General features: G+C 38.6%; 8 protein-coding genes across 13 annotated transcripts; 4 read left to right on the top strand and 4 right to left on the bottom strand.

Moving 5' to 3' along the window:
• The first annotated feature begins 7,564 nt into the window (after positions 1-7,564).
• Positions 7,565-14,698, top strand: LOC139950132 (uncharacterized). The gene is made up of 6 exons (XM_071948759.1): positions 7,565-7,931; positions 9,009-9,132; positions 10,744-10,772; positions 11,175-11,373; positions 12,531-12,538; positions 14,328-14,698. Exons 1-6 carry the CDS (start codon positions 7,565-7,567, stop codon positions 14,696-14,698), a joined length of 1,098 nt encoding a protein of 365 aa, XP_071804860.1.
• A 1,057-nt stretch (positions 14,699-15,755) lies between these two features.
• Positions 15,756-41,302, bottom strand: LOC139949544 (uncharacterized). Of its 2 annotated transcripts, XM_071947919.1 has the most exons (22): positions 41,166-41,302; positions 39,765-39,975; positions 39,226-39,444; positions 36,746-36,988; positions 35,975-36,130; positions 35,090-35,346; positions 34,531-34,692; positions 33,948-34,058; positions 33,243-33,384; positions 32,101-32,243; positions 31,056-31,225; positions 30,349-30,480; positions 29,658-29,806; positions 28,566-28,720; positions 27,386-27,586; positions 25,825-25,964; positions 25,266-25,484; positions 24,469-24,721; positions 22,036-22,202; positions 20,479-20,674; positions 20,025-20,174; positions 15,756-18,894 (listed from the first exon to the last, which is right to left on the bottom strand). In XM_071947919.1, exons 2-22 carry the CDS (start codon positions 39,931-39,933, stop codon positions 18,571-18,573), a joined length of 3,858 nt encoding a protein of 1,285 aa, XP_071804020.1. In that variant the 5' UTR covers positions 39,934-39,975; positions 41,166-41,302; the 3' UTR covers positions 15,756-18,570. The 2 variants fall into 2 exon arrangements, with proteins under 2 accessions (XP_071804020.1, XP_071804021.1); XM_071947920.1 differs by lacking the exon at positions 39,226-39,444 and having other exon boundaries at positions 41,166-41,292.
• A 61-nt stretch (positions 41,303-41,363) lies between these two features.
• Positions 41,364-44,688, top strand: LOC139949546 (large ribosomal subunit protein mL53-like). Its single transcript, XM_071947925.1, has 3 exons — positions 41,364-41,964; positions 42,616-42,728; positions 43,289-44,688. The coding sequence occupies exons 1-3, from the start codon at positions 41,873-41,875 to the stop codon at positions 43,405-43,407; spliced, it is 324 nt and encodes a 107-aa protein (XP_071804026.1). The 5' UTR covers positions 41,364-41,872; the 3' UTR covers positions 43,408-44,688.
• On the bottom strand, positions 43,288-50,512 carry LOC139949545 (transcription termination factor 3, mitochondrial-like). 2 transcript variants are annotated; one of them, XM_071947921.1, is made up of 6 exons: positions 50,464-50,512; positions 48,627-49,667; positions 47,124-47,216; positions 46,357-46,477; positions 45,356-45,480; positions 43,288-44,895 (listed from the first exon to the last, which is right to left on the bottom strand). In XM_071947921.1, exons 2-6 carry the CDS (start codon positions 49,656-49,658, stop codon positions 44,743-44,745), a joined length of 1,524 nt encoding a protein of 507 aa, XP_071804022.1. In that variant the 5' UTR covers positions 49,659-49,667; positions 50,464-50,512; the 3' UTR covers positions 43,288-44,742. The 2 variants fall into 2 exon arrangements, with proteins under 2 accessions (XP_071804022.1, XP_071804023.1); XM_071947922.1 differs by having other exon boundaries at positions 50,380-50,498.
• Positions 50,513-50,704: 192 nt separating this feature from the next.
• On the top strand, positions 50,705-63,298 carry LOC139949989 (phosphatidylserine synthase 1-like). The gene is made up of 13 exons (XM_071948604.1): positions 50,705-50,931; positions 51,955-52,049; positions 52,733-52,777; positions 53,466-53,584; positions 54,613-54,771; positions 55,338-55,489; positions 55,927-55,986; positions 56,419-56,500; positions 57,530-57,642; positions 58,642-58,707; positions 59,303-59,402; positions 60,107-60,169; positions 60,776-63,298. The coding sequence occupies exons 1-13, from the start codon at positions 50,756-50,758 to the stop codon at positions 60,926-60,928; spliced, it is 1,383 nt and encodes a 460-aa protein (XP_071804705.1). The 5' UTR covers positions 50,705-50,755; the 3' UTR covers positions 60,929-63,298.
• A 1,522-nt stretch (positions 63,299-64,820) lies between these two features.
• Positions 64,821-76,964, bottom strand: LOC139949766 (cathepsin B-like). The gene is made up of 8 exons (XM_071948301.1): positions 76,728-76,964; positions 76,052-76,195; positions 71,671-71,883; positions 70,761-70,870; positions 69,509-69,738; positions 69,091-69,207; positions 67,781-67,909; positions 64,821-67,319 (listed from the first exon to the last, which is right to left on the bottom strand). Exons 2-8 carry the CDS (start codon positions 76,184-76,186, stop codon positions 67,231-67,233), a joined length of 1,023 nt encoding a protein of 340 aa, XP_071804402.1. The 5' UTR covers positions 76,187-76,195; positions 76,728-76,964; the 3' UTR covers positions 64,821-67,230.
• Positions 76,965-79,483: 2,519 nt separating this feature from the next.
• Positions 79,484-90,814, top strand: LOC139950053 (neuropeptides capa receptor-like). 4 transcript variants are annotated; one of them, XM_071948686.1, is made up of 5 exons: positions 79,484-79,671; positions 82,146-82,234; positions 84,421-84,486; positions 88,034-88,844; positions 88,893-90,814. In XM_071948686.1, exons 4-5 carry the CDS (start codon positions 88,062-88,064, stop codon positions 89,229-89,231), a joined length of 1,122 nt encoding a protein of 373 aa, XP_071804787.1. In that variant the 5' UTR covers positions 79,484-79,671; positions 82,146-82,234; positions 84,421-84,486; positions 88,034-88,061; the 3' UTR covers positions 89,232-90,814. The 4 variants fall into 4 exon arrangements, with proteins under 4 accessions (XP_071804787.1, XP_071804785.1, XP_071804784.1 ...); XM_071948684.1 differs by having other exon boundaries at positions 84,418-84,486; positions 88,034-90,814; XM_071948683.1 differs by having other exon boundaries at positions 88,034-90,814.
• Positions 90,815-103,628: 12,814 nt separating this feature from the next.
• On the bottom strand, positions 103,629-104,663 carry LOC139950133 (somatostatin receptor type 2-like). Its single transcript, XM_071948760.1, has one exon. It carries the CDS (start codon positions 104,661-104,663, stop codon positions 103,629-103,631), a length of 1,035 nt encoding a protein of 344 aa, XP_071804861.1.
• Between the last annotated feature and the right edge of the window lie 18,573 nt (positions 104,664-123,236).

Consider the following 123,236-nt stretch of genomic DNA (forward strand, 5'->3'; position numbering starts at 1 on the left):
TGCAACAAGGCTATAGCCCTGTGTACTTGTCAAATTGTGCTTAAAAGTGCAACTGCTCTAAAATGCAACAAGGCTTATAGACCTGTGTTCTGAACAAATTTTGGCTGAAAATGCAACAAATTTGCTCTAAAATGCCCAGTGTTCTGAACAAATTTTGGCTGAATATGCAACAAGTTTGCTCTAAAATGCAACAAGGCTATAGCCTTGTTTTCGGAACAAATTTTGGCTGAAAATGCAACAAAAATGCTCTAAAATTTAACAAGACTATAGCCTTGTGTACTTGTCAAACTGTGCTTAAAAGTGCAAACATTTGCCCTAAACTGTCACAAGGCTATAGCTTTGTGTATTTGTCAAAAGGTGCTCTAAAAAGCAACAAATTTGCTCTTAAATGCAACAAGGCTATAGCCTTGTGTTCTTGTCAAATGTTGCCAAAAAGTGCAAACAAATTGCTCTAAAATGCAACAAGGCTATAGCCTTGTGTTCTGAACAAATGTTGGCTGAAAATGCAGCAAGGTTGCTCTAAAATGCAACAAGGCTATAGCCATGTGTAGTTGTCAAAAGGTGCTATAAAAAGCAACAAATTTGCTCTAAAATGCAACAAGGCTATAGCCTTGTGTAGTTGTCAAAAGGTGCTCTTAAAATCAACAAATTTGCTCTAAAATGCAACAAGGCTAATAGCCCTGTGTTCTGAACAAATTTTGGCTGACAATGCCACCAATTTGCTCTAAAATGCAACAAGCCTTTTGTTCGGAACAAATTTTGGCTGAAAATGCAACACATTTGCTCTAAAATGCAACAAGGCTATAGCCTTTTGTTCGGAACAAATTTTGGCTGAAAATGCAACAAATTTGCTCTAAAATGCAACAAGGCTATAGCCATGTGTAGTTGTCAAAATGTGCTATAAAAAGCAACAAATTTGCTCTAAAATGCAACAAGGCCTTTTGTTCGGAACAAATTTTGGCTGAACATTTTGTTCGGAACAAATTTTGGCTGAAAATGCAACAATTTTGCTCTAAAATGCAACAAGGCTATAGCCTTGTGTATTTGTCAAAGGTGCTATAAAAAGCAACAAATTTGCTCTAAAATGCAACAAGGCTATAGCCTTATGATCGGAACAAATTTTGGCTGAAAATGCAACAAATTTGCTCTAAAGTGCAACAAGGCCTTGTGTAGTTGTCAAAAGGTGCTATAAAAAGCAACAAGTTTGCTCTAAAATGCAACAAGGCTTTAGCCTTTTGTTCGGAACAAATTTTGGCTGAAAATGCAACAAATTTGCTCTAAAATGCAACAAGACTATACCCTTGTGAACTTGTCCAAAGGAGCTCTAAAAAGCAACAAGTTTGCCCTAAAATGCAATAAGGCTATAGCCTTGTATTTTTGTCAAAAGGTGCTCAAAAAAGCAACAAATTTGCTCTAAAATGCAACAAGGCTTATAGCCCTGTGTTCTGAACAAATTTTGGCTGAATATCAACAAATTTGCTCTAAATTGCAACAAGGCTATAGCCTTTGGTTCGGAACAAATTTTGGCTGAAAATGCAACAAATTTGCTCTAAAATGCAACAAGGCTATAGCCTTGTGTATTTGTCAAAAGGTGTTCAAAAAAGCAACAAATTTGCTCTAAAATTGCAACAAGGCTATAGCCCTGTGTAGTTGTCAAATTTCGCTTACAAGTGCAACTACTCTAAAATGCAACAACGCTTATAGACCTGTGTTCATAACAAAGTTTGGCTGAATATGCAACAAATTTGCTCTAAAATGCAACAAGTTCTGAACACTTTTTGGCTGAAAATGCAACAAATTTGCTCTAAAATGCAACAAGGCTTTAGCCTTGTGTATTTGTCAAAAGGTGCTCAAAAAAGCAACAAATTTGCTCTAAAATGCAACAAGGCTTATAGCCCTGTGTTTTGAACAAATTTTGGCTGAAAATGCAACAAATTTGCTCTTAAATGCAACAAGACTATAGCCTTATGAACTTGTCAAAAGGCGCCCTCAAAAGCAACAAATTTGCTCTAAAATGCAACAAGGCTATCTTTGTGTATTGTCAAAAGGTGCTCTAAAAGATTTTGCTTAAAAGTGCAACAAATTTGCTCTAAAACGCAACAAGGCTATAGCCTTGTGTTCTGAACACTTTTTGGCTGAAAATGCAACACATTTGCTCTAAAATGCAACAAGGCTATAGCTTTGTGAATTGTCAAAAGGTACTATAAAAAGCAACAAAATTGCTCTTAATTACAACAAGGCTACAGCCTTTTGTTCTAAACAAATTTTGGCTGAAATTCACATTTGCTCAAAAATGCAACAATGCATGTGTTCTTAACGAATTGTTCGTCTAAAATACAACAAATTTGCTCTGAAATGCAACAGGGCTTATAGCCTTGTGTTCGGAACAAATTTTGGCTAAAAATGCATTCCCAACCAATTTGCTCTAAAATGCAACAAGGCTATAGCTTTGTGTTTTTGTCAAAAGGTGATCTAAAAAGCAACAAATTTGCCATAAAATGTAACAAGGCTATAGCCTTCTGTATTTGTCAAAAGGTGCTATAAAAAGACAAAAATCTGCTCTTAAATGCAACAAGGCTGAGAACTGAGCAGTGACATGAGCATTCCATGCCCAAACAGTACACAGCTGTCACGTCCGCAAAAGAATTCGACTGCGTATCTCTGTATGGCATGAATGTAGGTCAAAGGTGAAAATACACGCCGGTCTGAAGGCAGGTCAGGCTACTGTTAACGTGCTTTTGTAATCCGCCTGTATGAAAAAGTAATCCGCCTAGGCGAAATAATAATTAGCCCGGGCAAAAGAACTTCATGACCTTAATACATGCTTCCGTAATAAACACAACATAACGCAAACTTCATTCCAATTTATAGTGGTTGAACTTTTTGTTCAAAACAACAAAGTATTTCTGCAACCCAGTATAAGCTTTGTTGTCAAAACAAGATTCCATGCCGAAAATACTAGTTTTCTTAATATCTACAGTTGCTGCTCTGGTTACAAATGTTTAAGTTATGGGGTGATGTAGCTTTTTAATTTCAGCGAGAGGAAACCATATGTTTCAGTATAATTTGTTATTATAATAACTGTTGTGTAAAAAGCGTATACATTTTTTTAAGCTTATAAATATATTTTGACAAAGAAAGTGTTGGATTTAAAATAAGTATACTTTAGGCAATTTTTTCACGTAGCACAATATTTATAGAAATTATCGGGGAACCAGCACTTAAAAAACAAATTCCAGTCAGAATTGACCCGGATCGGGTATTCTGACAGGTAAAGTATGGATAAGTTGTGCGAGCTCGTTTTGTTTTGAAGTCAAGCATTCTTTATTTCGATTTGCAGCCAGCGTTTCTTGTTATTGAATTAAGGTAGGCCTATATCAAAAAGAACAATACAATTTTCTGAAAGTCACGTTTCGCGCCCACACTTCCTCCAATTACTTATAACTATTAAAATTGTTTTCAACGCGTGAAGCCCAAGGCAACACTACTTACTTAAAAGTCACGTTTCAGCCTTCTCTTCTAGTCAAAAAGTCGGGGAAGCAGAGCCCAACCTTGAGGCTATCGCTAAGAATACGCCACTTATTAAAACCAAGCCTCCGCTTACACACCCCACCACAATGATGCGCTTGGCTGAACAAAATTACAAAGGCTTTCTTTGTTAGAGACCAATTTGGTCAAACAATTGAAACCGACCTCAGGCACCACCGTCGTTAATTGGTTAGTTTCTGGCTTGGCGGTATTTAACTAATTAAATTAATCGTAATTTCTGAAAAATTCACTTCAAGTTAGACTACTTGCAGCGTACATGTCATTCGCCCGCATCTTTCTCAATGTGTGTGGACCCTAGCGTCAAAGGATCTACAGCGGTGAGCAAGATATTCATTGTACAAACTCAGTACACTCAATTTTAGCTCAGTGGTCAAATTTAAACCGAACGGCACTCCTCAGTATAGTTATGCACATGTTTTGAGTCAGGGTTTTTAAGAGTCAGCAAAAGATTAAGTGTCGAGATTCAGTACGCTCAATTTCACTGGATCAAACAACTTATGTGCTGGTGATGCATTTTGTTTTCGGCTGCTCTCTGAGAGGTAAGTCATGGTTTCGACTTTTGGACACGACTTTTGGACAAGTCGTTAATGGTATGTCGCGGTGAAATAGCCGAGTCATTGTGGCGGTGCTCTCGCGAGACCATTGCTCTCGCGCGAACTGCTGTTTGCCGACTTTTACTCCCCATTACGGGACCGTCGTGAGAGCAGTAGTCTCGGAGGGCTATCAGTCTCGCAAGAATACCGCGGGATTTGCGGGGAGATTCGGAATAAAATTGGAACGCTATCACCGTGACAGACATTTAACGACTTGTCCACAAGTCTAAGTAGACCCCGAAATTACTGAATAATAAACCCTTATGCATTGATGCCATCAAGCCGCCGTCTTAGAGGTAAAAAACGACGACGAAACCATAAAACGCACCGATTTTTACGCGCGTTGCGCAGATTTGGCCAACGAAGAATAATTGATGAGAGACTTTACCTTTGACCGACCGAGTTGGTCACTGAAAGGTGTTTGCCGTCTTTTATAAAACTCATTTGGTTAGAAATCTGGTTTAAAGGCAATGGACACTGTTGGTAATTGTCAAAGACCAGTCTTCTCACTTGGTGTATCTCAACAAATGCATAAAATAACAAACCTGTGAAAATTTGAGCTCAATCAGTCATCGAAGTTGCGAGATCATAATGGAAGAAAAAAACACCCTTGTCACACGGAGTTGTGTGCGTTTAATAGATGGTTGATTTCGAGACCTCAAATTCTAAACTTGAGGTCTCGAAATCAAATTCGTGGAAAATTACTTCTTTCTCAAAAACTATGGCACTTCAGAGGGAGCCGCTTATCACAATGTTTTATACCATCCACCTCTCCCCATTACTCGTCACCATGAAAGGTTTTATGCTAATAATTATTTTGAGTAATATTATTACCAACAGTGTCCACTGCCTTTAAAAGTAGAATATAATTATCCAAACAAACATGCCTCGAAATTACGTGATTTTCCTTTTACTTTTCGAACCATCACGGTCGGCCACTTTATGGAGTCAAAAACTCCACCAAATGGTGTTCCGTGTTAGTTCACGACATATTAAGAAAATCATGCAAATTCGAAGATAAATTTGTTTGGATCAGTATATATTCTACTTTTAAAACTTCTTTCTGAATCCCCTGCCAAACCGGCAGATATCCGGTGAACCAATGCTTTGAAAACACATTCCGGTCAGAATTGACCCGGATCAGGCATTCTGGCAGGTAAAGGCCCGGTCACACAGGCCACGATAACGAGAACGAAAACGATTACGAAAAAAATGCACGCCCTCGATTGGTTGAATGAGCGTGGGCGTATTCTGCTTGGAGCAATTCAACCAATCGCGAGCGTGCATTTTTATCGTTATCGTTTTCGTTCTCGTTATCAGGGCCTGTGTGACCGGGCCTTAAGTCTGGAATAGCAGAGCGAGCTCGTTTTGTTGTGAAGTCAAGCATTCTTTAATTCAATTTTGCAGGCACTGTGAGTCTTATTAAATTAAGGTATACAAAAGGACAATACAATTTTCTGAAAGTCACGTTCAAGCCCGCACTTCCTCCAATTACTTTTATTATAATTTCGTTTTCAACGCGTGAAGCCGGGCAACACTACTACCTCAACGGTCACGCTTTAGCCTTCTATTAAAAAATCGGGGGTGGGGAGCAGAGCCCAACCTTGAAGCTATTGTTCAAAATACGCCACAAAAACTAGTCTCCGCTCACACACACCCCACACAATGATACCCTTGGCTGAACAAAATTACAGTGGCTTCTTGTTAGAGACCTATTAGCTCAAACAATTAAAACCGGCCTCAGGTAGACACCGTCAATAATTGGTTAGTTTTGTTTGGGCAGAATTTAACCAATTAAATAAGTTAAAATTTCAGAAAAATTAGCTTCATTAAGGGTTAAGAAAAAGCTTCTGAAAGTCACGCTCGCGCCACCCTTTCCAATATAAACAATAAAATAGCTTGATATAAATTTCCGACGTGATATGCCAAAGGCAACACAACTACCTGTAGAGCTATGGTCCCGTTTCAACCATACCTGTCAAAATCAATAATTCGGCGGGGGAAACAGAGCCCAACCTTGCAGCTATCGCTAATAAAACGCACATAACCAAGCCTGGCCGCTCACACAAACCCCCCACAATTATACGCTTGGCTGAACAAAAACACAATGGGTTCTGTTGTTAGAGACCGACTTGCCTAATAAACTTATATATACCTCGCTCACAGGCAGTCACCATCGTTAATTTATTACTTTTTGGCTTGGAATTAATATTCTAATTAATTAATTAAGTTATAATTTCAGAAAAAAAATTACCTTTAAGAAGAGACAATAATTTAAGCTTCTGAAAGTCACGCTCACACCAGCACCCACACCAAAGTTGTTGACTTTAGTTTTTACGTGGTATGCCCAAAGCAACGCAACTGCTTTAAAGTCACCTTCCGACCTTCCCTATAAAATCAATATACCGGGTGTCTTAAAAAAATCTATACACTTTTGAAATGGCTGCCGAATGAAAAGTATATAATTCTGGAGAAAAAGGTTTAGGTGTATGGACAGCTTATGGTCTCAACTTTCACATGACACCATAAAGTCTAAAAATAATTCATGATTGTGTGAGCAATGCTCACTTTTGTTGGAAATAAGGCTGCGCAGGAATTAGCCTTCCCTTTGTGAGAGGTAAGTCCTTTGTAGCTTACACAATTCAATCCAAGATTTCGGCTACTTCAGGTAAATGGGTAACCAGGGGCCTTATTCATGAAGCCTTCTTAGGCCTTAGTAAGCACTTACGTGTTACTAGTTCGTTCTTAGCGAGTTGCGTCATATTCACGAAGCACTCGTAACTTCAAAAGTGAGCAGTGCTCACCCAGCCATGAATTATTTTCGGAGTTTTTGGTGTCATATGAAAGTTGAGACCATAAGCTATCCATAAACAAAAACCTTTTTCCCCAGAACCGTTTATTTTTTATTCGGCAGCCGTTTCAAAAGTGTATAGGTTTTTTTGAGACACCCGGTATAGCTATAAAGCCAAACCTTGAAGCTATCGCTATGAAAAACAACACTTAACCGAACCTCCGCTCCCGCACGACCCCACAATAATAATCTAGGCTGAACAAAGTTCTAACTAATTGGATACTGTCTTAGGCCGTGACCGTCATTACCTGATTAATTTTGGGGTTGCCAGTAATAGTAAGGTATAATTTCAGAAAAGTTCACTTCAAGTTTACTACTTGCAGCGTCATTTCCATTCACTCGCACTTTCCTCCATGGAATTGCTTACACTAAAATCAGGATCTACAGTTGTGAGTAAGAATTTCAGTTTACAGAGTACTCAGTACATTCAAATGTACCTCGGTGGTCAAATTGAGACTAGCCGCACTTCTAAGTTATTCATAAACTCTGTTATAGTATTCACGTTGACTTATTAATTTAAAGATATTTTTTTTTGTTATCTGTTACAGCTTAAAGTTGCGATTGCATAATTATGACTGTCATCATGAGTACGCTGTTGGCAGAAATATTCCTGGTAGTTGTTTTTTCTGAAGGTGTAAGTGGAGCTTGTCAAAGAGCGACACGCGACTACCAAATGCATCAAGGAAACATCATTGCTTTGTATCCTAGTCCAATGCAAGACCATGTACTCAAAGATATAATCTACCAGGAGCAAAAAGCAAGTTCAGACGTGGTATGTGCAGTTTACTGTCTGCAAGATGAGTTGTGCAAGTCGTTCAACTACTGCAATGACAAGTTCTGTCAGCTCAAAGCATATAACTACTCCGTAAATGGCTCTGCAATTCAGCCATCAGCTGGGTGTCGTCACTACGGGGGTGAAGAATTACTTGCAGATGAAGGTAAACAAAATGCGACGTAAAATCATATTAAATCCTTGTGATTTTCTTTTCTGTGTGTTTCTTTGTTTTAAAAAATACTCTGAGAACTAATCGATACATAACAAAAGTAAATTCGACAATAACGATAACGATGATGACGAAATTGACAATGACAATGACAATGGCAAGGGAAATGGTGACGACGATGACGGTGACTATAACACGGAAATGTAGATGGCGAGGATGGTGGCTGTGGCATGGACGATGGCGGTTGCGGTATGAATCTGTTAATGTGTTGGGAATAGACTATACGTTTGGTATAGTTGAAAGACAGACGGTTTGAAACATTGACTGAAACGATGACGCAAAAGTCAATATAAAACATACAATCAATAAACTGAACACCATTATGTTTATGTTTTTCTTTGAATTCGAAAGCAGAACTAATGTTTTACAAAATTTCTGCTAAAAAAGAGGTTTGTTTAATCTTTTTAATTTCTGTTTGGAAAGTCATTTGACGTACATTAGTCAAATTGAGCATACCTATGTTTTTTTCAAATGATTGTTTTCAACCTCTTTGTCACAATATTTGTGCACACTTCAACAAGAAGATAGTGATTCTGAGAAGGGCTTTATTGCCATTACTTATTTCAAGGTCAACACGGCCCACTTTTGGGACTGCGTCACATGTTGAACCAAAAATACGTCATAAGAACGGCCTATACAAACGAACCGTTCTCCTTTAAAACTATTATTTTCTGTTATTTTCCCGCCAATATAACATTCAAGTAAAGATATACTTAAAGCTACGTCAAATGCAAAACGCAACATCAAATATTTTGTTTAAAATTGGAAACTCATTGATTATCAATTTCACACCAAAACCAACATCTATGGGATATATTGAGTCACTCAAATTCGAAGACAATACCCAAGGTAAGCCCGATGAGGACATACACAATGTGTGAAATCAGATCAACTTCATGAAAGTTGGTTAGTTGGATTGTTTATCAATGAAATCAAACGGATTAGGGAAAGTTACTACTGTCCACAGAACGTATTTTCTTTTATTTTGTTATCGTTTTCTTGGATTTTCAGCAATAACATCAGAGGGAACTCCATTTTGTGCTCAAAACACGTATTTATTTCACACAATAGAGCTTCAGCTGCAGATGGCGTCACCACTGCGACTAGAGTTTACAGTCAACATAGGATATGATGTGTATGTGTACTTTTCCCCCCAAGGATCCTGGTATTGATGAGGCGTTGTACCGAGTAGGTAAGTATGGTTGACATTCTCTAAGGTCATTCAAAATTAATCAAAAACGATTAAAAATAATATAAACCCAATTGAGGATGCAATGAAGACTTTTTAAGGACTACTCGCAGACCTTCTTTTCAAAATTGAGGGAAAAGACACTAAATGTATACTGTCTACAACAACACAATAAAAGTTAATGCCAATTTGAATACTATTAAACAGCCAATAAAGGATGATCTCAAATATATAGATATAACAGTTTTCTAATGGCTTGAGTCCATAGGAAACATACAACAAATATAACGAGTCTCTTACCTCACGTTAGAACATGGTAAAAATGTTTTTTCTCCAGAACGCTACGAGCCAAATTTCTGAAAAACGCGGGGTCAAACAAACCCGCGCTACAAAGGAATCGTGACGTCAGTGGTGGCTATTTGATGTGGAAATAGCGCCCTCAGTTTGCCAAAGCTGGAGAAGTGTGTTCAAATTCAATTAGGGGAATATCGTCACTGGCGTCAAGGGTTCATTAATTATTGACTCTCGGCTGAAAAAGCCGCGCGGCCGGGTGCTTTTTTGACTCGAGTTATTTATTACTAAATGCAAATTTTGAAAGTACAATTGTTAATAACCGGTATCTACGATGTCTATTTGGCCATAAAAAGGCAATAGTTGAAATGTTGAGATCATCCTTTATTGGCTCTTTAAAACACTTAAACCAGAACACATAAGATCACAAAAACACCAAACATTTGAAGGACAAAAAAATAAGACAATCCCGGTCAATTTAAACCCACTTTTTGTTTAAGTAAGTATTGGGCTTCGGTAGCTTCTTATTCCCCTTGGAATGACCTGTGTTTGCACTGAATGTAAGCCTAGCACTGATGATAAACTAATGGTGGCGCTGTCCAATTCAGTGACGTTTTAAGACTGTTTTATGGGTGGGGCCCATGTCAGTTTATTGTAACCATGGGGTGTGTGGTTGATTGATATATTTGGCGTGACCGAGGAAGCCATTGTGGCGATTGAGTCATTAATGTATATATGTGGGGGTGAGACCGCGATCATATTCGTTCAGATCCCCTTCAAAAGCAATAACATGTTTTCATGCCTTCTTGGCAATCATCATTTGCGGGTGTGGTTGATTCTAAAAGAATCGGTAGGTCTCATGTCTTTTGAAAGACATAATATAAATCACGCTTTGGTTCAAGGTGGTTGGTTATAAATCCGAATGCGGATAATAATTAATTGTCTTTTGAGAGATACTCTTTGTTAGAAGGTGGCCGGTTTTTGCATCTAACAGTCTTCGGTAGTTTCCGGGTTTCAATTGACTGGAATGTTGAGACCAAGACTTCTTAAGGGGCATGACGCGGTTAAAAAATAACGGGGATTTTCACTAAAATTCTGCGTCCGTTTGAATGACACGGTTTTCATGCGAACTGGAATTAGGGTCAGTTCTGACTCGGAGTTCAATATGAGGAAAATTTATGTTGATATTACACGGCGTCCGTATATAGCTGCCATCTTCTAGCATACATTAATCTTAACCTTTTCACCCGTATCTTCATCAATCAGGCTGTATGTAATTTCTGTTCACCTTAAGGGTAGAAACATTTTTTTTACACTGTTGTACTACTCAATCAGTCGCTTCGAACCAGAATCATGAAATAAAAGAATGTGTTTCAGCAGTGTGATTTTTGCATCCATTTCTTTCACATAAATCTAAAGAGTATTCAGTTCGAGGGTAATTCCCATGTTATTTCTTTGTGAAAGCAAAAAAGAAAGTTATGTGAGTTGATGCAATGCGGCAGCCATTAAACTTATATGTTGTTTAATTTATTTTATGTTAATTGTTTGTTGCTAACGTTTTTATGGAAGCTTATGATTACGAGAAATTACATAATTTTTTAGGAACATTTTATACAAGGGCAATTTCTGTTTGGGTTGAACAATATTGCTTAATGATGGCACTGTTCAAGTGGTTACTCTTAATTGCATTGATACAGGTCTGTATGGTGATGTAACTGCTGGGATAAAGAAATGGGATTCCTCCTCTCAACTGTGGAGAGAAGTTCTGTTTGAGCGACGCGACTACATCGGAGTACCAGTTATTATGACATATGATAACGGTCGCTTCGAGCTGGCAGTCCAAGGGGTGCTAGATTCAACCATGGCCTATGACGTCACATCACCTCATCCCAGCTGGTTTGTTAGTTTCGCATCCAATAAGGCTGAATTTAGTTTCACTGAGCCATGTATTAGTGACTTCAATCCACTAATATATTAATTTCACTAGATACTATTTGTAATTGCAAAGACCAGTCTCCTCGCTTGTTGTATATCTCAACCTATGCATAAAATAACAAACATGAAAATCTGAGCCCAATTGGTCGTCGAAGTTGCGAGATAATAATGAAAGAAAAAACACCCTTGTCACACGAAGTTGTGTGCTTTCAGATGCTTGATTTCGAGACTTCGAAATCAAATTCGTTGTTAAAAAAATTACTTCCTTCTCGAAAATTACGTTACCAGAAAAATGTACGTTACTTCAGAGGGAGCCGTTTCTGACAATGGTTTATACTAACAGCTCTACATTTAAGTAAGTTTGTATGCATACTATTTTGAGTAATTACCAATAGTGTCCACCTTTAAACCATAGAGCCGCATTATAGAACAAGTGCCCTGCTCTATGGTTCCGACCCTTAGTTCCCTTTTCTGTACGCTATCAAATGATTGCTCATTCTGGCAAAATACAAAAACCGTAAATAGCCATCTTTATGGTGGAAATCTAAAATATTATTTTACAGTACAAGGTTGATCCTAACATCTTTATTTCATAAGGTTTCCAAATCTAATGATAAAAATGTTTTTGTTTTTTTGTGGGGGGGGGGGGGGGGGTCGGTGTGATGGTGTGGGGGTATGTTTAAGCATTTTGCACATCTTTCGACGATATTTAACTAATTACAACTTTACAATATTTATTTTGTGTTTTTTTAAATGCAATTGTAGTTTATACAGATATGTTTATTTCTTTGTGGAAGTGGTAATTGAAAACAAACTGTACGAAAGCTAAACAATAAATACAAATTTGCCCGGTTTTCTTAACTCACAGTAGTAATTCCTTTTGTTCACATTTTGCACTTCTTTCGACGAATCTTAATAACTGTCTCATTTTGGGACAATTATTAATAATCATCTTTAAAAAAGGGTTATACCCACGTGTGAAGCACTTTATTTATGGTAATGTGCACCAGGCTCTGTTGCACAACATATTCAAATGTATAAAACAAAAATTACTAATGTATTTTACAAAAGTTTATTAGTTTTAATCTTTGACTTTCTATTTTGCTTTGTTGATTCAGGTGTCTCAGTAATAACTTGTATTTTTTAACACGGCTGGAAATATTATGTAAAGTTGTTTTATAGAACTTATAAGCACTTAGGTGGGTGTAATATGGATATTATTTGATTCATATTTTCAAGCTTACAATGTGTTTAATATAAACTACTTTTGATTGTTATTATTAATATCTAAGTGATTTTATAATGTAGTAATAGGTGTATCTATAAAGACAATGTAATTGTCAAAGACCTGTCTCCTTACTTGGCGTATATCTCAACCTTTGCACAAAATAACAAACCTGTGAAAATTTGACCTAAATTGGTCGTCTTTACGACCAATTTAGGTCAAATTTTCACAAGTTTGTTACAGCCTTGTCACACAGAGGACGCTGTGTGCGTGTTTCTGCTTGATTTCGGGACCTCAAAATCTAATTCTGAGGTGTCGAAATCAAATTCAAATATTTTAGTGAAAAATTACTTCTTTCTTGAAAACTATACGTTACTTCAACAACTATTTTGAGTAGTTATCAACAGTGTCCAGTGCTTTTAACCTGGGTAGCACTAACATTACAGGGGAAAAAACCCAAATCATGTCCCATATGGGTCCTTTCACCACTAATAAACATTAAAGGAACACGTTGCCTTGGATCGGACGAGTTGGTCAAAACAAAAGCGTTTGTAACCGTTTTTTTATAAAATGCATATGGTTGGAAAGATGTTTTAAAAGTAGAATACAATGATCCACACAAGTTTGCCTCGAAATTGCGTGGTTTTCCTTCTACTGTGCGAACTAACATGGTCGGCCATTTATATGGGAGTCAAAATTTTGACCCCCATAAATGGCCGACGTGTTAGTCGACGAGGTAAAAGGAAAACCACGTAATTTCGAGGCATGTTTGTGTCGATCATTGTATTCTACTTTTACAACATCTTTCTACCCATATGTATTTTATAAAAAAACGGTTACAAACGCTTTTCAAAGACCAACTCGACCGATCCAAGGCAACGTGTTCCTTTAATGGATCACAAAACTCACAACAGCAACTCTTTTTCTTTACCCCAAAGTCCCTAAAAATTCAAATCATTTTGAGAAAAACAAAACTTCCGTGAACCATTCCGCATCCAAAGTGTTCAAAAGCGAACCTTTGTCCCATCGCAGTATAAAATTAGGGCATATATACATTATTTCATAGAATAGTTCGTAACAGTTTCTTTACCTTCGTGTCTAAATGAAACTTTTTGCCTAATCACTGCAGAAAACTGACATTTGGTCTTTGTGACTAATATTAGGGGCGAACAGCATTATTGTTATTACTGTTTTGTTGTTTTCTTTCTTGTCCTTTTAGCGTTTATCATCAGAGTCCTATTCCATAGAACTACTTCAAAGTATAATTTTGCTGAACAAATTTTGCTGAACAACTTTTGCTGAGCAGAATTTAAATAAGGGTAAAAATTGTGTGTATACATGTACATGTATATTGGCTTTGTACTTTTTTCTGGTAAGCATAATTTGGTTGTGATATTAATAAACAGTTGTTTTGTTGTGCTAAACAGCTCTTGAAATGGGGTCCCACAGTGCATAATTTGTTTTTACTGAATATTTGCCATGAGTTTGCTCTCTCTTTATCTCTGTTAAGTTTTAAAGTTAAAGTTGTCTTTGAGCTGCACACAAAATGTGTCACTTCTAGACTTGCCTGAAATGGTTAATGCTTACCATCTATCAAAGTTAACTGAAGTTAATTCGGAAGGCACCCTACTCAAAGACCAGGAACCCTGGAGGACAAGCAAACTACTCGGTTCTCTGATGTGTTCTACAGCCGACATTCAACACCGTATCTGCCTAGCAAATGCAGCCTTCAACACATTTACCAAACTCTGGATGCAACCCCGCAAAATATCCATCACCTTACTAATGCATGTTTACAATGCCATGGTATTGTCTGTCTTCATGTACAACTCATCAAGTAGCTGGGCTGCCCCTCAGAACGTGCTCGAGAAGTTAGACACCTGCCACCGTCGCCACCTTAGACGAATTCTTCGATGTCGCCGACCATCCTCGATGTCGAATATAGCTTCCTATTTATTATATTCGATGTGGAGCTCGTCCCTTATCCGAATAAGTGAGGAAGGCAAGGTGGCGCATGCTCGGGCATGCTTCGACTGTATCCCGACTCACCCGCTCAGATGATCCCATGTTCGCAGTAGTTGGATCGGAACACCTGAGAGGTCGTCGTGGCCATCACAAAACGAACTTACTCGACATCCATACGGAAAGACCTCCATGCTCGTCAGCTGTCCCTCTCAAGACCCACAGTGACATTCTACGCCAGTGATCGTTGTCCTGGAGAACTCTGTATTAGTAGAGACTGATAGGTTATTTCAGCGTTCACTCGCTAATACCATGGAGGAAATTCCTCCATGCTCATACTTACAACGTTAACTGAATATGTATGAAGTATAGTAAAACAAATATAACATGGTTTCTTTCGTGTGACTATATAATCGATTATTAGCTCCCCGAGGTATTGGAAGTTGGCAAACTAGTTCCCGAGGCGAATCGACTAGTCACCCTCAAACCGGGTTTTGTATAAAATCAAAGTTCTGCTTTAAGCCTGGTTCTTACTTCCTGCGAATGAGAAGTGAATTTTGATGTAACAGCCCTGTTTGCGCTGCGAATGTTTCGTAGGAGTTCCACAGCTCACTGTTGCAAATTGTTCATTGCAAATTTTGTTACCCAGCCGTCTATTTCACAAAACTCTTCCTAACTTAGGACTTAGGACGAGTCCCAACCCAGACCTTAAGATTAATCCTAAGTTAGGAAGAGTTACTTGTCCTAACTCGAGATAAGACGAGTCCTAACTCTTTGTGAAATCGACGGCTGGTCCTATGGTTGTGGTTAGAATCGTATAATCGGGAAAAACTGAATCAGCCTTGTAATGCGAGCGCGTAACGGGAGTCGATCGAACATCCGTGCAAGGCCACGTAAAGTTTTACTATTTTTCGACAAGGAAAACTGGAGGGTACGGAGAAAATGCCCTCATAAGGTAAATAATACCAGAGAACCAGTGCACAGTGCTATCCACGTTGCCTTGCCTGCATGGAATCGAACCTGTGATACAGTGGTGACAGGCGAGTGCTACGCACTACGACCACCAAAAAAGGTATCTACATGTAAAGATGAAGACAAAACTCAACACAGAACAAAATGACGCATTAAGTTTTTCAATCAACAATACTTGTGTGTAGAAGAAACTTTATTTTGATGCCTTTGTTAAAGTAAAATGGTGGACGGTTTGACCTTCAAATCTGTAATTTATTTATGTGAACATAATTAGGCACATCTACAATTCACATCTAAACTGAGAAGTTATCTTGTAGAAAAAAATCTATCATCAAACAAAACATTCTAATTAAATACAAACATTAAAAACACAAAACAAATACATCAATTCAATAAAGACAAATGTGCAAAACAGGAAGGACAAAAACTACTTTTTTGAACTGACTAAGGGCATTTTCGAAACCACGGCTTCCTGTATCGAAGTCTCATACTGAATGTGTACCTTTTCAAAAGCCTAGCTGGAGTTGAACCATAGCCGGAGCCGTGATTTCGAAAAGGGCCAAACTTTTACATAAACATGATCTAAAAAGACTAACTCTGCATTTCTAATGCTGGGTTTGTAAAAAAAAACACTATATATACCAGGGCCCAATTTTATAAAACATTTAAGCACAAAAAATAAGCACAGGAAAATCTTCCTATCAAAAAAAAGGCTTACCAGCCAACATTCCATAAAGTTTACACTGTTGCGACTGGTGCCCCACTCATTATGTGCTTAGCAGAGAAATTTGTCAGGCAGTATTTTCTGCTAAACAGCTTTTTGAAATTGTGCCAAGAACGCATAAACGCATTCTCCACGAAAACAAATGCAGCTCAAAATTTTGTACTGAAAACATAAATGGTTGAAGAGAACGCCAGAAAAAAAAATTAACTACTTAAATTAAATTAGGACAAACCATTTGAAATCTACATCCAAACCAAAATAACCTCATATTGTTCTTGCGTAAATTGTAGATAAAAATACTTGTGGACGGAATGCAATTCTTTGTGGACGGAATGCAATTCTTTATAAAATTTAAATACAAATTCATTTTTCTTCATTATCCAAAATGTACAATTTAATTCTCACTCAGTAAAAAATATATATCTGTAAAAAAAAGTCTGAACTATTTCACAATAAAATAATCTATATTATAATTCAACAAAATAATGAAATTAGCTAGCTAGTAATTTTGAAAATACAAAACTGTTTATGCATACAATAACTCTAAATGCCCTCCCCTGTTTTTGTAAGAGACCCTCCCATGACCTTAAAAAACACCACTATCAGAGCTTAAAAACCCAAAGTTCTGGGGAAAATGTTGGAGTTGACTAGGTTTTGGTAACAAAACAGTTGCTGGCATTGTATAAGCACTTTATGTAATCCATCATATACATAAACTGACAAACATGTAAAAGTTCAAGATCGATCGGTCATCTGGGTCACAAGAGAATAGTGAAAACCGATAACACATGTTGCATGACATTGATGCAAACAAAAAATGAATAAAACACTCGGCGATAAACTTCAAACGCAAAGTTAAATTATTTATTTTTCATCAAATATGACATTTCAGGCAGAAATATTTTCAAGGGATCTTTCCTACTATAATCATCATAACACAGTGTAAGTTTGATGTAAATCTGTGATCTTCGCAAATTTGTTTTCTTACTGATTCTGTAACGTTCCTTGATTGAGGAAACTGAACACTTTTGGCGCCTGCCTAAACTTCAGTAAGAAATTAGCCTTGCTCAAGGCAGTCGAATTATTCACTCCGAAAAAAGACCGCCGCTGTATAAAAAACCCACCCGTATTCACTGTGCGTAAAACCCACCCGTATTCACTGTGCGTAACATCGCACGACACGATGACCCCGTACACTATCCGCATGCGGAGGCCGTCAGGCCGACAGCCTTGTAGGATCTGTGTTGAAGCCACTGACCTCATTACTATAATAAGCGAAGAGTTCCCACGGTCAGCTCATTACCATAATGCCCGCGGAAGACGAGACATGTTTACCTCACACACCACCACCACGGACGCATGATAGGGTCCAAAGGTCGTGATAAGGGAAGTGCGTGATTGGACGTCAAAATGAATAATTCATTTGCCTCACATCCTGTGTTGTCTGGTAGGTCTGACGAACGATATACATATTCATGAGCTGCATACTAGCATATCCTAGAGCCCCCCCAATTTCGTCCACTATTGGAATTTTTTCAATACAACACATTAAAACGGGAAGATACAGACCCGACAAGGCTGTCGGCCTGACGGCCTCCGCATGCGGTTAGTGGTGTACGAGTGCGATGACTTGTGTGAACAGTATTCGTGCGATGTGACAGTGTGAATACGGGTTGGTCATTCGGTGTGATCGCACACACCATGCACAGGGTATACGGCGGGTGGGTTTACAGCTGCGTCTTTTCGGAGCGAATAATGCGAATGCCTTGAGCAAGGCTAGTAAGAAATTGGAAATTTGAAGCCCCAAATTGTTGAATATTCATCAAGAGATTTAAGGTAAAGGCTGTATCTGAGTTGGCTATGGCTGTTGCTAAGCGTGTTGTTAGAGCTGTCCTCGACCTCGTCGCATGATGACGCCGTAATCTAGCTGTAGCCCTAGCTGCAGCTGCCAATAGGCCATTTGGATTTTAACATTGTCTGGTAAAATGACGTGCTCGATCAAGGGTCACCACTTAAAGTGAATTCATCAGACTATAGAGACAGATGCTTTGTCACATGATTAGGGTCTGCTGAAGGTTGCTATACAAAAGCTTGCTCGAACCATTTGACATAGCAACTGTTTCTATAGTCCAAGGAATTCAAATGTACGTGGTGCTTGTGGCTAAGCAAGTCATTGTACCAGAAATTATTTAAATCTAACTCGCAAATGGCTTATTCGGACACGACCATCATAGGTCTCCATGGCAGTCTGGCACCCTTCGTTGTCTATGACCTTCTACACTTCGCTGTATCCCTGGCCGACGAGCCCCTTGCCAACATTCATCCTGGACCCAGCACCACTTCGTCCGGATCCTGGTCTACTTCCGGAGTGCAGAGATCCGATTGATACAAACCGTCTTGCACCCATTCCCGGGGACGGCGGGATATTGAGGAAGTCTTGAGAGCTGAATCCTCCAGTGGTCTTGGGACGCTGGTGGGTCTGTAAGCTGTCCCTTGAACCCATCCAATTGTCGGCAGCCGGGGATGGGGAAGCTGGCCCTTTCTGAAGGGCTGCTCGAAGGTCCTTATCCAGACCGACCACTCCCATCTCACCAAACACCTTCAGCGAAACACACACAAGAAAGAATCTCATCAGACAACAGGCTCAGGAATATGATTGTACAAAAGTAATAAATCCTTAAAGGAACACGTTGCCTTGGATCGGACGAGTTCGTCTGTAAAAAGCATTTGTAACCGTTTGTTATTAAATGCATATGGTTGGAAAGATGTTTTAAAAGTAGAATACAATGATCCACACAAATTTGCCTCGAAATTGCGTGGTTTTTCTTTTACTTTGCGAACTAACACGGTCGGCCATTTATGGGAGTCAAAACATAAATGGCTGATCGTAGTAGTCGACGATGTAAAAGGAAAACCGTGCAATTTCGAGGCATGTTTGTGTGGATCATTGTATTCTACTTTTACAACATCTTTCTACTCATATGCATTTTATTACAAATGCTTTATATAGACCAACTCGACCGATCCAAGGCAACGTGTTCCTTTAAGTTGATTTAACAATAATTATAAAATAATAAAATTCATTTGTAATGCACACAAGAAGAACAATTGATACAATTATCAACAGTCCACATGTCTTCACTGAGTTGACGTTGACCACACTAGGACCAATGCGTGTCTACGATTTCCATCGCATGGAGCACACACGGGAAATTATCTCTCAGATAACAATTTCAGGAATAGGTCACAATTTGGCAACAAATAATTTGCATCAGCTGACTTGTGCTCAACTACTGCAAAAACAGCCATGTTACGTCAAAATTTCCTTCCCATTCGCATTAAGGACACTGGACACTATTGGTAATTGTCAAAGACCAGTCTTCTCACTTGGTGTATCTCAACATATGCACAAAATAACAAACCTGTGAACTCAATTGGTCGTTGACATGCGAGATAATATTGATATAAAAAACACCCTTGTCACACGAAGTTGTGCGCTTTCAGATGATTGATTTCGAGACCTCAAAATCTTATTCTGAGGTCTCACAAGCAAATTCGTGGAAAATTACTTCTTTCTCGAAAACTACGTTACTTCAGAGGGAGCCGTTTCTCACAATGTTTTAAACTATCAACAGCTCCCCATTACTTATTACCAAGTTAGGTTTTATGCTAATCATTATTTTGAGTAGTTACCAATAGTGACAAAGACTGCTATAGTGCTATTCTTACCTCAACAATGGCGCCGTCCGGTAAACGTAAGAAGTGACGATGAAGCTCCCTCAGACCGTCAAGGTGAAGAGTGTGGATTGATACGTGGGTCGTTATCTCACTCTTGATCTTGCCTTTTTGCTTATCACCTTCAAGAGCGTCCTCATCCACCTTTAGAAAAAATAAAACCAACCGGAAAAGGCATTGGAGTAGCATAGAATAAAAAAGTAGCTTCTGATTTGGTGATCCATGTATATTAAATATTCTATATTAACATCTATTCACAAATACCCAACACAATATTGCTATTCTTATTTGTGGAGAGCACGTGGGGATGTTTAAACGTGTGATATAAACAAGGCTTCAGCTAAGGCTAGCTTGGCCCTGCAAGTTGTTTTGACAAATGCACATGCTTTGCTCAGGGTTTTAAACGAGAGAGCGGGGCCTCAAGCCAAAGAGGGCCAAAGATACTCACGTCTTCTTCCTCCCAGATGTAATCATAGACTCCCACTTTACGGCGCTCTCCTTCCTCCCCGCGCCACTGTTCAGCTTTCTTGCAGATGAACGCCAGTTCCTGGTTACTGATCTCAAGATCGTACGGCACGAAGAACTCCTCCTGTTTGCCGTGGAGACGGTGGAAGATGTCCAGCATGCGGCCATTATTGTGGAGCCTAGATCAGCAGGGAATTATGATACAATAAGATTTGTTATTATTAGTGTTATTTATTTAAAGGTAAGCAATAAAAAACCAACAAATAATCAAGTGCAATAAAAAACAAACGAATAATCAAGTAAGAAAGTGCCATGTGCTTAAACTAAAACAGACCCACTTAACAAAAGTAAGACACTTTAAAGGCAGTGGACACTATTGGTAATTACTCAAAATAATTATTGGTATAAAACCTTTCTTGGTGGCGAGTAATGGGGAGAGGTTGATGATATAAAACATTGTGAGAAACGGCTCCCTCTGAAGTGCCATAGTTTTTGAGAAAGAAGTAATTTTCCACGAATTTGATTTCGAGACCTCAGATTTAGAACTTGAGGTCTCGAAATCAAGCATCTGAAAGCACACAACTTCGTGTGACAAGGGTGTTTTCTTCTTTCATTATTATCTTGCAACGTTGATGACCGATTGAGCTCAAATTTTCACAGGTTTGTTATTTTATGCATATGTTGAGATACACCAACTGTGAAGGCTAGTCTTTGACAATTACCAATAGTGTCCACTGTCTTTAAGAACTACTAAGCCTATGAACGTTGACAAAAATATAACACAAGCCCACTACATTCTTTACTACATTGTACTACACGGTGACTGCTCTATATTCCAACAACCCTATGATCAGAAAAAATAAAAAAATTATGAGATTTATTTGCTAGGGTTACATTGCAGTTGAAGTGTTTCGGAACAGGGGTTTTAAAACATAGGAGTGTAACCTCTGACACAGTATCTACTGACTTCTGGTACAGAAGGCATTTATAACTTTGTTTCCCCCCCCCCAAAAGCCAGTTCGTTTCTGGATTAAAAATCCTTTTCCAGTTGTCCTTAAGAGATAACTAAAATAAAAAAGAAACCTTTTTTTCTAGCCATTTATTATCTGTTTTGTCATTAAAACTCAGTTCGGACACGAATAAAAAAACAGGTTTGTGACTAAATTTACAGATTTTAAAGACATTGGTTACCTTTGGTAATTGTCAAGACCAATCTTCTCACTTGGAGTATCTCAACTATGCACAAAATAACTCTGAGGTCTCAAAATCAAATTCGTGGAAAATTACTTCTTTCTAAAAAACTGTGTTACTTCAGAGGGAGCCGTTTCTCACAATGTTTAATACTATCAACAGCTCTCCATTACTCGTTACCAAATAAGGTTTTATGCTAATAATTATTTTGAGTAATTACCAATAGTGTCCAGTGCCTTTTAATGGCTCGTATTTTTTTTCTATGGGGTTTCAAAAGCACAATCGGAGTATTGGATAGACGTTACAGTCGATCATAAAATTTTAACCTAAACTTTCCCTGACGACCTACCTCAGGAAGTACATGTAGAAAACGACAGCAGCGAAAAACATTAAGAAGATGTAGATGGGTATAGTGAGGAGTATGCCCATCAGACCAGTGCCGTGAGTCTGTGCGAAGTGGTAGTACAGCTTGGCCGCATCTGCGGTAGGCTCGTCACCGACTTCATAATTATAGCGCTGACCAAAAAAAAATAAGATCAAGCAAATTATTTCAGTACTAATTAAATCCTAAGGCACCTAAAATTTCTTCCATCTTTTTTTCTTCTTTTCGTTCTATTACTTTTCTTTAAAAAAGCGCTTTGATCCATAAGCCATTTTGAGATATGGCAGACACATTCATAAAACACTGTAAGGTTTGGGTAAATTCTGTATACACCCAAACCAAACACTCCTATAGTGTCCACCACCCCTCAAAAAGTCCAATTGGAAAGGCGCAATATAAACTATTGAATATATTCTATACTACTCTTCTTATTGGCAGTTCTAACTTTAATACATAACTTCAGTAAAAATTGTCGGTTTAATTTGCTGTTTGTTTTAAAAACCAAATATATGGTAGTAAGTAGGCCTAATCTCAAGTAAAACATTTATAAGTTGTTTACAGTCCTCAGTCCGACACGCTAAAATAACTCAACACCTACGCTGCCGTACTCTAATTCTTTGGTGTTATGCCTGATTTCAAGTAAAACGTTTATAAGTTGTTTACTAATGCAGTCCATAGTCAAACACCCTACAATAACTCAACACCTAAACTGCCGGACGTTTATAATGGTGGTAATAAGCCTAAAATCACATATAAAGCATGATTAGTTTTGTGCAGTCCTTAGTCAAACATCCCACCGTCCAATGTCCAGGTCATAACATGGCTGGTTACAACATATTATTTGAAAGAAATGAATCAACTATCCCTCAAAACAACCTCATTTTTCTGATGGCATAGACCAAGATAAATATTAGGAGCATGGTCAAAGCCAAGCTCCCTACAAATTAGAGAGAATTGCCAACAAAAAATAAAATTATGATCTTAAAGGAACATGTTGCCTTGGATCGGTTGAGTTGGTCTTTGAAAAGCGTTTGTAACCGTTTGTTATAAAATGCATATGGTTAGAAAGATGTTTTAAAAGTAGAATACAATGATCCACACAAATATGCCTCGAAATTTTGTGGTTTTCCTTTTACGTTGCGAACTAACACGGTCGGCCATTTATGGAAGTCAAAAATTTGACTCCCATAAATGGCAGACCGTGTTTGTCGGCGAGGTAAAAGGAAAACCACGCAATTTTGAGTGATACTTGTGTGGATGATTATATTCTACTTTTAAAATATCTTTCTAATCATATGCAATTTATAACAAACGGTTTCAAACGCTTTTCAAAGACCAACTCGTCCGATCCAAGGCAACGTGTTCCTTTAAGCTTAACAGAAAAGAGGAAGATCCAAAGGACACAGACACAAGCTTTAAAACTACACAGTAATCACGTAAATAAAAACACGCAGTGCACACTAAGTGTTCACTTTGTTACCCTACAGTTAAACAAGGAGGGTTTAATTGCATTGTTACATACACACATTTTCTCAACTTTCAACATGTACAAGTTTAACTTCTATGAAACAAATTACAACTTAAATTCATAACACTCATGTCCTTGAGCAACACGCTTCACTATAATTGCTTCTCCTTCATTCAGGAGTATAAACGGGTACCTGTGAGGGTAAAGACGGTTCTAGTGATTCAATTCAATTCAATCGTACAATTATTTATATGCAATTCATTCTAAGTGGAGAACAGGTACATGTAATAATAAAGGTATATGATAATGCAAGGTGACAAGGTCCAGGATAAGCCAAGGCTTGTAATGGAACTACCAATATTGGAAGAAAAAAAAACAAGCTAAAATGAGAACAAATAATAGGTGAAACTCAAAACCAAAACAGACCGATGAACAGACATTTACTGTAAAATTGTTGTATGATGGTGACCCCAAAAAAATTAAGATAATTGAAGGATCGATGCCACATAATAGGATTGATTTAGCTCCTTCACGACACCATGTATATAAACAGTGGCTCAACTCACATAATAATAATAATAATAATAATAATAATAATAATAATAATAATAATAATAATAATAATAATAATAATAATAATAATAATAATAATAGTAATAATGATAATAATAATAATAAAGACATTTGTAAAGCGCCTAATGCAAAAGCCTCTAAGCACATAAAGAGAACAACAAAATATACAATGAGTGAAAGAAACAATACAAGTAAGCAGATTCAAAATAAGCAGCTTCAAACAAATTTATTTTTAACAGAAACTTAAAAAAGTGTGAAGAACTAGCCTGGCGATAATATGCACAGGAAGACTATTCCAAAGAAATGGTGCGGCGTAAGAAAATGATATGGGGCCATAAAATATGAAATGCGGGTCTTACCCCAATCGGAGCGTCCACGGCGGCTATCAGGATTGGATCCAGGAAGGCATGAATACCAAAGACGATGACCAGCTTGCAGAGAAGCGTCGGGAAGCTACCGGCGACCTTCTGACATAACCAGGCAGCAAAGACCATGAGGCACAGGACGGCGATGTTGGTCAACGGACCTAGAATGACGACAGCCACCAACTCATTGGTGTGGAGGAGGGAGGACTGGTAGTTGAGGTTGACGCTGTACGGCAACAACTCAAACCTTAAACAGAAGGACATCAGTCAGTCGGTACAATTGACTATTTATTTCATACCACACGAGGGAGTTTTTCACAGCAAATTTCTTTCGTCTCACAATTACAGTTTTCTCATTCCACATGTTCCAGCAGGCTTACTTTTTTTTTTTAATGCAAGTCACCTGACACAACAGGCCTGACGGCCACTTCGAGGCATGGGCTACGATTATTTTTGTCCAGAGGCTGTTGCCAACTACTCCCTTGGGCTGAAACAGGCTTACCCCTTTTAAAGTCCATACAGATGTAGGGGTTAGGTTTCATCAATTATCACTAACCATGAAACAGTGCCTCAGTGCTCTATGACTTTTGATTGATTGATTGATTGATTGATTGATTGATTGATTGATTGTATGATTGATTGATTGACTGATTGATTGATTGATTGGTTGATAGTTTCATCTAATTTTGACAGCCTGTCTGTTGTTTTCTTGTATCAACAACCAAATAAATAATAAACGTTGAATCTGTAAGTTCCAAACTTTAGTTCCAAACTCTGGGCAGTATACTCACTTGCTTATTGGGATGCCAATGATGCTCAGGTACCCCCATTGTCCGAGATAGTGGAGGTACACCCTCACAAAGAACAGCAGACACAGCAGGATGATCAACGTCCAAAACTCACGAGAGCGCCACTGTGACAGTCCAAGCTCAGCGAGTAGCTGACGAGAGACGTACTGGACCTTCTCGTGACCAGCACGGGCTAGGCGACCCTTAGTTGAGAAAGGACGCCTGGAAAGGTAAAAGGTGAAGTTGTGTTAGCTTTGAAACAGGAGTTTATGTGAAGTCAGAACACAAATTCACTATGGCAGTATTTCCAGACTCTAAGGGCCTTGTCACACGCAGCAACTTTGACAGGCAAATTGGAGGCAACCAACTGCAGTTTATGCTACAGGAGCACTCTGGTAGCACATGAGTAGTTTTTTAACAATGTCTTAAAATCTACAAAACAAACATGTCAACATTGAAATGAGGATGTTTCCTGGAAATGGTTGCCTGTTGTAATATGCCTCATGTATTATGTCCCTTAGTGCTTTTTGAAATCTACCCAAGAAGTTATGAATGTACTTACTGGACAGCAAAGCCGTGAGTGTCCAGCTGCTCCAGGTACGTCAGTTTCTTCTTCTTGCGTCTCGGATTGAGCAGACCGGTCTTAGGCAACATGGTGTAAAGACGACGCATGTAGTCAGTAGCTGGTGGATTCATGTGGTGCTACGTGATAAAGGGAGTCAAAGTAGAAAACATTACTAAACTAGGAGCTTTCTCATAAAAGAAAAATGTCCTTTGAAGGATGCTTCAAGAGTAGAATAAAATGATTGAACACATCAATACTTCAAAAATGTGTAGTTTTCCCTTTTACTTTGAACTAATACTGTTTACTTGTACATGTACCTTTATTGTTTTATGATTATATTTTGTGGATGTTATTTTTGGACCTTTTAATTATTTAGTTTTTTTGTGGTTAAAATTTTGATTTTTTTTGTTCTTGTTGTAAAGCGCCTGGGAGCATTTTTAAGCTATATTATTATTATAATTATTGTTAATACGGACCCCCATTTTGTGTGAAGTCAAAAACAAATTCCCAGCCTCTTTTAATTTTTGGTTTAATTCTGTAAAACAAAAACAATAAAGTCTTTGGCACTAAAGAAAATGTGTCTTCCTGTTTTGTGTTGCCTCGATACATCCTTTAAGTCAATAGTATTTCACAAGTGATAATGCCCTCTCTTGAGAAATGTATTAGGAAAGTAATTGTGTGCAATTAATTACACTTTTTGAGTACATAAAAAAGATTGTACTTATGTACGATTATGGCACTTTCGACATACACATGTACATAAAATCAGGGGTGAGAGTCATTATTAACGAAAATATCTGTGAAACTTGGATACAAAAGGTATGTTGAAATGATGCCATTTCTACCTTTTGTTAACCCCTGGGGTTATAGATTCTAATGAGCTTTTGGAAACAGTATCCAAAGCACCAGAGAATTGGACCAATGAGCAGGATTTCTTAATTTGTGGAAACAAATATTGTCTGATTTTCTTCACCAGGCCGACACAAAAAGTCTGAATTCAGCCAAAAGTCTGAACAATCTCATCCCTGTAAAATAGATTGTACACGTATGACTCTGATACTGAAATAGTTATTTCACAGAACAAGAGAACACCAGGAATCTTTGCATGGATCATTACAGGCCTATTCTACTTTACCGCAGAGTGACCAATCTTTTAAAGACACTGGACACTAGTGGTAATTGTCAAAGATCAGTCTTCTCACTTGGTGTATCTCAACATATGCATAAAATAACAAACCTGTGAAAATTTGAGCTTGATTGGTCGTTGGAGTTGCGAGATAATTATGAAAGAAAAGAACACCCTTGTCACACGAAGTTGTGTTCCTTCAGATGCTTGATTTTGGATTTTAAATTTTAAACTCGAGGTCTCGAAATCAAAATCGTGGAAAATTACTTCTTTTTTGAAAACTACGTCACTTCACAGGGAGCCGTTTCTCACAATGATTTATACTATCAACCTCTACCCATTACTCCTTAATACCAATTAAGGTTTTATGCTGATAATTATTTTGAGTAATAACCAATAGTGTCCACTGCCTTTAAAGCCATAAGACAGTACCTTATAGTACAGTCCCGATTCTCCCTTGACTGCTTCGAAACCATCCATCTTCTGCAGGTACTCCTCATCTTCAGAGTTCTCCGAATCGGAGTCCAGATTCATCTTGGCGTCGTGGTTGATGAGCTTACGAGAGCTGATGACGGTGGGAGGGGGTTGGGTCTGGCCGCGGTACCTCAGGTCTGAGTGCTCCGTAGTCGGCTTCTGTAAAGTAATAATAAAAATTAGTGGCTTCTTATATAGCGCTCAGGTCCGTCACGCAGTGACGCTCCAACGTTATTACCACTGGGCCTTAAATTGTTCCTTAAACCATCTCAGCCCCCTTGGGAGTATACAGCCTGTGCTACCAAATATGCAGCGAACTAAGCTAATCAATCACAAGAACCAACTCTGCCCTCACAGGTACCCATTTACCTCTGGGTAGAGAGAAGCTTTTTATTTCTATTTTTATTATTTATTTGACCTTTACAAACAAACCAAAGTTACATTAGCACAAGAAAGAACATACGGAAAAACAGGTTAAGTGTCTAGCTCAAGGACACAAGTGTCACGACCATAGTTATTATTGATTGATACTTGAAGTTTCTTGATGGCAACAAAGGGAGTTATTTGCTAAAATGCTTAGAATTACTTGACTCTCGCCAGTCGTTCAGTGGTCATTTCAAGCCCTGGGGTGACTAACCAAAATGCTAAAATGACTCTGGCCAGTGGGTACTTAAAGCCTTGGTGGTGACTGGCCCAACATGCCTAATGCTAAAACTAATGACTCTGTCAAATGATCCATTGAGATTTTAAAGCCCTGTGTGTTACTGGCTTAATGCTCAAATTACTGGACTCTGGTCTTTTTGAGGTATGGTGGACACTATGGAAGTGCACTGTTCGGTTTGAACCTAAACCTAATAGTGTTGTAGCATTGTGTCCCAATGGTTATTTCAAACCCTAGGGGTGGCTGGTCTTATGCAAAAAAATACTGGACTATTGCCAGTGGTCCGTGCGTAAACAAGGGGTTTCCCTTAATTTAATTTTCACAAACTGGCCGGACAAGTCAAACATCATTTTTTCACCCGCAGGTTTTTTTACTAGCCCACATGTAATAATGCAAAAAAATTTTTGTTATAAAACGCGGAAATCCGCTATGCATCATGAAACGATCACAAATCTAGCTGATAGTGCATCTTCCTACCTTGTTGGCGTTAAGACTGATTCTACTCCCAGTCACTGATCCTGTATCGCTGGTTCGTCCAATACTTGCTTTCTCCATAGAGTCTCCTGTATTCTCGGATCCAGTTGGCTGTACACTCAGCTGGGAGCCCTTGTCGATAGAGTTACTCAATTCTCCTGCAAAAAGAAAGATTATCAAATGTCGTTGTTCCTCATCTTCTCAATCTATCTTTTTCTGGTTAATGAATCCAATAAACACTAATTACTGTCTTGAATTTAAAGGCACTGGACACTATTGGTAATTACTCACAATAATTCTTAGCATAAAAACTTACTTGGTAACCAGTAATGGAGAGTTGTTGAACGTATAAAACATTGTGAGAAACAGCTCCCTCTGAAGCAACGTAGTTTCAAGAATTTTCACTAAAAATTTCCACTTAAATATTTGAATTTGATTTTGAGAACTTAGATTAGATTTTGAGGACCCGAAATCAAGCATCTAAAAACATAGACTTTGTGTGACACGGGTGTTTTTCTTCTATTATTATCTCTTTGGGGGAATTCGGGAGACATCTTTACTACCGCAGAGTGGATTTTTGAAATTCAAGAGACTTCTCAGTTCCCAATGACTGTTTTCCGTTAAACATGTCGATGGTTGAACACTGGCCATTGACCGATATAGTTATTGGTTAGGACCGTGAGAACGCAGTCTAGGTTGTAACTACTACCTGGACGGAGGGTAGAAAATCGACCGGGATCACTACTTTCGCTTTAGTCATTATAAACTTCACTACCGCAGAGTGAGTTCTAAAATGATCTCAAAGTTTTTAGTAGCAAACATTGCTACTACTAATAATAACAAACAGAGTCTGTGCTTCCAGAGCTTTAAGCCCAGTTCATACTTCCTGCGAATGTGAATGCGATGCAAATTTGACATGAACTTGGCGTCACAACTCGGTTTTTGCTGCTCTAATCGCAAGAGAGTTGGGCACAACTCAACCCCTGCGAAAAATTCATTTGAGAATTTGTGACGTCAACATTGGAACCGCATTCGCATTCACAGGAAGTATGAACCAGGCTTTATACTGAGAAGATCGTTGGTTTGAATACGTACCTGAAGTTGACAAGACATCTGCTGTGGATCCTAGAATGGGCTCGTCCCCATCTATCACTTCCTCGGCCGTCTTGGTTCGATCAGGAAAACTCAAGAGATTGGATGAGAATTGGAGCTCCACCTCATACTCCTTGTGACCAGCAATGTACCTAGACACAATGGAAGAGGTGGGTTGATAGTATTTTCTCTACCATGCTGTGACATCACAAAACTTAATACAAAAGCGTCACAGAGAATGGAAGAGGTGTGTTGATAGTGTTTTCTCTACCATGCTGTGACATCACAAAACTTAATACAAAAGCGTCAAAGAGAATGGGGCCGATTTCACAAAGACCTAAAATTGATCTGAAAGGGAGGGTCATTAGCCTTTTTCACACTACTATATTCCTCGGGGCAACCCTGGGAAATAACAGCCCTTTCACACTTGGATTGCCCGAGTCTGATTTACCCCGGCAAAGAGGCATACACTGGGGTAGGGGTAATTAGCATTAAAACCCGGGGGTCATGTTCTTGAAGCGTGCAACCTGTGGATGGAATAGGGACTAGGCGGGGACAGTAGAGTTCTGCGCTCACCACCCAGATTTGTGCACTTTTTACAGGGCTCCATAAGTGCCGAATTCATTTATGCTAAGCAACAACCTTACAAGCATTTTGGTTCTGCTAAAGCAGCTCTTTGAAATTGGGTGCTTACCTGGGAAGTTTGATGACTTCAAAGTAGAGGTTACTCAGCCAGTGGTCAATGTCGGATGCCATGAGTTTCTCAACGGTCTCATGACGGTCAATCCTAGGGTCAGCTTCACCACGTAGCATGGGGGTCACATATCTACAGGAACAAAACAAAAATAAATAATATTAATTTTAGCAGTCTCCAGACGTGCCAGATGATGACTAGAGCAGGCTAGTCTAACTATTGAGACCAATTAATGATTCACTACACTGCAGTGAAGTTAATAATGTGAAGTCCCCTCCAATCACTAAGCAAACATAGTTTCCTACCAATTTCCTACCTTCCGCCCGGGTAGTAGTTAATAAGCAGGACAGCTCTTTTCAAAACTGAGAAGTCTCCTGAACACCCGAACAATCTACTCCGCTGCAGTGAATACTTACTCCAGTTCGAGACCCCAAACCGTAGACAGATATCATGACATGTATCCCCTCCCTTCATAAAAGGTGGGGTCATAAATACTCCAAAATTAATTATAAAATATCACTTAGTGAGAAGAAGCATTGCAGCTGTTGACATGGTTGATAATAAACTATTTTTAAAAGTATTTTTAGAAAACAATCCCTTCGAAGTATGGATTGGACAATTTTTCAACCCAAAACATTTGAATTTCAGAAATGATTCATGCTTGAAACCCCAAACCACTTACATGTACTTCACAATACTCAACTTACTTTCCCTGGATGATATTGAATTGTCCGTCACAGATTGGGAAGACTCCCCAAGCCACCACCTTGTCCACTGGGAGTAGAGAGCCACGGAGGAGGAACAGCTCAAACTGTAGCATCATACCCGGACGAATACTCGGCTGTGAGGGACAGACTGTGAACAAACTCTGGTCGACCTGCAAATAAATAGAAAAGGTACGTCTATTTTGTCACTATATCAAATCTCATATGAGAGAAGCTTTGTAAAAAAACAAAAAATTTCATCTCAGATTAGTCAAGAAACAAAAATGGCTAATGCAAGATATGTTGGCCTACCGCTGATTTGGTAAATCTTTACGCATCTACTTAAGTCCACTTGCATAAAATTTATTGTGTAAGTTTGGAAGACACTGCGTTCTCTACCAACCAGGCTCCTAGTGGATGATATCCCTTCCTACATGCACTGTGAAGAGGCGGGGGGGGGGGGGGGGGGGTAACCCCTGTTTTCAATGGTTTTAGCCCCATATTTGAGTAAGTAGCAACATACCCCTGGTCTGCTGGTGTCAGTTGATTTGGGTTGACAGCCTAAGTCAGTTAAGTATAGTCCTCACCTTGAAGTGGCTGTTCGGCCTTGTGAATTAGGCGCTATCTCATAAATAAAAAAGTTTAAAAAACCACTAACACCTTGCAAAAGTAGACTTACACAGTTTTGTCAAGTTTTGTCAAATAGGCTGATGGACTTGAGTCAAGTTGTTATAGCGTTTGGATTGTAAACCCGTAACTGAAAATATTGAACACACTATCGTTTTTGCAACAAGCCTTTAACGATCTACCACCAAAGTAAAAAAAATTCTGATAAAAGTTAAAAGAGGGACACATTTTTAGAAGAAATATTTAGTTAAAGGCCTGACCTTTTGACCCTAGCAGAGTCTTTCCGAGAGTTACTTTTTCAACTACAAAGTTCAAGCCCTGGTCTCTGAAAGCACTGGACCACAAAACTGGCCTAAATGTAGAATGAAAAAATATCAAGAATAAATGGAATACAACAAAGAACCTGTTGACTATCCCATACCTTGATTTCAACGTTATAGAAGTTTCCGTCATGATTCATTGGAAGGGTGACTCCGCCCCACTCCTGCCCCCTCAGGTTGGACCAACGAAGGACATGACCCCCGATCCTGTCATAGAGTGATACCATCAACACGTACCGTCCAGCTAAATGAGAATTGGAAAATCAGTGTTTTGATTATCCAGAAAAGAAGTCAGAGTCATCCCAGTAGTTGGAGTGATCGAGGTACAACGGTCGGATAAAACAGTTTAGTTGCGGTGAGTTAAAAAGCATTTTAAAATTATATAACAGAAACAATATCGACCCAGTAAAGGTAATCAGATATTTCTCCGATGAGCGGATAGGAGCACCAAACTCAAACTCTGGCATTTCTGATCAGCAGAGTGTGGGTTCGAGTCCCAGTCATCCAGTCAGGACATTTGTGTCCCAAAGCAAGGCACTGATTCCTTATTGCAGTGTCCTAACTTGGATTGGACATAAAGCTGTAGTTCCGGTGCGTTGTGAATGCACGTAAAAGAACTCAGCGCACTTATCGTTAAGAGAGGTTTTTTTTTAATCACCCCGGTGTTTCTGGTTTGATTGGCTGAATATTGCACCATTGTAAAACCATTACATGGTGCTAGGTAAGGAATAGATCTCAAACTTCAAACATAACTCCAAATACACCTAGTAGGAAAATACTGACAATGCATAGGGACCTCACAGTGATAAGCGCCTTATAAGAATAGTTTATTAGTTATCTCCTGACGATGACTAGAGCAAGCTCGTCGAAACATTGAGACAAATTTTAGAACTGACTCCCCGTTAGTACAGTTAATCATGATCCTTTAAGCTAAAGTAGTAGTCCCAGTCTATTTTCTATACCATCCGCATGAGTAATAGTTAAAAAAAGCAGGACAGTTCTTTTCAGGACTGATGAGAAGTCTCCCGAACCCCGTACATCTACTCCGCGGTAGTAGAATAAAGCAGTACAGTTCTCTAAGAACAAACTCTACCTGGCAAGTAGATACAGTACACACATGGTGTTACTGCAAACCAAATATATATTGATACCTCACCATGCAATGCCTCAAATCCTATACATTATTATTATTATTATTACAGACTTCAACCAATGGATTGTAAAGAAAGAAAAGCCTCTTTACCAGGCAGTTTGTTTTTGACTCCTCTGAGTGTAGTGAGCTTAATCTGTATCGGTTGAGGGGCACGGTTCCAATCCACCTTCCAGCGTCTACCTTTAGATCCGCCGTACTGTCCATCGGCCATCATCAGATCACCATACATAGTCTAACAAGAATAACGACAAACATAATTTGAAGAATGGATATGCCAAAATGATGATGATGATGAAAGAGCTGACAACATTTGCATCTTGATATCAGAGAAATCTTACAGATCCACAATACTGTCCATCAGCCATCATCAGATCACCATACATAGTCTAACAAGAATATCAACAAACATTATGTGAAGAATGGATATGCGAAAATGATGATGATGAATTCAGAAAAGTAAATCAGAAAAGGTTTTCTTGAAATCAGAAAAGGTTTCCATATTCAAGGAAACTTTTTGAATTTGTTCATCAAAACATTTTTTTTTTAGGGAACTTTCTGCAGGATCAGGGAGAGTAAAGCCGACCTCAGGTTGACCCACAATTTTCATGCGCCCGCAACAATCCATCGGCAAGGAGCAGACACAATATGCTCAGGTCACAACAACTGAGAAATCGTACGCCTGCGATTGGTTCCCGACCGTCGGGATCACATTGTACAAGTTGATATTGTTCTACTCTTAACACTCTTAACACTACTTCTATAACAGTGTATAAAGATAACTATAATTGATGTTACCTTGACTTCCCCTTTTCTGATCTGCAGAGATCTCAACAGTTGGTTTTCTGACTTCCTGAACGTCTTGTGAAGTTGATCCTGAAGAAGACGCTCCTTCTGCAAATTGAGTTGCTGTGAGGAAGAGGAAAGTAAAGTGTTTTTTTTACTACGAATTTTCAAGGCAAATTTGTGTGGATCATTGTATTCTACTTTTAAAACAACTTTCCAACCATATGCATTTTATAACAAACGGTTTCAAACGCTTGTTTTATACCAACTCGTCCGATCAAAAGCAACGTGTTCCTTTAAGTTTGAGGATTAGTATGTAATATTGACATTAACAGTATCCATCAAACACTAAACTGTTTATAATGTTGTGGTTTTTAAACCGTTTTTGTATTTTGTGTACTGTGTAGTAAGCCTATCAATGCATATTTTAATTTTTATCCTGTATGCATTGTCAAATTTGCCAAGCAGCATTTTCTGATTAACAGCTTTATGAACATGGGCTTGTTAAATTACTTTTTGTTTCCTCTCTGGAACTACTGCCCCAGCGCATTCTAAAACATTGGGAAAGTGCGCTTTATAAAACGCTTCAACATACCTCTCGACGTGACAGAGCCTTTCGTTTCTCTTTCATCATCTTGGTCACATGACTCTTGGCTTTCTCTTCCCGTAGCAGGATGTCTTCTTGGCGTCTACGACCCAAGACGGCTTCTTGCTGCTGGAATGCGATATGCTCATCTCGAAGACGTCGCTCCTCCTCCTACATTGCCGAAAAAAGAATGTCAAACAGGTAAGACACAAAGAAGCAGGATCCTCTGCAAGCTTTTCAGGTTTGACAAAGTAAGGCATCAAATTTGGTAGCCCGAACATCTGGCATGTCTGGGCACAACTTCATGGCTCTGCTTATACCGCTGATTTATGCCATAACTAAAAACATTCTTTGCTTAAACTGCAACCACTCTAGCTGTGTTAAGCAAAGAATGCCCAGTAACATGGAGTAAGCTACCCGCGAGCCCAATAAGCAGAGCAATGAAAATGAACCCTGCAGCTGATTTCACGAAACACTAGGATTAATCTTAACTAGAACTAAGACAAGTAACCCATCTTAACTTAGAGAGAGATCAATGGTTGAATCAAATATTATTATTGTACGGTACCTGGACTTCTTCTAGTGAGATATTACCAATCATCAACACATCATCTTTGATGGTATCGTCAAACTGACTAATGTAAGGGTCAATCTCCTCCTCTTCCATTTCCTGTCGGAGATTTGAGATCTTCTTGTAGTTTGGTTCGTGCTCGGGTCTCTGGAAGAATGATGGCGGCTCAACGTCGGCCTCTAGGTCAGACTCTCCTCCGTCTAAGGTGTCCATTAACTTGTTGAGGTCTGGAAGGTCGTCGCGCTCTGGAGGCTCTGTAATAGATACGAGACGGGATAACTTGAAGGAATGGCAGATAATAGGGAGGTGACGCATGCAAACAGATACGGTTAAGGCGACAGATACATCATATGCTACTCGCTATCTGCTGTACTTGCAGACGACTTTGATATCCTACTTGCAACACATAAGTAGGTTATCGAGATAGAGAAATACATGTATGGGTATCCGTTCGCATGTGTTCCTGACCCAAGTCACTGCCGTGGGCTTATTTCAAGACAATGACTTGACTTAACTTGAATCTTGTTGTATGTTATACATGACCTGACTAGGTGTGATGTATGGATTTTATTCTTAAATCCTTTGGCGTTGTTACTTGTGCAAAATTTATTTCTGCCTTTAGTAACTTTTTTTGTGGTGCTTTTTAAACTTGTGCGAGCAATGTACTTTCTCTTTTTTCCTTTTTTCTTCTCCAATGTCTTTAATTATGTCTTATGATTTGCAAAAACTTGATTTGTGACTCCAATTGACTCGCACGACTTGAGCAAAGATAATTTGCGACTTGACTTAACTTGAGGAAGAAAATTACTTGGTTACAACAATAACAAAGGATTTGGGAAAATTAATGTTGAAACACTTTTCAGGAGTTACATGTTGACCTACCATACTGGTACTCCTCGTCAGACAGGTAATCAATACCCATCTCTCTTGGGTCGATATTATCAAAGTCCCTGTCACCGAGGTCAAGTGCACGAGGGACTGGCTGGACGATTGGCTGCTGGACTGCTGGAGTGGAAGACCTTGCAGACACAGCATCATCTAGTACAAACAGGAAAATGATTAACATTAAATGCAGTGGACACTTCTGGTAATTACTCAAAATAATTATCATCAGCATAAAACCTCACTTGGTAACACTAATGGGGAGAGGTTGATAGTGTAAAACAATGTGAGAAACGGCTCCCTCTGAAGGGACGTAGTTTTCAAGAACAAAGTAATTTTACACGAATTTGTTTTCAAGACCTCATGTTTAGAATTGGAGGTCTCGAAATCAAGCATCTGAAAGCACACATCTTCATGTGACAAGGGTGTTTTTCAATAATATCCACTTTGGTGTTCATGGTTTTGAATGATGATTGTGCGCACCTACAATATCAAGTGGTGAATGAATCTACAAAGTTCACAGTCAGCCCTCCTACTCTGACCATTCAACATCATCAAATACTTTTTAATAATAGAGAAAAAAATGACGGCCTGCATGTGTTACATGTGATGTTTATTTTATATTCTTTATACATGTGTAAGTCTGCCTGTAAACGAGCACTACGTTGACAAAAACCAATCTATGATCCTACTTAAAAAAAAACAAACAAGAAACATGGAACAAAATTGTTAGGGCTGAACCCTTCTTGGACTACAAGAACAAATACTAACCTCTACTTAAAGAATTTGGAGACACAACTCTCTCTCCATCCTGGATTGCCTCCTCTGCCACTGCATCAGCATTAGTCTCTTCCCCAGGCTGATCTTCCATCGTAATCACAGTGTCTGTCTTAGCCTCCTCTGCAGGCTGATCTTCACTGGTTGTCTTTACCTCTGGGTCATCATGGGGAGATGGTGGATGGTTGTCACCAGAAGGAGCTGGGGAAGGGGTCTTTGGTTGGGCTTCCGGGATTCCTACAATCAAAACAAAGTTTTCTGTTAGTGTCAGATAAAAAAATAGATAAATATAAATCTTGCTGGAATCGAGCTTTTATGAGACCACCATTTCCTTAATACGTATCCTGTAACCAAATTCAATCATCAAAGTAATTAACCACAATGAAAAGTGACTACCTGTCATGCCTGTAGGTGAATTTTTCACATTTTTGATATCAAGAAAATATGTAATACCACTTACAAGACCTGGGTAGTCCCTCTGTTGTTGCTTCCCTGGTTGTATTGGGTGCGTTCGTTTATAGCTTCCCTGGGTCTACCCTGCGGTGCTCACTCGGGTGAGCCCCTGACAAGAGCTAAACGAACGATCACTCACCGCTGTCGTATTGACGTCATGCACCTTGGGCCAGCCCCCAAGTGACCCACTCCACAAGCAGGGCACTGGGGGCTGACTCAGGTGAGCCCCTAGAATGACGTCAGAGCTTTCAAAACGCACCGGGGGCAGTCCAGGGTCGAACCAGGGAAGCTAAACGAACGCACCTGTTGTAAACTTGGGTGTGGTCCCTGGCTATATTCGCAAGTTACAGGTTGAGTGGCTTCTGATTAATTGGAAATATTAACTCCAGTGTGTGTGACAGAAAGTGGTGCTATTTAACCATGAACTAGAATGATCGTTCTACAAACTAAAAGATAATGGAGGCAGTTGCCTCCATGCCCCTGATGGTCACTGCCTTGGGGCACCTTACCCATAGACATTTACAAAGTCCTCAATCTGCGGTGCCGTTGCATAGGAGAAGGCGCCTTAGATCCCTTGCCCTAAATGACTGGCGTATTCTTCAGTGAACTCAAGAATGGACAGGTCCAACTACTGTTGCGACACTACAGAATGATACAGTGAAACTAGGCCCTTTAGTGCTTGAATTTATGGTAAAAAAAACCACAAGAACACCGGGCTTGTAGCTGAGAGTTTTTACTTGACCAGAATTTGTACAAGTAGAGCAGATTCTAAATAAGAAGGAACTTTCTACAAAGGTTACCTCGTTATTTGTTAAAAGGCAGTGGACACTAGTGGTAATTACTCAAAATAATTATTAGCATACAACCTTTCTTGTTGACGAATTATGTGGAGAGGTTGATGGTATAAAACATTGTAAGAAACAGCTCCCTCTGAAGTGCTATAGTTTTCGAGAAAGAAGTGATTTTCCACGAATTTGATTATGATACCTCAGACTTAGAACTTGAGGTCTTGAAATCAACCATCTAAATGCACACAACTTCGTGTGACAATGGTGTTTTTTTCTTTCATTATTATCTCGCAAGTTCGATGACCGATTGAGCTCAAATTTTCACAGGTTTGTTATTTTATGCATATATGTCATGTATGTTGAGATACACCAACTGTGACGACTATTCTTTGACAATTACCGAAAGGGAATAATATCTTAGTCTTACAGGAGAGTGTACTTTGATACTCGACAGAATTAAAATATTTTCAACAGGTTCAAAGTCAACTTGAACAAAACTTTTTTGCTTGTAGTTTAACATGTTTAGTACTTGTCCAAGTCTCAGTTTATCAACCCAAGGGTAAAATCATCAGAATCAAAAGTACTGAATCACCGGTCCTGGCCTGCTAAAATTTTAGCCCTGTTCTTTGTTCATTGTTTGCGTCTTATTTTTCTTTTAAAGCCATTGGACCCTTTCGGTTCAGGAAAAAAAAAAAAAAAGTTCACAGATTTACAAATAACTTACAGGGTTTACAGAAGACAATGGTGAAAGACTTCTCTTGAAATATTATTCCATGAAATGCTTTACTTTTTGAGAAAACAGCAAAACAATATAAATTCTCGTTAACGAGAATTACGGATTTATTTGAAACACATGTCATGACACGGCGAAATGCATGGAAACAAGGGTGGGTTTTTCCGTTGTTTTCTCCCGACTCCGATGACCGATTAAGCCTAAATTTTCACAGGTTTGTTATTTGATATAGAAGTTTTGGTACACAAAGTGTGGGCCTTGGACAACACTGTTTACCGAAAGGGTCCAATGGCTTTAAGTTGAAGCAATACATACTTTATACAGGGAAAATCTATAGTCATAGAAAGTGATTCATAATGATATGATGGCTTGTACTGTTCTACAAACATGACTTTTACGATGAATCTCACAACTCGTATGATTTGAATGCAGTGCAGATGAAATCTTGTGCTGTTTCATAACTCTACCAATGCGATGACTAAGTCACAATTGTTTAATACCCTCTGGATTAGGAACATCCGATTGGTGTTCACCACCTGGAGGCAGATCGGCATCTGAGTCTGCAAGTTTAACCTCAGCTTCAGGGGCTTTCTGATCAGAGTTTTCACCGTCTACTGCCACAGCATCATGCGGTGATGGGGTGGAGAGCTGCGCAAGATCAACTTCTTTGTCGCCTAATTCATTCTTATCGATAGTGATCTCGCTTTTACCCTCATTTTCTTTTTATACGATAAAAAAGGAATGTTGTATGATATTAAAAACATATTGACCGAATATTTGAAATCCACTCAGAAATACAGTAGGTGTGTGTTAAGAGACCATTTGGCACTCCTCCATTCAAAATTAGAAAAAAATGTCACTGCTGATTTAAAATCTTCTACATGACATAAGATGCAATCAACCACCAAACAAAACAGGCAGTGAAAATGAACAATAAAACATTCACATTAATTTTATTATCTACATTTTGTATGTTTTATCTGCAGTAATTATAGCATGGCAAAATTAAAGGCCCAGTTATATGCATCGTCAAACTCACCATCTTTCTGACTGTCTCGAGAGTCATCTTTGTGTCCTCTCTGACGCTCCTCTGCGTCCGTCAAACCAGACGCCTTCAGGGAGGCATCTTCAGCTTCTACTGGGGGCAACCGCACCTTCTTGACGCCCTTCTTCTTCTTCCCTTTCTTTCTGGCCGGCTCATCGGCCATACTAGACGCTGGAGAGTACCGAGTTGGGACTCTGGTTTAGTTCTGCAAATTAAAGCAATCACACAACAGCGGTAAAAAATATTGTCCAAGTCCCACACCTCGATCGAGTATCACAACTTACATTTAAAATAACAAACCTGTGAAAATTTAGGCTCAATCGGTCATCGGAGTTGGGAGAAAATAACGGGAAAACCCACCCATGTTTCTGTACGTTTCCCCATGTCTTAGACATACAGTGTTTAGAATAAATCCGTTATTCCCGATATTGAGATTTGATAATTGTTTTAATGTTTTCTCAAAAAGCGGTCGCACTAAATACCGACAACTCACGACCCCTCACAACAACTCACGACAACAATTTTTAAATATACTTTAACGGAACATTTGAACAAAATTCAACTAAAAATTCAGTTAAATACATGTATGTGCACAAGAGTCATATGCATCTAAATCACTTTCAAACTGTTGAAAAAATTGGGATCCAAAAATTGTATTTTTAACTGTAAAAAAAGGTGTTTTTTACCCCAAATTTAGTAACGAACGAAAATATTCGCCATGTTGTCTTTCGACGTACTTGGACAATTCTATTACGTGCGACCCTCAAAAAGTAAAGCATTTTATTGAATAACATTTCAAGAGAAGTCTTTTTTTTTTACCGTTACCTTCTGTTGTATAGATTAGACCCTGTCAGTTCTTTGTAAATCTGTGAACTTTTATTTTTGTTTCTGTTCCGAAAGTGTCTAATGGTTTTAACCGGACAAGAAGATTAGAAAGTTAGCGTTAAAATCGAGTTTGAATAAAATGCAATTTGTAATTCACTAATTGTTTCTTTTCTTAATTAAAATATAATCAAGTTGGAAAAGTTTCTGTATGGCGCCACCACTTTTTCATTCGATATAAAATAATATAGTATCTAATTTACTAGTTGCGATAACTACTAATTTACCTCAAAGAGATATCCCTTTTTTTTTAAATTAGTAAAAACGTGGTGGCGCCATACGGAAAGTTATCCGTGAACTAAATGAAAAGTTAAAAACAAAACTCTACTCTGCTGCATGCAGTGCTGAGTCTGGACTGACTCTGATGATGAGGAGAACCATACAAACAAATCATGTGGAATTGGAAACAGAAACACTGAAGTTAAGTTAAGTGTAATGCTTTCATATAAGAATCATAAGAACACATAAGTCAAGTATGAAATAAAGCTGGAAAAACTGTGGAAATAAACTTACTCAGTTGGTTCTGGTTTTGTTCTTCACGCACACAATCAATGCGTTATCAGTCACTTCATTTCCGCCATATTGTATTGCGTATCCCAGTGACATTGACGTCAATGCTAATTAATGGTAAACATAGCGCCCTCCGTAGGCCCTTTTCGAAACAACGGCCCTTGTGCTGGATTCGGCTTTAGGCTCCGTCCTCTTATACAACAAAGCACGCACATATTGAAGCTAGCCTGAGCCGAATCAAAGCTGAAGCCGTAGTTTCGAAAAGGGCCGTAGTCTCTTTTCAAGGTGTACTTTTATATCTCCCTGCCAGCATAGCTCCACTTTTGTGTGGCCAACACAAAAGTGGAGCTACTGCCTTGATCACATCATGGAGGTAGAATTATTTTGGAGTTTAGGCGGTTTTGTTAATGGTTTTTGTTTATTGTCTCGTCAAATAATTGATAACAGGGCCATCAAAATGTGTGTTACTGTTTAGCGCACGGAGGTAGACTGGACCATCCAGTGGATGGTGAGTGACGGACGTTGACTGTGTTTATAAACAATTTGACTGGCCTCAATTTGGAGCCTGGCTTCGACCAGCAGCGGAGGTTCCAATCCATGTGTGTGTCTATTTTTGTAAAGGTTCTTCCAGAGAGGTTCATTTTCTTAAACCATCTACCTCCATGCTTAAACACACAAAAACTTAGCTCGCTGCATAAAGAAATCTCAAAATGCCAGCGGTTGTTAAGCACGTGACCCTTAAGTTTATCAAGAGTATCATGGTGGAATTCTGCCCGTGGGAAGCAAATGCTCAATCTGCAAGGTGAGTTCAGAATCAGAATTTTATTTTTTATTTTTTATGAAATATAAATTTAAATTTAATCAACAATAGTTAGGAATGCCTGAATTTAAAATTAAGAAATAAAGTTAAAACAAGCATATCTCAAATCAAAGTCTGAAAAGAGAAGTGGGATGGATGAAGTGGGAAGTGGACCAACCATTGTTGTAGGGTCGGATATCCAGATGTAGGGGTTAAACTTCTTATCTAATCTAAAGCCTTTCTTCATAATCATAATCATGTTCTTGCTAATCTTGGCAACTTTTAGGTTGATCGCGATTAGCAAAATATATCAAGAGAGGGCGCTGTTGAACCCACACAGAGATATAGGCCATGCATGCGCACCTCGTTCATGACAACATACAAAATGGTCGTCGAATGCACCCCCTCTCCCTCTGCCTACCCATAACGCATTGCAGTTCTGAATCACAATGAAATATGACGGGAGGCTTCATCCACTGGGGGGGGGGGGGGTTGGAGCCGGCACTGGCAGTGACAATTTGCTTAATAAATGCATCATCTAAATGACTGAGGTAGGGCCTACATCCTTAAATTAATGTTTGATTAACCAACCAGAAATATTTATGATAATAATAAATGTTTGTAAATTTTTATACACCCATATCTACAATGCAGGCAATTCCTGAGCCGAGTTCGAAGTGGCCCCGTCACCAATACCAATCCAAAATGCCTAGTGAAGTCAAAGGTTAAACATGACGGTTCTGATCCTGCAATCACCGTGCTTTTTGGTAAGTATCTTCAGAACAATAGACATTGTTTTTGATAGTACAGTAGCACTGCATGCTTGATACTTGAGGCAATTGGCCCTGCTCATTGGCCCTAGTGACTAGTCACTAACCCTGCCCACCGGTCCTGGCCATCCCTTCTAGCCATTGCCCCTAGATTGCCACTTCTTCTTTCAAATCCATCATCTACTTGTACTCTACAAATGTTTGGCCAGGATTGGCCCCAGGCCATTGCCCCTGGCGATTGCCCCTGGCAATTGCCCTTTGCCATTGGATGGCCACATCTTCTTTCAAATCCATCATCTACTGTACCCTACAAATGTTCGGCCAGAATTGGGCACATCTCTTGTTTGTTGCCATCGATCTTCAAGGCAGCACTGCTCCTCAAGGGCTGGGCACTTCCATTACCCCTTGTTATTGGCCCTGGTCTCGCCACTGGTCAACGCTGGTGTCCCTTGAAAAGTTCCAGTGCAAGTTTAATTTTCCCATATAGGTTCCCTTCATTATGGAAAGAATGTTTGTAAACATTATTCTAATCGTTTATCATTATATTTCATTCACAGACGATGGTAAACAAGTGCTCTTCAAAAGCAGCTGTCTCTCATCAATAGAAGTACTACAGAGGTTGGGTTCCTTCAACAAACAACGAGAAAAGGCAGAGTTATCAGCCACAGAGAGTTAACCTTTAGCAAGGCACCAAACTATTGTGGAACATTTTGGAGGTTAGGCCAAAGGACCTTGAATGCATTGAAGTCATCGCACCGTCGTCTTAATATAACTAGTGTAAATTGATGATGAAACAATAGAATACGTGCAGGATACACGAGGTGAACAGGATGGGCCAATGAGTGACCTGCTTTTGACCTCTAGCTAAGGGTACAGGTTGACGACTTTGGCTACGAGTACAGCCATAGCCAGTGTTGCTACAGTAACTACCACTATTTTGACAATTTTGTAGCAACTATTGGACGATTTGCACAAATGATCATACGAAAAATCCGACTGGTTCATGGCTTCCAGAGAGCGCCCTCTATCAGTGGAATTGCTGCGCCGTGTATGCAGTGATGAGTATGCATTACAACGCAGAATGTTTTGTGTACCAAGACAACCATTGCATTTGCGAGGCCCTGGTTGGGTGCAATGTGTAACAAAGACACTAGGGGTTAGTTTTAAGAAGCCCTGTGAACTCAAAATTGCATTATATGTCTAGTCATGTGTACCGATAAGGTGAACAGTTACAAAAACACCACTTTGAACAAAAGAACACTTTTGTATTTTGACAGATTTTTAATCACTCACAGCATAGATGAATAATTCAAGTAACCCTCCTACTCTTGGTGGCATAATTTATCACCGAGTTGACCATCCTAGAACCATCCGTAGATCTGCTTTGATTATTGAGGCACAAACGTTTACTATGCACCAAACCTTTTTGCTTACTGGAAAAGGGTTAGCCAAAGCTGGAGCCCATGCCGAGGTTCGAGAAAGGCCCCAGCTAAAATGTTATGTTCTGTGTGCAGTTTGTGACTGGTTCCCTGCTTGCTGGGTCAGCATGACCTTTGGGGCCAGGATAGCCTGCCCTGGCCAATTTACCCTGGGAACCTTATGGCTCATATGTACATGTGTATTTAATTTGTGTACCAACCAAGTAGATCCTTGTCGTTTGATTGGAGGATTGTTGGTCATGTGGCATTTGTTAAAATCAAACGAGGCCTAGTCCAAATACCATGGATTTCGGTAGGCGAATATTCACAGAACAAATAATGGCTGGTTGTGTTTAGTTTGGCATTCCGCAATGGGCCAAAACAAAAATTGACACCATTTTGTTTAAACCAAAACCTGTGCTAAAATTTAGATGAGATTACAGATGGAATGGTGAATATAAAAGTATCAAGAACTTCTAAAGTTAAAATCAATGATGGTTTCAAACTCCCTTTTATACATTTTATGTGAAATTGTTACAAAATACTCCAAGTTCATGTTTGACTGTTGCAATAAAATACCATTGTGAAGATTGTTACAGTGTCTTTAAGAAAGTATTGTATTCATTAATGGAGGACTTGGCGATTTCTTGTGCGAAGACAGCATCTGGAACCTTAGATAAGTTTTCAGTTGAGATGTAGCCCGGCTGGGTCGGGTTGTACTGAGCGAGGCCAAGCAATTTCAGGAACTGAAACAATAAAATATGAGATTCAGAAATAACAATTCAATATGAAAATAGAAATGTTTTGATTTTTCAGAAGTACGTTTTTTTTTAAATTATGACTGAGGGGAGGGTTGTGTAGGTATCCAAATGTACCGTGTGAGAATTTAAAATGAGAGGTTTATTAGATGTTAATTTTGCACCGGGGATGACAAAATATATTATAGAGGTTTTGCCCTTACACCGATGTCTGTTAAGAACTGTATACTCTGACTTCATGACTTCATGCAAGAAACAAAACATCTTACACTTTCAAAACTTGTTCAGTTGTTCATTTTTTAACTCTTGCATTTGTGGAAATTATGACAAATTTCCCTGTGTACAATCTCGCGTGCCAGAAAAAAAACATGGAATGTACTTGTAAGGTCACTCTATTTGTAAACAAAATGTACAGGGTCTATAATTTGGGGGTTGGATTAATTCCTACCTGATGCCTCTCTTGCAACTTGTAGACTCTTCCATTGAACACCTGGGGATTCTTCACAAGTTGCTTGTGAGGGATACCCATGTGGTTGTGCAGTACATCAAAAGTGCTTATCAGCTTTTTCTTACCTGTGAATCAAAATAGGCTTTGCTGCTGTTATTCTAGAAAAATTGAATGGATTTGGAATTTTTTGCAAATCTTGAACACAAAAATAAACTTGACTTGTGAATATGGTTGAATACCATCATCATCGTCAGTCGGCTGCACAGCAAAAGGACACAAGCTTTTCCCATTCTCTCCTGTCTTGTGCTATTCTCCGAATCTCAAGCAGGGAGAGCAGAAAATCTGTTAAATACCAGTAAATGTGAAACTAAATGTGGCACCCCGAACAAAGATTTTTTAAAACATTTTTAATTTATTTTATTTATGCAATTCGATTGACACACAAGGCCTGAAGGCCACTTCAAGGTGTGGGCTAAAACAGGGCAACACCCTTGGCTTGGGTATCATCAATCAGATGCCTGGCTGGTGGAGCAGAAAGCACTACATGTTACCTCCCCAACTTTACGAAGCAATCATGGTATCTTGCTTAAAAGGACAAAAGTCTCACGACTGGAACTCGAGCCCACCCTCTGCTGATCAAACATCAGAGCTTGAATCCGGTGCTCTTAACCTTTTGGACATGACACGCCACAAAGGACATTGACGAAATAGATATTGACAAAAAAGATATTGACAAAAACAATATTGACAAAATAGGTAGACGCCAACATGAGCTAGACAACTCAGTTGTTGGAGCGCCGGACGGTAGTTAGGAGGTCACAGGTCAACTTTTGGTTGTCTTGTGTCATTGTGTAGCGGAGTTCATGTTTTTTTTGCGCCAGGAGTGTCATCATTGACAGACATGGCGCACTAGAAATGTTCAACATTATTATTATTTATTATTATACAGTAGGAGGGTTAACGATACGATGATCAAGAAGAAAACATTCCTTGTACTATACCTCTAAGGAGCACCCTTGGATCTTCAAGAATGAGATTCTTCAGCTCTGTTCTTGTGAAGCCGAGTTGCTGCCGGATTACAAACAGACTCTCCTTGATATGTTGCACTTTAAACGTGACCAACTGAAATGAAAACAAAGTTGCTCTTACTTGTTTTGCATTTTTTTACAAGGTTCCACCACCCCAATAAACAATTCTGCTGTTAGCCTGGATTGGTTGAACAAATCTTATACTACATAAAATATGTCAATTGTTCAGTTTGCCTACAATCACTGATAGACTGAGTCATTTATTTGTAAATTTTGGTAAGACCTCGTTTGAATCTGGAAACTACAGGCACTGGTTCCCACCAAACAAAAGCAACAACTTGCGGAATGCCAACAAAATGTGCCCCCCCCCCCCCCCAAATGTAGAACTGGTCGTTACAAAAATAGTTGCATTCCATCCCTTGTCCAAGCACTCAACAATAGCTCTTGATTTGTGTTCACTCTGTTCACTCATGCCTTTTGTCCCCATCCCTTCACCTTGACCTTTGAATGTGACTTGCCGTGCAATTTTTTGTTTTACCTAATTAGTCAATGGCACTTGCCAGTTTGCCTTTTTAATGTATAAAAAACAAATTGTATCTCTTAATGGTTTTTTGTAAATTTTAACATTTCTATTTTTTATATGAATCTCTGTATTTTAATCTCAATTCAGCTTGTAGCTCCGATGTTTGAATGTGTTTTAATAAACCAATAGTAATAATAATACATGTTTGTAAGCCTACCTTGGGCATCTTTGTGATAACACTCCGAAGCTCATTTCCAGTTAAGCTCAGCTCCTTCTGATAAAAACCCAATTTACTGTCAACTCTCTCCACCTGTTACAGAATCAAAATTAAATTGATGAAAGACACTGGACACTATTGGTAATTGTCAAAGACCAGTCTTCTAACTTTGGGTATCTAAACATATGCACAAAATAACAAACATGTGAAAATTTGAGCTCAATTGATCGTCGAAGTTGCGAGATAACTATGAAAGAAAAAAAACACCCTTGTCACACGAAGTTGTGTGCTCTCAGATGCTTGATTTCTAGACCTCAAATTCTAAATCTGAGGTCTTGAAATCAAATTCGTGGAAAATTACTTCTTGCTCGAAAACTATGTCACTTCAGAGGGAACCGTTTCTCACAATGTTTTATACTATCAACCTTTCCCCATTACTTGTTACCTAGTAAGGTTTTATGCTAACAATTATTTTGAGTAATTACCAATAGTGTCCACTGCCTTTAAAAGACTACACTGTCATCTTTCCACTTTTATGTAACTATTCAACAGCACAGGTTGGGTAGGCCAACTATGTCAAATTCTTCTTAATTTTTGTAGGACACAAAACAAAATGTTCGAAAATTTACATTGAATTTACACAGTTTGAAATGATAATAGAAGAAAGCTTCCCTTAAAATATTACTTGCTGAGGTGCTGCAGTTTTTGAAAATTAGTAAAACAATGTCAAGAAATAATAATTTTGCTCAGGAGACAAAGTTATTTCAGCATGTATGTACGTACAATGTGTACCAGTTACCATGGTTACTGGTATTCAAAACCAGTCATGCCAGTAGTCATTATTTGAAAAATTACAGCACATCAGCAAGAAATATTTTACGGGAAGCTTTCTACCATCATTATCTTCAAACCATGTAAATTTAATGTAAATCTGTGGACATTGTGTTTTGTTTCCTACAAAAAGTACTCAAACCCTTTAACCATGTTAACAGTGAATCGCTGGCCAAACGCTAGTTGAAACACCTGAGGACCTTTCAAATCTCTTTCCAAGTGGTCTAGATTAAAGGTTTAGTGTTGAAAAACATCCAGAGACGAAATATGGACCAGTCTGGACAAACTGTTTTCAGCTGCCTAGCTAGTCACTAAAAACGTTCAGAGCAAACCCTTTATATGGTGGCACAACTGGGCTTTCACACAGAAACAAGACTCATCTAAGTAAAGAGTTGTCAAATTTGCCATCGTGATTTCCCTCATTTTGACATCACACTTTGCTTAGCAATTAAGATCGATCCTCATTTTAAGATAAATGTTAGATCTTTACGAAACAAATTAGTCTCGATTCCAAGACGCTCAAGTAATGTGCCCTTTAAATGCTCCAGTAGAAATTTACAATTTCCTCAAAGGGTGCCCTTCACCAACGAGAAAATGCCTTGGTGCCCTTGCCCTGTCAAAAATGAAGCATACATGCCTGGTAATAAATAAATAAAGAGCATTTTCACGTACTGAGAAACTGATGAAAAAAGGGGCTCTCGTCAGCACTCTCGTGATGGCATCCTCAGAAAACTTCTTCCCTCTTAGGTAGCCGATCCGAGCCTCCAGGTTCTGTAGTTCCTCCGTCAAGACAAAAGGATTGATGGTAAGAAAGTGACCCAGTCCTTCCCCCGATATCCCAACGTCGTGCAAGAAGATGATCTTATCTTTGATGTCTTTCTCAAAGTCCATCTTCAGGAGGGCATTACCGATGCGAGCCTTCTTTTCCACCTTCGATAGGTCGACTCCAAGCTCAACAAGTTTCTGTAAAGTAACTGAATGGTCTGCATACGAAGCTAGGGTTAGGGATTCGGTTGGCAGAAACGGTTTGATGAACTCTTCCAAGACCATCGGAGAGTCTTGCGCCGCCAGGACGTCATCTTCATCTGCGTCGTCTAAGAGGCCTATCCCACCATCATCATGGGCATTAACCAAATCACTGTTTACTTTTGTTGGGTCTCTGCTTGTTGTCCCTGTTCGACTGGCAGCATGTATATTTTCTGTATCAATGCCAACAGTAACACTGTCTGAGTTTCTTGTTTCCGTCTTCAAAACGTCATCATCTAGTGCATTTATTTCTTTGGTATCTGTTTTTGCGACACCAGAAGTATCTGTGTGTAGAATACCAGAGTCAGATGTAGAAAGCCTGTCTCCATTTCCGTGTTCATCACGTGGAGCACATATTACAAAACTGCTCCCAGTACATAGCCATGTTTTTGAAAGATGCCATGGTGATTGCAGAATTTGATGCCATCCTGTGGCATCAGTTTTTGGTGAAGCTGCACTTAGACCGTCTGTTCCTTCAAAGTATTTCTTAGAGCGACACTCGTTTATCCCTCCTGCTGCCTTTCTCCATCTTTGTTGACTCAATGTCGAAAGGCATCTAATGGTATTAGTTCTACACACTGCAAGATTTGTTTTACTGTTCAGAGACTGGTAGTAGGCGAATGATTTTGGAAACATCTTGGTTGCCATGGCAATGGTCTTAAATAATGAATCAAACATGTAGAACAACTGCAGTGTAGAACAAACAAAAAAATTGGTTAATGATATGCCTATATAGTTATCTCTCAGGTCCCCTCCCCACCCGAACCCTTGCCTCCCCTCCTTTGAACACGAAGCAATTAATAAAGCAGCAAGCTTTTTAGTGAAGAGCCCCCCCCCCCTTCAGGAGGGGGGTTACAATCGCAACTACTTCACTAACTAGTAACTTGGTTGTGACTGTAACCAGATGGTTGTGTAGTTGCGATAACGTAACCCTCCTGCCGACGGCTGACCTCCGGCTCCGCCGTCGGCAGGAGGGTTATGTTATTGCAACTAATGCTGGTTATGGGACAATAGTACTCCTCCTATCAGTATCATGTGTGCCTAGAAAAAGTTAGAACTATGAGTAGGCCCAAGTATGACTGACTGACTGAGTGATGACTTAACGAGGTTCGTTCTGAACTGCTATAGTAAGGCGATATATCGTCTCCACGAGTGAGCCTCATACATAGTTCTAGGAGTAGAGCAATGGGTGGCTTCCTTGTTCAATGCCTACTTTGCCAATTTGCCTCTAGCTCTGCCCCCCCCCTAACTGCTTGCCCAAGCCCCCCCCCTGTACATGGTCTACCCGTAATGCTAAACTGTGCAAAACTGCATGTCATTAAATAAGATTAGTAAATCGAATCAAATAGCAAAAGACCTCTTCAATTTCAAAGACACCAAAACTCAATTGAATAAGTACCTGACAAATTAAGCACTCCCATTCGTACAATGAGCTCAAGCTGATGTTTGTTTTAACACACTTTGTGCAGCCTTACAAACTCACCAAACATTCTCCGGTTTCCTTTCCTGCTCTTTTTTATATAGTGCACTCGTTGAAGATTGACCCAAATTAAGTAACTAAGCCCAGCTGCAGTTGGGCTTGGCCCAAGTGAAGTTTACGTATCAAATTGAATCAGCGTAACTATAATTGGACAAGCCCAACTATAGTTGGGCGCAAACATCAAATCGGAAAAAAACGCTAATGACATGTGCCTTTTACAAATAAATCATCACCGGGGCGAGAATCGAAGCGTCTGCTGTAAGCCGGCTGCACGGTCAACTGGTCCTGTGTAGAAATGGCGATTTCCAGGCGAGGACACAGGCGACTATCTGCCTCTGAAATGAGCGATCATTTTCGGCTGATCAATGAACAGTCTGTTGAGGATATCAACCTGGAATTCTTCTACAAACCACACACACTTACGCTTCTTTTAGCTGCGCTGATCGCAACAGTCTACTTTGCATTCACAAAGTAAGTCATTTTTCCCCCTTTTGTCGTACGGAGACAAGTCGACCCTTTTGTTTGCCAATATAGGGAAGTCGACTTTGTCCAGCAGGCGGGGCCTCGAGATGGTACAAAATGCCCGAGTTGACCTACATTTATTTGGGCCCCATATTTTTTAATAAATGCAGATACAAAACTATTTTGTACTCCCTCCCACAATAGGTCCAACCAACTGGATAGGTAGTAGTAGTAGGCCTTTTGTTGTTTTAATAACATAGTAAATTATTATAGGCCTGATTTAATTATATTTAATAATTATTTTTAAATCATTATTTAATTGTACTTTTTTTTATAGTTTTATTTGTATCCATCGAAAAAGGCATCAGTCACTGATGATCAGGCAATCATATTCATAATAATAAGCATTAAGTTAAATGAAACATTAGCAGCCTTAGCAAGCACGTTCAAAAATCATAGATCATGACAGTTACTGAGTTAGAATTATCAATATTTAGATGGTGATGATGGATGGTATGGTTTATCAAAATATATTTGTTAATTAAAGGAACACGTTGCCTTGTAGTATCTGACGGGTTGGCAGTATAAAAAGCATTTGTAACCGTTTGTTATAAAACACATGGTTGGAAAGATGTTTTAAAAGTGGAATACAATGATCCACACAATTTTGCTTTGAAATTGCGGTCGGCAACTTAAAAATTTGACTCCACTAAATTTTTAAAGGGCCGACCGCGTTAATAGGAGGTAAAAGGAAAACCATGCAATTTTGAGTCATATTCGCAAAAAAAACAGGCTTTACTCATTTACAAGTGTGTGAAAATTGTATTCAATAGTTAAATTTTAATAATTTATATTAATTTTGGTTTTTACCCATACACCGATGTGTGTTAGCACTGTATACTCAGTACTTTCCCAAGTCCTGTGAAAAAATATCACAGGCATGTTACTCTGGTGGGATTCGAACTTCATAAATTTTTATTTATTTATTCCTAATCTGTTTAATTTTTCCAAATTTTGTTTTCATCACTTCAGAACGAGTGACACAAGCAATGATGGCAATATCCGCAATGGTCTGTGCTGTGTTGTATTCTTCTTTCTTCTCATCAGTCTACTTGCATTCCCAAACGGTAAATAGAGTCAAAGAGCTGCATGGCTGTAGTGTTGGGTAATTCAGATATCTTCCACAGTGCAGGCCCAGTTTCGATTTTACAAATAGCCACAGATTGTTCATACTTAGTAGGCCCAATTTCATAAAGCCTGTAATAAGCAAACAATTTGCTTAGCACAGCAAAATTTAAAAGGATGGCCTCCATTTAATTCCATGCTTGTTTCATAGACTGGCTATTTTGATAATTGTCAGCAACAGAGTGTGGGTTCAAATCCTGGTCATACACTTGTGCCCTTGAGCAAAGCACTTATCCATTATTGCTTCGTAAAATGTTTGGAAAGTAGTGTATTCTGTACTAATAGTCATGCTAGTATTGACAAGCTCCTAGTGGATGATACCCATGAATGCATACATCCTAACAGACTGTAAAGGGAGTACTAATGTTTCAGCACCAGGGGTGGATTTTACAAAGAGTTAAGACTAGTCTTATCTCGACTTAAGACGAGTTACTCGTCCTAACATTTAAAGTTACAAAATACATCACAACAAATTTAAACAAATAGTTAATCTATTACAAGGTGAAGCTGAGGTTTAAAAAAAAAATAAAAAAACGAAGTGGCTGTCCGGCCCTGTGATGTTAGGCGATATTAAAAAAAAACATTATAAAGTACCTAATTTTTTTCTGTTCTTTTTCCTGTCAAGGTCCATTTACAAGGCCCCATCCAGCAATATGGCGAGTTGTGTTTGGTAAGTTTTATCTGTTAACAACAAAAACATTTTTATTGAAGGAGGTTATACTTCAATTTCGCTCGGCCCCAGCCACCTGTTTCTTCTGAGACCGCTGGGATGAGCTGATCAGGACCCGGTTTCATAGCGCTGCTAAGCAGAAAAATGTGTTAAAGCATGAAATTTTTGCCTTAATAAAAACAGGATTTCCAACCAAATTTCCATGTGGTTTTCAGGATAAGCAAACAACTGCTGAATACCAGTAACAGGCAATATGCATCAAATGGAAATTTCGTTGGTAATCCTGCTTTTATCAAGGAAGAAATTTCATGCTAAGCAAATTTTAGTGCTTAGCAGCTCTATGAAATTGGGCCCAGGCCTGTACATCTATGCTTCGATTTTGAAAGAGCAAGGGCAGCGAGGCATTTTCTCTTTGGTAAAGGGCACCCTGTGAGGAAATTGTAAATTTCTACTGGAGCATTGCAAGGGCACCAAGGCAATATGTCCAAAGGGCAATGAGGCAATCGCCTTCGTTGCCTCCATGGAGTAAGACATAAGAAAACTTTATTGATCTCCAGAAGAAGAAATTGCATTGCTCACACAATTTTTTCTTTTTTAAAAACACACCAAATATAAAGATAGAAGTAGCAGGCCTTGCTGATAAGTTTGTACTAATTCTTATTGATGTGTTTAATGCTTTCTCTACTAGGTGTCAGTGTCATGTATCTATTGCTTCTTGTCTTCATTTTGTTTCAAAACTACCAAGACATCCGACGCATTATGGTCTGGTTCTTCCCCGATCTTGAAGCGCAACAACCTACAGAAAAAGTAAGTCCTGTCAGTCGGGCTAAGGCCACATAAAAAAAAATTGTTGGTCGTCCTTTTTTTTGCTGATGGGGGAGGGAGGGAGGTTTTTTTTTTTTTTTTTTTAAAGTTGTTTTGACATGCCAAATATGAAATCAAGAATAAAGAAATCATCAAAATCACTATACAACAGAGGATTTTTGTGTTTTTGATGTTTTCAATAGTTTTGTCAAACAAATTTAACTCCTGTATGCCGTTTTCTGTAAACTTTTTCAAACAACTAAGCACAGTGTAGCCCAAGTAAATATTTTAAGAATTGTTCTAGCTTTGCCAACATGAATAAAAACCTTCTTTAAACATCTTTTCAAACCTGTACATTTTGAAAAAAATATCAGCTGAAAAGGTTGTTTTTTTATTTTATGTGGCCTAGTGAGAAGGGGAAAATACATCTTTAGTTTTGGGGAGAGTAGATTTTTATTACAGGATTTAAACTTTTATTTTTGTTATTTCGTTCATTCAATTTGGTTTTATTCAAAACACCAAACAACAAGACCGGTCTTTTCAGTAGATTAACTTGATAGCTATAGTTTACCTTTTTTTTAAACATCAGAGGTGCTAATTTGTGTATGGTGTATATGTTTTCATTATCCTTTTTTTAAATAAATATTTCATTTTAACCTGTCAAATTAATAAATGAATGAATGAATAAATGCCTAACATTTTGTTGAGCATGATGTTACAATTTTCAAATGCTTTTTTTTTCCATTGTCAAGTTTTCAGATGGAAACATTCCTCTGGAGGATGAACTTCATAATGTCGATAGATCTTTATCACGGTGTGGTCATCTTGATTTTACTCCATACCAACTCATTGTAACAAAACTGAGGCTGGATGGAATAATAGTCTGGTGCCAATGAATGTTAGCCATGTTAGCATTCATTACTGTTATTGGAAACAGGGAACCTGACCAAGATGGTGACAGGGTGATAAAGGTCTTTACTATACAGTCCAAACATTTCAACTCACTACACGTATCATCTTTCTCTCTCTAGTCTTACGCAGTTAATTGTTCAGACATAACCTTTGAACGAGTGTGGGGTCACCTGGACTGGTTTGCATTCTCACATTTTTTCGGTTGGATCGTCAAAGCGATGATGATTCGGCATTGGGGGATCTTATGGACGCTGAGCTTTACATGGGAACTAACAGAGGTACCTTCAGTTTTAAAATATAACTCTCTCTCTCTCTCTTTCTCAAAAAAAGTAAAAAACAGGGCTTGGATTTGTAGTAAAAAATGAGCTGTATGCTTCACAACTTTTTGAAATGGAATGAAAGGAAATTTGAGTAGACTTGGGGTTTGAACCAACAGTTTCCAGATAAACGTACCAGCGCTTTACCAACTGAGCTATCTAGCTTGATGCTGGCGGTCTCCCTATTTCTCCATTATCTTTGTTGGGGGTGCCACTCAGTCTCTTTGTTCGACCTCAAATTGTTGAAAACTTAGCCAGTCAGTTAATTTCCTTTTTGCAGACTTGACATTCTTCCTACTTTAGTCCGATTGTTAAATTGTTTGGCTCTTGGGGGGAAAAAAACAGTCAAATTCTGATTTTAACAGCCTGACAAATCTATTAAAAGCGACACCATGTGTACATGTTGTACTAGATAAAATATTCCTACTTATTTCCTAAGGACCCAAAATCATGCCTGCTTGTGGTTTATTACTTGAATTTGATAATTTTTTAACACTTTTTTTTAATTTTTTTATTTATTTATCCAGTTTGCCTTCATTCACCTTCTGCCCAACTTTGCGGAGTGCTGGTGGGACTCCCTGGTTCTGGATTTCCTCCTTTGTAACGGCGCTGGGATCTGTCTCGGTCTATATTTGTGCAAAAAGCTGGAGATTAAAAATTTCCACTGGGATAGCATCAGGTAAATTGATTACCAGCTGGGTTTTTTAAAGGCAGTGGACTCTATTGGTGATTACTCAAAATAATTATTAGCATAAAACCTCTTGGTGACGAATAATGGGGAGAGGTTAATGGTATCAAAATCTCAAAGTCGCAATATCAAAACCTACGTTACTTCAGAGGGAGCCGTTTCTCACAATGTTTAATACTATCAACCTCTCCCCATTACTCGTTACCAAGTAAGGTTTTATGCTAATAAATATTTTGAGTAATTACCAATAGTGTCCACTGCCTTTAACAGTTTAAGATGATGACTGAACAGATCAAATTATTCAACTATAAATGTATAAGAGTTCATGAAAATATTTTGATCTTCCAATAACAGAATGCAGTCTTTAACACAAAAACTGAGCTAGTTTCAGTTTGAATCCATGATAACTTTGATGGTTTTGTTTTCAGAGATATCCGTTCTACATCTGGTAAAATCAGGCGAGCCATGTTGCAGTTTACGCCAGCAAGGTTCGTACCCTCCCCTGTAAATTATAAGTTATAGAGTATGGGTTTAAAAATAGTTTTGAAGGGAAGTTATAAGTTGGGTAATCAGTCTAAAATTAATGTTTTGATTAGAAGCCTACTGCAGGTTTCGATAGTGTACAGCATTTAAGAAATCATTTTGTTTGAATCAAGTATCGTCTTCATAATGACACTAGGTTGTTTTCCACGATGGTTTTACAAAACGTCTTCGGAATGCTTTCTGCTATTCATCGTTTTAACTACCTTTTATTGTATTAACTGCCAAATTGTATATTTAAGACCACAATTCAGTTTTTTACTGCTAGTGTCTTTTATAAATATTTATGAAATGAATAAACCAAGTCTCTTGTTGCCTCTGTGAAATCGTCCCTGGCCAAAACAAACATTAATACTCAATCTTATATCGTGTCTGTACAGTTGGACAGAGGTACGCTGGCTGGATCCACAATCCTCCTACATGCGTGTCATTGCAGTCTTCATTATGATTCTCTTCACACAGGTAAAGTAATTTACTTCTTTCATGTATCAACCCAATTCACCCTCACTCTTACAAAGTGCGCATGTCTGTCACCCGACGTCATCATTACAAGAATCATATTCATCTGTTTAAAGGCACTGGACACCTTTGGTAATTGTCAAAGACCAGTCTTCTCACTTGTTGTATCTCAACATTATATGCATAAAATAACAAACCTGTGAAAAGTTGAGCTCCATTGGTCGTCGAAGTTGCGAGAGAATAGTGAAAGAAAAAACACCCTCGCTTGCACAAGTTGTGTGCTTCCAGAGTTCAATTCAAATATCTTATTGAGAAATTACTTCTTTCGTTACTTCAGAGGGAGCCGTTTCTCACAATGTTTTATATACTATCAACAGCTCTCCATTGCTTATTACCAAGTAAGTTTTTATGCTAACAATTATTATACATGTTATAAGTAATTACCACAGAACATATGAACAGGTAATAGTGTAATAATTTGTTAGGACACAGAATGAGGCATTCAAACCCGCAACCTTGTGATTGCAAGTCCTACAGTTTAAAGGAATACGTTGCCTTGGATCGGACGAGTTGGTCTATGAAAAATGTTTGAAACCGTTTGTTATAAAGTGCATATGGTTCAAAAGATGTTTTAAAAGTAGAATATGATGATCCACACAAGTATCACTCAAAATTGCACGGTTTTCATTTTACGTCGCGAACTAACACGGTTGGCCATTTATGGGAGTCAAATTTTTGACTCCCATAAATGGCCACACGTGTTTGTCGACGAGGTAAAACAAAAACCACGCAATTTCAAGGCATATTTGTGTAGACCATTGTGATCTACTTTTACAACATCTTTCTAACCATACCGATTTTATAACAAACGGTTACAGAACGCCTTTCAAAGACCAACTCGACCGATCCAAGGCAACGTGTTCCTTTAACCACTGGACCAATGTGACATACTGTGTTGTGTGTGAACCCTCGGATGACATGTCAATTTTTCTAAAACCGACTCATTGATTTCTCTCTCATTTTCATTTGCAGCTTGTGGAGCTAAATACTTTCTTCTCTAAACACATTTTCCTATTCGCTCCGGACCATCCGCTCTGTGTTATTCGCATTTGCTTAGTATGTTCAATGGTGGCTCCAGTATTGAGGTAAGCTGGACTCAGCGTCGTAGATCAAGCCGTATTTCATGTTGCTGCTCACTGGGCCCTAGTTCATAAAGCTGTCAAACACAACAACTTGCTTAGCACTCACAAATCTTGCTTATTAGTACTGACAAACCTGGCTTGAAGCAGAAAGACATTATCAACCAAAATACCACAAAGTATTGCGACTGATACACTGCTCGGCAATTTCTGCACAGCAGAGAATTATTTGACCAGCACTGTTTTATCCTCGACAGCTTTATGAAAGTGGCCTCTGTGGCAGGCAGCTTTTTAGAGGTGCTGGTCACCTGGGCCCAAATTCATAGCGCTGCTAAGCACAAAAATTTGCTTAGCATGAAATTCTCCCTTAATAAAAACAGGAATGCCGACCAAATGTTCACGTTATTTTCAGGACAAGCATACACCAGCTGAATATGAGTAAGAAGCAACATACAACAAATGGAAATTTGGTTGGCAATCCTGTTTTTATCATGAAAGATATGTCATGCTAAGCAAATTTGTGTGCTTAGCAGCTCTATGAAATTGGGGCCTGTTTCTCCTTGCCACTTACTGACTTGGTATTTTAATCTATTTTGTTTCTAAAGGTATCTTAATTTTTCTATTTGTATACTTTTTATACCAGTGTATAAAGCATAATAAAACTAAACTCAAACTAAACTCTGGGAGCAAAAATGATGCACTGACGGTAGCAGTTAAATCTGCAGTTAATATTAATGATTAACAGGTCAGCAAGTATTGTTCGCTTGAACCTTTTGTATTGCACTTTGTTACTAGATGGAAATTGGCACTAAATAGAAAAGCAGGATAGTTCTTTTCATAAGCGAGAAATCTCCCGAATCCCTAAAGTCTACTCCGCGGAAGTAGAATATATAGCAAGACAAGTTCTCAAAAGAACATAGTCTTCCTAGCAAGAAGATACACAAATGGTGTTACTGCAAACCAAATGTATATAAATAGTTTTGTTTAATGTTGTTCATATTACAGGCAATATCATTCTTACGTGACGGACCCTGCTTGTAAGAGGGTTGGAACTCAACTCTGGGTTTTTGCGTGAGTATACTGTATTGTATTTTCCAAAAGTGTAGTGTGGTTTTGTGATTACTTCCTTTCTCAAACAGAAAACTAATTAAAAACAGAGCTGTCAACTCTTCCTGTTTTTCTGAAATATTCCCTGAAAATGAACAAATCTGTTCAAGTTCTTTTGAACAATTTATGAAAATCTCCCTGATTGTGGATATTGTGTCATGTCAGATTATATTGTGTTGAATATAGTTCTATGTATCTGTGTTTGTTGTACAAAATCTCCCTGTAATGCAAATGTTCTGGCCCTTTAGATATTGCTCTGAAAACCCAGTGTTTGAAAGCTGTAACACATTGTTTTGTGTAAATTTACTATTTATTTATACCTCACCATGCAATAGTAATCATTAAATTTTGTATATTACGTTTTCACATCCGAAGGGCGTCTCAAAGTGCTACCAACTTTCCCTTGTCACTGGGCTATTTAATTCATTCCTTAAACCATATCTCAGCTCCCTGGGGAGTATACAGCCTGTGCAACAAACATGCGCTACTCAAACATCATCGTACAAACATACTTTATCATAATGTCGTTGTCAACTAAACTGATCATGTTTTATTTCAGAGCCATAACTGTGATTGAATCTCTCATCTGTGTGAAGAGTGCTATAGATCTGTTTGCTCAGACCATCATTTTCAACGTAGTCCTTTGGTTACTGGCGCAGGTAAGTGTCAGGCTTGGGATTTCTCAGCATTTTTCTTGATTTCAGGATTTTCATAAAATATCCTTGAACTTTCAAATTTCCTTGAAAGTAGTGAAGCAGTGAATAAAGAGAGAAACATATAGTCTGCTTTGTGTTTGACCCTGTGGTTGTGTACTTCAGTGCTGCACAGGGTCAAGGGAGTCCAATCTCTATCTAAATCGAAACAATTTGTCATGGAGGGACGTAGGAGAAGAGGACATTTAAGGGTATGAATTGGTGAGGCAGCTTTTGAGACTTGCCTGGCACAGGAGCAAGTTGTAATTGATCGATGTTGATGATGATAGTTTGAAAACAAATCCTGACAGTGACTAGAGCAAGCACGACGATACATTGACACCAGTTAAGAACTCACCCCGCGGTTGTGAAGTTAATACTAATCTAGTAAATGCTAAAGCCAAGTCTCGATTTTCCACCCAGGTAGTAGTTACATGTATGTTAAATAGCAGGACAGTTCTTTTCAGAACTGAGAAGTCTCCTGAATTCCAAAAACCTACTAAAGCAAGACAGTTCGCTAAAGAACATAATCTTCAAGTAATACACGCATGGTGTTATCGCAAACCATAGTCTTGATTACACTTCTAAAAAAAAAAATTAAAGTTGTATTAAGCGCCACTCTCTCTCTTTTTAAACCCATATATAATGATGACCATTCCTCTTCGTTGCAGATGGTTATGGTTGTGATTTGTCTGTATGGAATCGTCTTACAAACAAGGAAGGAGGGTCACACGGTTAGTAATAATTACATGAATTAACCCTCAAACATAGTACTTCTTTGGTCCCATCGAACCCACGTAAAACTATTCAGCTCATGCCAGAGTTGTAGTCAAAATTGAGAAGTCCGAGACCCTGACCAAGATATTGGCAGCCTTGATAAAAACAGGATTACCGGCCAAATTTCCATTTGTTGTAAATTGCTTGTTACTGGTATTCAGCTGTTAATTGCAGCTGTTAATTACTGATCCTGAAAAGCACTGGGAAGTAATGGTTGATAATCGTGTTTTTATCAGGTAGAAGTTTCATGCTAAGCAAATTTTTGTGCTTGAAATTGGGCCCAGTTCTTGCCAGACTGAGACTAGCCCATCCAAGACCGCTAAAAAGGATCTTGAGACAGACCAAGACTAGGTCTCCAGATCTACAACACTGGCTCATGTGTAGTTAGCTTCAACCATTTTCCAAAGATTAAGAGCAGATCTGGCATCCTTCCTGATTCTTCAGAAAGTTCCCTAAAAATAAACCAATCATTCCACGTTCTGATGGACAAATTTGAAAATTCCCTGATTTTAGAAACTTTTTTATAACATCGAAGAGTTTTTTTGTATTGTGTGTTCTTCTAGGACCGATCACGAAACACTAAAAAGCGGGCGGAGAATTCATACATAGAAGAAGTGAATGGGCTCTCATCAAACTCTGAGCAGTCATCATCTGGGGCTACTCACAGGTACAACACCAGGAGGCGGATTAGCGCCGCTGGTGGAGACCTCAACTAAATTCTCTGGAGATATCTTAGACCTTGTACACCAGACCTGCCGCCGGCTTTACAAAACTTTATGCATCTTCGTAAGTCCACTTGCGTAGCTGTGTAAGTTGTGTACCGCTGACACAAGAAATCTTGCACAAGTGAAGTTTACATTTTTATAAGCAGAAAGTTTTTTTTAAATCGGGAATCTTAGGAATCTTGCACTAGTGAACTTTATACAAAAGCGTGAAGTTTTGTGATACTAGTATAAATTTCAGTAACAGGTTTACATGTAAAGGATTTGAGGCGTTGCATGGTGAGGTATCAATATTTGGTTTGCGGCAACACCATGTGTGTATCTACTTGCCAGGTAGAGTTTGTTCTTAGAAATTTTCTTAAAGCAGGACAGTTCTTTCTCAGATCTGAGAAGTCTCCCGAACATCCAACAAGTCTACTGCGCGGTAGTAGAGTAAAGCAAGACAGTTCTCTAAGAACAAACTGTACCTGGCAAGTAGATACACACATGGTGTTACCACAAACCAAAAATATATAGGTTTACATGCTTTGAATAATGATTTACATGTACTTTGTAATTTATTCCTCAAAATGAATTAGCTAATCAAGCACATTACAAATTATTAAAGTCAGTTTCTCTCTGATTTTCTTATGTAGTACAGACATCTTGGGTCGATTTCACAAAGAGTTAGGACTAGTCTTAACTTAGGACTAGTCCTAGGAGATATACAAAACGTGTGGCTAGTCCTAAGTTAGGACGAGTAACTGGCCCTAACCCGAGATAAGACTAGTACTTAACTCTTTGTGAAATCCACCCCTTGTCATTTAAATTTTATAATCATGTGCAGTATAATGTTTTCATGTAGTTAAGGTTCAATAGTGCAGGCTTGGAATGACACGCAGGCCACAGACCATAAGCCTTTTTGAGGTATGGCGGACACAATGCTACAACACTGTAAAGTTGTGGTAAATTTGTGTGATTGACCACTAGAAATAGAACGTATGTTATTCAGTGAAGTGCGCATTTTAGGCGAAGCAGCATTTACACGTAAACCTAATGACCACCAACATGGTGAGCGTGGCATCAGTCGCGGCGCGTGACGCGTGCGTATCACGTCCGCCATACCTCAAAAAGGCTTATTGTCTCAGCTGCCCCTGGGTTTGGCCTTGGTGCCCTGCAAAGGTTGGATATTCCAATGGAAGTGCCCTCTGCAAAATGAAAATGGCATTGCTCTTTCAAAGATGAAATTCCAAGCCTGACGTTCAGGTCATTTTTTCATCTTAAATATTTCTTGGCACGGGTACTACAAGGCTGTGTATATTATTTACATAACACTATTATTACTGGGTAGTTGATTAGATTTTTTATGTCCGTGTAGTATGATCATGGAAGATTGCGTTATTGGATTCATGTACATGTAAAGTTACTAATCTGCCTGTCTTAAAATTGATTTAGGATTTAAAACTGTTTTGTCTGACAGAAATATTAGGGTATTTTAAAAATAAATTTGGTCCAGAGAAAACATTGTGGCGACAAGAAATTTAATTTACAGGAGATTTGCTGACAATAGTGGAAAAGTGCACACACCTGCTGTCGATTTTCACCAAACTCTTCCTAACTTAGGATAAATCTTAGGACTTAGGACGAGTTCAGTTCCGTATTCAAAGACGTTAGGATGCATTGAACCATCCTAAGTTAGGACGGGTTACTCGTCCTAACTCGAGATAGGATTAATCCTAGCGTTTCGTGAAATCGGCTGCAGAGCTGCTAACATTCCATGCAATAGACCCTTTTCATGAAATATGTACATTGCACAAAGTGCCTGCGTACTAACATTTTAGTTGGCAAAAATTTTGGAACATCGCGCTGTTTTGTACGCAGGTAATGGGTGCCTGACGCAGACGCGGTTATGCGTCTGTTTTTTGCACAACTATATGGCGTTTGCTAACCAACAGGGCCTGTACGCATGCGTGAATGTAATTAGCATGTTTCATAAAAAGGGTCAATTGATTTTGCAGAACGTTACCTCATAACAAACCATTCTTTCTACATGTATGTTCTGATAAACAAATTAAAAAAATTCCTGGATTATGGAAATCTTTTTCCTATCATGTTGAATGTAATTCTAAAGATATTCCCAATAATGTTTTAGTGATTTCTTGTCGAAATATTTTGCAACTCTGGAGAACACGCTACCCATGACTCTGCCAATGATAGTTCTTCAGCCATCAGGTTTCATCAACGTTGGCGTCCAATGCTAGGGGGTTTTGTAATTTCAACTGATACGAGTTCATGTGTAATTGGTGCTGTTTGTTCTGTAAATGTTGCCTTTATCTGGAGGTGTATTTAAATGTTTTGGAAATAAACATGATGAAGTGCAAAGTATTTGTTGCTGTACAAGGTGTTTGGTTCTTTGAAAAGTGTTTGGACAAGTGGTAGTGACCTCAAATGTTTTTCAAACTTTTATCTATTTCCTACTTATTATAAAGATGGTTTAAAGGCAGTGGACACTATTGGTAATTACTCAAAATAATTATTAGCATAAATCCTTTCTTGGTGACGGGTATTTGGGAGATATTGATGGTATAAAACATTGTGAGAAACGGCTCCCTCTGAAGTGCCATAGTTTTGAGAAAGAAGTAATTTTCCATGAATTTGATTTTGAAACCTCAGATTTAGAACTTGAGGTCTCGAAATCAACCATCTAAACGCACACAACTTTGCATGACAAGGGTGTTTTTTTCCTTCATTATTATCTCGCAAATTCGATGACCAATTGAGCTCAAATTTTCACAGGTTAGTTATTTTATGCATGTGTTGAGATACAACAACTGTGAAGGCTGGTCTTTGACAATTACCAGTAGTGTCCACTGCCTTTAAGTAAAGCCATTGGACACTTTCATTACAGAAAAAAAAAAAAAGTTCACAGATTTACAAATAATTTACAGGGTTTACAGAAGGTAATGGTGAAAGACTTCTCTTGAATTATTATTCCATGAAATGCTTTACTTTTTGAGAAAACATTAAAACAATATCAATTCTCGATATAGCGAGAATTACGGATTTATTTTAAACACATGTCATGACACGGCGAAACGCGCGGAAACAAGAGTGGGTTTCCCCGTTATTTTCTCCCGACTCCGATGACGGATTGAGCCTAAATTTTCACAGGTTTGTTATTTTTTATATCAGTTGTGATACACGAAGTGTGGGCCTTGGACAATACTGTTTACTGAAAGTGTCTCATGGCTTTAATGGTAGTTGGAAGTAAGCATCCTGCGAATTAAGATTTCGTATGAAATGCCCTCGTTGATTAGAAATCAATACAGAGAGGTTTGAATTGTAACACCATGTAATGAAAATCTCTGAATGAGTTGGGGTGGTTTTGAAAAGAACTATTGGTTTCAACTCAACGTTTCGATCAGTATGCTCTGAGCGTCTACTGGATTTAGAAATTAATATAAGACTTCTTTGAAAATGTTATCCACTTTTTGAAACAGAACAAAAAAATAAAAGTTCACAGATTTACAAATAACTTACAGGGTTTACAGAAGGTAATGGTGAAAGACTTCTCTTGAAATATTATTCCATGAAATGCTTTACCTCTTGATAAAACATTAAAACAATTATCACGTCACTGCGCTAAATGTGCATGGAGTTGTCATTGTCGACATTGTCGATGGAGACACACCATGATTTTTTTTTGCTTTCTAAACAAGTAGAAACTAAAACTTTAAAAACGACTTTCTTTCTTTATAATTTGACTATAATTTAAATTAGAATTACATTGACAAAACCAAACAGCACCATACCTTTAATTTTGACCATGTTGGTAGAACAGTTTTTTGTTGGAATTTTTAAAACATCACACAAAACAAAAACCATTAACACAACTGAAAGAGAAAAGTATGTTTTAACTGCATGCATATATATGCATATGCGGTATATTTATTGCAAGCTAAATTATTATGAAATTTTAATATAAAACGAAGGAAAGTGCAGTTCAAGTCTGCAGTAATTCACAATAGTACAAAGTGCTTATTATTTCAAAAAGTAAAGGTACAAAACTTGTTATTTTTTGACTTCCTATGAAAAGAGCATTGTTGGTTAAATTATTACATCAACGTAAAAGGCTGTTTTACAATTTCAACACGGCGAATCAGGTTTTATTCAGCCATTATTTATGTGTGTTTGCCCATGTAGCTTAATACTCACTATATTCATTGTGTATTGACAAGTTCAACCATCTAAACGAACACAACTTCGTGTGACAAGGGTGATTTTTTTAAAATTATTATCTCGCAACTTCGACATCAAATTGAGCTCAAACTTCACAGGTTTGTTATTTTATGCATATGTTGAGATACACCAAGTGAGAAGACTGGTCTTTGACAATTACCAATAGTGTTCACTGTATTTAATATATCTCTGGATTCTTTTTCAGCTTGAGGTCATGCACAAGAGTTGATTGCATATTCAGCCTTAGAAACAGTTAAACCATGGTTAAACGAACATTTTGTTACTTTTTTTAAGTATAGACGATGCGACCTCTGACGTCACACGAAAACCATAACATGATTCCCGCGCATACCGCCAGGCAAAACCTTTGTGTTTTGTCAGCCAGCTAGAAAGTGTACGCAATCTTACTGTGACTACGCAACTCAGTGCCCGGCGAAACAAGACGTATATAGTATTTTGTCAACAGAGGGCGGTTTGAATGTAAACATAGGTCACATCGTCTATACACTGCAACAACATACCGTAGTAATCGCTATTCTACAATATATTTGCTGATCTTTCAGAAGCAATCTATATCAATGTAAATACTGTCTTTTAATTTTTAACATAGCTCCGCAAACATTTTAGAAAAAATGATGAGCCTTTTGAGACTCCCTTGGGTATGATATTATAAGTTATCACAAGCGCGCGTAATATAACAAATTTATCTTCCAGTTTCATATGCAACGCGCAAAGTTTAAAATTTCAGAACAATATTTTGCGACGAAGCGCACACAGGTGGAAATGTAATTTTTGCACTACAGTGACGGACAGGTCCGTATAAGGAGCGTGACGCATTGACATTCACATTACGTACTGTGCGATAAAAACAGAGGAAGTAGTATATAGGTTTTTATACCACCTCCAGTTCCAAGCATCTGATTGATGGATTAGCGCGTACTGGAAGATTAAATGCTATACAAGTATAAGAACTGTGTAATACATTGTTTGATTGCAGTCTTTGGAAACATAAGCCATTTGAACTGCTGAAAGATGCTGTGTCCAAATTGGCGGCTATGGCTACGGCTTGATCGCTGCATCATCAAGTGTTGCAGCATAGCAAATCCATAGCAACACCCTTAGCAACAGTCACAGCCAAAGCCACTAAATTGGACACAGCCTGCGCTCCATGAATATTCAAGGTTTTTCAGGGCTCGAAATTAACATTGGACTGCAGGCCCATGGCCCGGAACTTTTACCGTTGGGCCAGTCAAATCATGACTGGACAAGCTCAATGACTAATAACAGTAATATCTCATCTTTGCGGCATCTTTAATCTCGTTTTTGTCATTGTGCCCTTTTGTGCCTTTGTTATTTTTATTGTCTGGATCGCCTTTAGATAGTGATTAATTTCGCTATTTGGTTATCCGCAGGCTTGTTCTCTGTGTAGTCTTATTTTTATTGCCTATTCTTTGTATGTGCTGTTTGCCTGGAAATAAATAATTAAATAAAAAAGTCTTTGTGAAAAACGTTGAAATAAACCCGATATGTATTTTTAGTTCAGTATCGAGTAGCATGACAAATGAGATAGATCTTCTTTTAGTACTTGATCAACTCATTTTTTAATGTAAAATAAATGCAGGTCCAGTAAAAATGTTAAGCTACTAAACCCCGCAGTCTTGTGAATTTTCCCGCCAAATTCAAGCCCTGCTTTTATAAAACATGTGACAACAACACAAGAGCCCAATCTAATTGCTCTGCTTACCGCAGAATTCTCCGCTTAACATGGGCCAATTTCATAGAGCTGCTTAAGCAAAAAATTTGCTTAAGCACGAGAATAGCTTACTTATTTTACACATGTTACTGGCAAAAATTTCATGCCACATACATTGCTTGTGACTGGTAGTTAGCTATTGTTTACTTAGCATAACAATTGAGTGGAGTCTTAGCTGGTAATCTGATTTTACGAAGCAAGGATTGTTTTGCTTTTATAAGCAAAATTTTGTGCTTAAGCAGCTCTATGAAATTCCGCTTAACAGATCATAGTAAGCGCAGAAGTGTGTGGTAAGCAGTGCAGTGATAATGAGCAAAGGTTGAATCTAAAGCCATGACGGCATGCCAGGTGTGCCTGCAACGATAGATGACTCTATGCCACACTCGTCGCTTCCACGCAGTATCTTGAAGAAACCTGTCAAGACACAACAATAAACACATTAATTTTGGTTTAATACCCTACACATCTATACCGATGTGTGTTACATACATACATACAGCTAAATATTTGTAAAGCGCCTTTACATCAAGATCAAAGCGCTGGAAAGAGCAAAACCAATGCAACTATAACTACACGTACAACATATTACATCTGCTTTCTCCAGAAGACGATCAGAGTATACTGACCGAAACGTCGAGTTGAAAACCTAGGGTTCTTTTCAGAACCACCCCAACTCATTAGAGATAGTCATTACATGGTGTTACCGCAAACCTTTCTGTATATTACATCTGATTACATCTAGTCAACAATACATGTTGTTCTTACACAAATACAAACTAATGGCCCTATGGTTAAATTTGAATTTTGAAAATCAGCTGGTATGTTATGAATGTTTGTTCATTGTGTTGTACAAACTTTGGAGCCTGTGTTCTTACCTTTATCTCCCCAGTCAGAGTTCCATGAGTTGGCAACCAGCCAGTAGTCTGTTCCACTCTCCACCCCCCAGCCGAGGATCTTCACTGCATGGCCACCGAGAAGATCCCCTGTCTCATGTTTGTAAACACCTGTTCACGTTAATTAAACACAGCTTGTTCATTAGAGAAGAGAATGGGCATTATTTCCAAGTTGTGTCAAGGCTTCGGGGGTTAAACAAAGACAAATTGACTAGAGTGGCACTCGAACCAACAACCTCCAACTGAGCTTTCTAGATTCTAGCCCTATGTTGGCAGTCTCGCTATTTTGTCAATATCTTTTGTTCGGATGTCATAGAGGGGTTATTCAGAATGATCAACGCTTAAAAAGTTGTACATTTTTTTCAAAACTATTTTGTCAAAAGGTAAAAACCAAATAATAAAACTAGGCCTAAAATCTACTCATACCAATAAATCTCTTAACCTTCTAACCCCTGTATCACCAATAAAGGTAAGTAAGGTTAATTTTATTTTGTTTGCACCCATATACGGTTGGATTCATTAAACAAAATACTAAAACTTAGAATATACATTTGTCGTAAAAAAAAACATTAATCTTTTAATATCAGTTGTTGTGTTTTAAATGGTAAATAAACTAAGCCAGACTGGGTGCAATACGATATAATAAGGGTGTATATTTACATAGTATCTCTATAAACCATGCCCCTGGTTGATGTACAAATAAGACATTAACAAATATTAAATAGGAATAATTATTATATAGGAAGAAACTCTATATAGGAAGTCAAGAAATATTATATAGGAAGAAATATTATACAGGAAGAAATATAAGAACGGGTTCAGGTTAATTTTCAATGCAAATCAATCTTATTTGCTAAGCAAAGTGTTGTGTCACAATGACTATGATAATACTGACACTGACAACAACATTGATATAAATAATAGTAATAAACCAATGAATACTGCACTCAATGCTTGAAGGCACCTGACCCCTTTACATACAACAAGCACAAATAAAATATCCCACAATTTACACGCATGAATCAAAAAGAGCAGGAACTTCATACAACACATTCAAACTGAGGACTTTAACAAAAGGGGATATGGAAAAGTCACACCGAGGACATCCTCGTTTCGATTTCATGTACAAAACCAATGGGAACGTCTGAAAAATAAAACTCCAAATAAATGTCAAAACAATGGGAGAACAAAAAGAAGTCCTCGGTTTACACCATAAACACAGCTGTGTGCACATGTTTTGCGTTTTTTGGTGTCCTTTCAGGGCCACCATAATATTACGATGCTGACTTTACCTGTTTTGTAAGTTGGAAAGTCCGAGTAGACAGAGAAGGCTGCCTCTACTGGTCCGCTTGTCATTATCTCACTCTGGATGTAAGAATTGTTCTGAGGAATAGAGTAAGAACTTCTTCCTGTAATTCAAGAAAAGAAGAAACAAAAATTGTGAAATTCAGAGCAACAATTTAGGCAAGATGGCTTAGTTGGTTGAGCGGCGTCACAGAAATCTTAATCACTAGTTCACATCCTGCTTTAGTCAATTTCTCTTTGTTTAGTCAACCCAAAATTTTCTAAAAACTGTTTCTTTTTTTCCCCAGAACTTTTTTAACTTAAGAAGAAAAGTATGGTGAAGAATTGACAATATATATGTTATACGCATCTGGGTGGATTGTTATGATAAAGTATATCGAAAAACAAAAATTTATGTCAACATACCGAAATATTTGTCTTGCTCATATGTCACCTTATAATCCGAAATACACTGCTTAGCGCATTTTGGTGTAGGATCATCCCCTTTGCATGGCGTGAGTTTACCGACGACGTGGTGGTCGCATGCTGGTATTTTGTAAGGTTGGCATCCTTGGGAGCTGTTGTAAGGACCACCAGTCACTATGCCAGTATCTTTCCAGTACTGCCAGGCAGCCCCAGGAAAACCTCCGTTGCACCTGAGTGGAGAGAGAAGTGCTTCTAAGTTATCAATGAACATCTTAAAGGGAAGGTAAACCGCCTTGGATAAAACAGCTTGGCCAAATTGTAAGGCTCTGCCTAGCCAATTTAGTGTTCAGGATCACCATTCTCAGCTTTTTTTTAGTGCAAGCGCTGACTTTCTGCGCTAGCTGTGTAAGCAAAGAATGCCTTGTAACGAGGAGTGCACATGCGCACAAGGTCAAAACCGTTTATCGAATGGAGCTGAAATTTGGAACTTGAGCTTCTTGAGCCACAATTACCACATAAACCAAATTTGACCAAATTTGAAAGGGGTAGGGTTTAAACCATTGGGTGATTTGGCATGGAATGACCCCACAAGCAAAAAAAATCCTGCTAACCCATGATTAATACGCTTGAAGTTTGTGCAGAATTCCCTGCTTCTGTAAGCGGCAATTCTCAACTCAAATGTAAGCAGCGCCGTACAATATTGATCCTTTTCATAAAACCTGTGCCTATTTTCATAAAGCCTGTTAGTACAAAAACTTAAAAATCTTGCTTTAGAAGCCAAAACGGTTACATTGCTGCAACTCAATATTTCCTTAGCAAAGAAATTTGTTCAGCAATATTTTCTGCTTAAAGCCATTGGACACTTTCGGTAAACAATATTGTCCAAGGCTCACACTTCATGTGCCACAACTTATATATATAAAATAACAAACCTGTGGAAATTTAGGCTCAATCGGTCATCGGAGTCGGGAGAAAATAACGGGAAAACCCAACCTTGTTTCCCCACGTTTCGCCATGTCATGACATGTGTTTGAAATAAATCCGTAATTCTCGCTATCGAGAATTGATATTGTTTTAATGTTTTCTCAAAAAGTAAAGCATTTCATGGAAAAATATATCAAGATAAGTCGTTCACCATTACCTTCTGTAAACCCTGTAAATTATTTGTAAATCTGTGAACTTTTTTTTTTTTTTTTTACCGAAAGTGTCCAATGGCTTTAAGAGCTTTTTGAAATTTGGCAGTCATGCTTACCCATTACCACAGTCTTTACAACAAGTTGCCAAGTCCTCTGCCGACAAGTGGAATTGAACCCCATGGAAGATGCAGATCCGATCTGTCATGGCTTCAACTGCACCAAATGCCTGCATACACGTGTATAAACATAACGCAGGTATTAGAAATAAAAGATTCTATAGGATTGTGCTAAAAGGAAACAACCAAAACCCAGCTCATTTTTTTGTTGCAAGGCGATTTAGTTTATCACCTTTATTGCACAAACACCGAAATACAACTTACATGTAGTGCAAAGGGGAATCCCTGAACAGGCTTGCAGGGCAACTATTTTTAGATCACACACCACTGGAACTTTCAAGGCCTGTAGTATGTGGCAGAGTTTTCGTTGAACTATGTCAATTTTTTCATATTTCTCTGTATTTGTAATCATGAGACCCAAGGCAATAAACCAAATCTCACCTAATCTAGTCTAAACTTCATGGAAGTGTCGTGGACGAGCGGTTAAGAGCATCGCATTCAAACTCTGGTGTTTCTGATCAGCAGAGTGTGGGTTCAAATCCCCAGCCATGACACTTGTGTCCTTAAGCAAGACACATAACCATTGCTTCGTCCTTCGGATGAGAAGTTAAGCCGTTGGTCCCATGTGTTATGTAACGCATGTAAAAGAACCCAGTGCACTTATCGAAAAGAGAAGGGGTTCGCCCCGGTGTTCCTGGTCCGATCGGCAGCAAATTGCGCCACAGCATCTTGTAAAGCATTACATGGTGCTATCAGAATTAGGTCTCAAAACGTATTCCCACAATCTGGCAGGAAATACTGTATGTTACAGCGCCAGGAGCGTCACTGGGTGACGGACATGTGCGCTTTATAAGAAGCCACAATTATTATTACTATTATTGTTAAACCACAGGAACAGTTTTTGTCTCACCCAGCATGATCCACAAGACCCCTGATCACGAATCTCCTTAATACTTGGGCAACTACTCCACTTGTCTCGAGAGTCAAACTCATCGGGAAAGTGTGGCACTCCGAATTGTTGCGGCTTCTTCACGGGTAGCTTGAACTTCTCTGGCGTCGGGGTGAGCACTCCCATAAGTCCTGCGACATCCTCCCTGGAGTAGCCTGCAAAGTTGGAGCCAGCCTAAAAGGCACAAAGCGGAATAGAGTAGAGTGATGTTAGTATAACTGGGTATTATAGGATAATGCCTGAGGTGCACGCCAATTGTGGGTCGGAATGGTCCGAGGGCAAAGCCCGATCAGGGCCATTAGTATCCCAAGAATGGCGCGTACACCGAGGGCGTTATCTATTGCTAACCTCCATCTGTGACGTCATGCTGACGTTTATTGTTGGTTTCAGCACTCCATTAATTCGCACGAATGGCTCGATAGTGTTTAAAGGTAGCCATCGCGCTTTTGAACTAATGGAGCGAAAACAACCGATGGAACAACAGTGGGCGTGAATATGTTTTCAAACCTCTTAGTCCTCTCCTCAGGTTTCCAAAGTTGTGTCCGAACCCCATTACTGAACTTTTTATGAAACAAAATCGTTGAACTGTACTCATTGGTTTTACTGTGACTCTTATCAGTAAATGGTAAAGTACAAGTAGTGGTAATAATAAGGGAATCAATGTGTGGTGAAGAGGTTATCAACTAGTGGTTTAATCCCAACGAGGCCTGGTTCTTGATCATTTTACCGAGACGAAGTCGGCGGGTTTAAACCACTAGTTGAAAACCGATTTAACACATTTTGAAAAAACACCTATTTTCATAAATACCTTTTCGGTCAAAAACATCATCACTTTTTGGCCAAAAAGTAAAATAAATGCAAAAATTATAATTGTTAAATGATTTCTTTCAACACAACACCCCTCCAGCTATAAAATGGTAAAGCCCTCCGCCACCCTCGGGTAAACAACTCCTTATAAGGGAATGCTGTGCGCATTGCGCGTATCGCCTGATTTCGCACAACTGTTTCAGCCGTTGCTCTCGACCAATAGGAGTGAAGAAACTGTCTTATAAGAACAGGTGCAAGCTCGCGTGTCACGCCCATCCGTTCAAACAACCCCTCGTGCTGCCCTATCGACCAATCAGAATGGATAAACTGTCTTAGAATGGATAACTGTCTTGTATTTATGAACAAACATTCACCCTGGAACCCACTTCCCCAAGGCCAGTGATTCTGACCCACAAGCCTACTACTGGTGTCAAACTGATTTACGGAAGAGCAGCAGAGAAATTTTGATTGTTTCTTTTTTGATTTCTCAAGTTGGTTGCTTTTCATTATTCAAAGTTACTTTTACAATGTATGTTAGCGTTTAAAGTGCTATTCACACAAGAGCAATTTAACTGGGGTCCCTTGCTTAATTTTAACGTGGTTGTAAAAAAGTAGCAATGTCTGACAAGATTTTGCAAGAGAACTTGGACAGTAGAATCAAATTATTGTCCTTTCACACGAGGTATATTTTGTTAAATTTCACAACCATGCTACAATTTAGCAAGGGACCCTTGCTAAATTGCTCTTATGTAAAGGGGTTCAATACCGCTTCTCAATTTACTTCATTTTATTATAGAGAATCTGTGAGAATCTGTTGTGTCAATATACTCACAAACACAAAACCCTATATAGGTAGATGTTTACGTCTCATTAACTTTTGATCAGATAAGAAAGATTCTGTTGAAAACTGCTAATTTCTACTGACTCGGGCTGCTTTTAATGGGTGTTTCATGTAATGCAAGGTACATTTATTTACTGTTTTTTGGAACTGGCGGATGAGCTTGTTTTGGGGAATAAATTGTTTTTTATCATTGTCACATTGAAACCCTGACTAACCAAAGTAAAGGCAACAAATAACCAAACAAAATACAGCTGTGGGTTACATGTAGTTTTTTAAATTTTGTATTTGAAGTCACCTGGAAGTGGTATTTTGTCCAAATAAAGCTTTTGTCACTAATATGTGTTTTGATGAGTGGAATGTGAATAAACAGTTAACTAAGGTTCTAAAAAATTAGTTATCTTATTTACAAATTTAAGAATAAGCCCCGACCCGAGAGGGCGCTTTTCGTGACGTCAATCGAGGCCCGATATTTGAAGAGAAAATGCTGCACAGTGCTGAAAAAGACGTCGGACCGGACCACTAGGCACTATTTCTCTTGTGAGTCTGACCAGCCATGCAGACTGACCCCATCTTTAGTTGTTTTGCTGCATCCAGCAACAATACACTTGGTCGGCATTGCCGGAAAAATGCAAGAAAACTTTTTTGAAACGTACAAACTCAATGTCATGTCTTGGATTTGCATATGAGTACTTTGCACGTGTGTTTACTCTACGCATCAAGGCAAAGTCTGCCTCGATTGACGTCACAAAAGGGGTAAGCGGAGTCGACCCCCCAAACAACTTTAACTATTTTTTAAACATATTAATCAGGACAAACAATTACTAAAAAAATGTTTTTATTGTGGCTAAACATATTATATACTCTTCTGTTTGAAAAAGTAAAAATTCTATTTCCAGGTGATTTTAAACAAGCATGAACTTTAGCCGTAACCCACGGTCAATAAACTGGCCATGGTATACCGTGAGGTTCGGACCATTGGACTTCCTTCCCTTAAAAGCAAAGTACAATACTAAAAGATAAACAATGGTGGCAACCTATCAAGCTCTATTGTCATCCTCAGTTGTACAATGAAAGGAAACAGGTCTGGACCTTGGCAAAAAGGGAGATTTCAATTGAATTCAAAACTTGACGGATGCTGGCAAGTAAGTTGTTTTTCTCCTTATCAGTATTAGTATTTTTTTCACAGGACTCAGGTAGGTACTGAGTATACAGTGCTAACACACATCAGTGTATATGGGTAAAAACCAAAAAGCATTTTTCTTTATCCTGATGCAAATCGAACATCTATTAAAGTATTATTATTGTAGGAATATATAATAAAATACAAAGGGGCTGCCACACATGTATCTGTGGCTGTTTAATAACTTCTGCTCTCCAAAGAGAATATTAAGAAAGACAGAGGCAGGGCGACGACAAAATCTACAAATCAGTAAAAGTCTTGGACGAAATCCTGACAGGCCTAATGTAGGCTAACAAAGAGAGATTGTGAAACTCACTAAAAATCAACTCTGAGGAAAATTGAAATAGTTGAAGTTAAAGAGAAATGGAGGGTAGGTACATGTACATTACTCTTAACATGCTAAAAGGCACTGGGCACTATTGGTAATTATTCAAAATAGAATAGCATAAAAGTTTGTTAAACTTGGTAACGACTTGTTACCAAGTTTAACAAACTTTTATGCTATTTTTTTTTTTTGAGTGAGAAATGACCTCTTTCTAAAAAACTATGTTACTTCAGGGGGTGCCGTTTCTCACAAAGTTTTATACTATCAACAGCTCTTCATTGCTCGAGGTCATTTCTCACTCAAATAATAAAGGCCCTTCTTGCATCTGAAAGTACACAAAGTTATGCAGCAAGAGTGTTTTTTCCAGTCATTTTGCTCTTGCAACTTTGACGACCAATTGAGCCCAAGTTTTCCCAGGTTTGTTATTTTTATGTACACGTTGGGATACACCAAGTGGAGACCAGACAACTCGTCCGTTCGGACAACTCGACGGTTCAGACAACTCGACGGATGATTTATTCAACCGTCAGACAACTCGACTTGGGGTCAAGACAAGTCGACGGATGGCCGTGACGGGGCTCAGCGCGGGGCGGGAGGGGTAAATAGCGGCCTGGGGGTGGGGATGTACTGACTAGCGACTTGGCAATGATGCAAGGGCATTCACCGGGGGGAGGGGGTATATTATGGTGGGTGGGTTTATATCCGGGCAAATGGATAATTGATTTTTTTTATTATTATTTTTTACCATTTCGAGTTGTTATTGTTGTTGCAATAAAGTAAATAAAAGTAACAGATGTTTCTGCAAGTATGGCTTCACTGGAACATCACACTTATTGTGATAAATAATAATTGGTAAACAATAATGATCAATATTATAGAATCGCAGGAATTATACAGGAAAGTTCGTGTAAACATGACAGTAACGGAGGTCGGCCGCTCAACTGTCGACTTGTCTTGTGTCTTGGCCATCCGTCGAGTTGTCTCAAAGTCGAGTTGTCTGAACCGTCGAGTTGTCTGAACCGTCGAGTTGTCCGAACGGACGAGTTGTCCAACGGATGAGTTGTCTGACATTCCACAAGTGAGCATAGTGGTCTTTGGACAAATTATCAAATGTGTCAAGTGCTTATTTATTAAGAATTATGCATTTAATACCTAACAAGTAAATTATTCATAAAAACAAGTTTGATACCTTCCAGGTGGTCTTGATAGAGTTAACATGTCTCATTTCGGTCATGAATGGTTCCTTGCCTTTGGGTGTGGCTCGAAAGACAGCACCCTTGCAGAAGGCAACAAGACATGCCACAAGAAGTACTGAAAAACGCATCCTGCAAATCTGTTTTAAAATAAAATATTTAATTTGCCCTTCAATTCAAGTAAAATTTACAAAAATATAAGCTTTTTAAAACTGTTTAAAATTGTCCTTTATATACAAATTGTATTACTGTCATTGATTGAGTTGGAAACCGGATGTCATTGTCTATATGAACTAAATTTATGATAATATGAACTAAATTCTTATTGAACTGAATTTAATTTAATTCATCCGGAAACAAAGTATTGCTTTATCCTGCCACTACCCCTTCCCTAATTTTTACTTCATTTGAATTTGATTGTTGAGTAATCTATATTTTTTGTTTTTTTAATGAATGAAAAGGTGGTCGCATGATGCGGAATGTTTCCTGTTTGATTTGTTATTTTTAGCAGTGTAAAAAAACACGAACAAAAGGCTAGCAGTAAACACACTTCAATACTTCCTCCCCGGGCATGCCTAGCCCTACTCATCAATCTATTAATTATCTAACTAATTCTAATGAATTAATAAATCCCTTGTGTTGTGGTTTATATTGAATTAATAAATAACTTACCCAAGAAAAAGAGTGCAATACTGTCCTAATAACCTAATTAGTAACTGTCGATGTAAAACAGTATTTGGCGACTTTCAAGCACTAATGAGTCTATTGCCCGACGTTATAAAGACGTGAAATAACGACACACCCGAACGATAGATAAAGTTACAACTCGATGTTCTCAAAGTATGACAAGAGTGGCGTAGGAGTACGCTTCAATCAAGTCGGTCATGTGCTTTGTCAATTTGTTTTTTGCTTTGTTATTAAAAAACAAAGTCACGAAAAGCCTAGAATCCACTCAGTAGAAGGTGAAAAATCAGTGACGTGTTTATAGCTGGTCCTTGCGTGATAACCCCCATATAGAGGTAGATGCTGATAACCAAACAACAAAAAACAGACGTTAATTTTGTTCTCGCTGGAATAACCTTCTGTAGTTACCCTTTTACATTCAAATAAAAAATAATACTACTGCATGAATAAATTAAATAGAGATTTATCAAACTTATGCATGTTGTTATGTGCGAGTATACTCCAGAGGAGGTTTCTGCTGATGATTCATGTAAGCTTGCTTGAAATGTTTTGGACGGAATCCGATCATCACCAAGTTAGAAATGTTTCATCCGTTATGAAATATTCACACTTCGTTATAACAGATCTTTATTATGATTACAAGTACACAAACATAATGCAAATACATACCAATGAGTTCTGAATACGTAATAACGGATTATCAATCAGGAATCTGCAATAAACATATTGAAAACATATTTCTTGTTTAATCTAATAGGCATCCGTAGCATTCCTTGTTTGGTAGGTTCTTCAACTACATGGGTTCAGGAAAATAACTGCGGTTTGACAATCACATGACTGAAACTCTCGTGACTGATATCACGTGACTGTTACGCGATAGACTAAAAAAACTTCAAGTCTGAGATCGTGGCTTTTAGGCCCTTTTCGGCTTCAGGCTCCATCCTCCGCTCAAGCTTGGGGCCAAGCTAGCCTGAGCGTAGTATTGAAATCAAGTCAGTAATGGTTAAGCTTGTAATTACGGGAATGGGTGTGTTTGTGGTAACAGGCAGCGCTTACAACGACTTTTCATCAATTCTAACCTGAGCCGAATTCGGAGTCGAAGCCGTGGTTTTGAAAAGGGCCTGCGTCTATTGCCTATCTAGCGCCCTCTTGTAGTTTTACACACTATTGAACCATCCAACGGAACTCCTGACGCCCGTGTGTCGCATGCAATAATGTCCTCTATGCAATACTATCCGGAGGACATTATTGCATATTCAATAATGTACGCCCGGACGCTGCTGCATAATGCACTGTTTTGTCCGCCCGGAAACATTTGCACATGAAGTTGTGTCCGCCCCCGTGCAAAACCGTCCTTGCAGTAAACTAAACGCCCTTGGTCGGGTCGGCGGAACACGTTCGCCCTTTTTTTACAAGCTAAGTGCATGTCAAGAATGACATGGGAAATATTCGGCCGTTGGGTATTCGCTGCATCAATCATAAAATACGTGAATATTCATGCTGTATAATAACGTACTAGGTTCACTGCATCAACACGCTCGCTTTATACGCACGCGCACACATAATATGTACAGTCATGTACATTGTACATGTCCACCGGACGGTGTTCGCATAGCCACGGACACGATTGCATATGCAAAAGTGTCCGGAGCAGTATTGCAGGGTGGACACAATTGCATCTGACACCGGTTGTCCCCACACTTAGACCAGCCCATCACTGTGCGGTTGGCCTGATCCCCTGCCCTGATACAGAAAGAACGTTCATATCTATAGCTCACCAAATGAAGCATACAAACTGTGGCATTTTCTTTGGAAAAACTCCAACAAAAAGGCCAGATTTGTCAAAATGGGTGGGGGTGGGGTGGGGGGGGGGGGCACGGACATGAATCGAAGGGCACGGGCTCTTGCCAACAATGTCTCCCTCCTGGTAAGGCCACCTGTCCTACGCGGTTCCACCAACTTAGACGGTCCCTATACGACGTTTTTAAAGGAACACGTTGCCTTGGATCGGACGAGTTTGGTCTTAAAAAAGCGTTTGTAACCGTTTGTTATAAAATGCATATGGATAGAGAAAGATCTTTTAAAAGTAGACTACAATGATCCACACAAATTTGCCTCGAAATTGCGTGGATTTCTTTTTTCTTTGCGAACTAACACGGTCGACCGTGTTAGTCAAAATTAGTGAAAGAAAAACCGTGCATTTTCGAGGAATGTTTGTGTGGATTATTGTATTCTACTTTTACAACATCTTTCTCACCATATGCATTTTATAACAAACGCTTGCAAACGCTTTTCAAAGACCAACTCGACCGATCCAAGGCAACGTGTTCCTTTAAAATTGCCTCGAAATTGCGTGGTTTTCCTTTTACCTCGTCGACTAACACGTCGGCCATTTATGGGGATCAAAATTTTGACTCCCATAAATGGCCGACCATGTTAGTTCGCACAGTAGAAGGAAAACCACGCAATTTCGAGGCAAACTTTTGTGGATCATTGTATTCTACTTTTAAAACATCTTTCCAACCATATGCATTTTATAAAAAACGGTTACAAACGCTTTTGTTTTGACCAACTCGTCCGATCCAAGGCAACGTGTTCCTTTAAGCCCGTTTGTGTCCCTACTTCCTGCGAATACAAATTTTATTGTGACGTGCGTGGACCGCGATTGATGAATCAACACCTTCGAAACATCAAGAGCGTTGCAAATTGAACAACAATATTTACCCCTGGATAATCTTTGTTGAGAGAGAGAACCAAGGTCTCACCTCGCCACCGGGTTTATTGTCATTGTGGAAAATGATCGTTTCTATGCGTGGCAGGTACGACACATAATCATAGGAGGAACTACGTGATTCAAAGCTTTTTGCTGGATAACACACAAAAATGGTTCAAACGTTTTAATCAGATTCTGGATAAAATGTTTGCCCCAAAAGTAAGTAACTGATCATTTATGTAATACCCAGAATATTGGTAAACAAAACATTACCAAACTTTGCTGGCTACCAAAATATCATACCCAATATTATTGATGAGGAAATATTCACCAATTGTTTGGCAGTCAGGGTGCCTAACTTTTTGGATAGGAGAAAAAGTAGCCTACTCAAAAGATCCCCATTATTTCTTACAGTGTGGGATTAAAAGTCTTCATAAAAAAAGTAAGTTTTTAAATAATGACACCCGTTTTTATTTCCTCAGTTAGTCTCTTCGTTCAACCTGCAAATTCATGTAAAGTCATCATTCATTTTCTTCCAAACAACTTAATTTGTATGTCTGCTACCTCGGAGATGTCTTCATTGAACACCTTATAGTGTTTGTAAACAAACACTACATTTCTGTTCTAGTTTTCTTGGTTTTTTTTTGTTTTTTTTGCCGGGGCTTGTCTGTTTATGAATTTCACTTCGCATTAGTCTGTCAAAATGATAAACGAGGGTCTCTTTTCAAACTAAATAACAAACATAAAAAGTTCGTCTCCTTTTAGGCCAAGTTAAAAAAGAAACATGTTTAGCGTCCCTGTCATGCTTCCTTTCAGAGGACATGGGATATCCTTTTATATATATATATATTTAAATATTATTATTATAACATTTGTTCATTTTCTTTTGTAAAGGGAAATGGAATATGTTTTAACGATCTCAGCAAACAAATAAGTTTTAAAAAAAGAGCCAAGCTTGTGTCGGGCAGCCATTGAAAAAAAAAACTCTTCAATCTTTTTTTTTTTTTTTTTTTTTTCAATGTCTTATCCAACATGTTTCATTTAAGTATTGTGTACTTGAACTCATAAAAGAATGAATACTTTAAAAAGGATTGCGGTCATCTTGAAAAAAATAAAACATAAAAACCCCACCTCCTTCCTTTTCTTTTAGAAACCCGGACGCTAAACATGTTTCTTTTTTACTCGGCCATGTTGATCAGTCTACGCAAACATTGTCTGCTCTGGATGGGAGAGTTCATGACCCTCCTTCCCGGAGAAGTTCAGGGTGCGCCATTCAATTCCACACACAGCCAGTGTGACAATGAACATCATACCTATAGAATACAAGCTATTGATGAATACCAGGTCAGCCGATCTGGATGACCGAATAACCAACCTGGGCCCAACTTCATAGAGTTGCGAAGCACAACAATTTGCTTAGCATGAATTGTCTTACTTGATAAAAACAGGATTACCAACCGAATTTCCATTTGATTTTCAGGATTTACAAACAACAGCTGAATACTAGTACCAGGCAATATGAAACGAATGGAAATTCAGTTGGTAATTCTGGTTTTATCAAGGAGGTACGTTCATGCTAAGCAAAATTGTCTGCTTATAGCAGCTCTATTGACTTTGGCCCTGTAGCGTGACACAGCTAGAAGTACAATACCCATTAAAACTCGAGTGACAAACAAACTTTGCTAGGGTTAGCCGGCATAGGTTGCAAACACCGCTAAAACCTTTAAAGTAAAAAGCATATTATAGAGACCCTTGTGGTTTCTTATTTGATGTCTTAAACTTAAATAAAATACAATATAAAATACATTGGAACTACTAAAACTATACTCTTAGTCTTACTTTATCACCCTTATTTTCGTCTTCCTCTTGAAAGCATAAGATAACAAACCTGTGAAAATTTGAGCTCAATATTGGTCGTCGAAATTGCGAGATAATCATAAGAAAAAACACCCTTGTCACAACACACGAAGTTGTGTAGTTTCAGATGCTTGATTTCGAGACCTCAAAATATAATTCTGAGGCCTCGAAATCAAATCCATGGAAAATACTCCTTTCTCGACACTATGCACTTCAGAGGGAGCCGTTTCTCGCAATGTTGTAGTACTAACCAGTAATTTCCCATTACTCATTAGTAAGGTTTTAATTGCTAATTAATTATTTCAGTAAAGTCACAATGTTAATAACTTTATTGAGTTGCCAATGGAGACAAGGCAGTTGACACTATTGGTAAAAATTGTCAAAGACCAGTCTTCCCACTTGCTGGTCCCTCAACATAATATGCATAAAAACTAGCAACCTGTGTGAAAATTTGAGCCCAATCGGTCAGCGAAATTGCGAGATAATAATGAAAGAAAAACCACCTTTGTCACACGAAGTTGTGTGCTTTCAGGTGCTTGATTCCGAGACCTCAAATTCTAAATCTGAGGTCTCGAAATCAAATTCGTGGCAAATTACTTCTTTCTCGAATTAGTTCAGAGGGAGCCGTTTCTCACAATGCTTTATACCAACAACAGCTCCCCATTACTCGTTTACCAAGTAAGGATTTATGCTAATAATTATGTTGAGTACTTACCAATGGAGATTAAATTATTCTATCGTGGCTTCAAATGTCCGTTCAGCTGGAACTGTTGGAACTATTTTATTGGTGGGTTCGTGCTCCATTGATTTTGCTTTGAACGTTTTCCCTTTTACAGTATAAAAAGAGAATCCTATGAGTGTCGCGGCATAAAATACTGGTGAACGAAAACAACGAATATATACTGCCTAAAAAGTACAATTTCTGGTAAGTGATTTTTTTTGTAACTGGTGGTGAAGAGCATTCAATTTTATACAAATTACAAAATGTTAAAGACAGTGGACACTATTGGTAATTGTCAAAGACTAGTTCACAGTTGGTGTTCCTCAACATATGCATACAATAACAAACCTGTGAAAATGTTAGCTCAATCGGTCGTCGAAGTTGCGAGATAGAAGTAATTTTCCACGAATTTGAATTCAGGACCTCAGAATTAGTTTGAGGTCTCGAAATCAAGCATCAGAAAGCACACAACTTCGTGTGACAATGTTTTTTTCTCTTTTCAGCATAACTGGTTAATACGTTTTTACATGCTAAAACTGACACGAAAATTATTACTAAGTACTCATTTCTCAAAAACGACAGCACCTCAGTAAGTAAAATTTCAAGGGAAGCTTTCTTCTATCATAATCTTCAAACTGTGTAAGTTTAATGTAAATCTGTGGACATTTTTGTTTTTTGTTAGGAAAAAGTACATAGACCCTTTAAGCTATTTAGTAAGGCAGTTATGTGATTTTTGTGAGGGAAGCAAAATGGGTTTTTACGTACAAGCAAGAATTTGGGCAGAGTTGTAGACAATGTCAACCATTTAAATGGCACACCAAATGTATATTTGGTATGAACAATAGCATTAATGTGGGAACTTGGAAATAGTCCCTGGTCCCTTTAAATAATAGGTCGAGTTTGTTTACGTCAGTGGTTGTTGTGATCGTCCGCCATGGAAACAGGACGTCACTGCCTTTTGGTAAACATGTAGATTAAAATAATAATCTGCATTTCATGATGTATAAACGATTTAATTATGTTCAGTAACTTTTAATGTGAGTATTACTGCCCAGCTGCTGTTGTGAATATGCCTTTGTTTAGGCTTCGCGCATTAATATGCGAACGTGTGAGTAGGCCGTCTGCGAGCTATATGCAGTTGGGGTCACACTGTTATTTTGGCGTGCACATTTTTTATGGTTTGTAAACCATGATTTCTGAATGCACATTTTTTATGGTTTGTAAACCATGATTTGTGAGTGCACGTTTTTATGGTTTATAAACCATGATTTCGGAGTGCACACTTTTATGGTTTGTAAACCATGATTTCTGAGTGCACATTTTTTATGGTTTGTAAACCATGATTTCGGAGTGCACGTTTTCATGGTTTATAAACCATGATTTCTGAGTGCACATTTTTTATGGTTTGTAAACCATGATTTGTGAGTGCACGTTTTTATGGTTTATAAACCATGATTTCTGAGTGCACATTTTTTATGGTTTGTAAACCATGATTTGTGAGTGCACGTTTTTATGGTTTATAAACCATGATTTCTGACTGCACATTTTTTATGGTTTGTAAACCATGATTTCTGAGTGCACATTTTTATGGTTTGTAAACCATGATTTGTAAGTGCACATTTTTATGGTTTACAAACAACGTTTTTGAGATGTGTAAATTTTCATGGTTTATAAACCATGTTTATTAAGAAGTCTCGATTTTCATGGTTTATAAACCATGTTTTTTAAGAAGTCTCGATTTTCATGGTTTATAAACCATGTTTTTTAAGAAGTCTCGATTTTCATGGTTTATAAACCATTGTCACAAACCATGATTTTATGGTTCATTTGTTATGGTTTATAAACCATGATTTGTAAACCACGATTTTTATTCTTCAATTTTCATGGTTTATAAACCATGTTTTTTAGATGTCTCAATTTTCATGGTTTGTAAACCATGATTTGTAAACCATGAATTTGATGCTTCATTTTTTATGGTTTATAAACCATGTTTTTAAGATGCGTAAATTTTCTTGGTTTATGAACCATGATTTGTAAATGTTTTTTGTATGTTCATGGTTTATAAACCATAAACTTATACACAACAAATACTTTACTGGTATGTAAACCATAACAGGATTTGGCAACAGTTTCTATGGTTTACATCCAATTGCTGTAAACCATGGTAAAAACATGCCTTAAAAGTGTCAAACAATTAATGGACAAACGGCGCCCCATAGTTGGTGAGTAAATCTTCATTGACATAATTATTGTAATCTTATAAGACTCTACATTCAATATAAAGAGGTTATAAAGAGTTAATAACTATACGTTTATGACCCCATAAAGGTAGCAAGACTGTTTACTTTATTTTATAAAACACTATCGTTGTGTACTCTTTTCACCAGTAGCAATCTATACACTGGACTTGACTTGATGTCATTGATTTGTCGTCAGTAGTCTACTGGCGGTGTTGGGTGAGTTTTATAACCTATACTGATGTACTCAGCTTTATTGTAAACAGACACTCACCATAATAACTGTGTCAGGATAATTATATTATATTAAAAACAATTAGTTTGTTCTGTTTGTCTTTGAACATAGGGATATATATATATAAGGATAATCAACCGATATAAAGATATGGAAATATAGAGAGACATATTTCGAATTCAAGAGGATTAATAAATAAAGGTTGATGAAGAGAGTTCTTGAGTCATGGTGTAAACGAGTGGTAAATTGATCTCCTGACCGGGGGAACACTCCCCCAAAACCCGGCAACGCTCAACCGTAGCCAAACAGGGACCGCGCCGCCTGCGAATCCCTACATTAAGAAACTTTGAAACGCTTGTATAGGCCTATATAATAGAACAACCAAGATGTAATAAAGCAAATACAAAAATGAGAATTTCCATCGCAACATGTTGAACTTTTCAAGGGAAAAGTTCACATTTGTTGAAGAAAAATCAAAACATTTTCTAACACCTTCAATCTACACACCTTAGTTTTGCTTTCTTTGCATGCATGGTATCGTTATCAGTATCTGTTTGTTGTATGTGCATGCACACGTTTAAAGACAGTGGACACTATTGGTAACTGTCAAAGACTAGCCTTCACAGTTGATGTATCTCAACTTATGCATAAAATAACTAACCTGTGAAAATTTGAGCTCACTCGGTCATCGAAGTTGCGAGATAATCATGAAAGAAAAAATATACCCTTGTCACACGAAGTTGTGTGCGTTTAGATGGTTGATTTCGAGACCTGAAGTTCTAAACTTGAGGTCTCTAAATCAAATTCGTGGAAAATTACTTCTTTCTCCAAAACTACGTCACTTCAGAGGCAGCCGTTTCTCACAATGTTTTATACTATCAACCTCTCCCCATACTCGTTACCAAGGAAGATTTTATGCTAATTTTTTTTTTGCATATTACCAACAGTGTCCACTGCCTTTAAAGGCAGTGGACACTTTTGGTACTTACTCAAAATAATAAATAGCATAAAACCTTGCTTGCTATGGGGAGATCGGAGAGGTTGAAAGTAATAAACATTGTCAGTACAGTACAATGTGTTTTTCGAGAAAGAAGTAATTTTCGATACCTCATAATTTAGAATATTTTTTACGAGGTTTCGAAATCAAGCATCTGAAAGCACACAACTTCGTGTGCTATGGGTGTTTTTTCTTTCATTATTATCTCGCAACTTCGACGACTGATTGAGCTCAAATTTTCACAGGTTTGTCATTTTATGCATATTTGTTTTATGTTGATGAGATACACTTACTGTGAAGGCTAGTCTTTGACAATTACCAATAGTGTCCAGCGTCTTTAGTATAATTTGAATCTTAGTATAGTAGTGTGGATAATTGACTTTTTTTTCTTTTTCTTTTTTTCCTATTAAACAAATCCATTAATGATCAGCTCTCCGGAATTCCCGTTGGAACTGTACAGCGATTTACTAGTGTTCATAGGTTTTGGAGGTACGTCGGCCGGTCGAACACGCCAGAGCCAATCTCCCTGGGCAGCTACACCCACAACATACACGACAAACGTTGCGCAGGTTTCCTTTATTCTGATTCATTACAGCAGGGTGAATATTCATTTATCGGCCTCTGCGATGACGAAACACCTGAAGCTTAGCCGCGCTATTCAAAGGCGAATGAATAGACGGTGTGCTCGTGACACAACACAAACAAGTGTGCAGGACTGTCTCAACTCACGTTGGCTGTTTACTCGGTATAATGTTACGAGCACACAGTCTATTCATTCGCCTTTGAATAGCGCGATTAGCTTACCGAGGGTTTCGTGTACGTGTTCGACCGGCCGACGTACCTCCAAAACCTATGAACACTACTTAAAGGCAGTAGACACTATTGGTAATACTCAAAATAATTATTAGCATAAAACCTTTCTTGATGACGAGTAATGGGGAGAGGTTGATGGTATAAAACATTGTGAGAAAGAAGTAATTTTCAATTAATTTGATTTCGAGACCTCAGATTTAGAACTTGAGATCTTGAAATCAACCATCTAAACGCACACAACTTCTTGTAACAAGGGTGTTTTTATTTTTCAATATTATCTCGCAAGTACGATGACCGATTGAGCTCAAATTTTCACAGGTTTGTTATTTTATGCATATGTTGAGATACATCAACTGTGAAGGCTAGTCTTTGACAATTACCAATTACCAATTACCAATCGTGTCCACTGCCTTTAAAGCCATTATACACTTTTGGTAAACAGTATTGGCCAAGTCCCACACTTCGTGTATCACAACTTATATATAAAACAACAAACCTGTGAAAATTTAGGCTCAATCGGTCATCGGAGTCGGGAGAAAATAACGGGAAAACCCACTCTTGTTTCCGCGCGTTTCGCCGTGTCATGACATGTGTTTTCTATAAATCTGTAATTCTTGCTAACGAGAGTTTTTATTGTTTTACTGTTTTCTCAAAAAGTAAAGCATTTCATGGACTAATATTTCAAGAGAAGTCTTCCACCATTACCTTCTGTAAACCCTGTAAATTATTTGTAAATCTGTGAACTTTTATTTTTGTTTCTGTACCGAAAGGGTCCAATGGCTTTAATAGCCTACGGGATTACTGTATTAAACCAAAGGCCCCTTCTCGAAACCACGCGTGCGGAACATGTTTTGGAATGCAGAGCATCACAAAACAGTATTTTCCTGGGGATGGCACGGGATTGGGAATTGAGCCAAGTCTACTTTGAGATCGGCTTGAGGTTCGGTTCTCTCGTCTGAAACCCTTGGCGCCTATCCAGTCATTCGAAAAGAGTCATGGTTTCCAGATGGCCTTGTATACTAACCTTGTACAATGGCTACAGGCCGTGCCATTGTTGTTTATTTGGATAGCCTACTTCATTGTACAGTTGATGAATTGCAAAAATAAGTACGCGGCGCTTTGATTGAGCTACTCATACGTCATACAGCATATACACGTTATTATAAAACGGACTGTTGACAAAATGTAGTGTAGACTGGTGTACGGAAAATTGTATAAAACAAGTGTTTTTTTAATAACTCAAACTGCGTCATTTCGACTATTTCGTGTCCAGGTCACGCGCGTCCGGATCATACTGATCCAGAAATGGCTCAGGCACAACAACTAGACTTGTGAACAAGTCGTTGATGGTCTGCCAGATAGTCGAGTTGTGGCAGTGCTCTCACGAGATCACTGCTCTCGCGCGAACTGCACGGTTGCCGACTACTTTTACTCCCCTTTAACGGACCGGTAGTCGTGAGAGCAGTAGTCTCGCGGGGCCAGTAGTCTCGCGAGAATACCGTGGGAATCGCGGGATTCGGAAGAACGCTATCACCGAGACAGAAATTTACCGACTTGTCCACAAGTCTACACAGGAACCGGATCAGGGTTAATTCTGACCTGGAAGTTTTTAGAGCGTGTTTGGTGAACTTGTTTTTCTGTGCAGAGACTCATTCGTAAAAATAAATTTAACAACAAATATTTTCATAACTGGTGCCACATTTTTATATGTTTTGTTGCAGACTCAGGATTCCCAGTTTTAGTTTCACCATGGATTTCAATTCAACGTTAGAAGAAGAAGCAAATTCCACCACTATTCCAATTACTTCCATTGATGGAACCACGACGTTCTTCATCGTGCTCAATGTCATCGTGGCTATCATCGGCTTGGTGGGAAACACCGCCGTCTGCACGACCGTGCTCAGGTCGAAATTCCTCCATGACATCACCCACTATCTCATCGCAAGCCTGGCCATGGCAGATTTCCTCTGCTGTTTTTTCTTCCTCATAACGACCATGTTCGTGGCGGAAGGCCACCCCTTCCCGGTCAACATCAGCAGCGGCTTTTGGGGTGAGGTTTACTGCCGGTTTTTTTGGAATCTCCACCTCTTCTGGTCGGCATTTTTTGCTTCAGTGTTCAACCTGGTTGTTGTGACATTCGACCGTTACTTGGCCATCGTGCACCCGTTTTTCTACGCGAGGGCCTTCACGGTTCGCCGGGGGCTGATGCTCGCAGCGTCGGCGTGGGTGTTCGCCTTCGTTCTGGAACTAGAGTTTCCAATACGATCTCACTACTCTGATGAGGCGAACGATTGTGATTTCCTTGGCCTCGGACCTGCCTGGTTCGCGAAGATGCTCTTCATCAAATCCTTCACAGTCAGCTTCATCTTGCCGCTGATCTTCCTGATATGGGCGTACTACAAAATCATCAGAACATTGCGCAAAGGGGAACTTTACCAGAAAACACATCGCACCAGTCATGGCATTAGGCAGGGCAACGGGCAGAACACCGAGCAGGGCAACGAGAAGAACACCGAGCAAGGCAACGAGCAGGCCAACGAGCAGGGCAACGAGCAGAACACCGAGTTGGCAAACGAGCAGGGCAACGAGCAGCGGGGGATGGAGGTGTACAAGGCAACCCGCCGTGTCGTCCAGAGCCTCATCATAATCTCCGCCCTGTTCGTCGTCCTGCTGCTCCCGTCAGAGATGGGGAATGTCTTACTCCTCTACGACATCTCTATTGACTTCACTGGCTCTCACATCGGTAACATCTTCAGGATCACCACTGTCTGCAACTCGGTGGTGAATCCTATGATTTACGCCATCAAGTACAAGAGATTCAGAAGGGCTATGAAAGCTACGATGTGTCCGTATATGAAGACCAGTGTGGAGGAGAGAGAAGATACCTCATTCACCGTCGACATGGATGCGCAAGCCTAAATGACGCCATACTTGCAAAAGGTCGTGGGTTCAAATCCCACCTTAGTGAAGGCCCGGTCACACAGGCCTCGATAAAAATCATCTTACAATAAGGAACCAGACTATTTTGTTCTTCCAGCCTCGGTTTGGTAACATTGATATTATGGGATAAATTCAAGATGACTGCACCGTGATACAGGTCTAGTGGCAGCTGCAGCTGCAGCTACGGCTACGATTGCTGAGACCGTTTCAACGGACAATGACGCATAAATCTAGAGGTAGCCGCAGCTGTAGCCACCACTTCTGACACGGCCTATTATAATAACTCTTTCATTCACTGGTAAAAGGTATGGTTTTCACGCAGACTGCACCACGCTCCGACACGGTGTCCATGACCCAGACGCATCACAACATAGAACCAACGTTGGGCCAATGGAACACTTTCATTGGACCAACATTGGCTGTCAACATTGGCCCAACGTACTTTTGCTCATCGGCCTTATGTTGGGCCAATGTAAAAATTGGCCCAACGTTGGCCCAACGTAGACATTGGCTCAACATTGGGCCAATGTCTTGCCCATGTTATGTTAAAACATTGAACCAATATCAGGCCAACGTAATCAAACATTGAGCCAACATCATTCTGCCAACAGAACAGTTTCATTGGGCCAACGTTGGTTGTCGACGTTGGCCCAACATACTTTTGCTCATAGGAGTTACGTTGAGCCAATGTTAAAATTGGACGTTGGCCCAACGCAAACATTGGCCAACGTAGAACCAATGAAATGTTTATGTTTGGCCAATGTTGATTACCAATATTGGCCCAATGTACTTTTGCTCATCGGCATAACGTTGGGCCAATGTTAAAGTTGGCCCAACATTGGCCCCACTAATAATCTTTATGTTGGCTAAACATTGCCCCAACGTTGAGACAACGTATCATTATTCAAAAATATTGACTTTGGGTTTATATTTCTGTTCATGAACTTCTTAATTAACATGGTTGAATTACAAATGTTTGTTTGTACTTTTGATGTTCATATTTTCTTACAAAAAAGAATTATACACAAAAATACACAAATTTGCCTTGGATAACTTAAACTCACCCAAGTTGTGATATTATCAAAGTAAATATTCACACAACTCTAAGCCCCGTCCATAAATGTGCACTTATGTCAATGTTGGCCCAACGTTGGCTCAACGTTGGCTCAATGTTGGCTTAACATTTAACGTGATCGTGTTATCAATATAACCATGGAGGAATAATGATCTAACTGTTTTTTCGGGATTACTGGCATTTGACTGTCAATTCCTATAAAAAACTTCAGCATTAGCGATGATTCTGACCATCAAACTTGTCCTATAACTAACAAACAAAGACATTTAACCTATTTTATGACCAGACAGACACACTTAACCACATTTTGGTCATATTCCCTAACTCATTTGTCGTAGTATGATTCTTGTTATAAATGGTTTGACGACGAAACATCAGACCGCTGACCTAATTCCAACATATAACTACGCAACATTTCAACACAACTCCAACGTTTTCCATTTGAAAGATTTGTCTGTTTGCAAAAAAAAAAAAAAAAAAAACACAAAACATAAACAATCAAACAAGCAAACCAACTCCAAGTGCATGCAGTGTACCAACGTTCTGTTTCCAATGGTGTCCCCAAAATGATTGGCAATCAATATGAAACCCGATCAATTATTTGAACATTTCTGCCAGACCTTTGTTTTGTGATTTATATTGTAAAACTGTTTAGCTGTTCCGACCTACTGTCGGAAAAGGTATTTTTTTCGTCGAGACTGTTATTATTTTTTTAATTATTATTTTTTGTTTCCGCCTAAAACCTCGAAAGATTTGTGCACGTTTTTTCTTTGAAGTCATATGGACACTATTGGTGATTACTCAAAATAATTATTAGCATAAAACCTTCTTTGGTAACGAGTAATGGCGAGAGGTCGCGATTGTATAAACCATTGTGAGAAACGGCTTCCTCTGAAGTAATGTAGTTTTAGAGAAAGAAGCAGTTTTCCACTAATTTGATTTCGAGACCTTAGATTATAGAATTTGAGGTCTCGAAATCGATGAAAGCGCACAACTTCGTGTGACAAGGGTCATTATTATCTCGCAACTTGGACGACCGATTGAGTTCAAGTTTTCACAGGTTTGTTATTTTATGCATATGTTGAGATACGCCAACCAATAGTGTCCAGTGTCTCTAAGCCTAATATTATCCTAAAGTATAAAGATAAAAGAGTTAAATCGTAAAAAAAATTAAAGCTTTGTAAATTAGCTTTACGCTAAACGTAATTTTGGTTTATAATTCTTAGTTAATTAACCATGTGATCTTCATTTGCATATTTATTTAGTAAATCTTAGCAGCGCCATATCTCAAGAAGTTTACTACCGAGTCAATCGGAAGTTGGCCCTTTTTTGTTTCAGTTACCTACACAATCAATTTTCATTTTTTTGTTTCAGTTATAGACTCCTTTTAAATGTTTACTTTGAAAAGGGACCGTGAGCCCATGTTGACTTCTACTTCTGGGTCAACCTGAATTTGGACCAGATCTCAAGACCTATACAACCTATTTCAAGCTTGTTCCAGTTTCCGCGACCCCATGTTGACCTGTACTTCCGGATTAACCGGAGATGTAGCCTTGATCAAGGCTGTTGACGTACTGTTCCCCGGCCCGGTTCGCGGCACACGCATGCAGTACATTCACAAATGTACATTACCATACATTGTACAGCGAGAACAGTACAGCGTAGTCGTGAGAACGGTCGTGTCTTTGTATTTTCAACCTCATACACGTGGCTCAAACAACAGCCTTGATGGGTTTGTAAAGCTTTATCGGAATTCCGATAAACGGGTATTCATGATGTGGGCGTGTCATTCTAAACATTGGCCAATCACAGGCGCGATTGAGAATGACGTATTACTGCTAGCAATCATGCCACATCCATGTGTGTGTACGCTGAACGCTAGCTGTATATGTAAATGTAGTGTACTACGTGCTTTTTATAGCAGTGTCGGGAGCGTGGTGTATATTAGCTATGATTGTAAGGGTTCTGAATGCGCTGCCGGACGGGTGAGCCGGACATGACTCGCCCGGTCGGTAATGGTGTGGAACAACTTCGAACAACTTCCGTTGTCTTGCGTTTCATTATAACACGAGGACTATAATTACAACGTAGCTGGTAGATTTGTCCCTGAATTGGAAGCGGCTGTACTATATAAGTGTAACGTTGTAGTGTAGTACTAGTTGTATGGCAAGAGTTAGTTTATGAAATAGAACTTTATTTAGATGTTCAGCCACACGCCATCTTCTACCGTCTGTCGACAACACATATTTTCGATCCCCAACTTTGATTTACCGCGAGAAACGTAATGAATAATGTATTTCTACATTAAGACAAAATAAACAGTTGGGTTTCTTATCTCATCTGGTCTGTGTTTTTGCTTCAAGGGGATGGGGTGTGTTGTACTGTCATATGCACAACACCTAAGAATTCTTACCAAGTAGCCATCTTGCCGGAAACCCATGACACCTGGATACTTTTTTAACCTTTCTCAAACACATTTCACATGGTCTAATTTCCTTCCTTCTATTTCTAAACCCATGATTGATGCATTAAACGCGGCTGTTACATTTTGTTGAAAGTTTCTGTAGTTGTGTTGCAAATTATACACCATTGATTTCCAGCGACTTACAGTTTTGTTTTACTAGTAGGGATTTCTCCCTTGCCCGCCGCCATTATTGCAACTATACTACAGCCACTGCTTGTTTAATACGTCGACGAGCACATGTGTGCGAGTGCTTGCGGAACAACGTTGTGATTGACATCGCAGCGAGAGTTTATAGGTCAACCAACAACCAATGAGAACGGGTTGTTAGTAAACATTAGCATAATGAGCTCCGCCCTAAATTTTGGCAGATACAAAACCATCAAGGCGCTACTTGGGAAGACCCATGTACCGTAAGTGTACCGTATACTGATGGTACATGTACATAGTACGTATGTGTACATACGCTGTACACGTATATGCACTGGGTTATGTATGGGGGTGCGCTGGCGGAATTCAGTGATGGGGACTGGGATTTTGCAGATCGCGGCTGGCTGTAGCGCCTTGATCAAGGCTACCGGAGATGGGACCATTTTTAAGAACCATACAACCGATTTTCAAACCTTTTTTTTCAGTTACAGACTCCTTTGCATTAAATATTAACTTTTAACAATTGTGACCCCTTGTTGACCTCTACTTCAGGGTCAACCGGAAATGGGAAAAATCTCAAGAACTACACCACTAATTTTCAAACCCTTTTTCACTTAGAGACTCTTTGAGCAAATTTTTGACTCGCATAAATGGCCGATCTAAGCTTTTTGTGAAATCGGCCCGGGCCGGCCGGTTAGTCTGAGTGAGGACAAATGACCCAAATTGTTTTTGGCGTTCTTGGTATTTTGGTTTGCGGATTTCGTTTGAGCAGCCTTTGGGTGAACTTGTTCAAATTGTGCTGTTGTCTTTTTTTTATAACTTGTATGTGTTTGTAGTTGCTGGGCGCCTCTGAAAAACAGTGTTTTACTGAGAGGTTTAGCCAGGGTAAATAAGAAATAAATAAATTAATCAATTTTCCAGTTTGAATTTTTTTTCCACAGATTAAACTTTTGCACTTATCAGAAAGAAAAAAAAATCAGTTTGTCCTCGCTAATTTTATTTCCTCGTTAGTCAAAGGTCTAAAATGTACTTTCTCATCACACGGCCAGACCTGTGAGTCAAATTAGTGACTGTTAGGCATGTCCGAAGGGAAACACATTATTGACTGCCCCTATACGCATCAATAGGCAACAAATTGTGCACCAAAATATTTACTTTTGTTTTGAAGATTCCCTTAGATTTCCCCTAAAAGCTTCAGCACAAAAGTTTGCTTGGGGATGTGCAATAATAGCTTTGATTGTGAATTATTATAATAATAATAATAATAAAATATAAAAGTCTGGAGGATCTGTGCTTCAATTTTGGAGGGAAATTTGGCTTTAAATTTGGTCCTATTTAGGTGTGGATCTTGTGGAGTGGCTCATGAAAGCTGGCAGCAAGTCGATTTTGGAAAAACATATCATTTTGTGTGTGTGTGTTTTTTTTTATACGGGAGAAAGTATTATTAACGTTGCCATGCGTAGTTAAGATATTATTCATGAACATCCGGTTTTTCATAGTTTATAATAGGCCTAAACCATGTTTTATGGTGGTTCAATTTTAAAGGAACATTCGGTCGAGTTGATCTTTAAAAAGCGTTTGTAACCGTTTGCTATATGAAATACATGTGGTTGGAAAGATGATTTAAAGTAGAATACAATGAACCACACAAATTTGCCTCGAAATTGCGTGGTTTTCCGTTTACTTCGCAAACTTACACGGTCGGCCATTTTTATTACTGGAGTCAAAAAGTTGAAGCCCATGGCCGACCGTGTTATAGTCGACGAGGTAAGAGGGAAACCACGCAATTTCGTGTGATACTTGTGTGGATATCCTACTTGGAAAATATCTTTATATTCATATGCATTTTATAACAAACGGTTACAAACGCAATTCAAAGACCAATCCAATCATGGAGGTCTACCTCCATGATCCAACCAAGTCAACGTGTTCCTTTAAAGGAACACGTTGCCTTGGATCGGTCGAGTTGGTCCTTGAAAAGCGTTTGTAACCGTTTGTTATAAAATGCATATGGGTAGAAAGATGTTGTACAAGTAGAATACAATGATCCACACAAATATGCCTCGAAATTGCACGGTTTTTCGCTTACCTCGTCGACTAACACGGTCGCCATTTATGGGAGTCATTGACTCCCATAAATGGCCGACCGTGTTAGTTAGCACAGTAAAAGGAAAACCACGCAATTTCGAGGCAAACTTGTGTGGATCATTGTATTCTACTTTTAAAACATCTTTCCAACCATATGCATTTTATAAAAAAACGGTTACAAACGCTTTTTATAGACCAACTCGTCCGATCCAAGGCAACGTGTTCCTGGCCATCTAACAAAAGCATACATTTGCCTAACTCAGCTTCCATGCGATTTTGAAATATTGCCTCAATATCAGTCCATAATGATAAACGTAAACATTATGACTTTGATAAGCTCATTCATTTGCATATTTTATTGAGCTAATTCTGCTACTTAAAATGTGACACAATCACGTTGTTATGTCTTGTGACATAATGTTACTCATTTTGCAGATAATCTGTGCCTATTTCACAATGTACCGCTTCCTTAAAGACACTGGAAACTATTGGTAAGTGTCAAAGTCTTCTCACTTGGTTTATCTCAACATATGTATAAAATGACAAATCTGTGAAAATTTGAGTTCAATTGGTCGTCGAAGTTGCGAGATAATAGAGGGAGCTATTTCTCACAATGTATTGCTCGCTATACCAAGTAATTTCTTTATGCGAACAATTAATTTGAGTAATTACCAACAGTGGCCACGGCCTTAAACTGAAAGTCTGAGGCAGTCCTGTATATTATTAATACAAAATAACTGGACATGCACCACAGCATTGTCGTTATCTTTGGCAGAGTGCTCAAATACTTTTAAAACTGCTTATCAGCACAACAGTCAGCTCAGCGCGAAATAATTTTGCTTACCAGAATAAGTTAACCAGCCAAACTACAATGACACATCCATTTGTGATTGGTATCCTGCTCATTCATATTTCTGCTTAGCAGAGGACTAACAAGCAATACTTTTCTGGAGCAGCTCTTTGATATTGGGGCCCTTGATTGAATGAGGGATTGAAGATCATGCCACGCAGACACCATGTGACCTTTGTTTACAATAAGTGTGACCTTGCACATTCTTTCAGTATTCTGGCAGGCACAATACTACACAGGTCCTATGGGAAAGTTGACATTTTGTGTCATAAATTCCACATAAAACCAAGAGTTGTTGAAAGTAAAAGCTGGACAAGTTTTTAAATGTGCCTCCTTTCATCATATCAAAAGTTGATAAGAATTAGACAGTGCATCTCCATAAAATGTAAGATTTTATATTTTCTTCCATTGAGCTGTGTACAAATCATGCCTGCAGAGAGGCTCTGTGGCTCTTTTGTAAACATGTGATGTCTCATGTCACATCGTCTATAAGAAAGCTGACACACACACACACACACACACACAGTGAAGATTATGGTGAATTCATAAGTGACTAATTAACAATTAATAAATACACGAATTTTTATAGTGATTCATGATGTTTCAAAGCGCTTTCCAAAAAGAAAATAACACAAACATTTCTTAACCCCTCAACCTATACTCTCAAAACGTCCGGTGCGACAGGAGATTCCGCCCCCCCCCCCCCCCCCCCCCCAACAGGAGATTATGTCCCACATGGCGAAGTGTAGAAACTACTTCTGATAGGGCCCTCTTTTGAATCATCCTCTTGAATCATGTTAATTTCACTTAATGGGGGACCGAATCTCTGGCGTACTGAACTCCCTGAGAAATGACCCGGCTCTGGGTCCCATGTGAGCCCGACCTCCCCCTGGGTCAGTATGACGCAGAAAATGAGCCCGAAAGCTCGTGTGACTATTTTGAACTAGTTTCCGTGTCTAACGGAAACAGATTATGCACTGGGTTGTAAGCCAGTACACAAGGCATTCAACAAAGCAGCTTTTAAGCTCATCTAACGAAACGTTTTGCTACATAAACACAGGTAACCAGCCAAAACAACATCATAAGTACATATGTGACTGGTGCCCCACTCATAGTAAAAACACTTGTCTTAGCAGTACTTTCTGCTGAACAGCTTTATGAAACTGCGTGGGATCGGCGTCCGGATTCGGACCGATTGTGGTCTGAGGGTATATTAAGTGTATTCAATTATATTTCCCAAAACCTACTGTAGGCCATACTACTCCTATAGACTCGTGGACAAGTCGTTAAATGTTTGTCGCGGTGATAGCGTTCCGACTCTCCCCGCGATTCTCGCGGTATCTTGCGAGACTGCTGGCCCTGCAAGACTATAATGGGTAGTAGACTTCACCCAAGTTGTTGTGATATTATCAAAGTAAATATTCACACAACTCTAAGCCCCGTCCATAAATGTGCACTTATGTCAATGTTGGCCCAACGTTGGCTCAACGTTGGCTCAATGTTGGCTTAACATTTAACGTGATCGTGTTATCAATATAACCATGGAGGAATAATGATCTAACTGTTTTTTCGGGATTACTGGCATTTGACTGTCAATTCCTATAAAAAACTTCAGCATTAGCGATGATTCTGACCATCAAACTTGTCCTATAACTAACAAACAAAGACATTTAACCTATTTTATGACCAGACAGACACACTTAACCACATTTTGGTCATATCCCCTAACTCATTTGTCGTAGTATGATTCTTGTTATAAATGGTTTGACGACGAAACATCAGACCGCTGACCTAATTCCAACATATAACTGCGCAACGTTTCAACACAACTCCAACGTTTTCCATTTGAAAGATTTGTCTGTTTGCAAAAAAAAACAAAACACAAAACATAAACAATCAAACAAGCAAACCAACTCCAAGTGCATGCAGTGTACCAACGTTCTGTTTCCAATGGTGTCCCCAAAATGATTGGCAATCAATATGAAACCCGATCACTTATTTGAACATTTCTGCCAGACCTTTGTTTTGTGATTTATATTGTAAAACTGTTTAGCTGTTCCGACCTACTGTCGGAAAAGGTATTTTTTTCGTCGAGACTGTTACTATTTTTTTAATTATTATTTTTTGTTTCCGCCTAAAACCTCGAAAGATTTGTGCACGTTTTTTCTTTGAAGTCATATGGACACTATTGGTGATTACTCAAAATAATTATTAGCATAAAACCTTCTTTGGTAACGAGTAATGGCGAGAGGTCGCGATTGTATAAACCATTGTGAGAAACGGCTTCCTCTGAAGTAATGTAGTTTTAGAGAAAGAAGCAGTTTTCCACTAATTTGATTTCGAGACCTTAGATTATAGAATTTGAGGTCTCGAAATCGATGAAAGCGCACAACTTCGTGTGACAAGGGTCATTATTATCTCGCAACTTGGACGACCGATTGAGTTCAAGTTTTCACAGGTTTGTTATTTTATGCATATGTTGAGATACGCCAACCAATAGTGTCCAGTGTCTCTAAGCCTAATATTATCCTAAAGTATAAAGATAAAAGAGTTAAATCGTAAAAAAAATTAAAGCTTTGTAAATTAGCTTTACGCTAAACGTAATTTTGGTTTATAATTCTTAGTTAATTAACCATGTGATCTTCATTTGCATATTTATTTAGTAAATCTTAGCAGCGCCATATCTCAAGAAGTTTACTACCGAGTCAATCGGGAAGTTGGCCCTTTTTTGTTTCAGTTACCTTCACAATCAATTTTCATTTTTTGTTTCAGTTATAGACTCCTTTTAAATGTTTACTTTGAAAAGGGACCGTGAGCCCATGTTGACTTCTACTTCTGGGTCAACCTGAATTGGGACCAGATCTCAAGACCTATACAACCTATTTCAAGCTTGTTCCAGTTTCCGCGACCCCATGTTGACCTGTACTTCCGGATTAACCGGAGATGGGACCATTTTTAAGAACCATACAACCGATTTTCAAACCTTTTTTTTTCAGTTACAGACTCCTTTGCATTAAATATTAACTTTTAACAATTGTGACCCCTTGTTGACCTCTACTTCAGGGTCAACCGGAAATGGGAAAAATCTCAAGAACTACACCACTAATTTTCAAACCCTTTTTCACTTAGAGACTCTTTGAGCAAATTTTTGACTCGCATAAATGGCCGATCTAAGCTTTTTGTGAAATCGGCCCGGGCCGGCCCGGTTAGTCTGAGTGAGGACAAATGACCCAAATTGTTTTTGGCGTTCTTGGTATTTTGGTTTGCGGATTTCGTTTGAGCAGCCTTTGGGTGAACTTGTTCAAATTGTGCTGTTGTCTTTTTTTTATAACTTGTATGTGTTTGTAGTTGCTGGGCGCCTCTGAAAAACAGTGTTTTACTGAGAGGTTTAGCCAGGGTAAATAAGAAATAAATAAATTAATCAATTTTCCAGTTTGAATTTTTTTTTCCACAGATTAAACTTTTGCACTTATCAGAAAGAAAAAAAAATACAGTTTGTCCTCGCTAATTTTATTTCCTCGTTAGTCAAAGGTCTAAAATGTACTTTCTCATCACACGGCCAGACCTGTGGGTCAAATTAGTGACTGTTAGGCATGTCCGAAGGGAAACACATTATTGACTGCCCCTATACGCATCAATAGGCAACAAATTGTGCACCAAAATATTTACTTTTGTTTTGAAGATTCCCTTAGATTTCCCCTAAAAGCTTCAGCACAAAAGTTTGCTTGGGATGTGCAATAATAGCTTTGATTGTGAATTATTATAATAATAATAATAATAAAATATAAAAGTCTGGAGGATCTGTGCTTCAATTTTGGAGGGAAATTTGGCTTTAAATTTGGTCCTATTTAGGTGTGGATCTTGTGGAGTGGCTCATGAAAGCTGGGCAGCAAGTCGATTTTGGAAAAACATATCATTTTGTGTGTGTGTGTTTTTTTTTTTATACGGGAGAAAGTATTATTAACGTTGCCATGCGTAGTTAAGATATTATTCATGAACATCCGGTTTTTCATAGTTTATAATAGGCCTAAACCATGTTTTATGGTGGTTCAATTTTAAAGGAACATTCGGTCGAGTTGATCTTTAAAAAGCGTTTGTAACCGTTTGCTATATGAAATACATGTGGTTGGAAAGATGATTTAAAGTAGAATACAATGAACCACACAAATTTGCCTCGAAATTGCGTGGTTTTCCGTTTACTTCGCAAACTTACACGGTCGGCCATTTTTATTACTGGAGTCAAAAAGTTGAAGCCCATGGCCGACCGTGTTATAGTCGACGAGGTAAGAGGGAAACCACGCAATTTCGTGTGATACTTGTGTGGATATCCTACTTGGAAAATATCTTTATATTCATATGCATTTTATAACAAACGGTTACAAACGCAATTCAAAGACCAATCCAATCATGGAGGTCTACCTCCATGATCCAACCAAGTCAACGTGTTCCTTTAAAGGAACACGTTGCCTTGGATCGGTCGAGTTGGTCCTTGAAAAGCGTTTGTAACCGTTTGTTATAAAATGCATATGGGTAGAAAGATGTTGTAAAAGTAGAATACAAATGATCCACACAAATATGCCTCGAAATTGCACGGTTTTTCGCTTACCTCGTCGACTAACACGGTCGCCATTTATGGGAGTCATTGACTCCCATAAATGGCCGACCGTGTTAGTTAGCACAGTAAAAGGAAAACCACGCAATTTCGAGGCAAACTTGTGTGGATCATTGTATTCTACTTTTAAAACATCTTTCCAACCATATGCATTTTATAAAAAAACGGTTACAAACGCTTTTTATAGACCAACTCGTCCGATCCAAGGCAACGTGTTCCTGGCCATCTAACAAAAGCATACATTTGCCTAACTCAGCTTCCATGCGATTTTGAAATATTGCCTCAATATCAGTCCATAATGATAAACGTAAACATTATGACTTTGATAAGCTCATTCATTTGCATATTTTATTGAGCTAATTCTGCTACTTAAAATGTGACACAATCACGTTGTTATGTCTTGTGACATAATGTTACTCATTTTGCAGATAATCTGTGCCTATTTCACAATGTACCGCTTCCTTAAAGACACTGGAAACTATTGGTAAGTGTCAAAGTCTTCTCACTTGGTTTATCTCAACATATGTATAAAATGACAAATCTGTGAAAATTTGAGTTCAATTGGTCGTCGAAGTTGCGAGATAATAGAGGGAGCTATTTCTCACAATGTATTGCTCGCTATACCAAGTAATTTCTTTATGCGAACAATTAATTTGAGTAATTACCAACAGTGGCCACGGCCTTAAACTGAAAGTCTGAGGCAGTCCTGTATATTATTAATACAAAATAACTGGACATGCGCCACAGCATTGTCGTTATCTTTGGCAGAGTGCTCAAATACTTTTAAAACTGCTTATCAGCACAACAGTCAGCTCAGCGCGAAATAATTTTGCTTACCAGAATAAGTTAACCAGCCAAACTACAATGACATATCCATTTGTGATTGGTATCCTGCTCATTCATATTTTCTGCTTAGCAGAGGACTAACAAGCAATACTTTCTGGAGCAGCTCTTTGATATTGGGCCCTTGATTGAATGAGGGATTGAAGATCATGCCACGCAGACACCATGTGACCTTTGTTTACAATAAGTGTGACCTTGTACATTCTTTCAGTATTTTGGCAGGCACAATACTACACTGGTCCTATGGGAAAACTGACATTTTGTGTCATAATTTCCACATAAAACCAAGAGTTGTGAAAGTAAAAGCTGGACAAGTTTTTAAATGTGCCTCCTTTCATCATATCAAAAGTTGATAAGAATTAGACAGTGCATCTCCATAAAATGTAAGATTTTATATTTTCTTCCATGGAGCTGTGTACAAATCATGCCTGCAGGGAGGTTCTGTGGCTCTTTTGTAAACATGTGATGTCTCATGTCACATCGTCTATAAGAAAGCTGACACACACACACACACACACAGTGAAGATGACGGTGAGTTCATAAGTGACTAATTAACAATTAATAAATACACAATTTTTATAGTGATTCATGATGTTTCAAAGCGCTTTACAAAAAGAAAATAACACAAACATTTCACTAACCCCTCAACCTATACTCTCAAAAAAAACGTCCGGTGTGACAGGAGATTCCGCCCCCCCCCCCCACAGGAGATTATGTCCCACACGGCGAAGTGTAGAAACTACTTCTGATAGGGCCCTCTTTTGAATCATCCTCTTGAATCATGTTAATTTCACTTATTGGGGGACCGAATCTCTGGCGTACTGAACTCCCTGAGAAATGACCCGGCTCTGGGTCCCATGTGAGCCCGACCTCCCCCTGGGTCAGTATGACGCAGAAAATGAGCCCGAAAGCTCGTGTGATTATTTTGAACTAGTTTCCGTGTCTAACGGAAACAGATTATGCACTGGATTGTAAGCCAGTACACAAGGCATTCAACAAAGCAGCTTTTAAGCTCATCTAACGAAACGTTTTGCTACATAAACACAGGTAACCAGCCAAAACAACATCATAAGTACATATGTGACTGGTGCCCCACTCATAGTAAAAAACACTTGTCTTAGCAGTACTTTCTGCTGAACAGCTTTATGAAACTGCGTGGGATCGGCGTCCGGATTCGGACCGATTGTGGTCTGAGGGTATAATAAGTGTATTCAATTATATTTCCCAAAACCTACTGTAGGCCATACTACTCCTATAGACTCGTGGACAAGTCGTTAAATGTTTGTCGCGGTGATAGCGTTCCGACTCTCCCCGCGATTCTCGCGGTGTCTTGCGAGACTGCTGGCCCTGCAAGACTATAATGGGGTAGTAGACTTCGGCAACCAGCAGTTCGCGCGAGAGCAGTGATCTCGCCACAACTCGACTATCGCACCGCGTGGGACCATTAACGACTTGTCCACAAGTCTAATCTACTCCTAGCGTGACGATGATGGAGAGTTATCGGAACATTATAAGAGACGGCGGTAAAACACAGAACAGTCAGAGTGAAACACAAAGCTATACTAATAATAATCCGTGAATGAATCGATAGATAGGCCGTGTCCGAGTAATGGCGGCTCTAGCAAAGGCTAGACTCCCGCGCCATTATAATGCGTGAGGATGTCACGCAGGTCTCACGCATTATAATGGCGCAGGTCTCACGAGACCTCTGTTGCCCCTGTTCTTTGCCTTGATGCCCATGGCCTTCACAAGCTAATCATAAGGTTTTGCAATAAAAGTTACAAAATGGAAATTGCATTGCCCTCTTAAAGGTAAACTGTAATGGCCTGGTGCGTACAAGTATAAGTATAAACATCTTTTTAGGACCACCTTTAATTCGTAACCGACTGCATCCGCAAATTCGGTTATGGTGCAACAGGGGATAATGTCCCAAGGAGACTCTGTTTGTCCCCGCCCCCGCCCCCCCCCCCCACCGACCCCGACCCCCTTACGGAGAACTGCGTACAGATTTCTTCTCACAGCGCCCTCTTTTGAACTGGCCTCCTTCAGCCCATGAACCAGATGTGGAGTGAATCTCCGGAACCACAAATTTCTGCATGTTAGAATTGCCATTCTCAAAAAATCCGTATGTTATATTTAGGGATTCCCTTTTCTAAATCGATTACAAATAAAATTATCCAATAAAAAGCACAACGACAGTGGAAATTTCGTTAGCAGAAAACTAGTTTGCCTTTGGGAAATATATTTCCCTATAGTTATAATAAAGCATCAGCCACCGGCCCTATATAGTCTCTGTCTCAGCCCGTATCGGCCGTGCTGGTTGTGTCCTCTACCCCAACAATGTTTTTAACACACGGACACATTGTAGCTTTCATAGCCCTCCTGAATTTCTTATACTTGACGGCGTAAATCATGGGGTTCACCACCGAGTTCAGAACCGTGGTTGTCCTGAAGATGTTACCGATCTGAGAGCCAGTGAAGTCAATAGAGACATCAAAGAGGAGTAAGACATTCCCCATCTCAGACGGGAGAAGCAAGATGATGAAGAGAGTGGTGATGATAAGGAGGCTTTGGACTACTTTACGGCTTGCCCTGTGCATCTCTGCTGCCTGCTGACCTGTCCCCTGGCGGTCCTGGTGCATTGCTCCGTCCCGTAACGTTTTGATGATTTTGTAGTACGCCCACAGCAGGAAGATCAGCGGTAAGACGAAGCTGACAGTGAAAGATTTGATGAACATCATCTTCGCGAACCAAGGAGCTCCCAGGCCCCGAAAATCGCAGTCGTTAATCTCAGCATTGTAGTGACACCGTATCGGAAACTCCAGTTCGAGAATGAAGGCGAGCGTCCATGCTGACGCAGCGAGCATCAGCCCCCGGCGAACCGTGAAGGCCCTGGCGTAGACAAACGGGTGCACGATGGCCAAGTAACGTTCGAACGTCACCACGACTAGGTTGAATGCCGAAGCGAAAAACGCAGACCAGAAGAGGTGGAGATTCCAAAACAGCCGGCAGTAAAACTCACCGACGAAGCCGCTGCTGATGTTGACCGGGAAGGGGTGGCCTTCCGCCACAAACATTGTGGTTATAGTGAAGAACAAACAGCAGAGGAAATCTGACATGGCCAGGCTTGCGATGAGATAGTGGGTGATGTCGTGGAGGAATTTCGACCTGAGCACGGTCGTGCAGACGATCGTGTTTCCCGCCAAGCCGATGATACCTACGATGAAATTGATTACGATGAAGAAAGTGTTGACTGCATTGTTGGTTGTGTTTGGTAGACCTGGAACAATGGTAGAACTTGTTTCATCGAAAGTTGAATAATTGAGTTCCATTGTGAGAGAAACTGTGGCTCCGGATTCTGCAAAGAAAATCGTTTAAATGTTAGACCAGTTATGACAATTTTCGAAATAAGGTTACAACTATACTAGTCTCTTGAAAGGGTTCAACGATTAGACTCAGTTCAATCAGGGCCCAATTTCATAGAGCTGCTAAGCACAAAAATTAGCTAAGCATGAAATTTCTTCCCTGATAAAATTAGGATTACCAGCCAAACTTCCATCTGTTACATATAGTGCTTGTTACTGGTATTCAGCTTTTGTTTGCTTATCCTGAAAATCACATAGAAATTTGGTTGGTAAACCTGTTTTTATCAAGGAAGAAATTTCATGCTAAGCGAATTTGTGTGCTTAGCAGCTCTATGAAATTGGGCCCTGGTCTGATCTTTTCGGGGTCTATATGAACGTAAAGGTCACATCTGTACAACTTAAACAACTGTCAACTTTGAGCAGTTAGTATTAAATTTGCTTGCATTGCGTGATTGAGTGAAGGTTTGTTAAAGAAACACGTTGCTTTGGAGAGGGCATGTATGTCTACCTCCATGGATCGGGCGAGTTGGTCCATGAAAAGCGTTTGAAACCGTTTGTCAAAGGGTGTATGTAACTTTTGTAGAACAAAAAACACAATGTCCACAGATTTACAATAAACTCACACAGTTTGAAGATAATGATAGTAGAAAACTTCCCTGAAAATATTACGTGCTGAGGCGCTGCAGTTTTGGGGAAATGAGTAAAACAATGTCTTGAAAATAATTTTCATCTCATGAGACGAAAATTATTTTAAGCATTTACAAACGTATTTTCATGACATTGTTTTACTCATTTCTCAAAAACTACAGCACCTCAGTAAGTAATATTTGAAGGGAAGCTTTCCACTATCATTATCTACAAACCCTGTAAGTTTAATGTAAATCTATGGACATTTTGAAAAGGTACCCAAATCATTTATAAAAAATGCAATGGTTAGAAAGATGTTTAAAAAGTAGAATATAACGATCCGTACAAACATGCCTCGAAATTGCATGGTTGTCCTTATGCGTCATGAACTTAAAGGAACACGTTGCCTTGGATCGGACGAGTTGGTCAAAACAAAAGCGTTTGTAACCGTTTTTTATAAAATGCATATGGTTGGAAAGATGTTTTAAAAGTAGAATACAATGATCCACACAAGTTTGCCTCGAAATTGCGTGGTTTTCCTTCTACTGTGCGAACTAACATGGTCGGCCATTTATGGGAGTCAAAATTTTGACCCCCATAAATGGCCGACGTGTTTAGTCGACGAGGTAAAAGGAAAACCACGCAATTTCGAGGCATGTTTGTGTGGATTATTGTATTCTACTTTTACAACAGCTTTCTAACCATATGCATTTTATAAAAAACGGTTACAAACGCTTTTCAAAGACCAACTCGACCGATCCAAGGCAACGTGTTCCTTTAACATTGCGCGCCATTTTGTGGAGTCAAGTTTTTGATTCCATAAAAGTGGCTGACCGTGTTAGTTTGCAAAGTAAGATGTTAGTGTGGATCGTTAAGCATCTTTCTAACCATATGCATTTTATAACAAACGGTTTCATGGACCACTCGACCAATCCAAGGCACCGTGTTCCTTTAAACACGAAACGTAGTGTTTACTCGTTTTTTAAGATGACACGAAAACAAATCTGCCAGTGATAAGTGGTCTTAATTGAAATTGACAAGGTCCTGGCAATTATCCTATATTACGTCGACATTTATCTTAAAACCGTTGTTTGCATGCTATATCATTTTGGGGCATTGTCAGCGGCATTATGGAAACGTTTTGCTATTTATTTCATTTCTCAAAAATCGTTCAAAGAAAAAAATGTTTAAAGTTTAGTTGGTAAAATTTAAGGGAATCATGTACTATTTTTTTGTAGTATTTATTATTTATATAGGTTTTCTCGGTCAATTTCGGAAAAAGAGCAGTCAATTTCATTTTCATGCGTTCGAATTAAAGCTGTTTTGCCTCTCCATTTGTTACTGCGTTTCAAATTCAGAATTCAGCCATTCAATTTCGTTTAGAGTCGAGTCAAATTCCTTTAGCACTCTGTTCAATTTAGCATAACGTCAATCTTTTTCGTGACACACCCGCCCCAAGAAGCGTCTGCGAATTTGAATGCTGCTTTGATGAATTTTAAATTGAATGGTTATTTTGTTAAATCGAATGACGCAACATTACATTTGACTAATCATAAAAAGAAATCGAATGACCATTTACAGTAGAATTCAATTTCGCGCGAATTAGAATAGCTTTGTGGTTAAATTACACAATTTTATTTTGTTGTCTGGTGGTGTGCGTCTTTTGTTATTTTAACCGCAATCAGCCCTTGACTCCAAATGTGAATAGAAATATACATTACTTCAAATGTGATAAAAAATATCAGGTTATAAAAAAGAGTTGGGCTGGACACACAGACAATAGATGGATAACAATACTAATGGATCGTGGCAACAAAGAAAGGAGACAAGGCGAAGAGGCAGGACAAAGCAGAAGAAATGGTTGATTTTAATTAGATCTTATTCAGGAACACTTTGGATAGGCCTACGAAATTTAACGATTAAAGGCACAGGACACTATTGGTAATTGTCAAAGACCAGTCTTCACAGTTGGTGTATCTCAACATATGCATTAAATAGCAGACCTGTGAAAATCTGAGCTCGATCGGTCGTCGGAGTTGCGAGATAACTATGAAAGAAAAAGCACCCTTGTCACACAAAGTTTTGTGCTTCATATGCTTGATTTCGAGACCTCAAATTCTAAATCTGAGGTCTCGAAATCAAATTCGTGAGAAAATTACTTCTTTCTCGAAAACTACGTAACTTCAGAGGGAGCCGTTACTCACAATGTTTTATTTTATCAACCTCTCTCCATTACTCGTAATAAAGAAAGGTTTTATGATAGTAATTATTTTAAGTAATTACCATTAGTGTCCACTGAATGCCTTTAACCTGAAGTATTTTATTATTTTAGTGAGAAAATCACTTCTTTCTAAAAAAAACTACGTTATACTTCAATACTTCTTGTTTTTTCTTGTAATACTCTTCAAACTTCAGTCGACCAATTGAGTCAAAATTTTCACAGATTTGTTAGTTTGTGCATAACATAATTATTGCAACACACCAAGGGAGAATACAGGTCTTTGACAATTACCAAACGTGTACTGTTCAGTGCGTTTAATCTCGTTGAGACATGAAAGGCAGTGGACACTATTGGTAATTACTCAAAATAATTATAATTTAAATTGGTTGCGTGCTTTCTGAAATGAGAGGATTAAAATAATGATTAAAACGCTTTGTGGGAAAATTAATTCTAAGCCTGACATTTTGACTATAGCAGATGCTTTCCAATAAAAGGCTGAATTTAAATGACCTGTGAAAAAATATAGCAGGCGTGTGGGCGTACCTGTGCAAGACTAAATTAATAATACTAATAAAAGCAATTAATAAAGTGATAAATGAAGGTGAATAATTAATTTAATGGTTATCGGCAAGTAGCCATACAATGTCGGTCGGCAGGCAAAGTAGCCATACAATGTGAACAACCAAACCAAGATCATGTGTACATTTTTAAAAATCACCAAGCAATACAAAAATTATAGCATTCTTGTTATTGTTGTGTAGGCCTAGCTGTTTGAAGCCTGGATTTGAACTATCAATGACAAATGCTTTTGTATCGAATGAAACAACAAAATATAGCTGGACGGGTTGTGCCACGAATAAAACGGTTGTGGTCTGTCTAGCAGTGAAAGTTTACCTCAATTGTGACCATTAAGACTCACGAGACATGAGTGAAAAACCCCATCACCATTTTCACTGTTTTCAATCATCGGAGTTTCAGACTCGAAAACAAACTCAAAAACAAGATCTCAAAAATTGAGCTTATCGGGCAAAAATATCAAGGGAAGTTTTCCAACGTTGACAACCACACCAAGGTATTTTTTTATATGTAACTCTTTTAGCATTTGTATTTTCCATATAATAAGTATTGTTTGAAGCTGTGCTTGGTGTGTATACACATATGAAGTACCTATAAATAAATAACAAATTTGCGGGTATAACCATGTGTAAATCTTGGCTCTGAAAAAAACCGGTGTGTTCTCGACCTCTCGAACAGTATACTCTGCTCGTCTTCAGGAAGAATGGGAAACAAAAAGATGAACAGAGTATGTTCGAAACGTCGATACCACAACGGCTCTTCTCATAGTCAATACTTCCACCATAGAGATTCAATGGTTGTACCAGTAAGTTTAATGTTTATTGATAGTTTCTTCTTATTTCTAATTACTGGTCATCACCACGCATTCTTCAAGAAAGCTTATCACTTACCCGAGTAACTGATTTCCTTTAGGCGCTATCTTTCGTTGTTTTCTTTCACCAGTATTTTATGCCGCGACTACCATAGGAAGCTACTCTTTTATACTGTGAACGGAAACCTTCAATAACTCGCTCAGCACCGACCGGCCAATAAAATTTCCCCTCATCTCCAGTTGGAAGACAAATTGTAAGCCACGACAAGAAAGATGATGCTCATCAAAAGAAATAATAAACGGACTTCTCATAGTGACGTCATTTGCGGCTAATGTCTGCTCATGCGTCTTCGTGGTCCGCACGAATGCGCACTGCAGTACACGGTCTCATTCGTCTGTCTGTAAGGCCTCGTCATACGTTGCAACTTTTGCAGGCAACTTGGAGGCAACCGACTGCAGTGCATGCTACAAGACCACTTTGGTAGCACAGAGTCATTTTTCGAACATTGTCTTTTCATCCACATGAACAAAAGGCGAACAATGACATGTGAATGACTTTTCTTTTTGCAGTTAACCCTTTAGTTGACCCTTAAAGGCTCAATGAACATGCAATTTACAGGCAACCAGTTCCAGGCAATCTCCAAGAAGAGAATCCATTCACATTAAGAAAGTTCATATATTATTCTTTGGGATCGTAAGACATTATTTGAAAAATAACTCATATTATGTGCTAAAAGTGACCCCGTAGCATGCACTGCAGTTGGTTTGCTCCAAAGTTACCTGTAGAAAGTTGCATCGTTTGGCAAAGCCCTTATGAAGATCCTCTGCGTCAGCGGATCTCGGCAAACACCAACAACGGGGATATAGACAGCAACAGTCAATCTCTCACATATAAACCATTGAGATAATTATATCTCAGAGCAAGCTCTATGATTATATACCTCAATGTGCAGACAAGCATCGAGAGTTGAGTTGCACATTATTATCAAGAAACTGTAATTCAGCAACTATACGACAATATTTATTCTCCGCGAGCCATTGTGAAATTCAGTGTTTTTAGGTAGGATTCGAATATGGAAGACACCTCTATTTGGTGCAACCAAACATTTACCGTGTGTGGCGACGTCAAAATGAACTAGGTCAACAAACGCCAGAAATTCGTTCCCCTACAACAAACATGTACTGTGCGAATTATTTTATGGGGTGCCGTTTGTTAATTGGGTATGAAGAGCGCTTTGGACATGGTTGACCACGGCTTATAACCTGTTAACCAAAGAAGGTGGTGTCCAATTACAATTAATCGCAAGAACAATTTTCAGTATTACCATGCACATGTGGTGATTTCTTGGATCGGTCGTGTTCGTCTTTGAAAAGCGTTCTGTTACCGTTTGTTATAATGGGTAGAAAGATGTTGTAAAAGTATAGAATACAATGATCTACACAAATATGCCTCGAAATTGCATGGTTTTCTTTTTAGGTCGTCGACTAACACGGTCGGCCATTTATGGGAGTCAATTTGTTGACTCCCTTAAATGGCCGATCGTGTTAGTTCGCGACGTAAAAGGAAAACCACGCAATTTCGAGTGATACTTGTTGTGTGGATCATTGTATTCTACTATTAAAACATCTTTCGAACCATATGCATTTCATAACAAACGGTTTCAAACGCTTTTTATAGACCAACTCGTCCGATCCAAGGCAACGTGATCCTTTATCAACAACGACTTGGTTTGCAGAAGATCAAATCTTTAGCTCTTTGTAAAATTGGCCCTGGGCCCAACTTCATTAGGCTGTTCAGCAAAAAACTAGACAAAATTGATGTTTTCGCTAAATATAAATTGAGTGGGACACCAGTCACAACAATGTAAACCTAAGGTAATTTTGGCTGGTTACCTTTCTAAGCTAGGCAATACTTTCTGTGCTTACCAAGTTGTTGTGATGGCGTGTTTTATGGCCCAATTTCACCGAGCTGATTAAGCTGAACATTTTCCCTATAACTATTTCTTGCTAAGCAGAAATTATCAGGATACAGTCACAAATTGCACTGGTGACATGGCAGTTTGGCTGGTAAAAACCTGATTCTGATGAGCGTGATTTTGTTATGCTTAGCCACTTTTTGTGACTTAAAGGAACACGTTGCCTTGGATCGGTCGAGTTGGTCTTTGAAAAGCGTTTGTAACCGTTTTTATAAAATGCATATGGGTAGAAAGATGTTGTGAAAGTAGAATACAATGATCCACACAAACATGCCTCGAAATTGCGTGGTTTTCCTTTTACCTTGTCGACTAACACGTCGGCCATTTATGGGGGTCAAAATTTTGACTCCCATAAATGGCCGACCATGTTAGTTCGCACAGTAGAAGGAAAACCACGCAATTTCGAGGCAAACTTGTGTGGATCATTGTATTCTACTTTTAAAACATCTTTCCAACCATATGCATTCTATAAAAAACGGTTACAAACGCTTTTGTTTTGACCAACTCGTCCGATCCAAGGCAACGTGTTCCTTAAGTAGCTCTATAAAATTGTGCCCGGGAAAGTAACGTTTTGTGCTCTTTAAAGACAGTGGACAGTCCGACATTATTGGTAATTTTCAAAGACCAGTCTGCTTACTTGATGTATCTCAACATATGCATAAAATAACAAACCTGTGAAAATTTGAGCTCGATTTGTCATCTGAGTTGCGAGATAACTATGAAAGAAAAAACACCCTTGTCGCACGTAGTTGTGTGCTTTCAGATGCTTGATTTCGAGACCTCAAATTCTAAATCTGAGGTCTCAAATCAAATTCTTTGAAAATTACTTCTTTCTCGAAAACTACGTCACTTCAGAGGGAGCTGTTTCTCACAATGTTTTATACTATCAACCTCTCCCCATTACTAGTTACCAGATGAGGTTTTATGCTAATAACTATTTTGAGTAATTACCCAAAGTGTCAACTGCCTTGAAGAGCCTTGTACTGTTTGTAAACCAATGAACATACAATAAAAAGGGAAATTGAAGCGTCTTCAACACTAAACAAACCATCCACGGTGGTTTATTAAAACCACGTTTTTAAAATGCTTCAATTCGATTTTGATGGTTTATAAAAACCAGGATGTTTAACAGGGTATGCTTTCATTGTCATTGTATACCGTGATTAAACCAATATTTGTTTATGATAATTAATATTGTTTATAAACCACGAAATGTTGATTACGGTTTACCTTTTTTGTTTCTTTTCACAAACATGACTTTCCAGGCTTACGTCTAAGCCATGGTAACAAGAAAAGTGTTTAAAACAAACTAAACGATTAGTTGCCAAACGGCTCCCCATAGTCCGTATGAGCTAATTTCCCTTTAGCATTATTCCACCTGTACGGTCCTGTCGACTGAAAGGCTGTGATGTCAAGGGTGTACAGCGCTATCAATTAGACATGTCACGTGATGAGGCGGTAGAGCAACATCAGAGCTAATCATTAAAGGCAGTGGACACTATTGGTAATTACTCAAAATATTTTTTAGCATAAAACCTTTCTTGGTGACGAGTAATGGGGAAAGGTTGATGGTATAAAACATTGTGAGAAACGGCTCCCTCTGAAGTGCCATAGTTTTCGAGAAAGAAGTAATTTTCCACGAATTTGATTTCGAGACCTCAGATTTAGAACTTGAGGTCTCGAAATCAACCATCTAAGCGCACACAACTTCGTGTGACATGGGTGTTTTTTCTTTCATTATTATCTCGCAAGTTCGATGACCGATTGAGCTCAAATTTTCACAGGTTTGTTATTTTATGCATATGTTGAGATACACCAACTGTGAAGGCTAGTCTTTGACAATTACCAATAGTGTCCACTGCCTTTAAAGCCATAATACACTTTCGGAACAGAAAAAACAAGTTTTACAAATAACTTACAGGGCTTACAGGAGGTAATGGTAAAAGACTTCTCTTGAAATATTATTCCATGAAATTATTTACTTTTTGAGAAAACAATTAAAACAATTATCATTTCTCGATATCGAGAATTACGGATTTATGTTAAAACACATGTCATGACACGGCGAAACGTGCGAAAACAAGGGTGGGGTTTCCCGTTATTTTCTCCCGACTCCGATGACCGATTGAGCCTAAATTTTCACAGGTTTGTTATTTTATACATAAGTTGTGATATTGTGGGCCTTTGGACAACACTGTTTACCGAAAGTGTCCAATGGCTTTAATGGGCTGTGTTCATTCGCCCTGTTCTATTCATGGATAAGGTTTTAGGTGTTTTTTTGTGGGGGGGGGGGGGGGGGTCGGGGGTTCGTCGTCTGTGTAGCTAAAAATAATTGATTATACAACGAGGAGGAGTAATTTGTCTTCTCCGTGTACCAGCGAGAACTAGCGAGACCCTCCGAGACGATCTGTGTATAGAGTACTTCAATTACCCTCACGGAATGTGAGGCTACAAGGAGGAAGGAAGGAAGAAGTGATATCAGCGGCGTAACCAAGAGATGAAGGAGCACGGAGGTGGGGAGGAGGGACGGACATCCCCACCTCGAATTATTTCATTGAAAATCTTGTTTTTTTGGTCGAGGGTGGTCACCCATAATTAATAAACACCCGTGTATTTTCATAACGAATTTAGCCCGATTGTGGTTGCTATTATTAATAAAACAATCCTTATCCTTAGTTCTTCCTGCATTATACTTAAAGACACTGGACACTATTGGTAATTGTCAAAGACCAGTTTTCTCACTTTGCGTATCTCAACTTATGCATAAAATAAACCTGTGAAAATTTTAGCTCAATATTGGTGGTTGTCGAAGTTCCGAGATAATAATGAACGAAAAAACACCCTTGTCACACGAAGTTGTGTGCTTTCAGGTGCTTGATTTTGAGACCTCAAATTCTAAATCTGAGGTCTCGAAATCAAATTCGTGGAAAATTATTCTTTCTCGAAAACTACGTTATTTCAGAGGGAGCCGTTTTTCACATTGTTTTATACCATCAACCTCTCCCCATTACTTGTTACCAAGTAAGGTTTTATGCTAATATCTATCTTGAGTAATTACCAATAGTGTCCACTGCCTTTACTGCAGTGACTGGCAAACCGTCACTGACCGCAAGTCATCTTGTTATAATTATTTGAATCGCTAGTGGTTTGCCCAATAGTGTGTAAAAAATCCATAGGTTGAGTTTTTTAATTACTTTACAACACAACGCTGATTCATTTCGACACATTGGCACGGCCTACTTTGTGCTATGATTTGCTGATTACTTTGGGTAGCCTTCTCCCAAGGCTCTTTACGCAAGCACCGGCCCGCTCTGATTTGGGTAAGAGTCTGGTTTGCAGGTATTTTATCTTAAATATCCATCCATTTTTAAGTACTCATTCAAAATCCACTTTCCTTCCGCTTTCCTAGGTGCGTTAATGCAAGAAAAGGAGGAACACTAAAATATGGAAAGAGGTATTTTAAAAGTTGTCCATGATGTATGTTTAAAGGAATTGGATCGGACGAGTTGGTCTATAAAAAAGCGTTTGTAACCGTTTGTTATAAAATGCATATGGTTAGAAAGATAATTTAAAAGTAGAATACAATGATCCACACAAGTTTGCCTCGAAATTGCGTGGTTTTCTTTTTACTGTGCGAACTAACACGGTCGGCCATTTATGGGAGTCAAAAATTTGACTCCCATAAAAAATGGCCGACCGTGTTAGTCGACGAGGTAAAAGGAAAACCGTGCAATTTCGAGGCATGTTTGTGTGGTGGATCATTGTATTCTACTTTTACAGTATCTTTCTACCCATATGCATATTATAACAAACGCTTTTTCAAAGACCAACTCGACCGATCCAAGGCAACGTGTTCCTTTAAATGTTTATGCCTAGTTGTAAGAACGAACATTGTACGTCTAAAAACTAGCGTGTCTAAAACAGTGTTGTTAAACCTCATGCCTACTTGCAGATTCGAGTAGGGCCTATACGTCCTCGGGCGATGGATCAGAAGAATACACGGTAGGCCTTTATTTGGTCACCTGTGGCCTGTCCCGTACTTAATAATGTATTCGTTCAGGCTTTAAAAACATCAAAAACACACAGCAACAAAAACTAGAAATGTGTGAACATAATTATTAGAAAACCAATATAGAGACATATCACAAAACAAAAAGCAAACACTAAGCCTATAGGGATTGCCCAAAAACGAACCAAATCACTACCCAAAGGAGCAATCCCTAAGACATAAAAACAAGCAATCAAAAAGGGGAACATTTTGAGAAATAAAAATGAGCCATTAAAAAACTATGGCAATAGGGCATTTAAAAGAATTAAAAATTACAAAGAACCACATCATGAAAGAAGTTCATCAGGCTGGTAAATGATCAATTCTATAAATGAGTCTTCCACAAAAACAGCCAACCACGTGCACAGATGTTTTGAATAAGTTTCGTTGACGTTTTATTACGAAACTACGTAAGTTATGGACCGCTCCCATATAGAATGTTAACAATGGCCCAAGTACTTCCCTTTAAACTTTGCCATCTTATAGTACTTCGCAGTAGGCATACTTGATGATATTCAACTGAAAGTCAACTGTATATAACACATTATTTGAATCTCCAATTATAAACTGTGCCCTGCATTAAAATTATTCGATGACGTATTCAAAAGAACGAGACCTATCTGGTTTTCGTGGGAAGAGTAATTTTGCGCGCCCAATGTTTCATATTATCCGTAATACTATCAAGAGAATACATTTTAGGAAAATAATCAAAATCAACATTAATACATGTTTTGCTTGGACAATTAATGTTTCTTTTTACCCCCTAAAATACTCTAAAGATCACTCTTGATCCATGGACCCAATATTACCAGGAGCTCAAATGTACAAAGCAATTTCAAGAAATCTGTACAAATTGCATACTAACGATAATATACTAGTCCTGAGCCGACAAATTAAGTCAAATCCAGTTTACTAGCTTATCAACACCCGTGAAAACAACACCAAGTTTGTTTGGCTGTCAGCATTTCACATTCTCCAATGACAGATTTATGTTTTGCTTAGGGCTTTGTGCTCGGTCACGTGGTGTGCCCTTAAGTCGATTTGGAAAACACCGACCGAAGACAAGATCGAATGTTCAAGGGCATTTAGACAGTTAAGTCGCGAAATGTTTTGTCGCTGTACCGGCTAGAAAATGTGATTACACTCAGCTCTCGCGAGATTGCTGGCTCCCGACTATTTATATAATATGAAGCTGGAGGCACTTTTTCGTAACCACGGATTCGGCTTTGAATTCGGCTCAGGCTAAACTTGCATGGCCCTGCGGCTGTTTCAGACGATATGGAGGTTAAGCTGCACGTTATACGAGAGCAAATACATGAACATGAAAGTGAACGTCAGAAAAATGTGTTGTTAAAATCTCACGTTTAGCATACGTGAAGTTTAGCATACGTGAAGTTACCATTTTTCACGTCAGGTACGTACGTGCAGACGTCATATACGTGAGCACGAAATCAGACCAAAGTGGTGACGTCACCTACAGACAACACAAATTGTTGACGTTCATTGTCACGTGTTTGCTCGCGAAGCGTGCAGCTAAACCTCGCTATTGGCTGCTTAGAGTAGTGCGCGCTCAGGGCTTCAGGCGAGAGAACGGAGCCTGAAGCCGAATCCAAAGCCGAAGCCGTGGTTTAAAAAAGGGCCATAGCTCAATATGTTGCATATTATGACGTCACATTTTCAACAGCGCCATTTTGAGGCAAAACTCTGCTCAATTGACCATTCTGTTTTGTAATTAATTAAAGGAACACGTTGCCTTGGATTGGACGAGTTGGTCAATAAAAAGCGTTTGTAACCGTTTTTTATAAAATGCATATGGTTGGAAAGATGTTTTAAAAGTAGAATACAATGATCCACACAAGTTTGCCTCGAAATTGCGTGGTTTTCCTTCTACTGTGCGAACTAACATGGTCGGCCATTTATGGGAGTCAAAATTTTGACCCACATAAATGGCCGACGTGTTAGTCGACGAGGTAAAAGGAAAACCACGCAATTTCGAGGCATGTTTGTGTGGATCATTGTATTCTACTTTTACAACATCTTTCTACCCATATGCATTTTATAAAAAACGGTTACAAACGCTTTTCAAAGACCAACTCGACCGATCCAAGGCAACGTGTTCCTTTAAAGGCCTACAGTCTGTAAGTAACGACGGGGGGGGGGGGGGGGGGTTGTACGTGACGCAGTGGAGAATGACATTTCAAATATCCTCCAGTCAGAATTCAATTTAGAGTTCCACTGTAGTATAAACAAGGCATTCGTTTGATCAATTATTAGGATGACGAGTTGACCAAGAAACCATCATACGCTTGACTGTATTGTAAGTCAGGGTTGTGTTGTATAAGCAAACAACTAACTTCTAGTCCGGAAATGAATTCATGTACAAGATTATGATTTTAATATAGAAACATGACATCTAGTTCCGCTGTCAATATATATACTTAAAGTAATGAGAATTGTTATCAAATTGAAAACAATTAATTTTTTGTGAATTTTGTTTTAGGCTAATGAAGAAGAGAAGAAAAAAAAAACAGGTACGTATAAAATGGATTTATTATTTTTATGATTAGTTTTTTTCTTGAGGGTCTGGGGGGTAAATTTGAACTAGGCTAACTTTTATATAATATTAAAGGGCCTGCATTTGGTAAAGACTTTGAAAACTATTGCCAATAAAAACTTACTGGGTATAAAGTACCTCAGCTTTGGATAGTATAATGCTTTCAAAAAAAAATTCACTTCGAAGTACGACGGTTATGTACCAGAATTTGTTTGTGTATCCTTCCTGTGTGGTGGACGTAGACTTCATGTATAGAATAAACTTTTACATGCTTTTTAATGAGCAAGGTCTGGGAGGGCACATTTTTTTATGACAGTTTTGTTTTATACGTATTTCTTTCCCTGGACTTCCTCTGCGTGTTATAATAATTATTGTATTGTCCGAAGAATAAAGATCGAAACAAAATAAAATAAGAAAAGAATAAAATATATTATGAGAGAAAACAATTATTCATAACCATTATAAGTATAAATTTTTCTTTTTCAATCAATTTGATAATTTGTTTTTTACTTGTATGTCTAAATTTTTGCTTTAATTTTTTGCCCGCTTTCATACTTCACCAAATCATTTCCTTAATATTGTTTCACTATTTTTTGTCGTATTTATTATCAATATTTAATATACAATTTTTTATTATTTTTTTTAATCTTTTTTTTTCGGGGGGGGTGCATCTTTTATTATTTACCACGATGCAGCCCTTGGCTCCAAATGTTAATTTAGTACAATAAATATTATTTCAAAGCTAATAAAAAAAATTCAGAAATTATGAAAAAAGAGTTGGGCTGGACACACTGACCGGAACAGACAATAGATGGACAACAATACTAATGGATCGTGGCAACAAAGAAAGGGGACAAGGCGAAGAGGCAAGACAAAGCAGAAGAAATGGTTGATATTAATTCGATCACTTTGGATACGAACCTGAACGATTAAAGGCAACGTACTAAATGTCTTTCTTGGTACATCGGGATGTGACAGTAGAGCACTATAAAAGAACTCCGGTCCATAACCCTTCGATGTTTTTATCCTAAGTTATACATCGAATTGTATCTCCGCCGCCCTCGGGTAAACAACTCCTTATAAGGGAATGCTGTGCGCGTCGCGCGTATCGCGTGATGTGGCACAACTGTTTCAGCTGTTGCTCTCGACCAATAGGAATGAAGAAACTGTCTTATAAGAATAGCGGCAAGCTCGCGTGTCACGCCCATGTTTCAACACTTTTTACTGGTCATAAACAAAGGTTTATACACACCCACGAGACGCGCTCTCCACCAGGAATAGCGAAACTGTCTGAGGTATTTATGAATGTAGAATAAACTATAACCACGCTGCACAGTGTTAAATTGATTCTCTTGGTATCTATATGTGACAACACCGACACGGTGTTAATTTCATCTACGATATAATGTGGATAAATAACACCAAGAATCAATTTAACACCCCAGTTTTTGCAGTGCAGTGGGCAAATCATTTCAAAATGTGGTACCGCCAGATAGCTGGAGCGCCTATATCCACTCAGGAAAAATAATCCGTAACTGGAATACGAATTCTGAGAAACGTTTCATGCAGAAACGATTCTCAGATTAAAACTTCGTGGATCCCTTTCTCTACAGCCACATCAATTTCAAGGGAACTGTTTTTAAAGGCATTGGACACCTAGAGAAAAAGGTAATATATCTCACACAAATAATAATAACTTTTTAAGTATTAATGCAACAAGTTTTTGTTCTGCATCATTCTCTAGTTTGCAACTTCGATGACCAACTGAGCCTAAATTTTCACAGATTTGTTATTGTATGCATGTCGGGATACACCAAGTGAGAATACTGGTCTTTGACACTATTAATACCAAACGTGTGCTTTTAACAAGCGCGCGCTGTGGAGAGCGGTCACTTTCAAACCAATCAGCGTTGATTGTTTAATGTTTCCCTCTACTCGGCGCACTGCATGCCCAAGGTTGAGAGGCTGTCTCATCACTAACCTCGTGCCCAACGTCATAGAGCTGCTCAAGCACATACACATAGCTAAGCACAACAAAATTATGCTTAACAGAAATATAGGTTACCAGTCAAAGTACAACATGACAATTTGTGACTGGTACCCTGCATTTTTGCTAAGTAGAAAGGCGTGTATAGCATAATTCTCTATGAAATTGGGTCCTTGACGAGAAACTCGGAAAGTCGACGCTGATTGGCTAACCAGAAGTGATTTCTCTGCACATTCACTCTTGTTAGAAAGATTCGAACGCTAGTAACTAGCAGCTCTATGAAATTAGGCAAAAACTTCAGAATGATACTTCATAGACCACTTTAGACAAAAAAATGTAGCCCTGCTTACATTTCTCACTAAAAATAACTAAAACGTCAGGTCTTAAGCCTCTTATTATGCATCTGAAATAAGCCCTTTGCCTTTTGCTTACTTGGAACCGTCTTAATCAAATTGTTCACGAAGCCAACAGTGAAACAATTGATTTGCATCGTCCTGCAGCTGCCTGTGTTAAACCATTCAACCTTCGCCTTTGTTTTGGCCCCAGTTTTTGCCTGTTTTGTGATCGTCCTTCGGGAGAAGAAAAACATGCTCTACCCTTTTCCCGTGCTCCCAATCTATCCAGTTAATTTGGTTGTTAATGTTTTATTTGACCAGAAAACTCCGCTACTGAAATTAAAATGAAAGGACTCTATTATATTAAAAGGGGTTCCAGGTCAAATTCAGTTCCGTGGGCAACTATAATTTTTCATCCAGAATAGAGAAGTTCCTGTTCTCCTGGAACCATAAGTTATTCATATTTTAATATGTAAATAAGTAAAGTTCGGAAAATTAACCAATCACTATGCATTATGGGCTAATGTATGCCGAATCAATCGCTTGTGATTGGTTAGGAACTTTGCTACCCCCGGAAAAGGTAGACAACATCAAAAAATAAAGAAACACATTTGAACTTCCTGACAAAAATGAATTTCAAAAGGCCTCGTGTGGCTTCGCCACTCGCGAGAGTATAGTCTCTGATTCGAGTCATTTCGTTGAAGTCATGTTTACAAGTTAAAAACCTGTTATGTAAATAAGTAAAGTCCGGATTAACCCAATCACAATGTTAATGTTAAGGTTACTGTATGCTGACCCCATCGCTTCGCCACCACTCGAGCGAGAGTATAGTCTCTGATTCGAGTCGCTTTGTGACATAAGGCTGTCATAGAGTCATGGAGGACTTGCCGAACCGCATGCCGCAGAAATTGAAAGCAACTACAATTGACTGGGTTGAAGACCAAGAGTGACACAATGCACCACCACATTCCTGCTAACATCATAACGACATCCAAAGCAAATTATCTATAAACAAATTATGAATTATTCTATAGCAAGGACTTCGCTCACCGTCCAGCACAGTGCTTTGAAACTGGGTCCCTGGTCTTTTGACGCTATCGGCGTCCATCGAGTCGTCAAGTTGAAATTTCGATCAGATTAACATGAACAATCAAAAAAGTACAAATTAAATTTGAAATCCCCCCCCCCAAAAAAAAAAAAAAAAACCGAAATTACGTTTTTACAGAACGTGTAAATCAATTTCAGTTGAAAGTCTTCGGGTTTTTTTTTTCTCGATAAACCTCGTTTACGTTCGAATCAATGAATTTATTACTCGGGGTGACCGTGAAATTTCTGGGGAGGAGGGGGTGAAAATGCTTTCAAGGAAGTGTCTTTGCATACGAATATTAACCCGATTAAAATGGGTCTGTATGAACTGGCTAGCAAGTTTTGAGCATTATCAACATTTTTTTTTTTAATTAGGTCAGTTCTTTGAATTCCGTCTGACATGATTTTATAAGTTATTTATGAACCACCGTGAATTGTGTGCTTTATGGCAGTACAAAGGGTACTTTTATAAAATGAATATGAAATGGATGAAAAGATTGCAGAAAGATTAAGCTTTATTGTCCTTTAAAATCTGCTCCACACCGTAATTTCGTTTTTGGGGGGAATTGTAAAATAAAATTGAACTTCTTTGATTGTTCACCTTAAATCCACTTTCGGTAAACAATATTTTCCAAAGGTCCACACTTCGTTCATCACAATTTATAAATAAAATAACAAACCTGTGAAAAATTAGGCTCAATCGGTCATCGGAGTCAGGAGAAAATAACGGGAAAACCCGCCCTTGTTTCCGCACGTTTCGCGGTGTCATGACATGTTTTTACAGTATATCCGTAATTCTCGCTATCGAGAATTGATAGTTGTTTTAATGTTTTCTCAAAAAGTAAAGCACTTCAAGGAATAATATTTCAAGAGAAGTCTTTCACCATTACCTTCTGTAAGCCCTGTAAGTTATTTGTAAATCTGTGAACAACATTCTTTTTTTTCTGTTCCGAAAGTGTATATGGCTTTAATCTGGTCGATATTTCAACTCGACGACTTAGTTTTGAAAGTAGAATATGATCCACGCAAACATTCCTCGAAATTGCAGGTTTTTTCTTACGTCGGGTGAACTAACACGGCACGCCGTTTTCATGACAAACATTTTTATAACAAACGGTTTCAAACGCTTTTCATAGACCAACTCGTCCGATCCATGGAGTTTTCTTCCTCCATGTCCGATCCAAGGCAACGTGTCCCTTTTTAAATTCACAGGACACTGTCACGCAACACTGAGCACTACATTAAAAACATTTCATGGTTTTCCAAAGGCAAACGCGTGTTTATTAAATTAACCAACACACTAAACTACTCAACATAAACTGTCTATAACAAAAGGGAATTAAAACAAAATTTATCAAAAGTACATCATTTATAATATTTATATATAAATCAAAGATTATTAACGAATAAGGTATTTACACCAAAAAGTGTCAAAATGGAATCGAGAGGCCGTTTGTTACCGTATGTTGCCTATTTGAAATATAAGTTTTCAGATTTGGACGGAATGAACTGAAGCAAGCGACAGGTTTCATAAAGCTGCTTAGAGCAAAGAGTATTGCTTTACATTGTTAAGCAAAACAATATAAGCAGAACACCAGTCACAGTTGGTATACATGAAATGACATGTTGGCTGGTAACCTTATACTGCTAAGCATAATTCTGTTGTGCATTGCTACTTTGTGTGTGTGCAGAGTAGTACGAATAAATAGATATTGTAACTGTTCACATATTTGCAAAAAAAAAAAAAAAAAAAAAAAAAACTTGGTTTAAAGTTGACCAAGGTGGGAAACTCATTACGAAATACCTTTGCTTGTAATGCAACACATAGATTTATTAATGCATAGGGTATATATATATATTGCCTCTCAACAAAAACTGAAATGTTTAAAAACAAACTAAATATTCAAAATGGAATGAAGTCATTTACATAACATTTACATACTATTCAAACCAGAAATGATGTAAGTTGCATACATTTACACAATGGTCTGAAGTGCAAAGTTTGAAAAGTTTTTACTCCTGCCATTCATTTTTTATACTTTAAATAAGTAAGATGGTTTACAAATTGGAAGGTAAATTACAACAAAGTATTATTGGACGGATTATTAAAGCCAAGGGCCTAGATCAAAATCTCTAGAGGAAATCCATCATAAATAAAACCAGGTATTAGGTTCAATCTTTGACTAAATCCTGCTTGGAAATGAAGAATTTATCCAACCAGAAAAAAAAAGCTTTATTGCAGATTGCTGGATTCAATTTACCGTAAAATTCTAGTTTTAGAATAAATAATGAATTAAATACTGCAAAACTGAAATAGAC

The sequence above is a fragment of the Asterias amurensis genome, chromosome 17, assembly GCF_032118995.1.
Source record: "Asterias amurensis chromosome 17, ASM3211899v1".
Lineage (NCBI taxonomy): Eukaryota > Metazoa > Echinodermata > Asteroidea > Forcipulatida > Asteriidae > Asterias > Asterias amurensis.

Excerpts from the sequence above, each read along its gene's own strand:
- LOC139950132 (XM_071948759.1), top strand. The coding sequence starts at position 7,565 with ATGACTGTCATCATGAGTACGCTGTTGGCAGAAATATTCCTGGTAGTT. Across the intron at positions 7,932-9,008 it reads AGAATTACTTGCAGATGAAG|CAATAACATCAGAGGGAACT; the intron begins GTAAACAAAATG and ends TTGGATTTTCAG. Across the intron at positions 10,773-11,174 it reads AATTTCTGTTCACCTTAAGG|GTCTGTATGGTGATGTAACT; the intron begins GTAGAAACATTT and ends GCATTGATACAG.
- LOC139949544 (XM_071947919.1), bottom strand. The coding sequence starts at position 39,933 with ATGGCCGATGAGCCGGCCAGAAAGAAAGGGAAGAAGAAGAAGGGCGTC. Across the intron at positions 28,721-29,657 it reads AGATGTCTTGTCAACTTCAG|GAGAATTGAGTAACTCTATC; the intron begins GTACGTATTCAA and ends TTCTTTTTGCAG. Across the intron at positions 25,485-25,824 it reads ACTCACGGCTTTGCTGTCCA|GCGTCCTTTCTCAACTAAGG; the intron begins GTAAGTACATTC and ends TTACCTTTCCAG.
- LOC139949546 (XM_071947925.1), top strand. The coding sequence starts at position 41,873 with ATGCCAGCGGTTGTTAAGCACGTGACCCTTAAGTTTATCAAGAGTATC. Across the intron at positions 41,965-42,615 it reads GCAAATGCTCAATCTGCAAG|GCAATTCCTGAGCCGAGTTC; the intron begins GTGAGTTCAGAA and ends TCTACAATGCAG. Across the intron at positions 42,729-43,288 it reads TGCAATCACCGTGCTTTTTG|ACGATGGTAAACAAGTGCTC; the intron begins GTAAGTATCTTC and ends TTTCATTCACAG.
- LOC139949545 (XM_071947921.1), bottom strand. The coding sequence starts at position 49,658 with ATGTTTGATTCATTATTTAAGACCATTGCCATGGCAACCAAGATGTTT. Across the intron at positions 46,478-47,123 it reads TTATCACAAAGATGCCCAAG|TTGGTCACGTTTAAAGTGCA; the intron begins GTAGGCTTACAA and ends TTTTCATTTCAG. Across the intron at positions 45,481-46,356 it reads TCCAAGGGTGCTCCTTAGAG|GTAAGAAAAAGCTGATAAGC; the intron begins GTATAGTACAAG and ends TTTGATTCACAG.
- LOC139949989 (XM_071948604.1), top strand. The coding sequence starts at position 50,756 with ATGGCGATTTCCAGGCGAGGACACAGGCGACTATCTGCCTCTGAAATG. Across the intron at positions 55,490-55,926 it reads TTCCACTGGGATAGCATCAG|AGATATCCGTTCTACATCTG; the intron begins GTAAATTGATTA and ends TTTTGTTTTCAG. Across the intron at positions 56,501-57,529 it reads TTATGATTCTCTTCACACAG|CTTGTGGAGCTAAATACTTT; the intron begins GTAAAGTAATTT and ends TTTCATTTGCAG.
- LOC139949766 (XM_071948301.1), bottom strand. The coding sequence starts at position 76,186 with ATGCGTTTTTCAGTACTTCTTGTGGCATGTCTTGTTGCCTTCTGCAAG. Across the intron at positions 70,871-71,670 it reads GGTCTTGTGGATCATGCTGG|GCATTTGGTGCAGTTGAAGC; the intron begins GTGAGACAAAAA and ends ACGTGTATGCAG. Across the intron at positions 67,320-67,780 it reads CTCTGACTGGGGAGATAAAG|GTTTCTTCAAGATACTGCGT; the intron begins GTAAGAACACAG and ends GTGTCTTGACAG.
- LOC139950053 (XM_071948684.1), top strand. The coding sequence starts at position 88,062 with ATGGATTTCAATTCAACGTTAGAAGAAGAAGCAAATTCCACCACTATT.
- LOC139950133 (XM_071948760.1), bottom strand. The coding sequence starts at position 104,663 with ATGGAACTCAATTATTCAACTTTCGATGAAACAAGTTCTACCATTGTT.